The following is a 123,111-nucleotide window of genomic DNA, read 5'->3' as shown; positions in this document are numbered from 1 at the left end:
TGACTCAGGTTTAAAAAAAGTACAAGCAAAAGATATTTATCTACTTACTCGGGGAACCATCTGGCATGTTCCTTCCAAGGATCACCTCCCTCTTTGCAGTTTCCTAAACATCCACCACAGGAAACCACAGCACAGGGTCCCGTTTAGCTACATGTGAAGGACACATGTAGAGTGCCCGGCAATGGGACGGGATAGTGCAGGAGGTGTGTCCCCAGGAGCTCACTGCTCCTTGCATGAGCGAGAGGCACTCCAGCGTCTGTCTGTCCACACCCTCCGTGGCCGAATCTCTACCCGCAGCCCCATCACCCCTCAGCCCAGGCCACACTTCACATGCAGACTGTCAGCTGTTTACATCCACACTCTATTTGCTGCCTAAGCGCTGGCGTGTGGCCATCTGAGCTCTCAGGGCCAAAAGAGCTGGGAAGCAGAGAAACCCCAGCACTCAGGAAGTAAAGCACCGTTACAAGACCTAAGTTGTAGTTCCGCCGTGAAGCTTCTGTGGAAACAGGCACATTTCTTAAACTCTTTGAGCCTTAATAAACTCAACTGAGTTGACACGGGGAAGGGGCACGCTGTTGGATTAGAATTAGTGCTTAATTTGCGTTTAGCAACAAGTCGTTCCTCACTAAGTGATTGCTGTCACTAAAATTCTCATTCACTTCTGTGCTAACATTTATGGCATGGAGAGGAGAATTCAAACATAGTGACACTTCCTAGAGTGAAATGCGCCCTATACATTAGAGTTCGGGAAAAGATCAGAACACCCCGAAACCCCCCCCCCCAGTACTGCAGCAATTAAAAGAATTAAAGAAAGATGGAGGAAAAGCTGAGGAATGCATAGGAAAACTGGGGTCAGGTTGACCTCATGATTTGGAGGGCCTTGAGAATGCAATCAGTATTGTCTAAGGTCCAAATTTAAGGAAAAGTAACTTATTTTATAATATATTTGGCAAATAAACTTTGTTTTGTACAATGAGTTCAAAGTAACTGAAGTTGAATTTTAATAAAACAGACCTTATGCCTAACAGAACACATTTAACAAGTGAGAAAAAATTCACAGAATATTGCAATTCAACTATGGAAACTAGGGGCACCTGGGTGGCTCGGTGGGTTAAACTCCACTCTTGATTTGGGCTTAGGTCAGGAGCTCAGGGTCATGAGATCCAGCCCCATGGGCTCTTGTCTGAAGGTGGACCCTGCTTGGGATTCCCTCTCTCTCCCTGACTTAAAAAAAAAAAAAAAAAGACAAATATGGAACCCAAACTTAAAACTCCAGGGAAATTCTTCAGAAAATGACTTCAGGGGTGCCTGGGTGGCTCAGTTGTTAAGGGTCTGCCGTGGGCTCAGGTCATGATCCCAGAGTTCTGGGATGGAGCCCCACATCAGGCTTCCTGCTCAGCAGGGGCCCTGCTTCTCCCTCTCCCCCTGCTTGTGTTCCCTCTCTTGTTGTCTGTCAACTGAAAAAAATCTTAAAAAAAAAAAAGACTTCAAAATTACCTATAAAGACAAAGCCAGCAGCTGAGAGGTCCCTTGCAGGCACCGCTTACATGGAAAACGGCCGGTTCTTGGAAGATTCCAGTCTCCCTTGTCTCCCTGGAACCTTGCTTTGTCCCCTCTCAGCTTGTTCTCTGGATTCTTCACTCATGTCATACTGGGCAATGTTACCAACACCGCTGCCCAAAAGGAACCCGCCATTGGATGCACGTGCTTGTGATCTTCTACGGGGAGTCTCCGGAGGCGAGCACCACAGAGGAATGAGCCGCAGGAGAAGCTTCTAGGCCCGGGGAGTGAGACCCAGTGCTGCCACCAGCCCCGGACGCCCACGCGCTGGAATGGTCAGGGGTCACCACACTTTTCCCTGCGCATTGGCGCGTTGAACCTTCCTGCATCGTGTGCCTTCCTCTCCCCTTCCATTTGTGTGGTTCCCGAACCGCAGCTCTGTGGGGGCTGCAGAGCGTGCCGGCCGAAGCCCGGCCGAGGAGCCTCTCCAGCCGGCGGCCATTTTCTGAAAGGAAAGCAAAGCGGTATCATGAACACTTCTGTGTGGTTTCCTAGTCCCCAGACTTCCTCTAAAGATTTTAATTATTTGAGAGAGAGCAGGAGCAGGAAAAGGAGGAGGAGGGGGCACAAGCAGACTCCCAGCTGAGCAGGGAACCCCACACGGGGCTGGATATCAGGACCCTGAGCCGAAATCAGACACTAAACCAACTAAGCCACCCAGGTGCCCTCCAACTTCTGTCACCCCGTCCACCAGGGCCTCCCACCAGCACCGTCATCTCCGGAGCCCCGACTTCCTGCTCGCGCTCTCAACACGCGGGCCACGGGAGCGTTCTAGCAATACCCACGCCGGAAGTGGGAAGGTTCTGCGGCAGGGATGGTTTATGCCTTTACCCGGTGCAGCGGATGGAGGACTCGCCCACCTACCCGCTGTGCTGCAAAAGCCGCAACTAATTGTAGATCTTGATTAAGAGCAGGCCTGCGGGCGCCTGGGTGGCCGCGACAATTTAGCGTCTGCCTTCGGCCTGGGTGGTGATCCCAGGGTTGTGGGGTGGAGCCCCGCACGCCGTCGAGCTGCCGCTCTCCTTTGGCATCATGCTCCCACCCAGAATGTAGGACCCAAGCGTGGTGGACTCGGCGGGCGAACTAAGGCTCTTACTTTCATTTTTGTCAAAACAGCCAAAACCAGCCAAGGAAGAGTACTCCTGGCGGACTTACCCTGAGTTTAAGACGTGTAGCTCTTTCGTGCAGGCCTGGGTCTACCGCCTTTCATTTCCTTCGTTGTGCTTTTCCTCCCATCGGTAGTTACCTTACTTGAAATCAAGCGACTGATTGATTGAAATCAAGCAGCCAGCCTGGCACCTGGGGCTCTAAATCTCTCTCCCATTTTTCGTCTTTTTTTCCTCCCAAAGCCTTCGGCGCCATTTAAATTGTAACTATTTCAATGATTCCAACCACAGTGCCATCTCAGGCAGTTATACGGGGGCGGGTAACAACTCACAAGACTTCACACGATACATTTTTATAAGACTTTAAGACAAGATACAAAAATAACAAAAATTTTTAAACATTTTATTTATTTATTAGAGAGAGAGAGAGCACAAGCAGGGGGAGTAGTGGTGAGAGAGGGAGAAGCAGGCTCTCTGCTGAGCAGGGAGCCACAGGCAAGACTCTATCCCAGGACCACCACGACCTAAGCCAAAGGCAGACGCTTAACCGACTGAGCCACCCAGGTGCCCCAAAACTAATCCAATTTAACAAGTTTGATGTACTTTATTCAATAGAAAACAATGCATGGGTTGGAGGAAGACAACCTCACAAGTAGAGGAGCCCTGTTCCCAACGGATTTTGAGGAGGCGCCAGCTTTGTAGAGAAAAGGCAACATGGAAACAGTACCATTAGCTAGGAGGCAGACCGTTTTGTCGTAAGGGTGGCAGGCCCTATTTTCTAGGGTAAGGTAAAGGAGCTAAAGCTGAGTTAAGAGAACTGTGACTGGTCTACTTAGAGTTCCTTGACAGGGGTTTCCAGTAAGTGCAGGCTGACTTAGGTTTACACTTGTGACTTGGCCCCAGTCAAGGGACTAGTCTCCATGTTGTGGGTCCCGCTATACAAATTAAACCTATCAATGCTGATGTGTAAGCTCCTCTGTCTCCTCCTGCATTACGTGTTTCCTCAAAAGCTCTTACCTTTACCTTGGTGTCTGTTCTTCACATTACCAGCTTTCCTCAAATGTATATTGGTCTTCGGTTTCACATCCAAGAATTAGGCAAATGAAAAGCTGATTGATCAATGTTATGCTTTAAAAATCTAACCAAGTCACATGAATGTGACTTGAACCTTAGCCCTTTACTTTATGGAAAACAGAGTGGGAAGCCAAGATTTACCCCCAGAGAAGCCAGCCTTAAGTGTCAGAGAAACACCTCAGAAAACGAATTCAAGTTACCTGTAAAGACAGAGCTAGTAGCTGAAAGCTCACTTGGAATGTTCTTTGAGCATAAAATGGTCAATTCTGGACGGATTGTTTGGGGGTGCCAGTCCCCACACTAGCTCCTCAAAGTCAGTTGAAGCAATTTATTCACTTTTTTTTTTTAAGAGAAGAATCTAATTTTTTGCCTCAGGGTTAACACCTGTCCATAAATAACCTGATGGTGCGCTAGAGGGAGCTGGCCTTTAAACTGGTCCCTCCACGTTCAGCTCTTCCTGTCATTCTTGCCCTTCTTACCCAGCATTCTGGGTCCCCAGGGTTCTATTCAGGGAACATACTCTCCCACAGGTTATGTGGGTATTCAAGCTGTGGTTTTCTTTGGGCTAGTCGATTGCTACTGTCCCATTGGACTTCCCACCTTACAAAAATTTGTTAAAATATTTTCATTTAAAAAAAGATATTATTCATTTGAAAGAGAGAGAGAGAGCACATGCAAGCCAGGGAAGGGGCAGAGGGAGAGGAAGAGAGAGAATCTCAAGCAGACTCCCTGCTGAGTGTGAAGCCAGACATGGGGCTCAATCAGAAGACCCTGAGATCATGACCTGAGCCAAAATCAAGAGTCAGATGCTTAACCGACTGAGCCCCCCCAAATTTGTTAAAATATTCTATGTGCTGATGGTCCCCTCCTGCTTTTGTAATCTTTCTGGGTTTACACTTTTCAAAATTGTTTCAGCAAGATTGTGTAATTAATACCAATAATAACTAAAATTTATTTAGAACCTAGAGCTTGCCAGGCACAGTTCTAAGCATGTTAGATGTGTTCATCTGATCGCTCAAACAGCCCAAAGGAAGCGGGTGTGATCAACATCTCCATTCCACAGATGGGGAAACTCAGGCAATAGGTGTTCAGATTAAGCAGCTAGTGTGGCTCTAGGATCTGCACTGGTAACTGCTATGTTGTGCTGCCATAAGGCTAGGTTTTAAGGAAAGGCAAATCTGGGTACCCCAGAAAGCTTATTCCCTGGCCCTTTCAGTAGTTTAACAAATTGCTGCGTTAGCAAGGCTTCTGTAACCAGCATCAGTGTGAAAGTGAACTCACTGGCTAAGCTCTGGTCCAACAAGGTCATTAACTCAGCTAAGTAGCGATCATTGTTAGACGAATGACCGGGTATTCACCAGCCCCTCCTCCCTTTTCTACTCACATGTATACTGTCACAGGGACAGTGTTCTTTAGAAGCCCTTTCCATGGTGCATCCAGTGGCTGCTGAACCAGCAATTCCTTTTATAGCAAGTCCAGAGGTCAGCAGAAGGTCTCCACACTGCTGAACCTGCTGCCTATAAAACTTTCCCCAATCAACCTTGCTTTCCATCTGTAACATTGTTGCATGCCTCTTTGTCCAATGCACATTACATTGATTGTAGCACCTTATGGATTTTGTTGCCATTATGGATTGATTTTTTTTAAACTTAAAATTTTATCTTCTAAATGTTTATTGATGATGTACAGGACTCCTTCTGGTCTATTTTTAATATATGACCATAAATCCTCTTGTATATTATAAGTAGATATTTGTATCTTCTGAACACTGAGTTCAGTTTTTTAGTCATTTCATTGTCTTGTCAGATTGATTATATTTTTTTTAAGTTTTTTTTTTTTTAGATTTTTATTATTAATTTGACAGAAAGAGACACAGCGAGAGAGGGAACATAAGCAGGGGGAGAGGCAGAGGGAGAAACAGGCTTTCCGTTGAGCAGGGAGCCTGACACGGGGCTACAATCCAGGACCCTGGGATCACACCCTGAGCCGAAGGCAGACACTTAACGACTGAGCCACCCAGGCGCCCCAGATTGATTATATTCTTAAATACAGTGTTGCTTTAAAACAGTGGGAATAGATATCCATCTTATTCTTGACTTCGGTAGGAATTCTTCTAAAATGTCACCCTTAAGAATCTTTGTTGTAGATTTTTAGTGGATATTCTTTATCAGTTGGAAGAACAACCATTTTACTCCCAGTGACACTAAAAGCTTCTGCATAGCCTTAAAATTCAGAATTCTATTATTAGAACCTGTTTTTAAGTTCTATGCACCTCTGCAGTCTGATGAGAGGCAGTGGTTTTCCTACTTTAGCATTTGTCACAGTCACCTGGAGGACTGGCTGAAACACAGATGGCTAGGCCCATCCCCAATGGTGGATTCAGGTCTGTGACAGGACCCGAGAATATGCCTTTCTAATGAGTTCCTAGGCTTTTCTTAAATTATTTTAATCCCAGTAGAGTTAACATACAGTGTTCTATTAGTTTCAGGTGTACAATATAGTGATTCAATAATTCCATACATTGAATTGTATAGCCTGTGTGGTTTTTGAAAATTAAATGTTAACATTTAAAACTTAAAACTCATTAAAGATTTTATTTTCAGGGAGAGAGAGCGAGCGTGCAGGGTGGGGGAAGGGGCAGAGGCAGAAAGAGAATCTCAAGCAGACTCCACGCCTGATGCGGGGCTCTATGCAGGGCTGGATCCCACAACCTTGAGATCATGACCTGAGCTTTAAAGTCAGGTGCTTAACCGACTGAGCCACCCAGGCGCCCCTAGGAAAACTCATTTAAAAACCCAGTTTCAGTATCAAAATATACGGCACCAGGGGAACCACATTCCCAAAAGGAAAAAATAGGCTGGGGCTGAGCAATGGGTTATTTCCTCTAAAAAACATTTCTGACTAGGTAGCAAATGTGCCTGTATAAATTCAAAAGGTACAAAGGCTGTACAGCGAAAGCTGCCTCTCTCTTCTACCCCCGAGCCCAGCGCCTAGATGCTGTCTCCTTTAGATGGCACGGCGGCTTCCCAGACGCCAACTCTGCATTAACCTGACCCCCTTCACTTACTGCCGTTATCTGCCTGGTCCCTTTAGGATCTCACTCTGCACCCAAGCCCATTTTCCAGCTCCTCTTGTGCATTCCCACAACACTTGGATTTTATTAGCACGTTCGCACTGACTTCTTCATAGTCTGCCTCTTAGGCTGGAAGGTCCGCTGATCCACGAGGTTAGGGTGTGTGTCCCTTTTTTGGTGTCTACATCCTAATGCCTAGGGTCCCATCAGGTAGATAGCAGATGTACAAGGTTTACTTAGAGAACTAATAAACTAATTAAGCAATTGTGTAGTATTTCCAGGACCCTGGCCTGCGGTATGACTCAAACAGCAATTTAGTCAGGTGAAATAAAGAATTTAAATCCTGTGAAGACCCCATCAAGAGTCCCCAGCCAACCTTGTAATAGGTGACCCCAGAAGAGAATTAGAGAACATGGAAAGAAAATAATGAATCTTGTTTTTTAAGAACCAAATCCAAAGGAGATATTAAGGACATTCCTGAGGCTACTTCCCTTAAGTGTGATAATGTCTTACAACCCTTTCTTCCTTCCTAGCAGGCCCCAGGGACTCAAACTTCTGGCCCTTCCTCATGAACTCTTCCACCCACTAAAGCTCTTAGGATTCTATCATCCACCTTCCCGTCTGCTGGCCGTACCCTTTGGCACCACTGTGAGACCATTCCTCTGGTGATGTATTAGCCAGTCATTACAGAGATACAGACAGGAGAACACAGATAGGACCACAAACACGAGGAAGTTACAAAGTATTGAGAAATTTTACAAAATGTTTATGGTTCTTCTTCCAACTGCCATTCTGAGCATCCGAAGCCCTGTCGTCCCCTCACTGTTTCCACAAGGCAGCGTTCGGACTGACACGTATGCAGATATACAGTCCGTTACACGTGGTCTCTAAACACAGGACTTACATGACTTTAATCATTTCTTCATCTTGCATGGATGTAGTTCTTCTCAAGGGCAAACATAACAGAAAGAGTACACATATTGCCATATCGGGGGGAAACCATGACCCAAGTAAAAAATTTTTTTCCAGTTCCCCTCCAACCTCCAGCTCCACACTTATTACCATCTTTGATGAACAGGACTGCTTTTGTGTTATTGTTCAGGGCCTCAACCAACAGCTAACGTTAACTACATTACTTTGTTTTCATTTGTTTCACTATGACTTCCCAGGATTCCATACATTTTATTATTTTTGCATACTCAATTTGTTTATAAGGCGGCTCAAAAAATTTGAACTATACAAAAATATTTTTTAAAAAATTCTCACTTTCGGGGCGCCTGGGTGGCACAGCGGTTAAGCGTCTGCCTTCGGCTCAGGGCGTGATCCCAGCGTTATGGGATCGAGCCCCACATCAGGCTCCTCTGCTATGAGCCTGCTTACTCCTCTCCCACTCCCCCTGCTTGTGTTCCCTCTCTCGCTGGCTGTCTCTATCTCTGTCAAATAAATAAATAAAATCTTTAAAAAAAAAAAAAATTCTCACTTTCATCCCTGTGTTTGTCCACTCGATTCTATACCACCACCCAAGACAAACACTTTTACTAGATCCCTGGGTATTCTTCAGTGTTTTATTTTTTAAAGGGCAGCCTTGTCGATACACTTCACGTACCACACAACTTACCCGGTCAAAGCGTACAATTCAATAGTTGTTAGTAGGTTCACAGAGTTGAACAGTCATCACTACCACAGTCTCAGATTGTTTACATCGGAAAGCAGCTCTTTGCCCATTAACATTCACTCGTTGTCCCAGCTGTTCACAGCACTTGCGTTACAAACTTTATTTCTGTAAGGTCCAGAGTGATATCTCCTCTTTCTTTCTTTTTTTGTCCAATGTGGGGCTTCAACTCACAACTCCAAGATCAAGTTGCATGCTCTACCGAATGAGCCAGCCAGGTGCCCCTAAATTGTATTGTTTTTTCTTCCTTTTTTAAGTAATCTCTATGCCAACCATTGGGCTTGTCATTCTCTCTCTCTCTCTTTTTAAAGATTTTATTTACTTGAGAGAGAGAGAGAACATGAGCAGGAGGGAGAAGCAGACTCCCCACTGAGCAAGGAGCCCAATGACGGCTTGATCCTGGAACTCAGGGATCATGACTTGAGCCTAAGGCAGATGCTTAACCGACTGAGCCACCCAGGCGCCCTGTCATTCTTGATCCTAGTAATTTGAGTCTTTTTTTTTTTTCTTGGTCAATCTAGCTAAAAATTTGTCAATTTTGTTGAACCAATTTCTGAGTTCATGGATTTTCTCTGTTTTCCAGTGTTTCTTTGCACGAATACAAATACATAGTTTTATTTTTCCTTCCTCCTTACATAATAGGTAGCACAGTGTATACTCTGAGCACTAACTAGTATATTCTGAAGGATGTACTTGAGGTAGAAGGAAAATGATCCTAAACAAATCTGAGATGTAAGAAAAAATGAAAAGCCATGAAAGTGGTAAATATGTGATTAGATCTTAATAAACACCCAGGCATTCCTGAATTCACATTTGTACTTAATTTTCTGTTTACACTAAAACTGAACAGAAATAAATCAGAGATTCTATATTTACTTTAATCATAAAGCAATGAAATTATCACATCAATTTAATCATTATAAATGAATTTAATCATTAAATACAATAATGTGTAATGATCTTGAAAACACTATAACTCAAAATAATAGAAAATTAATGGAGTGAACTACTATTGAATTCTGGGGATTTCTGTGACAGGACACAAATTTTAAAATTTAGTAAAATCCTACTTTTTTTGTTTTTTCTTTTTTTTCCCCCCACCCCTCCCTTTTTTTTAAGTTTATTTTACCTTTTAGCAATCCATTGTGGCACTCGAACTCATACCCCTGAGATCAGGGGTCTCATGCTCTTCCGAATGACCAAGTCAGGCTTCCCAATCCTACATTTTCTTAGCAAAAAGTTTCTTAAATCAGATTTTCCTTTCAAACCGGTCTTCATATTTTAAATGGAGCTTCTTCTGAAGAATCATTTTATTAACAATTGCAAATGTCCTTTTAACACATACAATGTGTACTATACGCTAGAATCAAATACTAGAAGAAGTTGGAATCTTATGAATACAGCCAGGACAACAGTGAAGAGAGTCGTGAACAAAAACATCACAGTCCACGCAGAAAACAGTTTGGCACACAGCACAAACATAGACCTGCAGTGAAAAGAACAAAAGAAAATTTAGAAAGTAGTTTCCAAAAGTACAGCACAGTTAGAAGACACTCAAATTGCTTTGCTCTTTTGTATCTCTCTCAATATTCCCCACCCATCTACCCGCTTTATTACTTCCTATGTACTATTTATTCTCAAGTCTAAGGTGATTATTTTTCCAAAAAAAACCTATTCCTTACAAATGAGAAAATTACTATGTTTTGACTCCTTAAAGTCTCTTGTATTGTAGAACATTCTTAATTACTTTGTTTTAAGTAACTATCCGGGGAAGACACATGAGCTTGAAATTAGTGCTAGTTTCAAATGCTTAGGTCATTCCTCTGATTTGATTAAAAAGAAAAGCAGAAATATTTAACACAGATTTAATTATTGCTAGGGAATGACCTCACAACTGCACAACTTATATTCCCCTCTTATTTAACTATTAAAGAATATGGGGGGGCACCTGGGTGGCTCAGTCGTTAAGCGTCTGCCTTTAGCTCAGGTCATGATCCCAGGGTCCTGGGATCGAGCCCCGCATCGGGCTCCCTGCTGAGCGGGAGGCCTGCTTCTCCCTCTCCCACTCCCCCTGCTTCTGTTCCCTCTCTCGCTGTGTCTCTCTCTGTCAAATAAATCTTAGGAAAAAAAAAAAAAAAGAATATGGAAAAAGACACATATAAGACAAAAAGAAAAAATCCATTATTCTATCAGTATTACATATATGGATACTAATGCCTTGAGGTGAAATTTCCAAGGCAGCATCATACACAGGTTAAAAAATTATTACACCTCAAAAAGCACAGAAGTAAAGACAATGTGTTCTTAAAAACTGTCAAGTGATTCAAAGATGGCTCTCATGAGGATGAAACTACTGATGTCCAAGAGGCACGTAAAACTTAGTAAAACTGTTTTATTAAAGGTGAGAGTGGAATGAGCAGGCAATCCTCCCAACTAAGATTTCATACAGTGCAAAAAGTATAGTTTTAAATATGGACACAAATTCATAAAAATTTAAAACTAGACAGTGGTCTTATTTGCATCTTTACATAAGTGTATACATTCAAACTGGTCCCCTTCAAAAATTTAAAAGATATTTTCTCATTGGCACAATGGGGAAAAACAGCCTTTGGCCTGTGGCCACCTTAAACGGGAACTTCAGAATGAACTGGGACAGAGCCTAAAGTACCATATGGAGAAAGAACTTCTAATACTTCGAAACTAAATGCAGCGTGGCTTCCAAACTAAAGACAGTTTAAAGTACCAAAATACTGTTACAGAAAAATTAAAATGCAGAATTATAAAAAAAGACCATTTTTAAACCATTTTGCTCCCATTTTATCTCTACCTACTGTTATCGTATTTCTGAGGAATAACCTGGTATGAGCCTGGTTTTCAATAATGTACTGAAAACTCCCAATGCTATTTCCTCAGTATTTCTTGTATTACTTAATATTTATTTATTTATTTATTTATAAAAAAGACTTCATTTATTTATTTGTCACAGAGAGAGAGAGCACAAGCAGGGAGAGCAGCAGAGGCAGAGGGAGAAGCAGACTCCCCACTGAGCAGGGAGCCCGCCGTAGGACTCGATCCCAGGACCGCAGCATCATGACCTGAGTCAAAGGCAGATGCTTAACCTACCGAGCCACCCTGATGTCCCAATACTTAATATTTAGAAAGCATACGAACTTACATGTTGGTCTTTCAATTCCCCCTGACATCCATAACAAAATCTGAAAAAGGAAGTTTAATAATCATTTTGTTAGGAATTCACCCTTAAAATGGCTCAGCAAACTCAATAACAAGAATCCTGTAATTAATAAGTAATCTTTACACACGACTTTTATGAGAAAACCAGAATTAAAAATACAAATAACTTAAGAAAATTCTACAGTATATCCCAAGTTCATCTCACAAAGCAAAATCCTACTTTAAAATTTTTTTTGAATTTTATTTTCATCAAGGTTATATATGAGCATGCTTTCCCTACTGGGATTCTGTGAGAGAATTAAGCCCTACAGAAAATAATTCTGAGTGACTAGTCTGCATCTCTCTTGAGGATAGTGGAGAGCCGGTACAATTCCAGATGGACACAAGAGAAGTTAGTTTATGTGTGGATGCCTAAGGGTTTAATTTTCAAGGAATGGTTTAAAGAGTTAAAAGTTCTCAAAACTTACTACAAAAAATAGCGACCTCCTCCTTACCTACCCCCATTTCTTTTCCAGCTCCCCCAAACACTTTCGAAACTGTTAACTGTTTGATAGTTACCTATGCTTACAATGCTATTTCTTGTGTTTTTCTGGCATTGGCTATAAGCCTCCAGCTATGGAAGATCAGAATTTAATTCTCTTTCAACCCTCTTGATCCAAGAGCATGTACACACACGTAACTAATGCCATTCTCAATTCTATGTACTGCAGTCATTTTGAATAGAACAATATTAAATGTTTAGTTTATTATGACCCCATAAACATATTCAGCTGAGCCATGTAATAACAACTCTTCCTCTCTTCAAACTATTTTTTTCCTGGAGTTAATAACTATACTGTTGTCCACAAGCTTAGTTTTCTTCTATATAATTACCTCCAACTCAGCCCTAACCTTTCCCTAAGAAATCTAAATGACCTCTCTACGTTCACCTACATTAGGAATTCTAGTTTTCGCCCTCTTGGTGACATCTCTCCCGCAGCATTCTGACCTTCTCCAAACTGGACTAGTCTCCACATCTGACACAAAAGTGTCATTCTGCAATCTCCCCTTAATCACCATCCTAGGGCTTTCTTCAGCCACGTCTGAACTAGATCAATGTTCCTGTTCTCTTCCAGTCATTCTCTTTCTCAGTTCCTTTGAATCATCTCTTCCACAGCTTCCCCAGAAAGTCTCTTTTTGAGGCCTCACAAGTCTGAAAATGTCTTTATTCTACCTACATTTAATTGACAGGTTTGCTAGGTATCTAATTTAAGTTGGTAACAATTTTCACTCCACATTTTGAAGGAAATTGCTCCCTGGCAACATCCAATATTGCTGAGAAGCAAAACAATTTTAATTTCAGATTATGCGATCTAACTTTCCCTCTCCAGAAACGTTTAGTTCTTTGCTACGTATTCTAAAATTTCACAATGATACACTTTAGCGTGGGTCTATTTTCTATGTTAGATACTTGACAGTCCCTTTCAATCTATGAAGTTCTGTCCTTCAGTAACAGAAAATGTCCTTTAACTATTTCTTCCCTACTCCTTATTTGATCTTTTCTATTTCTCTTACTATTCTAATACTAGACCTTCTGGATAAATCCTCTGGTTTTACACCATGGAAATTAGCTAAGGTTGCAAACCAGGGCTTTTTTATTGTTTTGGAGTGCTGACTTATCAGTATATGACTACACTTACTATACAGAGATGGGCTTAGGGACATTAATAGATTTCTGGAGAGGCAGATCTGTTCAATAATGAATCACTTCAGTCAGAACCAAGGCATTCTACCATCTCATTTTCCAAATTAGAAGTAATCTTGCCCAAGTTAATATGGCTATCTTTTTTAATGTAGTAACAATGCAGTCAAACATTATTCTACCACATATAACAGATATAAATGAACCAAAACTCATACTTTTCTCCATTATGTTCTTCTAGTGGAATTTCTTGAAAAGCATCCAAAGGAAATAAATGATGGTAAGACCGTGCCAAATGCGGAGCAGACACCAAAGTAAGACCTAACAAATAAAGCAGAGAATCATGTTTAATAGCCCGAACCTCATTAAGACAATGGCTGAAATGTCAAATGATAGGCGAAATATTTTCAAGTTTTTGTTAGGATTGCGGGTACTCATTTCTTCATTTACATACACATCGCCTTAAAAAGGAGATTCCAGGATGGAGTCGTACTTCTGTCACTAACAGACCTCTCTTGGCCGTTTGCTTCCTTAAAAATGAAACAAAATTCTACAATTCTATTACTTTAATCCCTCATTGTCCTTATATATACTGTATGAAGGCTAAGAGCTGCAGAAATGTCTACTAGATCTACTGCAAAGCCTTTAAAGAACATACTCATTTCAGAAGGAGAATCAGAAAACTGTTCTAGAATGCCATGTTTATTCTTAGACACGGAGTACTGGGCACTCAATAAAAAAGCAATCCGTTTCTAGTCTCACAGATTAAATTCAGAAATATAGGCAGAGCTTAATATTCACATTTACTTTAATAGCAATATAGGTAAGAAATTATTCAAGATTAATTTATGGGATAAAGAACAGTTGGTTTCTTACCACAGATTTTACATTCGACTGGAAGCTCACAGTACTTTGCCCGACACTGTGGGCAGAAATACCCTCCTAACGTGAGTCCTGGCTCAGTGTTGCTGTCCAAGTGCCTGCGGGAGGAAACGTTACTTTTAAAGTGATAATATAAAGATGGGAACAGCTACAGCAAAACGAAGTATGCTACCTTGATTTTAAAATCTTGAAGTTGTTTCAGAGTTCATTTAAGCGAGGTTCATTCTTCTTTTCTCTCTGCATTTCTGTTTTGAATAGTGTGTATTAATATCTTTGTTTTTTTTGTTTTTGTTTTTTTTTAAGTAATCTCCACACCCAATGGGAGGCTCGAACTCAAGACCCCACGATCAAGGGCTGCATGCTCTCCCTACTGAGCCAGCCAGGGGCTCAAATTGCATTAATGTCTTTGCATTCACTCATCTTTTCATCTTCAGGGACTCATCTGCTATTAGTCCCACCCAGTGTATTTTTCATTTCAGACACTGTATTTGTTTATAGAACTTTGATTTGAGTCTTTTTTGTAATAGCTGTTTTAATACTTTGCCTACTAATTCCATCAACTGTGTGGTTTCTGAGTATGTTTCTATTCTATGATTCTCTCCTTGTTATGGGTGATTATTTTCCTACTTCTATGCATGGCTGGTCATTTTGGACTGGCTGCCAGACATTATGAATTTTTCTTTGTTCTAGATGTTAGATTTTTTGGTATTACCTTAAATATGTTGGGACCTCTTCTAGAATATAGTTAAGTAACTTGGAAATAGTTTGATCTGTTCTTAAACTTTAGAGCTTGATCTGTTCTTAAACTTTAGAGTTCTGTCCTGACAGCTGTTAGTCTAGGGTTAATTTGGTTCCATTACCGTGGACTCTATTCAATGCCTACTGTTCAGAGACCCCTCCCCACACTGACTGGTAGGACCACGAACTGTTCCCTGCCCCACGTGAGCTCCAGGGACTATGCTGCCCGCTCCTCTTCAGGGGTTCCTTCCAGGGCCTCTAGTAGCCCCTACACAAATGTGATGATCGTAACTCAGCTGATGACTCATGGGGAAGTCTCTGCAATTTCGAGAGGTCTCCATACAGCTCTTTGCTTTCTAGCACTGTGCCTGGAAAACTACAGCCATTTCAGCCTCCCCAAACTCTGAACTTTGTTTCTTCACCTGAGCAAGACCTCCAGGCTCTGAGTGGGTCTCCTCTCCATGCACTGCAGCCTGGAAATTGTCTCGAGGCAGTAAGCCGCACTCACAGGGCCCACCTCATTTGTTTCCCTTCCTTCAGGAATCAATACCTGCACTGCCTGTTGTCCACGTCTGAAAATCATTGTTTCATATATTTTGTCTGGTTTTCTGGTAAGAGGGAGGACAGTACATTCAGTCCCTATGGTACCTTTATGGCTGGAGACACAACTCTTATTTGTGATTTGTAAGAACTACTTTCTTTTTTTTTTTTTTTTTTTTTTTAAATTTTTTTTTNTTCGATGGAGATAGAGACAGCCAGCGAGAGAGGGAACACAAGCAGAGGGAGTGGGAGAGGAAGAAGCAGGCTCATAGCGGAGGAGCCTGATGTGGGGCTCGATCCCACAACGCCGGGATCACGCCCTGAGCCGAAGGCAGACGCTCAACCACTGTGCCACCCAGGCGCCCCTGTAAGAACTACTTTCTTTAATTTTGTTTTATAATGATGTAAAATATGAAGCTCTAAAGTTAAAACAAGGTATGTTCAGAAAAGTCTAGGAGCCATCCCTCCGCCTTTCTCCATGTATTGCCCAGGTAAAGTTTTTCAGTTTTTACTTTTTATTTCCATTACTCTTTTTATCATTAATATAAATAAGTATGTATATCCAGTCAAAGCTCCACCCTTTTTTAGATGAGTGGCAGCATACTATACACTTTTCTCTACCTTGTTGTTTTACTTAGTAACAGATTGTGTCCCCGGGAGTAAAGGGAAACAGGCCTCACTCCTTGTTACAGCTATACAGAAGGTAACCTTTTACAAAGGCCATTACACCCCAAGCCCATATAACTCAGTTTATATTTTTTTAATTTATAACTTATAGGAAAGAATTAAAAACGTCAAACATAATCACTGACAGTTCCAAGGTTCTTACTTACGCCATGCTGAAAGAGGGTTTTGCATCTTGATCAGACAGAGAAGCAATGGTATGCTGAGGAAATCCTTCATAGAAGAAAATGTATTACTTTCTTTTTTTCAAGCAAATAGCAAAATTCTGGGATTAGGAACCTAAAAATATTCCTACCAGAAAGCCAACAAAGTGGTACAAAAGTTCTCTCTCTTGCCTTTCAGATTTGTTTATTATAGAATGGTCAGGCTGACTGGAATTCCAGGTTATGAGAAAAGTTAAAAGTGGACAATGTGGGGGAAGATCTGTCCATACATATGGTTGCAGATTCTGAAGTTTATAATTATCTAATTTAATACAACGCACACTGCTTTTTAAAAAGAAAATGTTTGTGATTTTTAAATACTTCTGACACATTGGAGTAATCTATTACACAGTTGTCCACTTCCATTTTATATAGGAATACACTTCTATGTTTAAAATTTTCGAATGCCTAAACCCATGCAGTTTGTTTTCCATACGTATTTTTAAATTCTGAAAACACATCCAAGAAAAGCAGAAACAAAAACAAACAAACAAAAGATTTCATTACATAAAAATTTTAAGTCTATCTACATATCAAAACAAATAATCAGGGGTGCGTGGGTGGCTCAGTCAGGCATCCAACTCTTGATTTCAGCTCAGGTCATGATCTCAGGGTCGTGAGATCGAGACCCACACCCGTTCCATGCTCAGCGTGGAGTCTGCTTGAGACTTTCCCTCCCTCTCTCTCTGTCTCTCCCTAAGCATAGTGTGCACACTCTAATCTCAAATAAATCTTTAAAAATAAATTAATAAGTATCTATTTTATTTTATTTTTATTATTTTTTTAAAGGTTTTACTAATTTATTTGAGACAGAGACAGAAAAAGCAAGAGCAGGAAGGGCAGAGGGAGAAGGACAAGCAGACTCCCTGCTGAGCAGGGAAGCCCGACACAGGCTGGATCCCAAAACCGTGAGATCATGACCTGAGCTGAAGGCAGACGCTTAGCTGACTGAGCCACCCAGGTGCTCCTAAATATTCATTTTAAAATAACACAAAATAAACACTTACCCATGCGAATAAGTGAACATTCAGAACTTGAGCTGGCAGGCGGAGGACTAACATGATGTGTCAGCAATTCTTTGTAATGGCTTTCATCTAAAATAACATGGTATGTGCCTAATTAGAAGAAAAGTAAAAGAAAAAAAATTAGTTTTCACATGTATCACCTGTAATTTCTTTTTTTTTTTTTTTTTTTTAAGATTTTATTCTAGGGATGCCTGGGTGGCTCAGCTGGGCTCAGGTCATGATCCCGGAGTCCTGGCATCCAGCCCCACATTGGGTTCCCTGTTTAGTGGGGAGCCTGCTTCTCCCTCTCCCTCTGCCTGCCACTCCCCCTGCTTGTGTGCTCTCTCTCTCTCAAATAAATAAATAAAATCTTAAAAAAAAAAAGATTTTATTCTAAGTAATCTCTACACCCAACGTGGGGCTCAAACTCACAACCCTGAGATCAAGAGTCGTACACTCTATCAACTGAGTCAGTTAGAAGCCCGTCAATTGTAATTCCTATGTAATTCTGTAAAAGTTTTACCATCTGAAAATGTACATTTTTTTTTTTTTTTTTTTTTTTTTTTTAAAGTTTTTTTTTTTTTTTTTTACAGAGATAGAGACAGCCAGCGAGAGAGGGAACACAAGCAGGGGGAGTGGGAGAGGAAGAAGCAGGCTCATAGCGGAGGAGCCTGATGTGGGGCTCGATCCCATAACGCCGGGATCACGCCCTGAGCCGAAGGCAGACGCTCAACCGCTGTGCCACCCAGGCGCCCCCGAAAATGTACATTTTTAAAACAAGTATTTAAGTTATATTATTTTTCAAAAACCTCATTTAAATGACATCTCTAAATTGACTTCTCTGGGAGTAGCTATAATTACAATTTAATTAAAGGCAGGTTTGTAAGATCTTTACAAAGTATTACATATTAGTGAAATTTCTAGCATTTCAAGAGTTATAACACTTCCTCTAAACACTGACATAGCTACTGAAAAGTCCCTGCATTTTGAGATGCTATCTTACAGAATCAATGATACATTTAAGATGACCATCCATATTACGGATTTCAGGACATGAAGTGATTTAAATTTAGTACCTTAAAAACAGATGAAAACATCCTAAATAATAAATTGTTACTTCTTACATAGTAATTACGAATAAATACTGAGGAATCCAGATATATACCACCAGTTTCACGAGCAAGTACAGTGCAAACCCGAACCTCTGCAGACAATCCAATAACGGACACTCTAATTTTAGCTGCCTTCAGGGTCTTCATAAAATCCATGTAAATGAAGGGTTTTGGGGCAAGAAAAAAACATGCAAAAATTAGTATGTTTGAAAAACACAAAATTCTCTGAAAACTAGCAATAAATTCACTATAGAATTCTCTTTAGAGTTATAATTCTGGTTTTGATTATAAAGAAATGTAGTGGTTCTACCTTGATTAGATCATAGATATTAGATGGATCACAAGTTGTGAGGCTGCTAAAGATGATTAGGACTTCTCTACTTGTATGCCCAGGCATGTGCCTACAGAAAGAGAAAATATATGCCCACTAATATAACAAATTAATAAAAAATTTACCCAGACAAAAAGTACATGTGGTTTACATATTTAGACTACAGAATATCTCATTTGTTTTAACATTGCAAATCAATGAACTGAGTATACTCTAAACATGTTAATGTAAATTTTTCTAAAATTAGCTACACAAAAAATTGATTCATTTATTGTTTCTTTCTTTTTTTTTTTTTCTTAAGATTTTATTTACTTATTTGACAGAGAGACAGCCAGTGAGAGAGGGAACACAAGCAGGGGGAATGGGAGAGGAAGAAATAGGCTCCCAGCGGAGCAGGGAGCCCAATGCGGGGCTCGATCCCAGGACCCTGGAATCACGCCCTGAGCTGAAGGGAGATGCTTAACGACTGAGCCACCCAGGTGCCCCATCATTTATTGTTTCTATAAATATTTACTGAAAACTCTTTTAGGTTCTAGGAATAGAGTAATAAACAAGAATGAACGAGGTTCCTGACATCATGAAGCTTATAAACTGGTAGATTCATGTTGTACAAAGTCTAAAGTGTACACTGGAAAGTATGACAATACCATATGGATTAACTTTAAGGAGTGTCTTGACAATAGTAACATGTTTCTTTTTTAAAGGCTATAATTTGGGGGCGCCTGGGTGGCTCAGTTGGTTATGCATCTGCCTTCAGCCCAGGTCATGATCCCAGGATCCTGGGATCGAGCCCTCTGTGGGGCTCCTTTGCTCAGCGGGAGGCTGCTTCCCCTTCTCCCTCTTCCTGCTTCTCCCCCTACTTGTTCTCTCTCTCCCCCTCTGTCAAGTAAATAAATAAAATATTAAAAAAAAAAACAAAAACGTCTGCCTTCCGCTCGGGTCACGATCTCACGGTCCTGGAATCCAGTCCTGCATCGGGCTCCCTGCTCAGCGGGGGAGCTCCTGCTCCCCCAGCTTGTGCTCTCTCTCTCTCTCTCTCTCTCTCGCTCCCTCTGACAAATAAATAAAATCTTAAAAAAATAAAGGCTATAATTTAACCTCATGGTGATTCAGAGTGATAATGTTCATAAACATGAATTTTTGTCTATCATTTAATTATATGATAATTTATCGGACTTTAAGATGTGATGAACTGTTTTCCCCTATCTAAATAGATTTCTATGCTTTTTGGAGCAATTTTATCAGCTATTTACAGCTTTCCTGCTTCTTTCTGCATTGCTGGGCCCTCAGATTTCATTTGTGGATGCTGCTCTTGTGCCTGCCTCCATTGTGGGTGTTCTCTCCTTCTCACCTACTTCAAAACTAGAAAAATGTCTATTATATAAAGGTATAAAAGTCAGGACAGACTATCCAGGGATAAAACACATGAGCTAGCACAAACGGAATATTTCCATTAGGGTTTTAGCTACCTTCCACATATTTGAACTTGCTGGAAAAGTATGCTATTAATTTGCAGATGCACTACAAAGAAAGTTAAGAAAAGTCAATAAAGATACAACAAACTCACAATTATTTTGCACATTAAACTTCACATATACTCTAATTTTTAACAAAATATTTTTTCATCAACATTTTCTTTTGTACTAATATTGCTACAGTTTTAATTATATTTTTCTTTTTTTTAAGATTTTATTTATTTATTTATTTGACACAGAGAAAGAAAGAGCACAAGCAGGCGGAGCAGCAGGCGGAGAGAGAAGCAGGCTTCCCGCTGAGCAAGGAGCCTGATGCGGGTCTCGATCCCAGACTGCTGGGATCACGACCTGAGCCGAAAGCAGAAGCTTGACCGACTGAGCCAGCCAGGGGCCCCTAATTATGTTTTTCTAAAACTTCTAAGAATCTATCTTACCAGCTCAAACGTAAAATAAAAATTACAAACCAACACCACACTAGACATCACAAACGACATTACATATTTCTCTCAATGGTTTCATTACAGCTCAGTTTATGGAGACACATGTTAATACATTATCATCTCAATTCCATTCAAAAAAATTGGACACCAATTAGAAATAAAAAATGTAAAATACCAACTTTAGAGTTTGCATAGCCATGCTTAAGGAGTTATAGAGAGATGGTTCTCCATGGCAGGTCATATCTACAGCTTTCTTCAAAGATGTTATATGTTTCCTTGGGTTTCCTAAAATAGAAATGGAAGAATCTACTTATAATAACATTATATATATCCAATTATAGAAATTTCTGTTTCTCCCCAAATCTACTTATTACGTTGTTAAAGAATAGAATCTCTTCGATTTACATTTTTAGCAAGTTGCACTTTTATCAGAGGCATTTGTTATACCAACTTTTATTTCACACTGAAAGACTGAATAAAAATAATCTGTTTCTATGAATCAGCGCACATTTTTTTTTTAAAGATTTTATTTTTTGTTGGACAGAGACAGCCAGTGAGAGAGGGAACACAAGTAGGGGGAGTGGGAGAGGAAGAAGCAGGCTCCTAGCGGAGAAGCCTGATGTGGGGCTCGATCCCAGAACGCTGGGATCACGCCCTGAGCCAAAGGCAGACACTTAAAGACTGCGCCACCCAGGTGCCCCAGCGTACATTTTTTTTTAACGTGGGACTTGAACTCATGACCCCGAGACCAAGAGTTGCATGCTCTACTGACTGAGCCAGCCAGATGCCCTGTTAGCATATATTTTAAATATTATTAACTTAAAGTGCAAAGCTTTTTACTTTGAAGACTCATACATTTTCACGTCTCTCAAGTCCCGCTGCGTCTTACAATCATGGGCAGCCAGGGAGCACCTGTGGCGCGGACGTGACTGTCTGCTCACACACGGGCCTACGAATGGCAACTGAGGCATTGTTCCAACTGCATCACGTATGCTGTTTGTGCTATTCGTGTGTAGTTTAACTGCCATGTCAAGTGTTTCTACAAAAGGTTATTAATACAAAAGGTTCTATTTTTATGTAGAAAGGCAAGGAATAGAGCAGTGAGGTATAAATTTATTATTAGTGAAGCAAAAATTAATTGATAGAAGAATGACTGCAATTCCCTATTTTTCTTCAGGGGATTAAAAAAAGAGCTTTAGAAGACCTAAGAAAGGAAGACTTCCGCAAATATCCACAGCTGTGTTATTTTCTGTTACGGATATAACATCTGAAAAGATAGTCTATTGCTGTTTTCTCATACCAAGCAATACATTTTTTGGTGTGAACAATTTATATATAACATCTGAAACTGAATCAAATTTGAACTGCTAGAGTGTTTCCTTCTTGATGGCTCATAAAATAAGGGTATCTTAAAAATGATGGATTCTGAGATTCAATGACATATGGTATTCTTCAGACATTTTCTCCTATTTCAACACTGTCCTCATGTTAATGAATGATAATCAAAATATCATTACATTGATTTGATCACATAATTTTCATCAAACTACCTCCATACTGTCGAACATTTCTTCCCAATTTGTCACCACTGTTACAAAGAGTATATCTGTAGAATGAGGCTTTTTCTTCTTTCATAATGTTTCATAAGTACAAATTCCAAGGAACAACCGTTTTTATATCTTTTCCCAAAAATGTTAAATAAATTAGTCTATCAGCACTATAGATACTAGTTTCTCCATGATTCCACAAGCAATACACTGCTTTTTAAACTTCATTTTGTTTACTTACAATATATAAAATAATAAAATGTCGTTGAGTGGTTTGTTTTTTGATCACTTGTTTGACTAAAATTTCTTTTTTAATAGCGATTTCATTTCTCTTTTTATTCTGGTATGAATTATCTGCCGTCTTTGTCCACTCATCTACTCATAGCTTCTTCATGTTCTTATTTACCTAAGTATTAAAATACTAAGCATTTGCCATTACTTAATACATATTTCAAGCATTTATTCTCGGAATCATAAAATTTTAGAAATGAAAAGCACCTCACTAAGCCCAAATCCCTCATTTCATACGTGAGAAATGAATCTAACAAGTTAAAAGATTCGCCTAAAGCCAAATACCCACCACGGCAGGACAGCACTTAAACCTGCATCTCCCGGCTCCCTGGCCGCTTCTCTCTCTGCCATACCATACCAAATATTTTGTTCATCTCCTACTGCATTGTGAGTATAGGAAAAAAGCGAACTAGATTACGGTCAGTGTGGTTTACAGCAATGATTCTGATCAGAGAGGCAAGGGGTGCCATCAAGAGGCCTATCAGAAACCCTTCAGGGAATGAAGCCAAACAGAGCCAGGATCCTGGAAGCTACTGTGTGTGAAATCAGCCATCCTTTAGAGGTGAGTCAGTCATCTCCCTTGTGTACTAAAGCTAGTCCGAGAGTTTCTGGTCACTCACAACTAAATTTCTTGATCACTCCAGGCTAACACACATGTCACTCCTTACGGCCATCGTGAAAAACTACGAATGATGAAAGCACGTCAGTAGTGGACAGAGAGCCGGGAGATGCAGGTTTAAGTGCTGTCCTATCGCTGGGTAGGTACCTGTCTTTAGGCAAATCTTTTAACTTGTTAGATTCATTTCTCACTTATGTTTCTTTCTCACTTATATTTATCCATACTGGTAAGGATGAAAGGATGAGGACCACATTGAAGGGACAGTGTATTTCACAGAAATTAAAATGGAATCAGTGATGCGAATTTGTTATAGCACATACAGCAAAGCAAATAAAACCTGCACTGTCTTTTAAGAGAATAAATGCAGTTAGGCATGTTATGTAAGCAGAAAAACTGAATTACTAACAATAACTGCAACTCCATTTTTAAACCCTTTGCTCTTTAGAGGTTTAACTTTTAAAAAATTAATTTTAAGACTAAGTGGCTTTTTGGAATGGTTACAATAATTTTATCTGAATACTTTCAGGATAAGAATGTAGAAGTCTTAAATAAACATTTGCATTCATTGCAGTAGTACTCATTACTGTACAGAACTCGATTTAAAACAGTTCATCTGAGATACCAAGAGTTTAATGGAGGATTTAATGGAGGGGTTATTGTTTCACATGGAGAGCATAAGAGAGTCTTCATTTTACTTATTAGGGAACCTTATGAACAGGGTTACAAGGTTGAGTAAATAGAGCCAAGTCCTTGAGTCCTATAAAGGTAATTGCATGCATACCTGAGAGTTCGGTCAGTTTTTCAGCTCTTTTACTCTTTGTTACAATTATTCCAACCTCAAAATAAAAACAAAAATGATTATTAACTTAACGAATTATTTCTTCTTCGTAAGAATGTACATAATGAAAATAAATCAGTAATTACAAAAGGCATAAGTAACATACGAGAAACTTTTTCTCATGATGCTTTTGACAGAAACTTAGCTCTGAGTTCACTGTACAATATTTAACTTTTAGAGTTGCCTTGCTTTTCACTGATGAGTACACCAGAAACTGGTATACAATCTGGACCACTTAATAATCACAGAATGTATACCCAACACTTTAAAAATAAATCAGAATTGGCAGTAACATAAGGAATCTAATTCTGAATTCCATCACTTATCTACATACCTGACTAATAGGATTTTGATCAAAATATTCTTCTACGAAGTATTCCAACAGCTGTTTAAAGAAAACAAAAATACTAGATAAGGGCAAAATAATAACCACATAGAATATGTTTTGTGAAACCTATTTATCAAGCATCACTTCTCATGATTTTCAGGCCCATAGATTTTCAAATATGTTTAGTAAAAATATTAAACAAACAAAAATTTAAAAATATTAATAAATAAAAATCACAATATTAAATAAGCCTGAATTTAAAATGGTAAGTGGGGCGCCTGGGTGGCACAGCGGTTAAGCGTCTGCCTTCGGCTCAGGGCGTGATCCCAGCGTTATGGGATCGAGCCCCACATCAGGCTCTTCCGCTATGAGCCTGCTTCTTCCTCTCGCACTCCCCCTGCTTATGTTCCCTCTCTCGCTGGCTGTCTCTATCTCTGTCGAATAAATAAATAAAATCTTTAAAAAAAAAAAATGGTAAGTGATGAAATGGGTTTAACAGATGGAACCAGGGCACTGGGTGGCTCAGTTGCTTAAGCTTCCGACTCTTGATTTTGGCTCAGGTGGTGATCTCAGGGTCATGAGATTGAGCCCCAAGTCAGGTTCTGTGCTCAGTGGGGAGTGTGATGGAGATTCTGTCTCCCCCCGCCACCCCCATTCGTGTGCTCTAATAAACAGATCTTAAAAAAAAAAAAAAGATAAATAAAAGATGGAACCATTTGGACTTCTGAGACAGAAATAATATAAACATGGAAAGATCCAATGAAGCCAGAAACAAGAGAATGAGCAGAACCGAGAATGGGTTTTGATAAATTAGGAACAATCTGAATGTGTTTATAAACTGGGGGGAATGATCTGAGTAAATCCAAAGACAATGAAAAAGGATAACTGACTGACAAAGCAAGACTGTGACAGGGGTGGGAGGACAGAAATTAAAAGCATAAATAATTAGCCACTTTGTTGTATCATTTTCCTAAATGATGTGGTTAAACTTCTACTTAGCTATAGTTTGTATTGACTCAAAAAAATGCACTCTTTAAGAAAATTTTTTCATTGGGGCGCCTGGGTGGCACAGCGGTTAAGCGTCTGCCTTCGGCTCAGGGCGTGATCCCGGTGCTCTGGGATCGAGCCCCACATCAGGCTCCTCTGCTATGAGCCTGCTTCTTCCTCTCCCACTCCCTGCTTGTGTTCCCTCTCTCACTGGCTGTCTCTATCTCTGTCGAATAAATAAATAAAATCTTAAAAAAAAAATTTTTTTTTTCATGGGAATGTATGATATTTACTCAAGGGAAGAGGGTAGACAGAAAACAAGAACTATGACTAAGTCCTAGGGCATTCCAGCATTCTAATGTGGGAGAGAGGAGGCTAAGAAGAAAATAAAGAGACTATATGTGACCAAAGTCAAAAGAAGGATGTGTGGGGTGCCTGGCTAGCTCAGTCCTCAGAGTGTGTGAATCACGATCACGGGGTTGTGAGTTTGAGCCCCACATCAGGGACAGAGATTACTTTAAAAAAAACAAAAACCACACAAACAAAAACAAACAAACAAAAAACAAAAGAAGAACGTCTTTCAGGAAGGAAGAAGTGGCCACCTATTTCAGTTGCTGCTAAAGATAAAAACGAGATGAATTTCACATCCTGGAGGTTACGGTGGACCTTGAAAATGTAGTTGTGAAGATAACTTTCCAATTGGAATGTTTTAAAGAGAGAATGCTGTGGACATTCAACTGTGGGGAGTTGATCAATATGGCAATGAATACACACACATTCACCAATGGAGAAGATCAAGGACAAATCTAATCTAGTAAATTTAAAAAACTTGTGTACAAGAAAAGGAGCAGAGGACACGGAGCAAAATGGAGTCCAGCAGTATGACTCGGTTTCTACCTCATTCTACTTCTCTGAAGCGCCATTCATGACTGAAAAAAGTCCTGAGAAATTTCGCTAATACTCTTGCTTTTGGAAAGAAGTGAAGAGAGAGAGCGTTCTTATCTTCTTCCTCTTCTGCCAGAAGTTATGAATGAAAAGGGAAAGAAATTAAGAATTGACTTCCTTGTCAGAAGAGAAGAATCCAAGCTTCACACTTAATTGAGGCAAAGAATTCAAAGGCTGGGAATAACTCCTCATGGAAATGCGCTGTATCCTCCCTCCCCTGCCCAATTAGTTAAACAAGATACAGGACAGTCAATATAATCTCAGAAGATAAAATGAAGCCCTGTAAATCAAACAGAGTCTGCACCCCACCCAAGCTGAGCTTCACCCCTTTGGCACCATTTCATCCCAGCTGCTATTCTTAGGGCACAGAAAAAGTGGATAAAACATGAACTACCCAGGCTAAAATCAAGCTTTAGAAGGGAAAACATGATCCACATAAAAGCCGGTTCACAGCTGTTCCCAGCAGCATTATTCATAACGGCCCCCCAAAGTGGAAACAACCTAAAGTTACATACAATGGAATAATGTTTGGCAAAACTACAGAAAATCTGTTTTTGCCTTCCTCCCTTCCCCCCTCCCTCCCTCCCTCTCTTCCTCCCTACCTTCCGTTTTTAAGTTTTATTTATTTAAGTAATCTCTACACCCAATGTGGGGCTTGAATTCACAACCCTGAGACCATGAGATCAAGAGTCGCATACTCCTCTGACTGAGCCAGTCAGGCGTCCCTGGGTTTTCCGTTTGTAATGATAAAAATGCTCTAAAATTGACTGTGGTAAGAATGTTGCACAACTCTGTAATAGGCAAAAAAATTTAACAGTATATATTCAGTAAGTTAATTTTATGGTATATGAATTGTATCTTAATAAAGATGTTATAGTAAAAAAAATTTTTTTAAGAATTCCATGTCTTGGGGCGCCTGGGTGGCACAGCGGTTAAGCTTCTGCCTTCGGCTCAGGGCGTGATCCTGGCGTTATGGGATCGAGCCCCACATCAGGCTCCTCTGCTATGAGCCTGCTTCTTCCTCTCCCACTCCCCCTGCTTGTGTTCCCTCTCTCGCTGGCTGTCTCTATCTCTGTCAAATAAATAAAATCTTTAAAAAAAAAAAAAAAAAAGAATTCCATGTCTTTTTCACATTTAGCATAAATTAAAATGATTCTACTATACCTTTAAAGTACAAGTCAGTCTATTTGGCTTTAAATCTTGGTCTTCCATCGTTCTTGAGCCATCTACTACCACATAAAGATGACGCATCTGCCGAAAATAAACCACAAATATAACAATTTTCAAATACATTTTTGACCAAGAAGTAAAAATGGCATTTAGTATTTACACATTCTACACATATATTTTTAATATATTCTTTTAAAACATTTGTTGTCTCCCTCTTGTTAATTCTGTCAAGACAGAATGTTTCTCTAACCCAACTAGTTCTGTACTGGTAAAGGAAGAAAAAGTCAACATACCATTCCAAGTCGAACTTGTCCATGGTGCTCAAATACTCTGTTAAAATTATGCAAACGTTTTATTGGAATGTCCTCTATTACCCAAAAAATCAATATAACTTTTCAACTAACCTGCATTTTTTAGTGAAGTAAATTATTAACTTATGGGGTCCACATAATTACAGGCATTTTGGATAATCCCTGAAGACCCATTTCCCTTCTGAGCTGCTAGGTTGCTGGTTCCTTCCCCCATTCAAGAGTTTAAAGGTCAAGTTCCCCGGAATACAGCTGAAATGAAGTACTGAGAAGTGGCTAGAGGTGGACAGAAAAGCTTAAAGGAATCTATTTTACCTTTTGTAATACACTTGCAAAAAATTTACATACCTTTTTCTCTTTGCTTTGAAGAGAATGTCTTCTATCGTAGCTTTAAGTGATCCTGATTCATCTTCTTTAAGAATCTCCCTATAAGCAATATTTACTTGTTTGAAAAGCTAAAAATGTATTAACCCAAAAGAAATGAAAACATATGTCCACACAGAGATCTGCACGTGAATGTTCACAACTGCATTATTCATAAAAGCCAAAAACTGTAATTAATCCAAATGTCCATCAACTGGTAAATGGATCAATGAAAACATGGTATACAATATGATATTCAGTAATAAAAAGGAATGAATTACTGATCCCTGGTAAAACACGAACCTTGAAAATACTGTTATGTGAAGGAAGCCAGATAATACTGACCACATATTATAGGATTACATTTACATGAAACATCCAAAAAGGCAAATGCCTAGAGACAAAATATAGATTAGTAGTTGCCTACAGCTGGAAGTAGGAATGAAATTAACGGCAAATGGACATGAAGGCTCTTCATGGGGTGGTGAGAATTCTCTAAAACTGATTTACGGTGATGATTGCACAACTCAGTAAATTTTCTAAAAATCAACGCATTATACATTGGAAACAGGTGAATTTTAACATGCGTTAAATATACTTTAATAAATTTACTTTAAAAACCAATCACTGGAAGAGAAAAGAGATAAAGGTGGAGAAGAACAGTAAGAAACAATGTATAAAAGAGAAGAGAGTAATAATGCCCTACTCACCATGTCCTTTCATAGCCTCCTTCCCATCGCTTAGTTCTTTCAGGTTCTTCATCCATTTTTTTCTTAAAAGTATTATTCAATATCCTGTAAAAATCATTAGAGTGTGAATTTTCTAAAAATATTTGCCGCCAAATTTATACTATTTAAATGTGAAAAGTAAAGAGACGGGAGCAAACATGCAAAGTAAAAAAACAGAGAATGCAAGGTCATCTCATTCTTTGCAATTTATTTAATAATTGTTGTTGAATGAAAATACTTCACAAAATCCTCAAGGAACTCTTCTTCCCACCGTAAGAAAAAATACAAAGGTTTACGCACAAGTTTGGCACCAAGAGAGATAAGCATCTTTTTACAATTTTTAAAAACAAAAATGCATCATAGTCATAGAACAAGACCACAGAACTATACGAAGTGTGTAAAGGTATAGATGAAACAAGATTAGCTACAAATGATGATTATTATAGCTGAGTGATGGCTTATGGCTTTTCATTGTACTACCTGTCCACCTTTGTATACGTGTGAATTTTCTTACAATCAAAAAAAAATTTTAAGTAAGTTCTGTGCCCAAAGTGGGGCTCAGACTCACAATCCAAAGACCAAGAGTCACATGCTCTACTGACAGAGCCACCTAGATGCCCCATCATAATCATGAATTTTAAAGTGAAATTTATTATTTATAAATGGTAAATGGTTATAGCTCATAATTCAAAAAAGGACATCATATTAAACGTGTATTATGGGGCATCTGGGTGGCTCAGTCGTTAAACATCTGCCTTCGGCTCAGGGAGTGAACCCAGCGTACTGGGATCGAGCCCCACATCGGGCTCCTCCGCTGGGAGCCTGCTTCTTCCTCTGCCACTGCCCCTGCTTGTGTTCCCTCTTGCTGGCTGTCTCCCTCTGTCAAATAAATAAATAAAATCTATAAAAAAAAGTGTATTATGATCTCAACTATTAAAAAGAAGGAAATGTTTAGTAATTCAATACACAGGACACGGGTTCACCTAGATGAAGGGTGATTGGTTTTTTGCTTCCTGATTACTTTCTGTATTTTCGTATTTTTCAGATGAACATGTATTTCCTTAATAATCAGGGATAAAACTGACGGTGGGGATAATCTATCAACCAAAGCCAAGTAATAAACATCCCAGTCACATCCACACTTCTGTCCTCCCAAACGGAATCTCCCTCCCCATCCTTTGCTCTCACTTCAGCTTCTTTCTTCCATAAATGAAGGATCAAAGGAATTGTAAGGGCCAAGAAGACATTAAGGACAAAACAAATCCCATCACTGACAGGAGCAAAAATTAATTTCTGTAATAAGGAACATAAGCAAGACCTTACCCTCCATTTATATCATGGTTTCTATAGAAAAATGTATTTTAAAATCTGTTTAGCAAACTGACCTATAAATGGACTTCGGGAATGAGAATCTACTGACACACTGGAGACTGCTTTTATGGCATTACTGCTTTCTGTGGCACCTGCTATAATTTGCTAAAGTTGTGTATGCCTCTCACTGAATTAACAAACCATTCCGCCTCTCACTGAATTAACAAACCATTCCGCCGCATTGGAAGAGATCTATTTGTTTCAGGAAATCTGGTATTTGCTTTAGTATATACTTTGGTAGACTGCCTGAAGTAATGAGAAGTGACTTAATTCTAACATTTGTGTTATTTCAACACACTGTGCTGGTGCTTGTAAGTTTAATGATGAGCGCAGGCACAGGATATGGTGATTAAATGAACACTTTGGTCCTCCATGAAAGTTTTCATATTTACTGTGAATTACAAAAATCAAAGCTTACATAGCGTTCTTCATGTTTTTAAACTCAAATTCTTATGAAGTCCCTACTGCCATCCATCATATCAATATTTAAACTGCTATTTTATTCTTGGTTTATTACTTTTAATTTTCTGAAAGTTCAGAAACACAGTGAGAACGGATGAGCAGAAACAGCAAAGAGGAACACTTCTGGCTCACTACATCCAAGGACTTCTTAATTAGAACTGTCTGCAATGGATAATTATACGGATAGGACAGAGGTATTAAGCTCCCATAACTACTGATGTTCCAAGGGAAGCTGGAAGCTTATAATGCATGTTATTAATAGACAAGGAAGGTACGCACCATGGAGAAAGATGTACTTAGTGACCTCTTAGGTCCCTATCTCCAAAAGCTGATCCGTTTCCTGGGAATCCCACACCAGAAAAGCCACTTTGCCCAGCCTAAGCCTGTTGGTGTGATTCCTGTCACAAGAGCTCAGAATGCTATTGCAAACAAATGGGATCTGCACCAAACACCGCAATTTATTTTTATTCACACCTTACCCTGCCAAGCGCTACTAGGGCATGGGTGATCACTGTCCTATTTTCATACATGGAACTCAAGGCTCAAAAGGGTGGTAACTCTCTTGAGGTCACATAGCTGGAGGCAAGTCAAACCCGAACCCACGACCACAATTCCCAAAACTCGCGTTCTGCTTTAGGGAAAGAGCCATTCACTGGACTGCAGCCCTAGAAGCTTCTGGGCAGCTACGAGACGGAAGTTGCCATCCCCCTCCACACGCTCCCTCCCACCCTCAATCCACAATCCACGAGAGGCTGCTCGGAGCCCTTCAGCCTCCGCTCCCCTACCCCCCGCCCCGCCGCGAAGTCCCCTCCTCGCTGCAGTGCTCCCCAGACGGTCGATCCCCACCTTGGCTCGGCGAAAAGCTCTACCCGCGGACTCACCGGTCTCTCAGGACGCCGCTCTGCCCGGAAGCTCCGCCCAGTTCGCTCCAAGGACTCTGCGGAAATCCCTCCCCCGCGCGCGGCGGCGACGCACAAACGTTCCGGTTGCTGCGAGCGTCGGTCGAAGGAGCGGAGCGCTCGGGGGCCGGGCGTCGTAAGAGCTGACTTAGGGTGCGAGAGCGACCTTCTTGCTCCACTTTTAGTGGTTATTCACAGAAAGGCGGGAAAAGTGATCTCCATTCAGCCGGGTAGCCGTCGACCCGGGATCTTAGCAGCTTGATTTTTGTATATTATTTCCAAAAGGTTGGCGTGGACTGATCGCAGCATCAGAAACTGAGCCAGAACCTTGCCGTGTAACGGTTTTCTGGGACTGCTCTGCTGCCCCTGTTCGTGCAACAAGTATTATTGGGTACCTGTCCTGGGCCTGATACAGTTCTAAGCACTGAGTAAATAGCAATTAAAAAGTAATCCCTGCCGCCTGTGGAATTCTTCTACTATGAAGACATTTATCAAGAAAAACATACTGTATCAAATGGTGATAGTGCAAATAGAGAAAAATTAAGCATGGAAGGGAAAATGGTCCCAGCTTACCGTACTGTAGTCAGAGGAGTCCTCACTGAGAAGACAGTTGAGCCATAACCGAAATGAGGAAGGGAGTTAACCATACTTCTCTAGGGCAAGACCTCCGAGACAAAGGGAAACAACGCTAAGGCCCTGAGGTGGAAACACGGCCATGTGTTTCTGGGACTGCATGAGAAAATGGGTTGAGGGACGGCTGCTGAAATCGGCTGGGGGTCTGAACATTTTAATAACTTTGGAGGGATGGTAGTGGTTTGGACGAGGATAGTGTGCCAGTGCAGCTAGTGAGAAGGGTTGGATTCTAGAGCTTGTCCATAGACCAGATGTGTGTTAGGAAAAAAGAACCAGTGCCCCAAAAGTTTTCAGTTGAGCAACTGAAAGCTTAGGGGTGCAATTTCTGAGAGGTTGGAGGGGGGTGATAAGATCAGTTCAGTTTTTGTCAAGTTTGAGATGCTCGAGATGCCTGCTAATACATATGGAATCAGCAGTGTGCCTAAAAACTGCAGTGCCATAAAATGGGTGAAAGATGTCAGCCTTCTGTGACTGTCTGAGGTGACCTCAAGCAGAACCCAAAACAAGAAGTGGAAAACCAGTTGAGCAGAGGCCTGCAGGCAGTATTTTTTAACAAATATGATAGAAACACAATGTATTAAGATGACCTAAGGGTTTTTCACAGGTCTATGCGGAAATCAGTGGAGCTGAAGTTTTACAACCGAATTGATTACACCTTGTGACACATAATTATACATTAGAGAACTGCTTGCAAGCACGTCTGCCCCTTCCTGCTTTTGTGTATATAACCCCCTGTGAAGCTAAAAGTTTCAGAGCAGTTCTGAGCAATCTGAAATACTGTTTCCCGGGCTATAATCCTCGGTAAGACAACAAATAATGCATTTACCGACCTACTTGGAGGTTAGCTTTTTTTTTTCTTTTTTTTTTATGACACTAGCATTTCCCACACTTGAGAAATTAAGAGGCAAGGCCCATCCAGAGCATCAGAAAAAGCTTACATCTAGGAAAGGAACAGTGGGAAGGAACTGCAGAAACTGACGCTTCTTTACTTCCCCATCAGCACATCCCCCCGCCCCCCACCCCTGCTGCCTATATTGCTTTGTTGGTACCAACATCTTCCCTTGTGTTCTGCCCCCTCAAAAACATAAACACAAGCCATGCTGCATAATACTGGAAAGACAAGACCTGGATTTAAAATCAGGCTCTGGGGCACCTGGGTGCCTCAGTCAGTTAAGCGTCTGCCTTCCGGTCAGGTCATGATCTCAGGGTCCTGGGATAGAGCCCCATATTTGGGGGGGGGGGTCCGTGCTCAGCGGGGAGTCTGTCCCTACCCGCCCCAACTTGTGTGCGCTGTCTCATAAAATCTAAAAAAATAAAATCAGGTTCTGCCATACTAGCTGGGTGGCCACAAGCAAGCCACAAACTAAGTGTGATGTATAAAACGGGGATAACTTCACCTACCTTACGGGGCTCACACATCACATAGTGACAACTCCATTATCAGGTACTTTTTTATTTCCCCCCAGAACATGAAGGCCTTATTATTTTCAGTGTTGTCTTTAAAAAGGAGAGGAGAAATTGGCATTGCTGATTCTTTCCCAGTGCCAGTTACCTTTTCTTTTTGCCTCCCTCACATCTTTCACTCTTCACAGGACTCACACTTTTCCTTACCCTTTCCACTTTCCCTCTATCCTCTATCCACTTTCCCTCTATCCCTTCCCTTCACAAACTCCATTTTTCCCTTTTTCTTTTCCTCCATTCTGCTTGGCCATCATGGTCCAAGACAGGATGCATTCCTTTGGGACGACTGGCCACAACCCCAAGCCGCAAGTATCTATCTTGCATATGTTCACTATCCATCAGTCTGAGAAGGACTTTTTTTTAATTAAAAATTTTTAGTTTTTATTTTATGTAGGCTCCACACCCAACGTGGGGCTTTAACTCATTACCCTGAGATCATGAGTCCCATGTTCTACCAACCAGGCCAGCCAAGCGCCCCTAGGCCTTTTTTTCTTTTAAATGAAAAAACAGGAAAAGGATAGGAGTCCCCAATAAAGTGTACTTGCGGAGAAGAGGCTGAATCACTCAAACTCACAACTGTGACGTTTACTCTCCTCTGTATAGATTTTGGTCATAGATCTTAACTAGGAGTTGGACCAAAGCAAAAAAAAAAAACACGCATAAATCCACGGTAATCCCTTGCCGTAACTATGGCTGACACAATATTCTAATTGTATACAAACTGGGAGAAGTTTGTAGCCTAATGTTTCAACTAGTAAAAGGGACAGCTGTGAAGACTGGAACAGTCTGTTCTTTGCCCATGGGTAGCCAGACACAGTCCCCAGGGTAATAAATTTATGAAGAGCTCAGCCAGTGTTATTATGCTGAAATTCAGCGCGCACAACTTCGGAGAGTGGGAGAGGCGAACTTGCCTATTCCCATACCTTTAGAAGAAACCTCAAGCAATGCAGAGACACTTATTAAAAACCTCCACAACTGGTTTTAACAGAATAGAATCACCCTTATTTGACATGTGAGATACATGTCCTTGTTCATCATCGATGAAGTCACAGTGCCAAGCCTAATGTAGTTCCCTAACTAAAATTCAAAAGAATTTATACCCTAACGCTGCACCCAGCACAGACCGATAAGGATTGCGATGATACATACTCTTAAAACACAATTTGCTTTTTAAAAGCTTGTTTCAAGTCTCACCTTCCAGCTTTGGGAAGTAGGTGTAACTGGACATATTTATTACTTTCTGACAAGGACTGTTGTTCTAAGTCCTACATTAACTACCTTCATGACACCTATGAGATCCGGTACAAAGAGTTCTTACACCAAGAAGCAAACTGAGGGACAGGAAGGCTAAGTAATTTGTCCAAGGTCACACAGCAAGTCATTGCTGCAGGGCAAAGCAAGAATAGGACGACACGAGCAGGGAAGAGCGAGCAGGTCCTCCTGTGGCAGAAATCTTGGGAGGGGGACACCTACACTGAGTTGTGGTCCCCCCAACAAAATCACTGTTATGGTTCCATGCTTTTCTCTTAACTGCAAAGTGGCATTATTTTAGCTTAACAGTGCTTTCTAAAAACTACCCAAGCAACTTGGGCATTTTTCTTTATGAAAACTGTTCCCATTAAGACATGTGAACAAGATGAAATGCGGGAGGAGGGATGGCACAGCCCTCCATCTAGGTCATCTGTCCTTTCACAGAAGTTACACAGTTAGTATAGAACCACAGGCTGCCAGGAGACTGGGTCCGAATCCTGATTCCTCCAGCTAAGCCTTCAGAGATGTCCAGATGAGACACTTCCTACCACAGTGATGAAAGAGTGAGGACGTCTGTGTGTGAGGAACTCTTACAGCCTCCACTGAAGGTCCCCAGAGCCACAACTGGGCAACTCTTCTTCTGCTCATACCCTTCTTTACACATACACACCCATTCAGGTCATGACAGATACTTTCGATAATTTCATATGAAACATTTTACGTCAATTAAAAGTATTTAAAATGCACTTATAAAATTTATTAACATCAGACACAGCAATCCCATCTTACCCAACCCATGAATTTAGTGACAGTCAACTAGAATGGGAGTACAGAACCTAAAATTCCAACAGACCAAGATTCCAATCCTACTTAATCACTTGCCACTGTGTGACAGTGGGCCAGTTAATCTACCACGTCATCAGTTTTCTTACCTGTTAAATAAGAGTGAGAAATGATTACATGTCAATGGAACGTTATAAAGATTAAATGATAATTTCATATATGTGTGTGCATACAATGTAACTTTTACTATAAGTACTAATAGACTTCAATTTATTTCAAAAATACAAGGCATATATGACAAAACTAACACCTGTTCTTCCTGGCACATGGATATATGCATGTTTATAATTTTCTACATTTCTTTAAATTTTTCAAACGAGAAATTAAAATACTAATCTTACCTACTTTTAATACAGAATCACCTATGTAAAGGAATCCCCGTGTGCAGTTAACCTTTATCAGCAGGACCACATGCTTTCATAACAGAATTTCTGGAAAAATCGTTTATAGAAGGCAGACTGCAGACGTGAGAATCTCAGGTCAGAGATGTACAAGACTTCTGACATCTAACCCAAACCTCTTTATTTTCCAAACTAGAAATTGGCCTAAGTGGTTTTTCAAAGTTACATCCAGCTGGTTAATCCCAAGTGGTCTTTAAGTACCACATTTGAGAAATGATTTTCTTGTGTTTTATTTCTAAGTCCAATTTTCTGACACAATTTTACAATGGAAATTCATGGTATTTGATTTTGTTCATTCAGCTGTATAGAGAGAACCCTGGTAACCTTGCCATCTTCATAATCTTAGTACACTGACTTCTGAGAACATAGAAATTTGAGCATACATAAAAATGAGTTAAGTTGCTCAAGAGAGTCTTTTCATACCTTTTGGTTTCACACCAAATGGTAAACTATCAACTATTACCTTTTGTAGTAAGTATGTACAGCACATGGAAAATTAAGAATTTCTTCAATTTGAAGAAATGAATCAATGTTATAATAGGAACATTATTTTAAGATGTATCTTTGGAAAATGATTCAGACTTGTATATAAAGAATTACATACTTAAATGTCTGAATTGTATACTAATGATTAAAGATTATTCTTCAAAAATATTCACAAAAACAGTTCTAAACTAAGGAGATCATCGCAATCAACTGGGCTAGCTATAGGTCCACTACTATCAGCTAATCTTACTTTACTAATAAGAATTTAAGTTTAAAAAAAAAAGTGGTGAACCAAGGGCACCATCTGAAATAGTCTGATGTTTTGTGGGGTTGCCCTCTATTTCCAGACAAATCAGCCTGCTGACAGTCAAATGACTGGGACATTTAGCAACCAGCACAGCACCCAAAGTAGTTTAAAACATTAACAGATAAAACTGATTCTCATTTCCAAAACTTAATATTAATAGCACTAATGATGTCAAACAAGTATATGAAAGAAAGACACCACCAGGTTTAATACCTTATAAAGTATGTACAGAACTTGAATGTGGTTGTAAGATACAATTCAAGTCACAACTGAATTAGCAACGTCATCAGATACTCTGAAACAATGAAAAAGCCTAGTTGGTTTAAAACAAACAAAATGCATGTAAACCATAAAAGATTACAAAGTATTTTAAAATACACAACAGAATTCTAACCAGGAGGTTTAAATTTGTATTCTTAAAAGGTGAATATATTATTTACAATCTTTAAGTTTCACAATTTGTTATTTTTACATGATCATTATTATCCGGATAACATAAAACGATAAAGAGCTCTTTTAATACCATTTATACACAGAAAAAAATCAATAGGGAGATTGGTAAAATGCACTAGCCATAGTAGCTAACATACTAAAGGCCAGGGACTTTATTCATGGACTCAAGTCACAAAACAGACTTAACCAAAACTGCAAGCCAGGAAGCAGGCACTCTCAGAGACTTCACGGCAGGGACCCAGCTTCCTGACCTGAGAAGGAATGCTTATAAATAACAGTTCTGAAGGCAGAGTTCTGAGAGGAATGGACGAGATCACCTATGGGAACTAATGAGTGCACTTATGTATTAAGAAAAGACTGCCCCACGTATGCGCGTTCACAGCACAGGTCACCGTGGGACCTTCCTTCAAGGTTTAAAGACCTCAACCTGCAGTCAGTCAGTCAGTCCTTAACACAACAGCCAAAGTTTAAAGCACAGAATCCTTATTGGAGTGTTCAGCCCAGTCGATTATCAAAAGCTATTTCTAAAATGCTTCAATACTGATGATATTAAAGCTACCAAAACTTTGTCATGATCACAAAGATTTGGCCTCCTGGGTTAGAATCCAAAGTCATTTTGCCTTCTGACAACGTTGCAGAGATGTTAAATACTTCTTGATCTCTCAAACCACGCGGCATCTGCCTCCTATGTTTTCTGTCTGTCGTAATCTCCAACCATCTTCTTGATGTGTGACAATTTGCTCTTCAACTGCTTGCAATAATGCCTCTTATTTTTGTAATCTGCAGACTAAAAAGAAAAATAAATAAACCAGGTAAGTTTAACAAAATAAAAACAAGTTGTGTTAGCTGCTAGGAAGGCAGAGGTGAATAAAGAAAAATCACGGAATGGTTATAAAATTGCTGGGGGTGATGAATGGAGTAATAAATACAGGCATCGGCAGTTTCTCTGACCACATAAGCAGTTTATTCTTTTTGCCCAATCATACCTTCTAACCGGGATTTTACAAAGCATACGCTAATTTCTAGTGATTTGTAAAGTGACCCAAAAAACTTACTAGCCTTTTTGTTAACACATCATCTAAAAATCAGTAAAATAGGGGTGCGTGGCCAGCTCAGTTGGTAGAGCATGTGACTCTTGGTCTCAGGGTTGTGGGGGTCAAGTACCACGTTGAGTGTTGAGTGTAGACATTTAAAAATACAATCTTTTTCTTTTTTTGTAAGATTTTATTTATTTGAGAGAGCGAGCGTGCATACATGCACACCAGCAGGGGGAGGGGCAGAGCGGGGCTCCATCCCAGGACCTAGAGATCATGACCTGAGCTGAAGGCAGATGATTAACCATCTGAGCCACACAGGCACCCCAAAAATAAAATCTTTTTTTCTTTCAGATTTTTTGGTAAGATTGTATTTTGATTTATTTGACAGAGAGAGAGAGAGAGAGCACAAGCAGGGTAAGTAACAGGCAGAGGGAGAAGCACTCTCCCTGCTGAGCAAGGAGCCTGATGCAGGGCTCGATCCCAGGACCCTGGGATCATGACCTGAGAAAGGCAGATGCTTAACTGACCAAGCCACCCAGGCACCCAAAAATAAGATCCTTTTTTTAAAGATTGATTGACTGACTGACTGATTTGACAGAGAGAGAGAGAGAGAGAGAGAGAGCACAAACAGGGAGTCACCTACAGAGAGAGGGAAAGGAGAAGCAGACTCCCCACTGAGCAGAGAGCCTGATGAGGGGCTCGACCCCAGGACCCTGGGATCATGACCTAGGTGAAGGCAGACACTTGACCAACTGAGCCACCTAGGTGCCCCCTAAAAATAAAATCTTTTTAAAAAAATTAGTAAAACAAAAACTGGTGATATTGGTTGACTTGGGAAAGGAGAAATAGGTAAATGGGGAACAAGACAGGGATTTTGCTACATACTCTTCTTTTTCTTTTTTTCTTTTTTAAGTAATCTCTACAACCAACATGGGGCTTGAACTCAAAACCCCGAGATCAAAATTCACATGTTCTACCAACTGAGCCAGCCAGGTGCCCCACTATATACTCTTTTAAACTCTTGCATTTAAAATTATGGTGTTTATGATTTAAAAAAAATTTAATAAAAAATCTTTTAAAAACAAAGTTTTAAACCAAGAAAGACTGATAACACCAAGTGTTGACAAGGATACGGTGCAAAAGGAATCTACACAGCTTGTTGGGAATATAAACCGGCAAATCAGGAAAGCTGTCTGACACCATTGGCCCAAGGTCAGACAGACACTTGCCCAATTACCCTGAAATTTCACTTCCAAGTATACATCTAAGAAATATGTGCACATGTGCACAGACACTTACAAAAATTTTTGAAGCTGCATTAGTTATAAAAGCCATAACTTGGGAACAACCCAAGCCCCACACTGGGTTCCATGCTCAGTGCGGAGCCTGCTTATCCCTCTCCCTCTAATCCTCCACTGCTTGTGCTTTCACTCTCTCACAAATACATACACAAACATATAAATAAATAAACTCTTAAAAAATCACATATAAAAAATACATACTATATGATTCCATGTACATAAAGTTCAAAATAGGCTAAACTCTCTATGATGTTAAAAGTTAGGATGGTAGTTATCTGTGGGGAGAGGAAAAATTGGAGGAGAGCACAAGAGGGCTTTGCCAGGGACACTAGAAATATATTTCTTCACCTGGGTGCCAGGTACAAAGGTATATGGTCGCTTTTAAAGATTTTTTATTATTTATTTATTTTTTTTAAAAGATTTTGTTTATTTATTTGACATAAAGAGAGAGTACAAGCAGGGGGAGTGGCAGGCAGAAGGAGAGGGAGAAGCAGGCTCCCCGCTCGGCAGAGAGCTAGAAGCGGGGCTCAATCCCAGGACCCTGAGATCATGACCCGAGCCGAAGGCAGACGCTTCACCGACAGAGCCACCCAGGTGCCCCTATACTTTAACTTTTAAAAAAAGCTTGTAAGAGCTGGTTGTAGCTGCAAACAACGAAATTAAGGTTCTAACTTCTGTTACAGTTTTCACCTTGCAGTTGTAGGGTCTTTTGTCATCATCAGTGCTTGTGTGACAAGGTGTTCATGGTCATTTCAAAGGTTCAATAAAAAACACATAATAGAAAAATTCTTCCTGAAAGCACCTTACAATCTGGGATACTTACTCCCTTCACTTGCTTCAGTCTATTGTACTCGTCAGCAGCCGCCTATTAATGAGAAACACAACAGAGTATGTTTAGCGGGGCATTTTCTCTTTCAAAAATAACATTCCTGGTGTTCTATTAGAGCTAAAACTGACAACAATGCCAAAAATGCAGGAAATTAAAATAATGAAGTCTTTAGGTTCTTACAACTATTATAGTCAGCAAGAGGGTCTGAGGGAAGCCAGTAAAGCGAAATCTGTGACTTATTCCTCACGTTCCATTCACATAGACAGGTAACTATTTGTTTTGTTGCCTCTCATCTCTCTCCATGTTGGTCCATGCGCCATGCTGACACCAGAGAGATCTTCTATAAAGCATAGCTCTCATCTGGTTACAGCCCTTTATGAAACTGGTCTGAGTTCCCCAGTAACTAACTTCAATATATATGCATATGTATATGTACACACGTAAATATATATATACACTCACAATACTATAGATGTATTTGTGATGTATTCTTAGTTATATATTTAAGTTAACCTATTACATATTATACACATCTAAAATAATTTGAGCAATAAACTAAAGTAGTATTGGATTATAACCCGAAGTATAAAACAGATATCCATGAATCAATACTGACATAAAACATAAGATAACTTCTCATCAAAGATGGTGTGTGTCTAGGTGCACTTTTGCATGAAGGGGATATTTTAACAACTAGTATTTGGGTGACAACCAGGTGACAGAATTTAAGGCAGTTTATTTTTCTGTACCCAATTCTGTAATGTTAATATTTTACAGAAGAATGAACTGTGTTTATAAATAGAAAAATATAGCTTTTTTTTTTTTAATAGGAAGGGATATATGTACATAGCCTATCGTTTTGTACTTCTTAACTACATTAGTACACTCTTCAATTTGGAAGAAATTTCATCCAAGACTGGACTTCAGTTATTTGCTAGCAAATTGCTGGCAAAATTTGAATCAGCCTTAACAGAAAGGATACTGTATCTTCATAGATTAGAATAACATCATATATAATATGCAATTATCAGGTTTGAATTTACCATGTACTCTTCACTTTCTTCTCTATAGTCATCCAATTCTTTATCTAGGCGAGAGAGTTCTTTATTGACCTCATCAAGTTCTGCTTGTAAGCTCTTGTATTCCTGCAGGCCAGTGTCAAAATTTCTCTTGTAGAGTTGTCTTTGTTGATCTGAAGTGATAGGTGGATATTCCCTAAAAATTGAGAAAATGATATTTACGACTCTAGCAGACATAAAATCCAGTGTTCATTCATCAAAGATAATGTAGCTGGTGGGATGTGGAGAATGACAATCTCCTGTTTTCTTTTTGTTGCTTATGGAGAGAGGAAGGTGGGATGCAAGTAAGTTCTCTTAAGAACGATTATGCTTTAGGGGCGCCTGGGTGGCTCAGTCGGTTGAACATCTGACTCTTGATTTCGGCATAGGTCATGATCTTGGGGTAGTGAGACTCAGCCCCTTCAGGCTCTGTGCTCAGCACAGCATCTGCTTAAGATTCTCTCCCACTCCCTCCCTCTCTCTCTCAAAAAAAAAAGAATGATTATACTTTATACATCACTGCCTTTGGCTTTAAAAATACTATGCTTGGTGGGGGGAGTGCAGGGCCTGGGTGGTTCAGTTGGCGGAGTGGCTGACTCTTGGTCTCAGCTCAGGTCACGACCTCAGGGTCCTGGGATCAAGTCCTGCATCTAGCTCAATGCTCAGTGGGGAGTCTGTTTGAGATTCCCTGTCTCCCTCTCACTCCGCCCCTCCCCCAGTTCGTGCATGCTCTCTCTCTCAAATAAACACAACTTTAAAAATAAAATACTACTGGGGCGCCTGGGTGGCACAGCGGTTAAGCGTCTGCCTTCGGCTCAGGGCGTGATCCCGGTGTTATGGTATCGAGCCCCACATCAGGCTCTTCTGCTATGAGCCTGCTTCTTCCTCTCCCACTCCCCCTGCTTGTGTTCCCTCTCTCGCTGGCTGTCTCTATCTCTGTCGAATGAATAAATAAATAAAATCTTTAAAAAATAAAATAAAATAAAATACTATGCCATATAATTTTTAGAAATAAAATTAAAAATCATTTATGAAATTGAAGGTTCAATTCATAGGAACTCATTTATTTTAACACCACGTGATAACAGAATATTTATGTTTGAAGTCTCAAAACTAGAATTCTGGAATACAAAGTTATGTTTTCAACATCACAGTGGCAGAGCAGCTGACTGGCAGCTGGTTGTTTTCTGCTACCAGCTTCAGTTTTCAGACTTTTTTTTAACTGATCTTGTTTTCCTAAGCAGAAATAGCTTATTTTAAGTCCTTTAATTATACAAGTAGACTTTGAAATGTACATGTACAAAAATACATGCTCATCGTGTATATAATGTGACAAATGCACTACAGTGAAAAAAGCCCTGAAATTCTGTATCACTTGTATCTCTCAATATACTAGCTACTCTTTACATATCACCGTGATGCTATTAACTAATAATCCACCGAGAAAAGAACCCTGAATTGTTGCAGAGAACTAAGGAACTTCACAGCAACATGGAATTTCAATTTTGACATCTAAATTGACCTAACATCTTCATTTTATGAAGGGGAGAAATTAAATGATTTGCTCAAAAGTGAAAATAGAATTCAGGTTTCTTACAAGTTTTCATTTAAATCTTCCATGATTCAAGTTAAAAAAAATATTTCATAGCTAGATGGCTGAACTTGGCCAAGAACTTCTTTTTTCGAAGATTTATTTATTGAGAGAATAAGCAAGCGAACGTGGGGGGGGAGGGGCAGAATCTCAAGCGGACTCCCCACTGAGTGGGGAGCCCCACACGTGGCTCGATCTCATGACCTGAGCCGAAACCAAGGGTCGGGAGGCTTAATCTACTGAGCTACTCAGGCGTCCCTGACCAAGAACTCTTGCAGAGAGAGGGGAAGGTGAGGTATGAGAACCACCAGGAGACTACACCCTGAGAAGCAACGTTTTGATGAACCACCATTCACACCGCAAATGTTTCTGATTTGTGACCCACTTCTCAGAACACTTGGGCATCAAAGGGCTACACAGCGCACGTGAGTATAGTTGGTAATGATGAACTGTAACTCAACCACCAGCACACAAGGGAACTTAAGCACAGCCTTGGGCAGAACACTGAGTTGTTAACTTAATTGTTTACATAACTGTTTGCCAAAGTCCTCTGGATTAAACTTTTCAAAGAATCTCTGGTCTCATGCTGAAACCTTAACGTAAAAGTGAATGGCAAGACAAAGCCATAGCACTGGTCCAGGAACTTTATAATCAGTAACCTAAGTTCCTCTATACTGGAGTTTTATTTGTTTGGAAGACCTTTCTTGGATGACTACTGTTGCGAGTTCAACAGTCACTTTGTGGAAGACTGTGTTTTTAGAACACAGTCACAGCCAAGCATGTCCCCTCCCCGTCAATCTTCATTACCGAAGAGCACTAAGGGGGAAAACCTAACAACCAGTCCGGGGTTTTAAGAGAGTGAAATCGTACCAGCCAACCCCAGCTGAGCAAGCACTCCCCAAGCAACCCCCAGGCCGGAGGGCCCAGGCTCACACCCCGATCCCGTGCAAGCGGTTCCAGCACGAGGCCACCCACTACCTGATCCAGTCCTCCTCCAGCTCGTCGCAGGACTCGCCCCCAGTCGTGTAGTCTGTTTCATAGTGGTCCTGCTCTGGCCGCTTGGACCTGCCCGCTCTTCCTTTCGTGGGGGCCCTCTTGGAAGGCGTCTCCAAGTTGCCGCTGCTGTAGCGAGGCTGCCGGCCGTCATCCACAGGCGAGGTCACCGGCAGCTCCTGCACCACTTCGGGCACCCTAACAAAACAGCCATCAGCTTTCAGGGATCGCCAGGGACGCTACAGCCCTCGGCCAGTGTAACCACAAAGAGCGGCGAGACTACGCGCTGGGACGCATCTACACGCCTAGGTGCACGCACGCTGGCAGTTCACGTACTCAACACAAGGCAGACCCCCAGGCTCCTGCGTGGAGGTTCACGCCAGCTCAGACCCTCTGGAGCACACCAAGTGGCTTGAGGGTTCCACCGTAAGGGGAGCCCACTTATAAAACCTTCTGAGTAAGACGGATCTGAGATTGCACTGCAGGAAGCCCAGGCTGATGTGGACGGGCCGTTCACCGGACCGGGGCCAGGCACTCACTCCACAAAAGCTGGTCAGAAAAATAATGCTCAGGATTCTTTTCTACAGGTTCTTCCAGCTTCATGGGATTCTGGCTGTGGAAGTGAAATGCACGTACCTGGCTACCTTGGGAAGCTAGTCTCAGACGAAAGCATTTTTAGTATTAATTTTAGACTCCTATACATCAATTTTCAAGATACAATCCTGGAGAACTAAAACACTAAAAATTTAAATTGCTATGTTAATCCTATAGCCATGGAGACTGAACGGCAGGGAAGGATTCTCATTAGACTTATTTTCCGAACGCAATTAGTTAATACTGCATCAGATTTTTAATTGCATGTGTTTCTGCCACGAGCATGAAAATGAAGTCAAACACACAACGCAATAGCAAGAGCTGTGGCAACTGTTGAGCACTTCTGAGTAACCGCGACGCAGAACTTAACTTTCCCTTGTAGCGGAGCTGAAGGAAAAGGAGGCAAAGGACACGCCAGAGACTTTCCAACCTCAGCCTTGTTATTGAAATCGACTATTAAAAATGTCTGAACATTGTTGTTTTCTCATTGCTTTCAACTTAAGAGAAACTAAAATCCTGAGCTTTGTCTAGGAGGCGTTCTCTATTTTCTAGGTGATCCAGAACTGCTTGCTTCTAACTGTTGTCAAAGTCTTCAGATTTCTATCACACTTACTACTGTCTTGTCGAAGCCTAAAGCCTTGGGATGTGTGCGCATAGCTGGGGGTGGTAGTGGGATTTATGCCTTCTTTCTGAATGTATTCACCGTTACGGTGGCTTTGCGTGCTATGTTATCGCTACATCTAAAGGAGGGGAAATGTGACTTTCTCCATGAGTCAATGAGTAACAAGTTCCTAGACACTCTGCCAAAATTGCCGGGTATTATGCTTCCTGCTTTGGGAATGCAGTAGTATATTGGAGGGAGTAGGGGCTAGAGAAGAAGGAAGCCAAACAGCAAAAGAAATTAGAAAAGAGGGGCGCCTGGGTGGCACAGCGGTTAAGCGTCTGCCTTCAGCTCAGGGCGTGATCCTGGAGTTATGGGATCGAGCCCCACATCAGGCTCTTCTGCTATGAGCCTGCTTCTTCCTCTCCCACTCCCCCTGCTTGTGTTCCCTCTCTCGCTGGCTGTCTCTATCTCTGTCGAATAAATAAATAAAATCTTTAAAAAAAAAAAAAAAAAAAAAAAAAAAGAAATTAGAAAAGAACAAAACCTAAAACATTAAAACAGGCCTCCTCTCATAATTACATTTGACATTGACAGTATAGATCTTTACTTTGTCAGGCTCCCTGCTCAGGGGGAATCTGCTTCTCCCTCTCCCTCTGCCCCTTCCCCCTGCTTGAGCTCTCTCTCTCCCTCTCTCTCAAATACATAAATAAAATCTTTTTAAAAAATTAATAAATCTTTATTTTGGAAGTTTTCCACCTCCCACTCTCCTACACACTTTGAAACACTAAAGGGTAACATACTTGATACAGCATAAAACCTAAACACAAAATGCTTACAAGTATTTATAAATTTAAGAGTTAGGTAATATGTATACTGTCAATAGTCTTTGAACCTACTTTTAGAAACAAATTCGAGTAGGTCATAATCGGCATGACCCTGAAGAGCCAACCAGCTGTATGCTTTCCTTGGTCTCCAACTCAGTCTCCAGGTCCAGAAGTTCACCCTTGTGTTTTCTTTCTTTTCTATTCATTTGTTTTCTTCACACACCCTCCCTCACATGCCCTTGGTGCTCCTACCTTGCCCTGACTCTCAGAGTAGCTACCGTGCGCAGTCTTCTGCCCTGGTAGACTGCCACCTCCATGCGAACAAGGACATGGTATTCCCAGGGCACCTAGCCAACTACTGTGTACATGGCAGGTGTTCAAGAGAATTCCTGAATTGAAAACACATTCACAAGAATCCTCTTTGCTGATGACACCAGTATCAGTGAGAGAAGAGTAACGAGGCATGATCAACATCAGTGTCCTATGTACACGGTATTTTTTATTTTAAAGATTTTATTTATTTATCTGACAGAGAGACAGCCAGCGAGAGAGGGAACACAAGCAGGGGGAGTGGGAGAGGAAGAAGCAGGCTCCCGGCAGAGGAGCCTGATGTGGGGCTCGATCCCAGAACACCGGGATCACGACCTGAGCCAAAGGCAGACGCTTAACGACTGAGCCACCCAGGCGCCCCAATGTACATGGTATTTTTTTGGTATTTTTTTTCCCAAAGAATTTATTTATTTATTTGAGAGACAAAGGGAACAGGGAGGAGAGGCAGAGGGAGAGAGAAAAGCAGACTCCCCGCTGAGCAGGGAGCCCAATGTGGGGCTTGATCCCAGGACCCTGGGATCATGACCTGAGCCGAAGGCAGATGCTTAACCGACTGAGCCACCCAGGTGCCCGTACGTAGTATTTTAGAACTATCACTATTATTGGGGGGACTATCTGAGCCTTGTCAATCAGAGAACCCCCATTTCCCTAGCCTTGGGAATGACAATGATCCAAAGGGCCAATCAGGAATCTTTCAATATATTTTATATGTCAGCTTTGGGAAAGGACATTCCATTTTCCAAATCCTGTGCCGGAAGGTCAATGTAGCCTGGAAAATGTGGATGACTGCCCTGCTTTAATAGAAGCTGTACTGAGAATAAAGCCCACATAGCAACAGGAACCCGGATAACCTTTCTTCTGAGTTCCTGGCCCATGCCATTCCTGAAGTAAGACCATCCCTTGGTCTAATGTGAACCAGTGAATTCCTACAATTCATATATAGTCCTAACAGATTATCCTACTAGCCTCTTTACTGCTACCATACAAGGTTTCATTGGCACTCTAGGGTGTCAGTCCGCCTTGAAAGCTCTGTGACATGTCAACACTCAACTTTCTTGACTTGTAAAGATGAATTCACCCTGGATTTGGACAGGATAGTAAGGAATGTAACTAATAGGGGGTATCTCCTAAATTTAATTAGAAAAGGTGGAGAAGCAACCACTTTCAATTAAATTCTCCTATCTCCTAACCCAGTATGGATTCTAATTGCCTTGAAATTCTAAGATATAGGACATTATGACAAGTACAAGGTGCCAGATGTAATTACCATATAATTCCACTTTGTAAGAACTCCAATAATAAAATGCCTAGTTATAGGCATCAAAATTGTGGTGGGGGGATGGGGATATCAATGAAGAAAGGGCACACGTGGACCTTTTAGAGTGCTTGATATGTCTCTCTGTTGGTGTGGTAGTGGTTACTTCACTGTTCACACATGTGAAAAATCATCAGACCGTATGCTCAAGATTAGTACTCTTTACTGAATGTGTGTTATGCTTTGGGGGGAAAATCTTAGTGTTGAGGTACCTCATCCTTATCATGGACCTCAGACACAATGTTCCTGTTCTAATTCCTTGCCTATCCGCTAGATGGCAAGGAGAGGCGCTCGTGGGCTACTAAGCACTTTTATGAAAGCCTGACTAACGTGCATCCCTACCTACCCTATCCCAGGGGATGTGCTCTGAATCTTCCAGAGCACACAGTACTCTGCCATGGGCAACACCTGGCAATTTCTATTATTCCTTAGAGGCTCCAAGTTCCTTCCAACATTAGTGCATACAAATCAGGAGATAATGTCCTATCACATCCCTTAGCACCGTCCCCATCCTCCCCTTCTTCTGGATTTTGAAACTAAGCATTACTTTCGCATTTTCTAGACCTTCAAAAAAGTTCTAGGGTGTTGGGGCGCCTGGGTGGCTCAGTCCTTAAGCACCTGCCTTCGGCTCAGGGCGCGATCCCAGAGTCCTGGGGATCGAGCCCCAGACTGGGCTCCCTGCTCTGCTGGGAGCCTGCTTCTTCCTCTCCCACTCCCCCTACTTGTGTTCCCTCTCTTGCTGGCTGTCTCTCTCTTTGTCAAATAAATAAATAAAATCTTAAAAAAAAATGTTTTAGGGTGCAGGCTGGGAATATGAATTGGTACACCCCCTAGGGACTACAATTTGAGTATACCCATCAAAGTGAAATAGGAAATTTCTCTCAGCTCAGCACTTCTGCTTTTAGTATTTTTCCTCCAGCTACATTCACAAACGAGAAAAGTGACACACATACAAGTTTATACACCCTGCAGCAGTTTGTAATAACAGAACACTGGGGAAAAGTAAGCGCCAATATGGAATGAACAAATTATAGTATATCCATCTGGTGGAATATTATGCAGCTATAACACAGATCCATAAGCTCTTTGTATACCGATATGCACAATCTCCAAGACACACTGCTAATAATGCACTTAATAAGCTAGGATTTTTTAAAGATTTTATTTTTATTTATTTGAGATAGAGGAAAGCGGGGGAGCACGAGCGGGGGGGGCAGAGAGAGAGGGAGAAGCAGGCTCCCCGCTGAGCAGGGAGCCCAACATGGGGCTGGATCCCAGGACCCCAGGATCATGAGTGAGCCGAAGTTAGACACTTAACTGACGGAGCCACCTAGGTACCCACTAATATGCCAGTATTTTTTAAAGGAAGATCTAACTAATGTACATTTTGGCCAGCATATTTATTTAAAAATAATTTCTGGAAGGTTATATAAGAGAAATTGGTGGGGTGCCTGGGTGGCTCAGGTGGTTAAGCATCTGACTCTTGATCTCAGCTCAAGTTTTGATCTAAGGGTTGTGAGTTCAAGCCCCGCACCAGCATGGAGCCTACTTTATTTTTATTTATATATTTATTTTTTTTTAAGATTTTTTTTATTTATTTATTCATTTGACAGAGAGAGAGACAGCCAGGGAGAGAGGGAACACAAGCAGGGGGAGTGGGAAGAAGCAGGCTCCCAGCAGAGGAGCCCGATGCGGGACTCCATCCCAGAACGCCAGGATCACGCCCTGAGCCGAAGGCAGACGCGCTTAACGACTGCGCCACTCAGGCGCCCCGGAGCCTACTTAAAAAAAAAAAAAAAAAAAAGTGGTAACACTAGCTGCCTCTAGGAATAGCTGCCTCTAGGAATAGGGGCTAGGAAGCCGGGGGAAAAAAGCTATCCCTTTGTCCCTTTTAAATTTTACATTACAAATGTACCGGCTTATTCAAGAATAAGTAAGATTTTTAAATTGTTCCAAATGAATTTGTGAAGATATCTTGGTTTTCATGAAAAGAGATAGCATGTGGAATGTTATGTAACCATTCAGGCTTTATAATTAATTTAGAGGCACAGCTGGTCACAAGATGCATTATAAATATTTATTATGAATCCATGGAAGTCACGCAAATCATATCTTTAAACTTTTACAAGGATTGTGCCTCTACTTTGTACACCTTGGCCCCTAACAGTCTCAAGCGTTTTGGATTTTTGTCAAAATCCAAACAGAAGGAGAACACAGAAAATGCTCTTCCTCCAAATCACTCACAACTGAAACCAAAGGCAAAGTCAATTTGAAGACCAAAACAAAATATACATTGACAGTAAGGCAAACTGCTGTCTGTTTCCAAATTCTATTCCGGGGTAACAATAGAACCTATTGTCTCAAACTGATTCCATAATTAACTTAGCTGCTGGTGTCATCTTAAGGGGTTCCAGATGACCAAACTACCATGCACTCAAGGTGATTTCTATATAAACTGGACCACTAAATGGGAGGGGTGGGGGGTAGGTTGGATTTGGAGATTAAACTGAAGCAACACAAAGTTTTCCAGCAGATACACCTTTAACTTAAAACAATCAAAGTAGTTAAAGGGAATGTTTGTTTTTTTATTTTTTATTTTTTAGTCTACAAAGGAATTTAGAGTTCTAGAATTATATATAAGAAGATGGGCTGGCTGCCTGGCTTAGTCGCTGGAACCTGCGACTCTCGATCTCAAGGTTGTGAGTTTCAGCCCCATGGTGGGTGTAGAGATTACTTAAAAATAAAATCTTTTTTTTTTTTTTTTAAGATTTTATTTATTTCTTTGACAGAGAGAGTGAGTACAAGCACAAGTAGGTGGAGTGGCAGGCAGAGAGGGAGAGGGAGAAGCAGGCCCCCCACTGAGCAGGGGGCCCGATGTGGGGCTCGATCCCAGAACGCTGGGATCATGACCTGAGCCAAAGGCAGGTGCCTAACCCACTGAGCCACCCAGGCGCTCCAAAAATAAAATCTTAAAAAAAAAAGAGTAATTTATCATCCTTAGGCAAAAATTATATCCAGTCCGTAACAGTGTTTCTAATACCATTCCCTCACTAGTCATTAGGTTGAATTAGAATTAGGCTTTAGGGTAAACAAAAACCACAATGGGGATACCATTACAAAAACCACAATGGGGATACCATTCCAATAACCATAATGGCACCTACTTGAGGCCAGAAGCTCACTGTGAGGTTACTTACACTACTTGTAAAGCTACACCTACAGGCTCTATCAGTTTCACATCCCCCAGCAACATGAAGGATCTAGCACAGCAAGTGAGATCTCAGAATTCCTGAATTCAAACAAAGTCTTCTCGTTAAATAAAAACGTATGTGGCTAGGGGATCATCAACCAGCCATCTTCCCCTTCCAGTAATGAGATCGAGTAGTTACAGGCAAGGACAGACAGAACCCCTCGCAGCTCTGCTTCGAATCAATAACATCCTTCACTCTCACCTCAACTTCAAAACCAGCAACAGGGAAGAGAACCGCTTTTTTAGAGCGAAAAAACGTTATCTGACCTTTCTCTATTAAACCAGCAAGAGAAAAGAAGCACTTTCAGCTTTGAAGGGGGAGAAGATCCCACCAGCTCACAGTCCCACCCTTCTCATCTTCCAAGTCTCCACCAACAATGCAGAAGATCTGTCTCCAGGCTTCAGGAAACCGTGAAATTTACTTTTTAAAGCAAATGGTACAACAAGGCACTGATTTATCAACATATGCAATACTCATTTTTAAAATTCATTCCATCTGAAGGAGGAAGATGCTACTTACGGTGTTGATTTGTAGGAAGACTCTGAATACAACCGCTTGTCATTCACTTTACCGTTGGAAGAGTAGGCCATCGGGCTGTCTACTCTCTCCACATAGTCGGAAGGGGGAGGAGGCATATCTTGTGTGCCTGCAGAAACGTTTTTCACCTAAAGAAACAGCCCCAGGAGACAAAGTTATTACTGAGCCTGTAATTTAAAGGGGAAAGAAATGAAAGAAAAATATCGCATATAAAATTACCTAACACTTATTGGGCTCATTAAATGCTATTAACCTGCCTTGTTATTGTTAGTGTTAACAATCAAATTAGTATTCCTACCAATACGCAAACAATGCCGTTGCTAGTTTAACAAGTCCAGAATTACAAAGAAGGAAAAAAATTATCAGTCATCAGGGAAATGCAAATCAAAACCACAATGAGACATCACCTTACACCTGCCAGAATGATGAAAATAAAAAATAATAAAAGACAAAATAACGATAACAACAACAAAAAAATACCCAAAAAACAAGAAATTGGTAAAGACGCGGAGAAAAACGGACTCTCAGGCACTACTGGATAGAATGCGAACTGGTGCAGCCACTGTGGAAAACACCATGGAGGCTCCTCCAAAAATTAAAAATAGGCCATATGATCCAGTCATTCCACTACTGGCTATGTGCCCAAAGAAAACAAAAACACTAATTCCAGAAGATGTATATATCCCTATGTTCACTGCAGCATTATTTACAATAGCCAAGATATGGAAGCAACCAAAGCGTCCAATGATAGATGAATGGGTAAAGAAGATGTGATACATATGGAGTAATATTAACCAGCCACAAAAAAAAGAATGAGGTCTGGCCACCTGCAACAACATGAAGGGACCTAGAAGGCATTATGCTAGTCATATTAGTCTAGCCAAGTCAAATAAGTCAGACAGAGAAAGACAAATACCACATGATTTCACTCATACAGAATTTAAGAAATAAAACAAATGAATAAACAAAGAAAAAAGGAGACAAAAATTGGACTTCTAGATACAGAGAACAACCTTGTAGTTGCTAGAGAGGACGTGAATGGGGGGATAAGTAAAATAAAGGGGATTAAGAGGTGCAAACTTCCAGTTACAAAACAAGTCACAAAGATGAAAAGTTCAGCACAGAAAATGTAGTTAACAAGACTGTAATAATGTTTGGTGACAAATGGTGACTATACTTATCATATTAGCAATGAATAATGGATAGAGTTGTGGAATCACTAGGTCATACACCTGAAACTAATATAATAGTGTATGTTAATTATACCACAACTAAAAAAAAAATAGTGGCGGGGTCAATGGGGGAAACTACCTACTTCATAAAGTTCTTTCTACAGTCCGAGATGACAAGGTATCATATTAGCACAGTAAAAACTCGGAAGATGTTGGATTCTGAAATTAAAGCCAGCGGATCTAAACAAATAATTTTTTAAGTATTTGAAGGTGAAAGCAGACTTTTAATTGGATTATTTTGCTATTAAAGCCTTACAATTAGGTTCAGCGTCAATACAGTGCATTTCCCTGCAACACACAGACTTTACGCCTTGTTTTCCATTACCCATAGCATTAAAACCAGACCTGCTCCTTTCCTATCACTGCAATAACACATACCAAGATATTTATTTACCCACCACTTGGAGTACATAAGGTATTCTTGATTGTTTAATAGTCCCTTCAAGCCAGAAAGGAATGGGATCATTTCCTTTTGAAAGTGGAGTCTGGCTGCAACTGGGAAACCAGGGGGTGGGTTGCAAGGGAGTGTGCTTAGATGTCACTACAGCGGGCACACAGACGGGTGGGAACCATCCTTGGCTCCCACTGGATTCCCTGGGACTCAACACCACTGCCAAGCCTCACAGGCAAACGCTCAGCCAAGTCAAAGGTCCGTTCTTATTCTGGACACTTCATTTTAAAAACCCATTTAACACTTTTCCACGTTTTTCCTCTTCCCAACTTGAACAGAGGTTGCAAAGCTCTCCTGATTCTGGCAAATCCAAAATCGAAACCTTAAGGCGCCTGGGTGTCCTTGCAGACTTCTCACTGCCTGGAAGGGAATGTCTTTCCCCCTTCTTTGTCAGGTAATCCTTAATTGGGCTTCAAGTCTTGGCTCACTACCAAGCAGTGGCCATGGAATACCCCGAGAAGGCCTTCCACACACGTCTCTGCTGAGTGAGGCACCCGCCTGTCCTCCTATCTTGTTCAGCCCCTGTGCACACAAACTCCCACCGGAGCCCTTACGCACTGCCGAACAATCGTTCCCATCCAGAATAATGGCTTGCTCCCGTTGCTCTAACTTCAGGGGGCAGCGAACTATTCTTAAAGCCACGACTTTCTGCCTGCTGACAATGGGCCACAAAATGACATGATAGATCGCTCAGTAGGCACAACCTTACAGGTAAACACTATTATTCCCTTTTTAGAAATGAGGAAGCCATGACTCAGGCAGCTAGACAGGTTTTCCAAGTACCTACACTTAGGAAAAGGTTAATGTGGCATTGAACTGTATGGCTCACTCAAAAGCTGCTGCTACGATCTGCCACCTCTCCCTGGGCTGTCTCCTACCTTTCTCTTTGGGTCTCCGAAGCCCAGCACAGTACCAGGCACAAATCAGGAGCCTAGGACTCGCTGCAGAAAGGTTACCTCATTTATTACTGCTGTACTTCTGTGCTGGTTATATCCAAACATCTTATCAAATGAGCTGCTCTGAGCTGACCTTCAGCTCTTTGGAGTCAGCAGAACTGGATAGCTTGACCCCTAACTTCACCCTCCAGCACAGGGCTCCAGTCTCTTAAACCTTTTTTATGCATATGCACAGAAAATTCCAAGGCAGTGCTTGCTTTGGCAGAACGTATACCGAAGTTGGAACAATGCAGGGAAAATTAATTATTAACATGGCCCCTGTGCAAGGATGATATGCAAATTTATGATGCATTGCAGATTACAAAAACAAAAAAACAAAAAAAACCCAGCCAGACTCAAAGATGAATAAGAAGCAGTCTTTGTTAAAAGGAGCTTAACCATCTCGAAGCACAGGCAAAACATGTTTGTAAAACAAGGACTAAGGAAGGCACTTTTTTCCTTCCTATGCTGCACTTTTCCGCAAGAAGCTACCTTATTACTGTTCTCACAGTACCAACGCAGACCAGACGGCGTAATGAGCCTGCTGCTTTCAAAGGGCAGCTGCCCCGGTGGGGACTGAGCAGGTATTAGTCATTTACACAAGGCGTCCTCAGCCATGTTTCCTGCTGTGAGCAGAGAGATTTCTGAGGTCACTGGTATTACTGACCGGGTCCCCAGCCAGCCCACAAAACTTGATGATGTAGCTCAAATTCGTGACAATAAGACCATTCTAATAACTGTAGTAAATTTTTAAAGCTTTAGAACCAGAGAAAAACGAGCCTTAATACTCAACAGCAAAGGGTGAACCATTTTCCTCAAGTAACTTGAGAAAAGCTCTAAGGGATTAGGGTCAAAAGAAAGCAGAGTGAAAGCATGAAGTAAAAAAAGGTGGGTCTTTTAAGTACCGAGGGGAAAGAAAAGGGAGAGGCCGTGTTGCCGGGGCTGCTGCTCTGAAGCCCGGTGGAGCCTCAGGGCCAGGCTGCAGGGCTGACCCCGGCCTCCCAACCCAGGGCCTTCCGGTGGGGAGCAGACCCAGGCGAAGCAGGGGAAGGGGGGGAGGACGCTGCAGGCAGCAGAAACCCACATAGCGGGCCCAAATGGCTTCCCTTAACTGTGTTCTGTTTGGGGACAGCACCCCATTCCACACCCAGTGTTTGTAAAAGGGAAAAACAAGACAGCAGAAGGAAGGGGATGGCTGGATGGCTCAGCTGGTCAAGCCTCTGCCTTCGATCTGGTCATGGTCCCAGGGTCCTGGGATGGAGCCCCAGTCAGGCTCCTTACTCAGCAGGGAGCCTGCTTCTCCCTCTGCCTGCTACTCCCCCTGCTTGTCCACACATTAGCTCTCTCTCTCTGACAAATAAATAAAATCTTTAAAAAAAAAAAAAAAAAAAGGAGGGACGGACATGCTAAGAGGCTGAGGAGAGAAAGCACAACTAACCAACTAAAAAATGACTCGGACTCATTCTTGAGACTAACTTCAAAAAGAACAAGTACTCACACAGACCATGTTTAAAGAATACAAATAATTAATTTAGGGTGATACACAGGAAGAGTTTCACCAAGATTCTTGTTTCTGAAATGTCAAAATGAAATACATTCAAATAAAATAATTTCAAAAGATTTTCACAAGAGGTGATTAAAATGAGGACAAATTTTTATTTAAAATTTAATTATACCTGGGGCGCCTGGGTAGCTCTTTCAGTTAAGCGTCTGCCTTCAGCTCAGGTCATGATCCCAGGGTCCTGAGTCTGCTTCTCCCACTCCCTCTGCCCCTCCCCCTGCTTGCACATGGGCACGCTCTCTCTCTCTCAAATAAATAAATAAAATTTTCAAAAAAAAAAAAACAACCCCAATTTAATTATACCTATTAAAAGTGTTCTGATTATGCACTTGTGAAAAAAAGTCTCGGTAACAAATAACATCTAACACTCCTTGGAGAGTTAATAAAAACATCCTAAATCCCCAGGGTCCCAAAAGGCAAGCAAAAGGGGTGGCTCCACAGCAGCTGTCCTCCCAATGCCTGTCCTCACTGTCCCTCCTCAGCGTGTGTGCCTATGCTGTGGGCTTATGAGCAGCCTCCCCACCTCGACTTCTTCAAGTCAGAGAGGGCACAAAAAGGTCATAGGTCACTTTGAAAGAAAACCTTCTCTCTCCCAAAACCAAGTGTGGGGAGAACACTTCTCTCCATGCAAATCAAGGTCATTTGGAATTAGCACAACAAAAAGAGAGCAATGACAGCCATCCCCCACTTTTCTCTTCGCCCCCTCTTCATTCCTGGTTCACACAACACAGGAAACAAATAGGGCAACACCTGCACCCAAGGGGTGTCAGCGATGTGACAAAAGTCATCCACCTCTAAGAAAGAAAGGGAAAGTTCACGTGTTTGAGTATTGATCATGTGCCCCTAAAACCTGACCTTGTTGGTTCCTCAGCATTGCCTGGAGAGATAGGATTATCTCCATTTTCAGATGAGGAAATAGAGCCTTTAAGGTTAAATTAATCTGCCCAAGGTCACATGGTAGAGGGAGGATTTGAACCCTGGCCCACCTGACTCCAAAGACAAAGTCTTTCTGGCACAACTAAGTGCCACCTCAGTCACTTAAATATGGCTTGAGGTGCTCCCGTTGTCTAGGTACTGACCATTCCCGGAAACAAAAGAAGCATTCTCATTGCCCTCACTCCTCACCACACCCTCACGGGCTATGACGTGAATCTATTTTGAAGAGTTTTCCTTGCCTATTACACTAAGGTTGTTAGAGCCGCTTTTGACACAAAATTACTATGGATTAAACGCACTTGAAAACTGAAATGAATACGTGCTTTGTCACCAGGTGCCTCTGTTTAGATCCGAGCGTAGGAACACCACCCTCGAAAGGGAAACAGAAAGGCTTTTCCTGCTTGGTAAGTTAAGTGGAGAAATACCTCAGACATCAGAGGGAAGAGCACCCTAATCTCAAAGTACCATCTCCAGTTTAACAACCTGAGGTCCACCTTCCCTGGCGCTACAAGTTCTCAGAACAGTAAGTGGCCCAACTCGTTTTTCCTGTTTTTGGTTGTTTTACACTCATAGACGCTCCCTCCACAAGAACCTCAAAACTGCCTCTGGAAAGTACCCTCAGATGTTTCTCTACCCTGGGGTGGTTGAAGGCAGATGCTCTCCAATGAACTAATCCCACAAATGAAGAGATGGTGGACCAGGCTTGGGCAAATCTGATTAATTTATCTCAATCGGATGGCACTGAGGATTTAGCAAACACAAGGTCCCCTACCCGAACACAATGCATGTTGCCCACAGGGAATTACTAACATACACCAGCAAAGATGAATTCTGCAGCTCCCTAAGTTTCAACGAGTTGTTCAAACCTGGAGAGGGGGTGCAGTGTAGAAACCTCATGTTCGGTCTACGAACTCATTCAAGGTCCCCTTGTTCTAGAAATGGAAATCCTAGTGCAGACTCATGTACCAACAGGTATGCCATAAGGCACAGAACACATCAGTCCTCAGAGCCCTTAGTCAGTCACCATCTGGGGATCCAAATCCCCTTTAAGTTTGCTACTCTGTACAACAATACCAGGTTCTAAGTATGCCATGGTGTGGAAAAGGCCCAGCCTTCTCTCAAAAGCTCTCTGGGGTTGCAGTGTTACAGCTGCAGCTTGGTTCTACAGAAAAGTGGTTCTCAAAGTGTGGTCCCCACACCCGTAACATCAACAGTACCTGAGAACTTGTTAGAACTGCACATTCTCATGCGCCATTCCTGACAATGAGAAACCATGGGGGTGGGCCAGCAAGCTGTTTTAACTTGCCTTCCATGTGATCTTGACTCTTGCGAAGGTTTGGAAACCGCTGAGGGAGCACACGCTTTCTCCATGTCACAGACAACCGTCCCACTTAGACCATGATAGCTACAGATAACACTCACTGCAGTGCTGGAAGACGTAGGCATCTCTGCTTTCGGACAGCCGCAAAGACACCCACTAGCTCGAGCACCTTCTACCTCCCACCTCACCATTCATCACAACTCGGTAAACTGGCTCTCCAGGACGCCCTGGCCTGTGGTGTTGGGACAGACAGGGCTTTCTGTACTCCCCGCTGTTGGGTGCTAGGCCAGTAGACGGATAGGGCACTCCTACTTTTGTTCCATTTTGTTCCCTGTGAGGCCAGAGATAACAGCAAAATCTTTCCTGGGGTGAGAACCTAGGATCCTGATAGTCAGCAGCCCACAGGACTCCCTGTACATTAAAGAATCCTGGCCCTGGCTGAAAATTAAAAAGCTGTTCCAGTTTCTCCAGATGTCTAGGGCTGATTACCAGCGCCACCCTGTTCCACTCACTTGCCCCCCACCCACCTGCCTCCGCAATCCCGTGTGCAGGGAGATAACACGCAGAGCCTGCCGCAACCCTCAGGAAAGCATTTGCTATTTTCTCTTTTCTGGCAGCCTTACAAATAAGGGGAAGATTAAGTTAAACGGAACCAACATTAAATGCATTTATATGTTGGGTACTCTTATCCAAGCTTCCTTATTCAAGCTCATCATTTGCAAACATGGACAATTATCACTCTAGCTAAAATTGACTGTGTGTTAATAAATTATGTGCTGGTCCTGACCTAAGCCCTTTAATCATTACAGCATCAGCTTATCTGTATTTACATATGAAGAATCTATCAAATGAAAAGACAAAGCCACCTAGGGCAAGGTGATACCTTCATCAGAGTCTAAGAAAGCCAAAAGTCACTCAATGCTGATCACAAAGGACAGAGTTCAAGATCCACGTTAGGGACCCCGTCCCTTTCTCTATGCCCAGCCAGATCATCCTCACCAGTCCTATCCTGACAGGTAAATGCTGGAAACAATGCTACATAAATGTTGCATCACCATGTCAAAGCCTTAAAAACTTCTAGAAATTAGACTAGCTAGCCAAGTTAGTCTTTGGATTTAAGTATTTCTTACTTACAGGATCTAATGTAATAAATTTCATTTACTACTCGGTAACAATGGAGAAATGAGTTGATGGCATGTTCTCTCCAGACTTAGTCTATTCTTGCTTCTGATATAAATCAAGCAGCGTTAACAAGAACAGGTGCAAATTAGGAGACATGCAGAAAATACTAGCTGAGAACTGATGTGCTGGTTTGTTGAAGATAAGCACTTCACACATACATAAATCTCATTTTAATCTGTTAGTTATATTATCTAAATACTGTTTTCCCCAATCTATTGGCAAAGAAAACTGAGGCTCAGAGGTTTTCAGAGGAAAAACAACAGACCAAAATCTACAAGTTATAAGGCAAATACAACACTTGTCCTGCTGGTTATCAGGGCAGGTTTGAGACAAACTGCTGAAGCCCTGTGCAAACCTCAGTTTCTCCTTCTACAAGAAAGGTGCCCATCCTGTCAGGACTGCAGTTGGGATAATAATAACGTATAAAGTGGCTAGCCTAAAATGAATACTTAGGAAATTCTGGTTCCTTTCTTTCTTTTACTGTGATGTTTTTCTTTAGCTTTGTTGCCAAAATTCAGATGTGAAGCTCAAACCCAAGTCATCTTGACGTACTACACTGGCCAGAGCACTGAGAAAGCAGTCCCAGCAAGAGCAGCCTCCGCCTGACCCACCAGGTCACCGCCGAGCCGCCATCTTGGTAGTGTGTCCACAGGCAGACCCACAGCTGCCTGCACCGAAGGTCACCAGGTAGACGGGAGGACCCACCCTAAGGTCCCAGACCTCGCTCACATTGTTTCACTTTACCAAAGCCAAACCAAAATTTATTCACAGGAGCACCTGAAACCGAGGTGCGGAACTTTTAGTCATTTTTGCGCCCGAACACTGAAGGTATCAACAAAAACTAACCTCCAGCGCATGCGTCTCACAGTCAGCACTTTGATATTTACCATAGGCGTGGCTCCCCCCCCCCCCCCCCCCCCCATAAGTATTTACTCGAGAGAAAATGAGTATGTACGTCTTGATACTTGTGTTTATGACCTTCTGAAAGTGCGGGTGGGGGAAGAGAGATCTGAACACAAAGATCAACATGAAATACTCCCCTTCCTGGGCTACTGAATAGTAGTCCTTCCCAACGCGGCTCTGGCACCCAGGGCTGAAGAGCGCCCCCGCCTGCATTCTCAGTGTTCTGGCAAGACCCAGCCCCTTAGACCACGGTCCCCTGCCCTGGTAAGAAGCCCAACTCGAGCAGTGGCCGGAAAGCATCTGAGCAGCGTTGACACCCCCTGAGAGAGGCTGGCAGAGTTTAGAGGGCCACTGGGGGTAGCAGGCACATTCAAAGCTGCTCAGACACCCATCCTCAGCTATTCAAAAGGCACTCTGAATATAAACCTGGCCAGATGACCAGAGCCATCAAAAATCAGAGGGCAATTACAACTAATTCATGTACCACATATCCTCTACAGAGCACTGTTTCTGTAGACACCGCCTCCCTGTTCCACACAGTAACTGGGAAGTGCCATCTGCCATACTATGTGACGAGGGTCCTCCCATGAGCACCCAACCTCATCAGGGACCCTTCCCCAGGCCAGTCTTAGATGAAGCACGAGTATGAAAAATTCAAGAGCTCTAGGTGACTGCTTTCTGCCCCTCTTCTCCGACAGAAAAATGAAGCCTATCCAAATAGAAGGAAAATGAGAAAACAAATCATAATGATGTTTAAATCCCTGATTTTAATTATTCCTGATATCCAGCCATATCCCTGTCCTCTGTGGCTAAGCTGTTTAAGTTCTAAGTTATCATAAGTTACCACCCAAAATCTTGCAAATAAATCCCTCTTTTTACCTATACTAATTTAAGTTCTAGTTCTGTCACCTGTAACTAGGGAACTGCTAATTCATTCAACATCAAAACTCTTTATTTTCTGTACATTCAATTGTTTTCAATATCCCCGGGAGGCACACAACTATACTTTTACTGGTCTGCATTTTCTCAGATACATCTCACATCAGTCTTGAGAAGCAGACAAGATAATATGGCCCAATTTTATAGATAAGGAACCAAAGGTCCAGAGGCACTAATCTGTTTGCCAAAGACTGCTGGAAGCAGAACTCAAACCCAGAACTTGAAAGGCCTGTGCTGTTGTCCCAATACCAGGCATCCATCTCCAAACCGCACTTCCTTGACATACATATTGGTTAAAAAGAACAGCAACGATCTGTTTAAAGTCACAACAAAAGCAGTGAAGCTAGACTCCAAATCCTGGTATTTCAAGTCCCTAGCACAAAGTTGCTGCCACTTCTTTTTCCTAGGTCACGTATTTTTATTAACTCTTTTGTTTGGAACACATGAAAAGTGTATCTAAACTCTATGTAACCAAAAAAACAAAAACAGAAACAAAACGTTTTATCTGAATGGAGTTGAGCTAATACACTGCTTCTACCAGACAAAGGTAGAAAAGCCATGAAGAGTAGAAGAAAGGGGAGGAGTAACAATCCTCTCAGGCTGTTTATCTACAACAAACTACAAATGAAGGAAGGGTCTCCTCTGACTATAGCAACACACAGACCCAGCAGTGCCTGGTTTTCCTGCCTGTGCACATGACTCAGACCATCAACGAGGAGGTCTGCTCCACATGAGAACATCTGAGGGGATCTACTCTGATCCCACTGGAACCATTAGTTGATACCTAAGACAATGAACAGGGAAAGAACACATCACCATCTTATCTAACTGAAGCAGGGAAGGCACCTTGGAGCTAGTTCACTTCTGGGGGCAGATGAATGGAAGAGTAAAACCCACAAAGGGTAATGTAACTCAGACTTAATAATTCTTGGGTGGACTGGTGATCTGTAAGTGTCCATTATGAAACGAATAAATAAATACAACAGGAAAGCTATGCATGGACCAGAGGTGACAATGTCATGAACCACGATTTAGGATTAATTTGTTTCTGTGAACCTGAAGTCCAATTAAAAAAGAAAGAGAAAGAGAGAGAGAGAAGCAATCATTAAGGTTTCCCTAAGAACATGCTGGTATGGAAATGCTCAGTTAGGGTTCTAGTCCTGGATTTATCACCTACTATGTGACCCCATATATGTAAATTTAAAAAATGCTCTTCACTTATATAAGAGCAAACTTAACTTCAACATCGATTTTCTCCATTTTCAAAAAAATTACCATATACTTAAAGAAAATGACCTAGTAGCTTTTTAAAAAAAGATTTTATTTATTTATTTGAAAGAGAGACAGAGAGAGGGAGAAGCAGACTCCCCACTGGGCAGACAGCCTGATGTGGGGCTCCATCCCAGGACCCTGAGATCAGGACCTGAGTTGAAGGCAGATGCTTAACTGACTGAGCCACCCAGGTGCCCCGACCTAATGACTTTTTATGTAATTATTCTGGTCAAAATGAGTTCACAAAAGGAAGAATAACCCAGAGAATTGACTTTCCCCAAAAATGTAAAATTTCAGAGAATAAAAATTCAGGATGATTGGCTGGCCATTTGGGAACAAAATTAAATTAGATCTTCTCTCATATCACACTAAGAAGTAACTTGGCCAATCTGAATGAATTGCCTTTAGTTAGTAATTATGAATCAGTACTTACAGTGAAAACTGAGTGAAGTGTATAGGGAACTCTTTCATCTTTGCAACTTTTTAATAAATCTAAAACTAGGGATGTCTGGGTGGCTCAGTTGGTTAAATGTCTGCCTTACCCTCAGGTCATGATCCCAGGGTCCTGGGATCAAGTCCCACATCTGGCTCCTTGCTCAGCAGGGAGTCTGCTTCTCCCTCTGCCTGCTGCTCCCCCTGCTTGTGCTCTCACTCTCTCTTTCTCCCACGCTCTCTCTCCAGCAAATAAATAAATAAAATCTTTAAAAATAAAGAAATAAAAGTATTCTAACATAAAAACTGGGATTAGGGTGATGGTGGCACAATGTACAAGGTTACTAAAAATCAGTTAATTGTACACTTATAATGTGTGAATACAAATTGTACCTCACTAAAGCTATTTTTAAAAGTTCCTGGGTCTAAAGATTTATAAAATGAAAAAATTGTTAAATTAAGGAACACAAGAGAGGAACTTTACACCAATCAAGGATGAGAAAACATCATGAACTGACAGGTAACCCTCTGCACACATTCAGTCCACAACAGGGTAAAAAAATAAAACTTTAAATACTGAAGAAACTATAGAAGACTTTTTTTTTAAAGATTTTATTTAGAGCGCCTGGGTGGCTCAGTTATTAAGCATCTGCCTTCAGCTCAGGTCATGATCCCAGAGTCCTGGGATTGAGCCCTGCAATGGGCTCCCTGCTCAGTGGGGAGTCTGCTTCTCCCTCTCCCACTCCCCCTGCTTGTGTTCCCTCTCTCACTGTCTGTCAAATAAATAAAATCTTTAAAAATAATAATAAAGATTTTATTTATTTATTTTAAAGAGTGCACGCAGGGGCAGAGGGAGTCTCAAGCAGGCTCCCCACTCAGCGTGGAGCCTGATGCAGGGCTCCATCTCATCACCCTGAGATCACAACCGGAGCTGAAACCAAGAGTTGGACGCTTAACCAATTGTGCCACCCCGGGGCCCTGAAACTGCAGAAGACTATTCTTCACACCTAGAAGATTTTTGGAAAACTCTCCAGGAACAACACAAAAAAATACAGAAGCCATAAACATACAAATGGAAAAATGTAAGCACTTAAAAAATAAAAACATTGAGGAAAAAAAAAGGTGAAAGACCAACAACAATCTGGGAAGAAATAGTAGCAACATATAAGGCAAAATGCTAATATTCACAATATGAAAAAAGCCAGTAAGAGTACACAAACCAAAAGAAAACTAAGCCATGCTATAAATCAAGTAATTTAAGAATACAAATTAGCAGATGGAGATATGCTGGATCACACCAAAAAAATTTCTTTTAAGATTTTATTTATTTATTTGACAGAGAGAGACAGAGAGAGCACAAGCAGGGGGAGCGGCAGGCAGAGGGAGAGGGAAAAGAAGGCTCCCTGCTGAGCAGGGAGCCCAAAGCAGAGCTCCATCCCAGGACCCTGGGATCACGACCTCAGCCAAAGGCAGATGCTTAACCAACTGAGTCACCCAGGTACCCCAATCACAAAATTTTTTATGTTAAAATAAAACTCAATCTTCACTTATCAAATTAACAAAAATTAGACTGGTAATGTCCAGAGCAGGATGAAGATGTGGAGAAAAGAGCACTCTCATATATTGTCAGTAGAACTAAACAGCCTTTAAAAACAAGGCACTGTGGCAGAACCTGACAATTTAAAATTTGCACACTCGAACACCTCTAAAAACCTATCTTATATAAATACTAGCAAGAGTGCATAAAGATGTGTAGAGGGGCGCCTGGGTGGCACAGCGGTTAAGCGTCTGCCTTCGGCTCAGGGCGTGATCCCGGCGTTGTGGGATCGAGCCCCACGTCAGGCTCCTCCACTGTGAGCCTGCTTCTTCCTCTCCCACTCCCCCTGCTTGTGTTCCCTCTCTCGCTGGCTGTCTCTATCTCTGTCAAATAAATAAATAAAATCTTAAAAAAAAAAAAAAAAGATGTGTAGAAATGTTCACTGCAACGTCATCTCTAACAGCAAACAAGTGGAAGCAATCAAAATGTCCATAAATAGGGGAATGAATCAGGGTATCGTCATACTTTGTAATACCACGCAGCTGCTAAACCCAACTAGGTAAAGGGTTATGTACTGACAGACGTAATTATTCTAAGTATTTTACAGAGTGCACTCATTGTAACAAACCCATGCAGTAGGTAAATGATCATCCCCATTTTAGAGATGGGGAAGCTCAAGTAGACACATGAAGGACCTTGCCAGGTCTCACAGAATCAACTGGCAGGGCTGGATTATGACGCAGGGAATTTGGCCCACGTCTACACTTTACACCCACTCTGCTACACTGGAATGATTTTGTGTCTGTGACTGTACACAGGGACGGAGCCTAAGCTGGGGAGCTGCGGAAGGAGAAATACCCACACTACAATAAGAAGTACCTAATCTCAAAAAATTAAATTGGAGTGAGCAAAAGAGTGTCTTAGCATATATGAAATCAGGGATGTCTGGGTGGCTCAGTCAGTTAAAAGTCCCACTCTTGATTTCAGCTCAGGTCACGATCTCAGGGTTGTGAGATCGAGCCTGCTTAAGATTCTCGCTCTCCCTCACCCTCTGCTCCTTCACCACTCCTCACCCCAGCTCTCTCTTTCCCTCTCTAAAAAAAAAAAAAAAGTATGAAATCAATAATCAAGAAAAGGAAAAGGATTAGGAAGACACTGACCTTTCTGATATGGAACAATTCAAAAGTTCATTTGAGAAAATTCTTCAGAGAGCATTTAAAAATTTAAGAATAAAATTTATCTGTATTTCCATGGGGGGAAAAAAGGGATTGGGGGCACCGAGATGGCTCAGCTCGTTAAGCTTCCGACTCATGATCTCAGGGTCATGAGTTCAAGCCCTGTGTTGGGCTCCACTCTGGGCACAGAGCCTACTTTAAGAAAAAAAAAAAAAAAGGCGGGGGGGCTGAGTGGCTCAGTCTTAATGGTTAAGCATCTGCCTTCAGCTCAAGTCATGATCCAGGAGTCCTGGGATCAAATACCGTACAAGGCTCCCTGATCAGTGGGGAGCCTGCTTCTCCTTCTGCCTGCCCCCCCAACCCCCCCACCTTGTGCTCTCTTTGACAAATAAATAAAATCTAAAAAAAACAAAAACAAAAAAAACCCAGTGCTCATTATATCATGTGCCTTCCTTAATGTCCATCACCCAGTTACTCCTTCCCCCCACCCCCTGTAGGTTGCCTTTTAGTTTTGTTTCCTTCACTGTACAGAGCTTTTATTTTAATTAAGTCCCATTAATTATTTTTGCTTTTGTTTCCCTTGCCTCAGGAGACATATCTAGAAAAATGTTCCTAGAGCCGATGTCAGAGACATTACTGCCTTTGCTCTCTTCCAGGATTTTTATAGTTTCAGGTCTCACATTTAGGTCTTTAATCCATTTTGAGTTTATTTTTGTGTATGGTGTAAGAAAGTGGTCCAGTTTCATTCTTCTGCATGTAGCTGTCCAGTTTCCCCAGCACCATCTGTTGAAGAGACTATCTTTTTCCCATTGCATATTCTTTCCTCCTTTGAAGATGAATTAATCAGATAATCATGGATTTACTTCTGGATTATCTCCAGTCTGTTCCATTGATCAATATGTCTATTTTCCAGCCAGTATCATGCAGTTTTGACTACGACAGTTTTGTAATATAAATTGAAGTCTGGAATTGTGATGCCTCCAGTTTTTTCTTCTTCCAGACTGTTTTGGCTACTTGGGGTCTTCTGTGGTTCCACACCGATTTTAGGATTGTCTGTTCTACTTCTGTGAAAAATGCTGTTGGTATTTTGGTAAGGACTGCATTAAACGTATAGACTGTTTTGGGTAGTATAGACATTCTAACAATATTTCTTCTTCCAACCCATGAGCATGGAATATCTTTCCATTTCTTTGTGTCAACTTCAATTTCTTTCATCAGTGTTTTCTATTTCGGAGTACAGGTTTTTCACCTCTTTGGGAAAACCTGTTTTTTTTTTTTTTTTTCATTATAATTTTGACCACAGGGTTCTTGTATTGNTCTTTGGGAAAACCTTTTTTTTTTTTTTTTTTTCATTATAATTCTGACCACAGGGTTCTTGTATTGCTTTGGTTTTTTGTTTTGTTTTTTAAGTAGGCTCCCAGCCCAACGCAGGGCTCGAACTCACAGTCCTGAGATCAAGACCTAAGCCAAGATCAAGAGTTGGCCCCTTAACAAACTGAGCCACCCAGGCGCCCCATCCATTGGCTTTTTAAAAGCGGATAATTAGGAAAGTTTCTACCTTGCCAAAAAAAACCCCAAAATTAAAACAGTTATCAGACTGAGAGCTGCAACAACATAAATGAATCTCACAGACACTATGTTAAGTAGACACAAAAGCACACATTATACTATTTCATTCATATGAAGTTTAAGAACAAGCAAAACCAGCTGATCTGACAGAAATTCGAGGGGTTACCATCCTCTCGGGGATACTAAGAAGGAGCATGAGGAAACCATGGACACTGGAATGAACTATATCTTGTTCTGGGTGAGTTATGTGTATGTGTAAAAACTCACCAGGCTAAGCAACTGGTATACCTACTATACTTTACTCTGTATATACAGATATACATTGTGCTTCAATAAAATTAAAAGCATCAAAAAATATTTGAGGAATATTTAATGATGTGATAAAAGGCCTATAATATAATGTTAAATCAAAAAGTAAAATTTCACACTGAGGGAATGCAATCGTACTTCTTCTGATTTAGAATAAGAAGGTGGGGGAGGGGTTAAAGAAAATACACTAGAACAATAACTCAGGGTGGAAGAATTTTCCTTTCTTTTTTCTTTTTTTTATTTAAAAAAAATTTTTTTATGTATGTTAGTCACCATACAGCACATCATTAGTTTTTGACGTAGTGTTCAATGATTCGTTAGTTGCATGTAACATCCAGTACTTATCACATCATGTGCCCTCCTTAATGCTCATCACCCAGTTACTATATAGATATATAGATACAGATATTTTAAAGATTTCATTTTTTTGACAGAAAGAGAGAGTGTCAGAGACTGCATGGGTTGGTGAGGGAGGTGCAGAGGAAGCAGCAGACTCCCCGCTGAGCAGGGAGCCCAAAGCAGGGCCCAATGGGATCCCTAGGACCCTGGGATCACAACCTGAGCTGAAGGCAGATGCTTAAACAACTGAGCCGCCCAGGCGTCCCAATATATATATTTTTTAATTCAGAGAAAGTACGAATTATATCTGGAGTTTGAGGACATAACAAAAAAATAAAGCATCTGCAAATTTATTAAAAGAACCCTGAAGCATCTAACATACAACAATGTTGGTACAGACTTAAGTGACTAACTACAAAGGACCCGGTTAACACCCACAACAGTGTGAAAACATGACCTGCTTATTTTATAAAGTACAAGATATCCAGAAAGGGGAAGGGGAAAAAAAACCACAACAACCCTAAGACTCCCTAGGAAGGCAAAGAAACCATTGTGCTAGAGATTCAGAAACAGGAAATTACAGAGTTGTACATTTTCCCACACATAATACCTAAGGGCTGAAACCTGCTTGAAACTCTTAAGACACAACTTTTGAGGTGCCTTTGCTCTAGAGGCTCTGATCCTAAAGATTTAAAAAAAATCCAGGAAGGGCAGTAAGATCTAATAAAATGATGAATGTTTAGATCTACCCTAATACACAGGGAAAAGGAAACTAATTTTCAGTAGCTAATTAATTGTTCCTTTAATAAGTTTTTCTTCCCCTCTCAACAAAAAAACCATTATTAGCTATATGGGGACTATCTAATCTCAGTTCCCTACAATTAAATTCAAATTTTCTATTTATTTATTTAATTTTCTGAGAGAGAGGGAGGAAGGGAGGAGGAGAGGGAGAGAGAGAATCTTAAGCGGGCTCCACATTCAGTGCAGACCCCCATGTGGGGCTCGATCTCACAACCCTGAGATCATTACTGAAGCTGAAAATCAAGAGTCAGGAGCTTAACCAACTGAGCCACCCAGGAGCCCCTAGAAGTCAAATTTTAATCCTCACTTAGTACAAGTAATCAATGCTAGGTTTTCTTTCCATTATTTTAAGTGAAGATTATTTTTATGGTATCAATTCCTAAAAACCAAAAGGAAGAAAAATCACTAATCCACTGTCAAGCACTTTATATGCCGCATCAAACATTTTCACCGGGGCAGCTATTGTTAGGAGTTAGTCGGACAGTTACACGGTCAGGGTCAGGGTCCGTAACAAGAAGATACGGAGTCAGGACAGCTAAAATAAAATAGCACTAACACCCTGTTCTGTAGCTTAGACAGGACCGCACTAATATTCTGTTTTGTAGCCTTTGCAGAAATGATTTCTGCAAAACGACCTAAAGTAAGACAATTAACCACAAAGCATTTGTCAGTATCACAGGCAAGGGGCAGTTAAGACATAAGCCTCCAGATGTCAGTAAGAAAAAAAGACCATCAGCACAGAAACATTAACCTAATACGTAGAGAAATACGTGACCAAAGCCCTAATCGGCATGACTCAGGACACCGTGATTGCTTAAGATAGTTCTGCAAAAGAGCTCATAAAAACCCCTAAACTTAGAAACTCCAAGGGCAACCCACTCGGGTCCCCTCCCTCTCTGAGAGCTTTATACTCTTGCTCAATAAACTTCGGTTTGCTGCCCACCACTATTCGTCTGGTCTACCTCTTCCTTCCTGGAAGCAGCGTGACCAAGAACTACGGGCATTAAATGGACACAAATCCTGTAACACTATGTTATCAAAGGGACAGAGGTATTGAGCAGAACGGAGAAAACAGCACAGAGAGTTGTGGAAGGAAACGGAAGAAACAAGAGGGACTGAATTCAGCAAAGCAATCTTGGGCAGGGGAGGAGAGAATGGATGGAAAAGCAAAATACCTGTGGCTAAAATCACCTCCAAACAGCTTATTTCTAATAACATTTCTTAGACATTTCATTTGGGGAACTAAGGGAAGGGGAAGAGAGATGAGACACCAGCCAGCGCCAGGGCGCCCGGCTGGCTCAGTCAGTGGAGCACGCCACTCTTTCTCTCACATTTGTGAGTTCAAGCCCCACAATGGGTGTAGAGATTACTTAAAAATAAAATCCCGAAAAAACCCCAAAATGATTAAATAAATAAATGTATGTATGTATGTAAAGTGCTTCTGCGTCATTGTCATTATCACTTCCATCAACTGTTAAGGCTATGTTTTGTCCAATTCCAAAAGCACCTAGAACTGATTAAAACCTCAGGACAGTAAAATCAGCCGAGAGGCCGAAGTTCACTGGAACTCCCAATTCTACCACCACTAGTCTCTCGAGTGAGCTGTTTTTTAGGCTCTCGAAACCTTGAGTAAACAAATCCAACAGCCAGTGAAAACTGACACACCCAGAAACTCTCTGCGAAACATTTACTTCATAGTTCACAATAGACTGCCCTATTCCATCTACAGGTGGCCTTGCCTAGAGCTAAAGGTCAGAAGAAAACACTCCCCCCACACCTTCACACTTTATGGGGGGGAAAGGAGGAGGAAGAAAGAAACCAAGCAGGCCTCAAGGCAAGGTCAGGAGCATAGGAACTCTCCTCTCAGTGGCGTATATATACCACACCTTCTGATGTTCCTAAGACTGTTTCATTTCGGCTCCTTCACTCACGAGAAGAGAATCTCGTCTACAGTTCTAGATTTCTTAAAATCAGACATACACAGGGGCACCTGGGTGGCTCAGCTGGTTGGGCGTCTGTCTTCAGCTCAGGTCATGATCCCAGGGTCCTGGGATCCAACACCGCATGAGGCTCCCTGCTAAGCAGGGAGTCTGCTTCTCCCTCTGCCTGCCGCTCACCCTGCTTGTGCTCTTTCACAAATAAAGAAATAAATCTTAGAGGAAAAAAAAACCAGACATACAGAATGCCAGAGCTAAAGAAACCTTCACGATGAGCAACGTCTTCATCCCTGACCTGACCAGCAGTCCCCACACTTAGCGCTCTTTCCTCCTTTCCCACTAGCCAGAACGAACTTCCCCTGGAGGCAGTGTCCAGGCTTCTCAACTAACCCGCATGGCAAGAAGTCAGTCTGCTCAAAGAAACCTATGATGGTAGTTTCTGAGGATGCTTCCAACTGCTTCCTAACAGCGTTTCTGAGAAATAAAGTCTCATTACAGACATCTCTGAAGACATGTTAGGTATCAGTAATACATATTTCCGAGACATTTTTGGAGAATGAAACTCGCTAAGCTTTCAGCAAATCACATCTACACATACTGGTAGAAATAACAGCATATATAAAAAGGGAATTGCTCTAATTTGTCTCTGCCTCATTGAAGTATTTCATAAGTATCCAGGCAGAGTTAGTCACTGTAATTTGCTAGGCTGTTATCCACATTAAAACTCTAGACATATGGCACCTGTAACCACTCCAAAAACGCCTCTCTTAACGCAAGACAGCAAGCACCCTAAGTAACAGTGTTCCCCTCCAAAATGATAACCAGAAAAATAAACGGGGAGGAGGAGAATTTGTTCTGCTTTGCAAAGACCAAGTTCTTTCTGCATGATTCCTTTAGAAGCCATTTCTTTTCAATGCCTAGACACACTTCTTAAAAATAAAATCTGAGGGGCGCCTGGGTGGCTCAGTCGGCTAAGCGTCTTTTTTTTTTTTTCCTTCAAGATTTTACTTCTTTGAAAGACAGAGAGAGAAAGCACAAGTGAGGGGAGGCGCAGAGGGAGAACGACAAGCGGACTCCACGCTGAGCCTGGAGCTGGATGCAAAACTGGATCCCATTCCCGAGTTCATGACCCGAGCCTATATCAAGAGTCAGACACTTAACCAACTGAGCCACCCAGGCGCCCCAGGGTCCGACTCTTGATTTGACTCAGGCCATGATCTCAGGGTCGTGAGATCAAGCCTTGTGTCGGGCTCAGTGCAGAGTCTGCTTGAGATTCTCCCTCTCCCTCTGCCCCTCCCCCTGCTTGTGCATGCACCCCCCAAAAATAAATAAATAAATAAAAACCTATTTTTCATTTTGCAGTAAAACAACTTCCACTTATCATAGCACCTTCTTAAAGTTCTGAGTAAAACACGAGGGCACAACTTACAGTAATTCTAAGAACATAGTTTCACAAAGCACTAAAAGTCAAGTTTAGAGACAGAAACCTGGGGTTTTAATAAAATGCTGGACATTCGCTGATTTTTTTTTTAATACTTACCCACTCTTCGACATTGGGGGGTTGTTCATCATAAATATGTTCCTTGTCCCACATAATATTCGACTTGTCATACCGGTCCATCTTCCTTCGAGTTTTCACAGCAAAGAAAATTATTAAAGCAAAAGCCACGATAACCATGAACCCCAGTACAATGGCAATTGCCTAAAAAGAGATGAAAGATATTGACACAGATTTTAATTCTGAAGTTTATTCTATTCCACCCTTAGTAAAAACCTAAGGCCCTCCACTACATATCTGTGGTTTCACAGATATAAAACTGATATAAATAGTTACATTTTATAAACATAAAATGTAGCCCACGCCAGGTGGGCTGAGGCTAATAACACATACACAGCCTGATTCAATACTCAGAACAGGGTTAATGTTAGGTACTATAATCGCTCCATTTTAAATTATAGAAATCTAGTTCCAAAGCTTGAGTGCCAAATGGCCTTATTTTTATAAACAGATGAAAATGGCCAGTAAATTAACTCAATCATCAGTATCCTCCTAAAGGGCTTGAAAAATATGATTATCCAAAATAGCTCTAAATACATAACCGTATTTATAATCTTGTTCATAACACACACTTGGCGAATGTTTTTACACTCAATGTAAATTCCAGTCTATAGAGGATCTGCCATACCATAAATTACGCAGACGTGATCTAACCAAGCTATAAATGAGAGAAAATGGATGAGTGATTCATTTAGTCTGGCAGGTGGTTTCTGGAGGAGTCCTTTGTGTACTTACAAGCAAGGCCCTGTGACAAGGAAACCCTCACCCCGACAGTTCTCCCAGTGTCTGGTAAGTATGGTAAGTGGCCCGCTGGCCTGGAGACACTTGAAAGTGAGGCAGGTACCAGCACCCTGGCCTGGAGTCTTCTCATCATAACAGGAAGGTCTCTGTGTAGCCGTCTAACAGTGATACCCTTTTTCAGTGAATACAGGTTTTGGGCGCTCAGAGGACTGAGAGAGATGGGGGTGTGGTAAGATAGGAGTACCCACCCTCAGCCCTGTTTACCAGAGACACATCTGAGTGCCAACAACAAATATTCTGACATTCGGAGGGAAAACATTTCAATCTTCAAAATAATGGTAGTTACTGGAGATGCTCTAACCCCAAAGAGTGACTCATTCAGGCAGAAGAGTGAGAATTCCTGAGTCAGCGTAAGGAGAGGGAAAAAAAAATAAATAGGGGAAAAAAGATTAGAAATCCATCAGGAAAAGGATTAGCAACTTCATACCTATTAGCATGGATAGAATCAAACAGACAAAACTAGGCTGGTGAGGATGTGTGCAAAATGGAATCCTCACACATTTCTGGAAAACAGGGCAACCAGTTTGGAGAACAGTCTGGCAGTTCCCCAAAAGCTTAAACACAGAGATACCATAAGACCCAGAAATTCTATCCCTAGGTATATACTCAAGAGAAATTAAAACATGGGTTCATGCAAGAACTTGTACACAAATGTTCAGAGCAGTATTCATAGGGACATAGCCCCATGTCCATCAATTGATGACTGAGTAAAATATGGTATAGCCATACAATGGAACATTATTCAGCAATAAAAAGGAACTGATGTAACATGCCATAACATGCATGCACCTTGAAAACATTAATGTGAAATGAAAGAAGCCAATCATAGGGGCACCTGGATGGCTTGGGTGGGGGCATGTGATCTGCAGGTTGTGAGCTCGAGGCCCACAATGGGTGCAGAGATTACTTAAATAAAACTTAAAAAAAAGAAGAAAAAGAAACAAAAAAACAAAGAAAGAAAGAAAGGGAAAGAAAGAAAGGAAAGAAAGGAAGGAAGAAAGAAAGAAAGAAGCCAATCATAAAAGCCCACATATTGTGTGATTCTGTATATAAAAATATCCAGAACAGGCAAATCTATAGAATAAGATTAGTGGTCCCCTAGATCCGGGAAAGGGTAGAGAAAGGAGATTACTAATACATATGGGGTTTCTTCTGAAGATAGTAAAAAATGTTCTAAAACTGATTATGGTGATGGCTGCACAACTCTGAATATACTGAAATTACTGAACCAAACTTTAAGTGGATGAATTATATGGTATGTTAATAATATCTTAATAATGATACCCAGTCCCTCTCCAGATTCTGATTTAAATACAAGAGAGGCCTTATCATCAGTATTTTTTAGAAGTTCCCAAAGGGATTCTATTAAGCATCCCGAGAGCCTCTACCCAAAGCAGGGGCAAGGACAAAAACCACCCATACCTCTTGGGGATCCACCACACAGTAGTGATACAAATACTGATCCATGTAGAGTCCAGTAGTTGCAGATGTATAAAACTGGTTGCAGATGGCATATATCTGTGAACTGTATATAGACCCGGAAGCCTGGGCAGTTGGGTTGACTCCCATTATATAGACAATTGTGGCGATAAACATCATGATGCCCAGGATAGCACTCAGTATTATGACAGTCAAGTAGTACCTTCTTGTTCTAGATATGTCAGATCGTATAACGCTGGTAACAAATATCACCAATGCAGCGATGAAACAAAAGGCCACCATGGCCAGGAGGAAGCCTTTTGCTGCTCTCGGATCTGTATAGCCTCCGTAGCCATAACCATAGCCATAACCATAGGCATAGCCACTTCCGTAGCTACCAAAGCCGCTGCTGTAAGGGTAGCCTAGACCACCACCCAGTAAGCCAGTTCCATAGCCTCGATCCCAGGCAAGTGTGGAGGCGACACAGGCAAATATGGCAATGCACATGACAATAATGAGCATAGACAGAATCCGAATGACTCCCGGAGGAGAGGTCCATTTGTAGAAGTGAAGAATTTCATCTTCTGGGTAGAAAGAATACGCCGGCTGAGAGAGCATGGGTCGAACGTGCATGTCTCCACCATAGACGTCATTGCTTGGTGCGTAATGATCGGGTTTGCTGAAATGCACATGAAAATACTTTCAAGTTAATACTGTTTGGAGGTAAGCAGAAAGAACATAGAATGTACATGGAATAATTTAAACCATCCACTGGCCAAAAAAAAAAACCTATTAGTAACTCCCTGCTACAATGGGACACTTTATGTCCCCCCCGAATTTAAATGTTGACATCCTAAGCCCCAATGTGATGGTATTAGGAAGTGGGGCCTCACTAGGTTCCAGGCTGGAGCCTTCATGAATGCAAACAGTGTCTTCACAAAGGCGACCCCAGAGAACTGTCTTGCCCCTTCTACCATGTGAGGATACAACAAGAAGCTGGTGGTCTGCAACCCAGAAGAGAACCTTCCCTAGAGCCTGACCACACTGGCACCTTATCGTGGACTTCCAGCCTCCAGAAATGTGAGAAATAAATTTGTGTTGTTTATAGGCTACCCGGTGGGTGGTACTTTGTTACACCACCCTGAGTGTACTGAGACACCCACCGACGTGTGAAGTTTCTGTGTATCAGAATCACCCGGAGGGCTTATTAAAACATAGACTGCTGGTCTCCAACCCCAAGCTGCTGATTTTGCAAGTCTAGGGTAGGACAAGTTTCCAGATGCTGCTGCTGCTGCCAGTCTGGGAGCCATACATTGAGAATGACTGCTCTAACTTCTATGGAGGAGAGTTTCTCGAATTTTCTGCCTATGAGAATCACCTGGGGAATGTGTAAAATCCCCAGATGGAGCACTCCACACCAGTTAAATTGTAATCCCTGGGGAGGGGACCCAAGCCGTTTAGAACAACGATGTCAACCCTTTGCTTGTGTGATGTGAGACCAGTGCATTCAGATACGACACCTACAGTGGCCCATCCAGTGTCACGTCCAAATTCTGGCAGCCTCACTCTCCTACCTGAGAAAGCACATTCATTCATTTACTCATGTGACAGCTAATTAGTGATGTGCGTGGGACAGTGTGCTAAGTACTGAGGATACAACCATCAACACAAGTATCTCAACCCAGGCTCCCCCGCAACACACAGGTTAGTCTCTTTTAAGGCAATAAGACATTGAACAACTCACTACATGATCTCTAGTTAGTTATGGTAAGAGCTACAAGATAAATCAGATATTCAATGAGGGCTCATCAGGGTGATGCCTAACCGGATCTTTATAAAAACAGCTTGCCAACTCCAGTGATACAATCATAAACATCACTGGAGACAGACACATGGATGTGTGACACGCAGAATCTAAGAAATGTGGGTCCTGGTGGAGCAAAATTCAAGTCCTAAACTGACCTCACCCCCTTTCGCTTTTGCCATTATTTCTTTGGTCCACTTCACTGTTTCAAGAATGCAAGGAAATGGAGAAACTGGAAAGAACCCTGACAAGCTGGTCTTTGAAAATGTCACGTCTGAAAATTCCGTAACTCATTCTACTTGGATATTTGGGATGTCTCCATCTGGAGCTGTCATCAACAATGTAGATCTGGGCATCTTGAACATGGGTCCTCACACACACAAGCACTTCTTTTTCTAAGGTATATATCCAGGAGCAATTTTTTTTTTAAAGGTTTTATTTATTTATTCGACAGAGATAGAGACAGCCAGCGAGAGAGGGAACACAAGCAGGGGAAGTGGGAGAGGAAGAAGCAGGCTCACAGCGGAAGAGCCTGATGTGGGGCTCGATCCCATAATGCCAGGATCACTCCCTGAGCCAAAGGCAGATGCTTAACCGCTGTGCCACCCAGGTGCCCCCCAGGAGCATTTTTGAGTCAAATGTTTTTTACCTTCGGCTCTATAAGACAATGTCGAAGTATTTTCCAAAATGATTATATCACTTTTTAAAAATGAATCTATCATTTAAAATCCCACTGACATTGTAACATTCACAGAAGCATTGTTTATGATAACCTGAAACTGGAAACAGTCCAAATGTTTACCTAGAGGGGAACAGGTAACTGTAACATATCCATAGGATGGAATGCTACCGAGATGAGCTAACAGGCAGCCACTGCCACATGATTTACTGAACACCTGAAATATAGCTAGTCCAAACTAAGATGTGCTATTAAGTATAAAATATTTAGTTACCATAGTGTAAAAAAAGAAATGTAGGGGCGCCCAGATGGCTTTGTCAGTTAAGCATCAGACTCTTGGTTTCAGCTCAGGTCATGATCTCAGGGTCATGAGATCAAGCCCCATGTCAGGCTCTGCACTGAGCAGGGAAGCTGCTTAAGATTCTCTATCCTGCCTCTGCCCCTCTCCCTGCCACTCATGCTCCCTCCCTCTCTCCCTCACTAAAAAAAGAAAAAAGAAATTTACCACCACCTAGAGAGGACCCTAATATTAGCTATGTATTTTGGATGAGAATGATTTGTCAGTGAAGGTTCATCAATTTTAACACACGTACCACTCTGGGGGGGGAGGGGATACAGATAATGCGGTAGGCAACGCATGCATGAGGGTGGGGGTATATGGGAAATCTTTGTACCGTCCTCTCATAGTTTTGCTGTGAATGTAAACTGCCTTATGAGTCAGTGTTTATACCACATGTTGAAATGATACTTTAAATACATTAGGTTAAGTGAAAAATCAAATATTATAATTATATATTATATAAAGTTAATATTGTAATTATTAAAATAAATTTGTTTTTAATTGGTTAGAAGAAAACAAAATTACACATATGGTTCACATTTTATTTCCTTTTTTTTTTTTTAAGATTTTTTATTTATTTATGAGATAGAAACAGCCAGCGAGAGAGGGAACACAAGCAGGGGGAGTGGGAGAGGAAGAAGCAGGCTCCTAGCACAGGAGCCTGATGTGGGGCTCGACCCCAGAACGCCGGGATCACGCCCTGAGCCGAAGGCAGACGCTTAACCGCTGTGCCACCCAGGCGCCCCCACATTTTATTTCCTTTTGAAAAAAATTTTATTTATTTATTTTAGAGAGAGATGGGGGGGTGGGGGCAGTAGAGGCAGAGGGAGAAGCAGACTCCCTGCTGAGCAGGAAGCCCAATGCAGGGCTCAATCCCAGGACCCCGGGATCATGACCTGAGCCAAAGGGAGATGCTTAACCAATCAAGCCACCCAGGCATCCCTCACATTTTATTTCTACAGCATGCCTTTGAAGCAAAAAAAAAGTTTAATAACAAAGTAAAACTGCAATGTACTGTTTAGGATATATAAAATGGTTAAAAAAAAAAAAGGCAAGTGATAACCATATGTAAGAACAGTGGTTTCCAGGGAAAGGTGGGGACACGCAAAATGACTTGGAGGTGTTCTATTTCTTGACCTATTTGATGATTTTGTTTTGTCTTTATTAATCATCTCATACACGGGTTCTGTGCCTTTTTCTCTGTGTGCATTGTATTTCACCAATGCTTACATAAGCAACACAAAATAAGTCTCAGGTTCATGGAGCACTACTCAATTACTGTATTCTCTAGCATAATTTAAGGACCACATCATCAGGAACAACTGTGTCCCTACAATGTTCAGGTATTAGGAGAGGCGATGTAACAAGAGCACAACTCCTATGACAGTTATGAAAGAGTTGAGGCTACGAACTACTTAAAGGAAAAAAATCTCTGTAACAAATTTAAAATTTTTCTTTCTTTTTTTTTTTTTTAAGACTTTATTTATTTGACAGAGAGAGAGACAGCCAGCGAGAGAGGGAACACAAACAGAGGGAGTAGGAGAGGAAGAGACAGGCTCCCAGAGGAGGAGCCTGATACGGGGCTCGATCCCAGGACTCCAGGATCACGCCCTGAGCCGAAGGCAGACGCTTAACAACTGAGCCACCCAGGCGCCCCTTAAAATTTTTCATTGTTAAATTTCCAAATGACTAGGGATGCCAAGAACCCTCAACTTTGCTTCTTGTTTTATACAATGCCAGGAATCACTCTTAAAACTGACAATGTGGAAAACATTATGCCAAGTCAAAGAATCAGCCACAGAGGACCACATATTGCATGATTACATGTATAGGAAGTGTGAAAAATGGACAAACCTAGAAACAGAAAGTAGATTGGTGATGGCCTAGTACTGAGGGGCGGGGGGGTGGGGACGAAGAATGACTGCTGATTGGTAGCGGTTTCTTTGGGGAGGGGGTGATGAAAATGTTCTAAAATTGGAAAGTATTACTTAAAAAAATTAACAATGAGTCAAAGTTAGGCTCAGTCACCTCACCCAAACAAAGCATTAATACAGAAGCTTCATACCATTTGTGGAAAAGCAGAAAGGAATACACAGACACACAAGTATCAGCCTAGATTACACAGAAGCAAACACTAGGAAGAGGCGCCAGTGGCCGCCTCCGCAGAGGAACCCGGCATCCTGCAAGTTAAGCTTCAGAGGGAAACTCACTTCCACTTTACACCCTTTGTTTCCATTTAAATTTACAAACACACGTTACTTTGTTATTTTTAACAGCAAACACTTAAAAGATGAAAGTTTCAACTATACTTATTTTTACATGTGACAGGCTTAACAAAAAGAAAACAAAAACTAAAGAGTTACTTACAATTCATCAGGTCTATACGGAGGTGGACTTTCGAAAGGCCTCGATGACATGGCTGATGGCAACAATCACCTGATCTTCAGGATGAGCCCTGCCCGTAGCTCCCCAAAGTCGCCAATCTAAGCAACGTAAGGAGAGTAATGGCATTACTACTGAGCTCAGAGTTTCCTTGCATCTCTAAGAAAACAAATGATACCAATCTCAAGTATTTTCTCACACCATGATTATTCCTTCTGTCCTTCTCACTGCCATTCTTACACATCAGACCATCAATTCCTTGAGTAGAGGAAATCACTAAGCATAGGAACCATTCAGCCTGGTGTCCTCACCGCACCAAGCACCACGCTCTGCACACCACTGCCATACAAATACTAACTTCAATGACTCAGCTGTAGTAATAAAAATTTCACTAAGTTTTTACAGCAAAGGTAAAAAATGTTATTCTTCAAAATCATTCCTTCAAAGAACAAGAAATGCAAAAAGTAAGAAAATTTCTTAAAATGTGTTTATTTATTTTTTAAGTTTCGGTGACACAATTTTTTCAAATTTTTATATTTTGAGAGCAAGCGAGCACATGCGCAAGTGGTGGAAGGGGCAGGGGGAGAGGAAGAGGGAGAACCTCAAACTGATTCCCTATCGAGTGCAGAGCCTGATGTGGGGCTCAATCTCACTACCCTGAGATCATGACCCTGAGATTATGACCTCAGACGAAATCAAGAGTCGGATGCTTAACCACTGACTGAGCCACCCAGGCGCCCCCATCAACATGTACTTATTAAGTGCCTACATTAGACCATGGAAGTCTAAAGTACTACAGAAGGTCACGCACAAAGAAAAAGCAACGACAACAGGCAGTTATTTGGTTATTAGGGCTGACTATACGATCGAGTGCAGGACAGGGATAAGCAGAGGAGAAAGACCAAGACTTAAAGAAGAAGAGGAAGACGCTGGGGCGGGGGGAGATCACTTGAGCAAGAGCCACAATCTGGGTATATTAAAGTGTGTAATATTTTTTCCTTTTCAGATAAGGTATGTACAAAAAAGGTATTATGTTAGGAAAAGTAAATAAATTTTAACTCTCTACACTGTGTTCTTTAGAACCAATGGCAACTATCCTCCACATCCTTAAGGATAGTCAATTCCAAATTTCTCAGAATAAAATGTTGCCCAAACATGTATTAGGTAAAACCTCAAAGATGGAAATATACTGAATGTTAGGAACACCAAAACAATTAGCATGATTTTCCAAACACAGTGAGAGAAGACAACTTCTTTACGTTATTTAAAAAAAAAAAAAAGTTTTACTGAAGTATTAACATACCAAAAAATGCACAAATCCTAAGTGTGTAGAGCCCTGGGACTAACACCCAAATGCACAAATGGGCAACTCAGGCCATTAGCACATTACAGTGCTGCGGAAGAGTAAAAGCCCAGACTGGCTTCCTAACTGATGTTCAAAAAAAGAACATTTAAAAAAAACTGAATTTAAACACTATTTGGGGAACCTGGGTGGCTCAGCCATATAAGCAATTGACTCTTGATTTCCATGGCTCAGGTTGTGATCTCAAGGTCGTGAGATGGAGCCCGCAGAGAGCCTCCGCTCTCAGCACAGGGTCTGCTTGAGATTCCCCTTCTCCCTCTGCCCCTCCCCCCACTCATGAGCACAAGGGCACGCACTCGCTCTCTAATTAATAAATAAATCTTTATTATTTTTTAAAGATTTTATTCATTTGACAGAGAGAGAGCGAGCACAAGTAGGCAGAGCAGCAGACACAGGGCAGAGGGAGAAGCAGTCTCCCAGCTGACCAGGAAGCCTGATGCAGGAATCAATCCCAGGACCCTGGGATCACGACCTGAGCCGAAGGCAGATGCTTAACCGACTGAGCCCGCCAGGCGCCGCAATATATAAATCTTTAACAAGAAAAAAGATAAACTGAATTTAAACACTATTAAATGTAGGACTCCAGTTCTGAAGCTGAATGTCAAATACTGACAAACTAATCTTAGCCCTTTTACAGCTAGGGCTCACTCATTCAAGACTATGCCAAAAATTCCAGGCTCCGTGGTAGTTTTTTAAATAATTTCTACGCCCAACATGGGGCTTGACCTCACGACCCTGAGATCAAGAGTCACATGCTCTACTGACTGAGCCAGCCAGGCACCCCTCCATGGTGGTTTTTGGAAATTCTAAATTAATCCAGACTCAAGCTGATGTTTAAATTTTGTCAAAAATCCAGACACCAAAATCCCTTTCCAAACTGTTATTTTGTGATTCAGAATTTAGTTATCATCTCTCCTCTAATACCAGAGATTTTATATTGTGGATCAAGTAATTTTAGGAAGTTTATCAAGAACAAGGCATGTCATATCAGCTTCATTTCCTTTTTTGAGAAGGTTACCAAACTGGTAGATGAAGCCCGAGAATCTTCAGCACATCCCCATGCATAGTGTGGTTAGGCAGATTCCTCTGGGACTGAAAAATGGAATCTAAACAGGATTTAAAAAAAACGGGACCATTCATGATCCCAGGGTCCTGGGACCAAGTGGCGCATGAAGCTCCTTGCTCAGCAGGGAGCCTGCTTCTCCCTCTGCCTGCTGCTCCCCCTGCTTATGCCTGCACTCACACTCTCTCACTCTCACAAATAAAATCTTAAAAAAAAAATAAAAAATAAAAAGAACGGACCATTTATGTCCACCTAGAGGGAGGTAGTTTTGGTGACCACAGAGAAGGTGGGCAAGCTCATCCAGATCCGCAGCTGACAAAACACTGGAAAGGATAACCAACCCACTAGCCTCTAGCGTATCAAATTCTCTGTAGGGCCAGACTCATGAGCTAAAACAAACCTAGTGGTTTTAAAAGCTCACTGTGAGAGGACTCATTCTACTTCTCTTCCTTGAACTTCAGTACCTCCACTGTGCCAAAGGGCAGGGGATAAGATGACCTCCAGGCTGGAGTAATTAAGATACTGTATTAAGGAAGATGAGCACAAGCACTCACAGCAAGGTGGTAATCTTGAAAGTGAGACATTCCAGTGCTTAGGCACTTAGGTACATTGTATCCATTTTCAAATACTGGTGGCATGCACAAATCATTTTACAAAGGGAGACTCAATTTTTAAAAAGTGCATTTCCTTGGTGAGAATTTCAACAAAGTTAACAAGCTATCCCAAATTTTCGCAGTATTCACAGACAGTGCTTCCATCTAGGAATGATACACTTTAAAAATAAACTTCTGCATAACCATGAAATTCATACATCATGCTCGAACTAGGTGTCTCTCCTGGAGGTGACTGACTGTTCAAGAACTAGAAAAACCATGTCTTAAGACAAATGACTGAAGAAACAGGAAATGTTTGGCCCGGTCATATCAACATTAGAAGGACCACTGCAGCAGCCTTCAAATATCTGCAGAATTGTCTTTGTAGTCCCAGAAACCATTCTTTGAAGAAAAGATACCACAGGATCACATTTCATGTCAATGTGAGGAAGCCTCTCCCTTACCCTGACTCCACACACCCTTCAAAAATAACAAACAACAATTTTTATCTCAAGCCATCTATGCAAAGCTTAAGTTGTTTGATCTTTTGGGGAGACTGGGCGGAAGGAATGCTAATGTCTCCTTCAAGGCAGTAGGGGACTGTGCTTTCGGGTCACAGCCAAGGAAAAAAAGGACCAAGAACAGACTGTTACCCAATCCCCAGCAGGACAATATTAACATTATCTGCTCCATAAATGTATGTTGAGTGAAGGACAAACTAAAATGAATGAAGAGGATACAGGATCCAGCCTAAGGGGCTCAATGGCCACGGTCGCAGAACCTGTATCAAGTGAAAGATGGATGTCAACTCAAACATCTGAATTAGAGTCAGGAGCATACGGGAAACAGCAGACTTTTACTAAACATGTAAGCTTGTTAAAATATTTTTTAAAAAAGTTCTCCCCTTAAAAATGTTTACTGGCCAAAGCTGTTCTAATAGAAATCTAAGCTAAGACAAAGAAGAAAAGCCTGAAAATGCTATGCCCCTTTTCAATCACATGCAGCAATAGTTAATTTGCCTTTAAGAAGTTTTTAAAAGTTGTGGCTGGTACTAAATGTTTCTATTTATATTTTGGCACATAATTAGTGAGTTGTCTACAATTTTAAAACTAGGCAGATTTTACAATAGATGAGCTCTGTACTGGAAACTGCATTTTAAACAAGCTCTCCAGATGACTCTTAAGCAGCCGTATATTTTCAGCACCGCCACCGAGATGAAAGGCATCAGTCCCCGGAGGGCCTTGATCTTGGCATTTCCTGTCCATAATGGGCAGGAACCAGCTGTTCAGGTCTCACCTCAAATATCCCCTCCCCAGAGGTGCCCTTCTGGTCACCCACTCCGTCCACCAAACCTGTTGTATTTTCAGAGCAAATTCCCCCTACTAATTATTATTTTTTCTGTTCTCTTTTTAAAATGTTTTAAACTGCCACCATCTCCACCCCAACTGAAATACCAGGTTTACAAGCACCTAGATGTCTGTCTTGACCATCACTCTTCTGACTGATCCCTAAAGTCCCTGATACAAAGTGATGATCAATCAACATTTGATTTATAAAACCAACAGCCCATATTACAGATGGGATTTCAATACAGCTGTGAATGCCTTCAAGTTCCTCACAATGCTAGCACTAAACATAATCCTTTACGCTCAACCAAATGAGTTAAGTGCTTAGAATCTGAAGGAGAGAAAAGAGTGAAACACACAACCATATGGACATCATTTGATAGCTTGTTGAAAAGCAGAATTTCAGGCCCCACATCTGACCAACGAATCGGAATCTATTTTAAGATCCACAGGTGATTCATACCACAGTCAAGGTTAGGAACCACGGCAGCATTAGGGGACAGCTGCAAGCCTAGAGGCTAAAACAAAAGCTGTAACAAAAATCCTCAGGGTCTTTTTACCCCAGTATTTCCATAAATAATAACCTGGATGAAAAAGCCCGCTCACGACTCTAATCAAGTAAGCCTTAAAATGCAACTGAAGAAAACGTCCCTTCTGGCAGCTTCCTGGGCAGGTGAAAGATTTTATATCAGTCAATTTGTGTGGTCCTAAGTAATCTCTTGTAATTTTGAAAGAGCAATAATTCCAACATTATCTTTAAAAGAAAACAAAGTTTACCTTCACATCAAACAAGATGGGGCAATATTCTATGAGACCAGCGCGACTAGTCACAAGTAGAGAGTTCCAGAAAAACCCCAAATCCTTCTGGTGCCGCAATACCAAGGACAGCTGCTTTTCTAGTATACGCCCCCCGATTAGTCGAAGCAGTTTTCAAGCCACGCCATTTGTAATGTTTCCCCTACCGGTGTTTTACCTTTAAAATGGAGTTCTATTAAGAGCTACCCTTTAGAATTGTCAGTACCATTAAAGGATACAAAGTACAAAACTCTTTTAGCACAGTGTCTGGCTCTTAGGAGGCACTGCCATCGCTTCCCTAGCCAGCCCGGAAGCTGCACAAATCTCTCCATCCTCCTCTCCATCATTTAACCAAGGCGGCACCTAATAACTAAATAAATGCAAAAAACTACTCAGGGGGCGCCTGGGTGGCACAGCGGTTAAGCGTCTGCCTTCAGCTCAGGGCGTGATCCCCGCGTTGTGGGATCGAGCCCCATGTCAGGCTCCTCTACTATGAGCCTGCTTCTTCCTCTCCCACTCCCCCTGCTTGTGTTCCCTCTCTCGCTGGCTGTCTCTATCTCTGTCAAATAAATAAATAAAATCTTTAAAAAAAAAAACTACTCAGAAGTGTTGCTTTGAGGAGATAGCTATTACTGTGGCTTCACCATTTACAAGGTCTATTTTAAAATACCCAAAAGAGGGGCGCCTGGGTGGCACAGCGGTTAAGCGTCTGCCTTCGGCTCAGGGCGTGATCCCGGCGCCTTCGGCTCCGGGCGTGATCCGGGCGTTATGGAATCGAGCCCCACGACAGGTTCCTCCGCTATGAGCCTGCTTCTTCCTCTCCCACTCCCCCTGCTTGTGTTCCCTCTCTCGCTGGCTGTCTCTATCTCTGTCGAATAAATAAATAAAATCTTTAAAAATAAAATAAAATACCCAAAAGAGAAAATAAAGTTTCATCTGCACCGTGCAAGAGCAACACTACTCTATTGGGAAGGGGTAGCTTGAGAAATCTACCTCCGTCTAGAAAGGACGAGTTTTCAGCTACACCAAGAATCACCAGAAGTGCCTTAATGGGAAGGCTTCTCTTTTCCAGGGATCCCAATAATACACCTATTGTGCGTGAGGGCCACACACTAATCTGGAAGGCTGCCTCTTCCCCGCCCCGGCTCATTTTCCAACTGGGCAATGCGCCCAGCCAGCCCCAGGGCCGGCCCGAGGATGCCGTGGCTTCTCGGGGTTCCCGCTTCACCTGGGACACAGGGGCTCGGGATGGCTCTTCTACCCCCAACGAGCAGAGGCCATTTTGGCCCCTCAACCCCGCTCTCCCCGCACACTTCCTCCGGCGCAGCAACATGTCGGCTGGCCGCGCGCAGGCCGCCCCTTCCCCGTAGGTGTCCAAGCCCCGCGGCAGGTCCGCGTCCGTGAGCCCCGGCCGGAGCGCGCCAGCGGGCGCCCAGCTGATACCGCCCGGAGGTAGGTCCGCCCACCTGGCGGCGGCCTTTGGGTCACGGGTGAGAATCCGCGGCGTGAGCAGCTTCCCTCGAAGTACAGTCTCGCTCGAAATTAAATCCCCGCCCCCAGGCTTAAAAGGACGCGGGCTCGCACAACTCCCACTACCTGGATACCAAGAGCCGGCCGGCCCACCCCAGGGCTCTAGCAGTATTTCACGGATTAAACCGGTCCCCCTCTCCCCCCGCGATACCGGAGGGGTGGGTGGGGCGGAATCGATGAGGTCCTCCCGGAGCCCCGGGATCCCAGCCGCCCCGGCCAGCGAGCGCCCCCCGCCCCCCGGCTCCAGCGCTCAGGCTCAGAACCCCGGAGGAGCCGGGCGTGCGCCCCTCTTCCTGAGGACCTCGCAGCATTACAGTCCGAAGAGCTGAGCGCTGGGCTCGCTCGGTTCGGGAACCGCCCGCCCGCCCCCAATCAAAGCGAAAATGTGCCCGCGCCGCCTGGACACAGGGAGCTCTAAGCCTTTACGTCGAAAGAGCTGATCGGCGGCTCCAAGCGGCCCTTCGCCGAGGCAGCCTCCAAGTTAGAGCAGCGCGGCTCCCCCGGCGGACCCGCTCCCTTCAGACTCCCGCCAGTCCTAGCCCAGGGCGAAACCGCCACCGAAACTAGCGCCGGGCTTCCTCCCCCCGCGCCTCCCCTACCGGACCCGAGCCACGATCCCGCGCGGGGACTCCGAGGCTACCGTGCGCTCCCCGCGCCGCGCGCAACTCTCACCTACCCCCCGCAGCCCCGCCCGACCCACCAAGGACAGCGGGAGCCAAAGAACGCGCTTACTTGGCGAGCGCACCTGACGCCGAGCGAGCCGCCCGCACGCAGCAAGGGACTAGACTAGGAATTCAGTCCTCTTCCACTCCTCCTCCACCACCTCCTCCTTCCCCACACCCCGGCCGTCTTGCCTCCGGGCATGCGCAGCAACGCCCGACTGGTGCTGGAGGTCCGCGGCCCGCGCAAGACCAGCTCACCTGTTGCACAGAGCGCGGGCCCCTGGGTGCTCTGGCTAGCTCTCCCTGCAGGACCGCCGCCTCCTGCAGGGGAAGGAGAAAGGGGGAGGTGCACGTCCGCGAGGAAGCGTGTTGTGGCCGTCTCCTCCCTCAGCGACCCATTCACCTGAAACTCGGATGGGAGGGGGAAGGGAGCGGTGGAGCTGGAGGCGGGAGGAACCAGTCCTTCTCCGCACACCCTCGCAGTGATCCCAGTTAAAGGAACAGCGCAGCTTTGGGGACCGAGCGCAGAGGAGCGGCCCCCGCTCCCCCAAGGTGCGGGTGGCCTTGGACGTCGCTGTGGCGCGCTGCGAGCTCCGCGGGCTTCGCGTAGAACAGAGGAGTATTTGGCGACGCGAGGCCAAGGGAGGTCTGGAGGGGAGTGTTTGAAGGGGGTCCAAGGGCGCTCAGTCCTCTGACACGAAATGCCTGTCCTTACTCAACACTTTTCTGCTCCGAGAATTTGGTTAAGATTTTGTTGGGGGGCGCCTGGGTGGCACAGTGGTTGGGCGTCTGCCTTTGGCTCAGGGCGTGATCCCGGCGTTATGGAATCGAGCCCCAAATCAGGCTCTTCTGCTGTGAGCCTGCTTCTTCCTCTCCCACTCCCCCTGCTTGTGTTCCCTCTCTCGCTGGCTGTGTCTCTGTCAAATAAATAAATAAAATCTTTACCAATAAAAAAAAAAGATTTTGTTGGAAACAAGAAGCCAGAAGTGGGAGATCTCAAAAGTCATTCGTAAATTAAGGAACTGTTTCTGGGGGCGCCTGGGTGCGTAGTCGTTAAGCGTCTGCCTTCCGCTCAGGGAGTGATCCCCGCGTTATGGGATAGAGCCCTGCATCAGGCTCCCTGCTCCCCTGGGAAGCCTGCTTCTTCCTCTCCCGCTCCCCCTGCTTGTGTTCCCTCTCTCGATGGCTGTCTCTATCTCTGTCAAATAAATAAAATCTTAAAAAAAAAAAAAAAAGGAACTGTTTCTGAATCTCTGGAGCCAGACAAAAAGACCGTTACTCAGAGTGGTTAAATGAAGGTGGAGGATGATAGATACTGTTGTTGGTAAATTTGCCATGAAAATGCAGTTCATACTGCAGTATACATTATTACGAACTCAAGGTCCTTTGCCCCCGCCAAGGGATTTAAACTATTTTAATATTCTCTTGGCTTAGGAAATATTTTCTTGATCTGGAGGCTGATTCCATAGGAGTGTTCACTTAGGAAAATTCATAGTCTAACACGTAGCATTGTGTATCCTTTTATATATGTATATAGTATATCAATATATTTTTTAAACCTGTACTCCAAATTCCTCAAAATGTTAAAAATAGAACTACCCTATTATCTAGCAATTACATTACTAGGTATTTACCCACCGGATATAAAAATAGATTCAAAGGCATACATGCCCCCCCATGTTATAGTAGCATTATCGACAATAGCCAAACTATGAGAAAGCCCAAATGTCCATCGACTGATGAATGGATAAAGAAGATGTGGTATATATAAATACATATATAATGGAATATTACTCAGCCATCAAAAAGAATGAACTCTTGCCATTGCAATGCCATGGATGGGGCTGGAGTGTATTATACTAAGTGAGCTAAGTCATTCAGAGAAAGACAAATACCATATGATCTCACTCATCTGTGGAATATAAGAAAGAAAATAGATGAACATATGGGAAGGGCAAAAAGAAAAAAAAGGAAGACAGGGAAATAAACCATAAGAGACTCTAAATGATAGAGAACAAACTGGGGGTTGATGGACGTAGGTGGGTGGGGGATGGGCTAGATGGGTGATGGGTATTAAGGAGGGCACTTGTGATGAGCACTGGGTGTTGTATGTAAGTGATGAATCGCTGAATTCTACTCCAGAAACTAATATTTTTTTTAAAGATTTTATTTATTTATTTATTTGACAGAGAGAGAGACAGCCAGTGAGAGAGGGAACACAGGCAGGGGGAGTGGGAGAGGAAGAAGCAGGCTCCCCGTGGAGGAGCCCGATGTGGGGCTTGATCCCAGAACCCCGGGATCACGCCCTGAGCAAAGCCAGACGCTTAACGACTGAGCCACACAGATACCCCTCCAGAAACCAATATTGCACTGTATGTTACTACCTAAAATTTAAATTAAAAAAAATACAAAAATTGTACACCAGAATATTGCAACTTGAGTTGTTGCAATTTAACTATCTGCATTGAAGGCTAGAATTTCAGTTTCTTAAATTCCTGCTCTATTTAGTATTCCAATCTGGAATGTCAGCATTGCTAATTAATTTTTGTCCAATCCCACCCATTTCTCTGCCTTCAATTACATGGTTAGAGATGTGACTCTCCCATACATTAGATCTTTAGGTACAGTTCAATATGTAAGGAAGTAAAAGCATTATGTAAATATAAGGTATTTGAAATGAGGACAGCCTTAATGGGTAGTTAATTTAATTGTGTGTGTGCTTGTGTCTGTGTGTGTATGTGGAAATCTTTGCTATAATTATTTTAGCATGACCATGTAGTGTTTGAATGATGCAGTTTAAATTGGTGTTCTTAACACTGGGGAAGTCAGGTTAATCCTCTTAATGTTCGCTGTCAGATTACTGAAATCTCCAAACATTCCATTCAGTTTATAATTAAACAAGGGAACATTTCCTAATACTCTCAGGCTTATAAACACAGTCTATTATTTTATAGTGTACTTTGATATGTTCTGAAGAGAATTTAGAGTTTTCTTCCTCTTTTTAAAAATTGAAATATATTTCACATACCATAAAATTCACCCTGAATTTTAAAGCATGCATACAAGTCAGTGGTTTTTCCTCTATTCTCAAGGTTGTACAATTACCACCACTGTCTAACTCCAGAAGTCTTGTATCCATTAGCAGTCACTCCCTATTGCTTCTTGCCTCCAGACCCTGGCAACCACTACCCTACTTTCTGTCTTTATTGATTTGCCCATTCTGTACATTTTATATGAATGGATAATACAATATGTGGCCTTTTGTGTCTAAGAATAGCATAATGTTTTCAAGGTTCATTCATGTTGCAGTACCTGCCAGTATGCCATTCTTTTTTTTTTTTTTTTTAAGATTTTATTTAGTTATTTGACAGAGAACAAGCAAGCGCAAGCAGGGGGAGCAGCAGGGAGAGGGAGAAGCAGGCTCCCTGTTGAGCAAGGAGCCCACCTGGGCTAGATCCCAGGACCCTGAGATCATGACCTGAGCCAAAGGCAGACACTTACCGACTGAGCCACCCAGGCACCCTACTCCATTCCTTTTTATGGCTGAATAATGTTCCATTGCATGGATACACCACATTTTGTTTAAACTTTCATCAGTTGGTGGACATTTGGGTTATTTCTATTTTTTGGCTATTATCAATAATGCCACTGTGAACATGCATGTTCTAGCATTTGTGTGGACATATGTTTTCAATTTTCTTGGGTGAATTAGGTTTTTTAATTAAACTTTTTATCATTTTAAGAGACCAACTTATGCATAGAATGTTATTTTTCTTATTCTCACACTAACCCTAAACCCAAAGGCATGTGTTAGGTTGGAAGATGAGTTGCCATATTTTATTTGCTTCCCAAATTCATTCATTCAACCACCATTTTCTGAGGGCCTATCACATGAACAGTAGTGAACAAAATCCAGAAATTCCTGTCTTTGCGAAGCATACATTCTAGGTACTGCCAAATTCATGAAGATGATATAATCAGATTTACTAAGTTGAACTATATGAATTGGTAAGATTTATCTACATTTTTAACTATAAAATGGCAATTTCATATGGGTCAATTTAATACCGAGCTAAATTTTTATTGGAATATTATGTAGTGTTTTTATTCCATTGAGGTTAATTTCCCAGACAATGCTCACAACATTGAAAAATCTAAAAACTTTGTTCTTTTAACTGTTTCCTAATGGTGTGCATATTAGGTAGTAGTTGAAAATGTTCAGAAAGAAAAGTCAAACCTAAAGACATCATTCTTCAATAGCAAGATAAAGTTTGTTGAATGCTATGTGATGACACGCTCAATGTAATCATGTTCTATAATCATAAATTGTAGGAAAGTTTTAATTATTTTTAATCAAATATTCCTTCCCAGCAACTCAGTAATATTTTTGACTATCATACACTATTGAATATTATTTGATGAAAATGCTCGTGACTCAGAAACAAAGTAAATATTATTCTCAGAAGACCTATGATTAGAAATTTGTTGATTTTTCATGCAGCCAAATGAATGATAAGGTTTTAAAAACTGGTTTTTCTTCCTTTTTGTTTTTCTTATCTAAAGGAGAAAGTTCAGAGCTCAGAATATGGTGTCAGAAATTTGGGTTCAGGGGCACCTGGGTGGCTCAGTTGTTAAGCATCTGCCTTCGGCTCAGGGTGTGATCCCAGGGTCCTGGGATCGAGCCCCACGTCAGGCTCCTCTGCTGAAAGCCTGCTTCTTCCTCTCCCACTTCCCCTGCTTGTGTTCCCTCTCTCGCTGGCTGTCTCTCTCTCTGTCGAATACATAAATAAAATCTTTAAAAAAAAAAAAAAGAAAGAAATTTGGGTTCAGATCTCAGTGTTGCCACTTAGCTGGATAAGATTAATCCTTCAGGGAAATTAAACTGCATAAGGCTCTTTTTTTCTCCACTGTAAATACAGGATGATGATAAATAGTACTCTCTTCCTAGGATTGTTCAGCAGTACATGGGCCGTTCACCAGACAGACCATATACTTGGCCACATGAGAAGTCTCAATAAGTTTAACAAGTCTCTGTCCCGTCTGCCCGAAATAGTCCCTGTCACATGGGTATTCCATAAATATTTGTTGGATGAGCAAATGAACACAACCTGATTCCCCATTCCAACACACCTGTGGAGCCTGCCCATTGAAAACAGCACATTCCTTCACAGCATTTCAAGGCTTACATCCCTAGGAGGAGTTCTCAGAGGAGGGAAGATGAGAGATTAGAGTATTTCCCCTCTGCTCCACCTGCTTAGTGAGTGAATTCAGTGATTGGCATTTGTTAAGGGCAACTCAGTTTGGAGTTGGGGAGGACCTGGCCTGAAGTGCCTCTGGTTCCCCACCCAATTGTGAGTGGGGAGGCTCCCAGGCCCCAGAGGGCAATTTCCTGGTACAGATTTATGGAGAGTCTTGGGGAAGTCACCGGGAAGGCAAATTCTGAGAGGATGGCGACACATGGTGAGTAAACCTTTATAGCCTCAATTGCTAGGTATTGGGCAAGATCTTCCTGGAGGGATCCAAGGTTCAACAGAGTAAGCACCTGGATGGAAACTTCAACAACTGGAATGAGAGTAGCTGCAAACGCCATCATTATCCTGCGCTGCGCTCCTCGCTGTTTTATGGACTTTTTTTGGGGTGGGGGAGTCCTTACAACAATCTTATGAGGTACTATTAATTCCCCCATTTGGGGATAACTAAAGCTCAGAAAGTTTTCTTTGTTTACTCAAAACATCTGCTAAGTTGTAGAGACAGGATTCAACCCAAGTAATCTAATTCCAGAACTAACGTCGTAACAGTGTTACTATACTCTAGGACTGCCTTTTTTTTCTCTCTAAAAAATACCCAAACTCCTTAAAACTACCTACCCAGAGAAAGATATCAGAGTGCAGCTATTAAAAAAAAAAAAGCCTGGGGCGCCTGGGTGGCACAGCGGTGAGGCGTCTGCCATCGGCTCCGGGCATGATCCCGGCGTTATGGGATCGAGCCCCACATCAGGCTCCTCTGCTATGAGCCTGCTTCTTCCTCTCGCACTCCCCCTGCTTGTGTTCCCTCTCTCGCTGGCTGTCTCTATCTCTGTCGAATAAATAAATAAAATCTTTAAGAAAAAAAAAGCCTAAAAAATTGCTATCATGGAGTATTACGGATGAGAATGAGCCAATTAGAGATTTCCCCAGCAACATGTTGAATTTTTCAAACATATTGAACAAAATAAACAAGCCCACCCCCCCACTCAAAAACATACAGTCTGGATTCCATGTACGTAAAGTTCAAAAATAGGCAAAACTAAGCTTCATCATTTCAGGACTCTATATGTAAGTGGTAAAACTACAAAGAAAAGCAAAGAAATTATTATCTTCTTTAAGAAAATAAGGTAAGAGTGGAAGAGAAGAGCAAGCTGTACTTGGGGGACTGGCAATATTTTATTTTCTTTACTTAGGTACGGATTACATGGCTATTAGCTTTATAACAATTTATTAAACTGTACATGTATGTTTGATGCACTTTCTGTGAGGATTTTATCTTTTATAATACACATTCTAAAGAACAGAGTTAGGGACATTCTTAAGAGTTGGTTGGAGACCTACATTTAGTTTGTTTGGTTTGTGAATAATGTTCCGCGAATACAAGCAGAAAAGAACTTTCTAGGGTCAGAATAAATTGAGATCATCATCTGAAGAGGGGACGGGAGGGTTTCAATCTGGGACAGAATGCAGCCACAATTATGTGGATGATGCAGAGAAAGAAATTTGGGGCTTATTTTTGTTTTAATTGTATCAGTCATCTTTGCAGTGGAAAATTAGCCTTGCAGGTTTTTTCAGGAACTGACCTTGCTGAATCTTTTAAGCTAAAAAAAAAAGAAAGAAAGAAAGAAAGAAAGAAAGAAAGAAAGAAAGAAAGAAAAGAAAAGAAAAGAAAGAAAGAAAGGAAAAAGTAAACATTAACCAAATACTGCAAATACTGTGTTCTTATATCTAATTTTAACTTCATGGGGCTCTTTACCTCCTGTGTCCCCAAACTTTAAAAAGTACTAATCATAGGGGCACCTTGGTGGCTCCTTGAGTTGGGCGTCTGACTCTTGCTTTTGGCTCAGGTCATGATCTCAGGGTCCTGGGAATGAGCCCCACATCGGTTCCGTGCCCAATGGGGAATCTGCTTGAGGATTCTCTCTTTCCCTCTCACTCTGTCCCTCCAGCCACTCATGCGCTCTCTCTCTCTCTAAGATAAATAAATAAATCTTAAAAAAAAAAAAAAGTACTACTGATAATCCTTAACTTATCACAAGGAATGCTGACCCTAGAAAAATCACTTGAACTGGGATGGTATGAAACTCATATACTCCTAGCAGACAACCTTCTCTTGGCATTTTGTTGGTTGTGAGTTACAATTCTCCTGTTATATGTTACAGGCGTTTCTGCTTGGCAGCTTTTCTGGCTTCATTTGGAGATTATTTAGGAGAAATTTTAGGAGCCTACAAAGGGAAACTTACTTCAGCTCCTGAAATGTTGACGCTAGCCCACACAGGGTGTGGTCTCAGTGGCACATTAGCGAACTGTACCTGAAAGGGAATATTTAGTCACTCAGAAAATATTTACCCCGTACCGGCTATACACTAGACCCTGTTCTGAGCCCTGGAGATACAATAGACTCAAGACAAACAGGGTCCCTCATGGTGGCTTTTACTTTAGTTGGGAGAAGACTTACAACAAAGATGATTAAGCAGAAAATGAACAAGATAATTTCGAATAGTGATGAATGACTTAAGGAAATGAAACAGCCTGGGACCCCTGGCCGGCTTGGTCTGAAGAGCATGTGACTCTTGATCTCAGGGGTGCGAGTTCGAGTTCTGATTTGGGGGGTAGAGAATAAATAAACTAACTAACTTAAAAAAAAAAAAAGTGAAACAAGCTAAAGGGACAGAGCGGGAGGGAGAGGCCATGGACAGAAGCTACGTACGGTAAGGTGGACACCTGTGGTTGACCCGAAGTGGTGACACTTGAGCTGAGACTTTCATGATGAGAAGGGGGCAGTCATTCCGAGATCTGAGCCAAACATCCTAAAGCAAAATCGGGGGCCACTTTAGGCATTCGAAGAACAGAAGGCCAGGAGAAGGGGAGTTGACGCACGCGGGAGATGAAGTCTGTGGAAGGGGGAGGTCAGGCCTTGGGCGCCGTACCGCCTGAGCGTGTGTGTTCTCATCTAACCGAATGGGAAGGCTTTGGGGGTTTTAGGCATGTCATAGCAATGAATTTGTTTTAGCATTTTGTGGAATTTTAACTCCCCACCTAAGCATGTTCCTGTTTTTTTAAATAATTTTTGGTAACACTTGAGGACTTCTCTTTGAAATTTGTAGCTTCTGAACAGAAAGGACTAAACCTGAGCAAGAGAGCCAGGGTGATCTGAAACCAACTGATAGGATGTTGGGAAATGCAAACTGACTATTGATCTTCCTACCTGCATCTTAATTAGAAAGGTTGGCCTCTGTGCCTGAGAGGTACAAGCTGCTGGAGGGGTGAGAAAGGGAGATGGTAAGGGACTTCTGCAATAATCGTATGAGTATTTTTATGCTTTTTCTATGTTTTCTAAAATTTCTCAGTGAATGAGCATGTATTCTTTTTTTTAAAGATTTTACTGATTTATCTGAAAGAGAGAGAAAAGAGAGAATGAGCGGGGGTGGAGGAGCAGAGGGAAAAGGAGAAGCAGGCTCCCCACTGAGTAAGGAGCCTGATGAAGTGGGGCTCGATCCCAGGACCCTGGGACACGACCAGAGCCAAAGGCAGATGCTTAACCAACTGAGCTACCCAGGGGCCCCAAGCATGTATTCTTTTTGACAGTTAGGATAAAGATAGGTTTTCATTTTTTCCTAAGTTATTGTGCTGGAAGATTCAAACTTACAGAAAAGTCGAGAAGCTAGCACAATGAGCTATATCTTTCACCTAAATTCACCAGTTGTTAAGACTGCTGACATTTGCACTTGCACGCACATGTGCACACACACACTAATATACACAGTAATTTTTTTCTCAATCATTTATATTTATTGATATCTTTCTTGGTTCAGCCATTTAACACTTACCTGCAGATGGGGGGGTCACACTTCACCCCACATACTTCAGCATGAATTCCTAAGAACCGAGACATTCTCCTACACAGCCACAGTCAGTTTGTGCTGCTCTAACAGAAAACCATAGCCTGGGTGGTTATAAACAATAGAAATTTATTTCTCACGGTTCGGAGCATGGGAATCGGAGATCAGGCTACCAGCTCAGTCAGGTTCTGGTGAGAAGCCCTTCCCAGGATGCAGACAGCAGTTTCCTCTTTATGTGGTGAAGGGGGCAAGATCTCTCTCGGGGGTCTTTTGTGAGGGCACTATTCCTATTCGCAAGGGGTCCACCCTCATGACCTAATCATCTCCAAAAAGGCCTCACCTCCAAATACCATCAGGTTGGTTAGGATTTTAACATAGGAATTTGGGGGGGGGGATACAAACATTCAGATCATAACAACAACCATAGCATTAGCAGACCCCTGAAAATGAACATTAATACATGACTGTATCTAATATGTAGGACATACTCACACAGCTACAGTTGTTCCAAAAATGTCTTTTATGGTGTGTTGTTATTGTTGTTTAAAGATTTTATTTATTTATTTCAGAGAGAGAGAATGTATACCAGCCAGGGGAGGGGCGAAGGGAGAGGGAGAGAAAACTCAAGCAGACTCTGGCAAAGTGCCCGCGGAGGCCGGGCTTGATCTCACGACTCCAAGATCACAACCTGAAACTAAACCAAGACTCAGATGCTCAAATGACTGAGCCCCCAGAGCCCCCCAGGCACCCCTGTTGTTGTTGTTGTTTTAAATTCAGGAGCCAGGGTGCCTGGGTGCCTCAGTTGGTTAAGCATCTGCCTCCGGCTCAGGTCGTGATCCCAGGGTCCTGGAACCCTGCATCTGGCTCCCTGCTTAATGGACCGTCTGCTTCTCCCTCTGCCCCACCCTCTGCTCCTGCTTGCACTCTCTCTCTCACACAAAAATAAATAAATAAAATCTTAAAAAAATAAATTAAAAAAAAAATCCAGGAGCCAGTCCAGGATCGTTCTTTGCATTTTATTGTCATGTCTGTTTTGTCTCTTTAGTCTCCTTAATTCCTGAACAGTCCCATTACCATTTTTTGTCTTTCATGACATTGTCATTTTTAAAAAGAATCTGGTCAGTCGTCCTGTTGAATGTCTCGGCATTTGGATTTGTACACCCCCTCCCCCCTGCCAAATGTTAGATTTAAAACAAACACCACTGGCAAGAACACTGTATAGGTGGTGTTGTGGACTTCGTACCTCGTCACATCAGGAGGCTGACACTATGAAGCTGTCCCAGGAGGAGTGACGCTCACTTTGAATCAGGTGGTGCCTTCCCTTTATAATCAGTAAGTACTCCGCGGGGTCATACTTCGGCTGTCTTACTTTCCAGCAACCTTTCACCCAATGAAAGCTTTCAGGGTCCATTGCTGATTCCTGCCCGACTCAAGTATTGCATCATTGGTGCATGCTATCTGCTGGTACTATCAAGTATTAGCATCAACACCACGGAGTGCCACCCAGAAAAAAACACACAAAGAATTTCCAAATGTGAGAAAAAGAAGGTGGAACACATTCTAAGTGATTAACATATCGATCTCACATGAGAGAAGTTTCCTTCTTGTGATACAATTTTTTTCTGTGTTGCCTTTAAAAAGTCAATGAATTCCTGGGACACCTGGGTGGCTCAGTCAGTTAAGCGTCTGCCTCCAGCTCAGGTCATGATCTTAGGGTCCTGGGATCGATCCCCACCTTGGGCTCCTTGCTCAGTGGGGAGCCTGCTTCTCCCTCTCCCCCTGCTTGTGCTCTCTTTCTCAAATAAGTAAATAAAATCTTAAAAAAAAAAAAAGTCAACCAATTCCCTTACCTGCATAATATATTTACTGAGTGTTTATTTACGAAGGAGGGCGGTGATGTGGGGAGAACGCCAAGCGTACTTTTGTATAGCACTTCTCCCTCAACAGCCTAGGAGATGAGGTGCACACTCATAAAAATAAAAAATAATAAAACAAAAGGACAGATGAGTGCTGTGTGAGTGGTAAAGATAAGAGCACTCTTTTTTCTGACTAAGTGCACCTGCTTACCTGGCTGCCCGTACGCTCTTCCCACTTGTGTCTCTGCGCCTTGCCCTTTGCTCACACTAATTCCTCTACCTGGAATGTTCTCCTTCCGCCTTTGCATCTGCAGGCTCATGTATTAAGATATTGCCACTGCTTCAAGACTGAGCTACCCCCTCTTCCATTAAAAAAAGAAACAAAAACCCTTCTTTAACTTCTCCTGCTCTTTAAAAAGTGGCTTCTCCCAATTCTGCACAAATTCCAGAATCGATTTATCTAAATCTTTTGGCTGTTCAGTGTTATACCTTTTTCTAACTTGGACTACATGACTGTGTGTCTCCTCCTTCCAGACCGTACGCTGACTGAGGCTGAGCTCCCCTTCGGCCTTGCCTGGGCTCCAGTGGGCCCCTCTTTCTGGTACTTCACACTTGTATGACTTGGAGTAAACGGACAACAGTCAATGCTTCCATAAACTGCCCCTACATTTATTGAGGTTGTATTACGCGGGTAATAATCTTGATGAGAAACTCTACGCGTGCCCTCTGTGTTTATTTTTTTCCAGACATGTTCCTTACCGTAGTAAGTTAACCAGGAAGTTTCCTTTACTCCCTTCCTCTAGACAGAGGGAAAAAAATAACAGGAAACCGACCACAGCAAACAATGAAGATGAATATCAAGTATTTGTTCCTTTCCGCGCACGAGGAGTTAGGCACAACATCAGGTCATCACAGTACCACTGGGAACAAGCAAAATTGCTTTGAGCTTTAAGAATTTTCAGTAGAGCAATCTGGCTGTTTTTACTGAAACGAGGTCAAGTTAAAGCACAGCCTTTTAAAGAAATATGTAGATATTACTCCAAGTGTCCCCTGGAAGAGGTGTTGGTATCAAACTTGTGATTCAGGAGCTTGGTCTGAGGCTGCCGGCGGGTGACTTCCTTTCTTTCTGTGCTCGCGTACATTTCGGGCATCGTCAGAAAAGAAATAGCCTCCTGTGTCACGACAACATCACAAGTTAAATATTAACTCCGCCTTGTAGATAAGAAAACTCAGTTTCATAGACGATAAAAATTTGCTTCAAATTACACAACTAGAAAAGGATAAAGCCCGGATTCAAAAATACATGTCTTTCAGACCCAAATCCATGCCATCATCATAGGACTGTGCTTTTAAAAGATTTTTTTTAACTTATTTGAGAGAGAGACAGAGAGAGAGAGAGAGAGAGAGAGCACGAGTGGGGAGAGGAGAAGAGGGAGAGGGAGAAGGGATCATGACCTCAGCCCAAGGCAGCCCTTAACTGACTGAGCCACCCAGGAGCCCCAGGACTGTGCTTTTTAGATGCCTACCGCCTAAACCAAACTGTGAAGTCCTGCGGGTTCCACAATACCTACTGTAATGGCTGGAGCCTGAATACTGAATATAATCGAGTATTTCCCAGTTTCCATTTCCCCTTTCCTCTGCCTCACCTAATGTCAATTTCAGTCTTATATTCATCCTCCCCATGCAGCCAGAGGCTTCGGGAGAAGCTGACTCCACCCCAGCTAAAGATAATCTCAGGAACTCACACCTCAAGCCATCAGCACGAAGCTGGACCCCCTGTTCCACTGCTGTTGGCAGCCACCTTACAACCACAAGGGGAATCAACACAGAGATCAAGTCCACACCAGACAAGGCAGAGACGAAAAACCAAGAAAAACCAAAGCCTAGAGCCCACTCTGCATTTCCACTTATGTGAGATAACACATTGCCTTATTCTTTAAGCTACTTCAAAAATGTTTGTTGTTGCATTGAGCTGAAATGGCCTGATAGAGACAATACACACACTTAATAAATGTCATTGATGAATATTCATTTGGGGCCAGGAATAACCTTTCCAAGGTGGGTATCATCACCCTCCTTTTCTAGATAAGGAAATTAAGCCTCAGCAGGTTAAGTGATTTGCTTAAGGTCAAAGAACTGGTGGGATAAAAAAATGAATTCAGAACTCAAACTAGGATCTTTTGATTCTGTGGGTCCCTTACCTGCCACATAAATGAAGGGGGTGAAGGTCCTCACTCTGTGACACCCTTTTGCTTAAGGAAGAACTCACAGGAAGTGATAAAACCATTACGTGGCAAGATTGATTTTTCTGCCTCTTTTACTAAACAGACATTTCCACGAACTTTCACTGACATTGACCAAAACAGCCGTGTCCAAAATGGCCAAGAAATTATGGTGATTCAATCAACATAGCCTAGGTTGTGCTGAATTAACAACCTCCCAAAATCTTGGTGTCTAAAAACAACAAAGGTTTATTTTCGCTCATGCTCCATGTCTAAAGAGAGTTTGTAAGGGGCACCACTGCAGTTTTCTCACTCTAGGACCCAGGCTGTCAGAGAAGCCACCGTTCCAAATGTTCCCAAACGTCGTAAAGGAAAAGAGAGTTTTGGAGGCTCTCACACTGACAGTTAAATGCTTTAACTCAGAAGTGATGCAAGTCACTTTCATTAACCATATATTGCCAGAACTAGACCTATGGCTCTATCCAGTCACAGTCCTCTGTGTGCCTGGAAGGAGAAGAAAACTGGGAATCTAAATGGTGACAGCAGTAATGACCACACTACTGGTTATACTGATGCCTGTGTTCATGTTTTTTCTTAAAATAAGACAAGATAATGTAAAATGTAGAGCTTACAAATTTCTCAGAGCCCTTAAAAACACTCTGCCAAGGTACTTTTACTAACAAGACCTCATTTTATCTTCACCACAACCCTGTGAAGTAGGCATAGTGGATAAATGTGAGCAGCAGCCAATTTTACAGCACACCGAGGCTCCTGGAGGTTTCCCAGTCTGCCCAAGATTATAAGCACCAGAGCTGAGGATCAAGAGTTGGACTCTCCATGCTGTGTGACTTCCAGTGCACTACACTGTCTTCAGGGAGCCATCTCCACGAGAGGGTGTGAGCACATCAAAGTGTCATCAAACACAGGGACAAATACTAGTCTTAGAAACAAGACAATATGTGAGGTTTCCTTTGGCAGATTCCACAACTCAATAAATTAATAGTACACACGGTAAGAGTCATCCACTGTACACACACAGGATTAGGCTGAAAGATAGAGGCAGCCTAGTTACCTACCACCATCATGGCCTCCTAGGGACAAAACCATAGCAAGCCTTCTAAGAAGTAGTGAAAGAATGACCAAAATGTCCCTCCCCTCTTTCCTTCCCCTGTGACATCATTCATGGCAGCAAGAGAGAAGAAGACTTCCTAAGGGAACTGGACTAGAAGCCAGGAGACCCAGTTATACTCAGTTCTGTCAGAAACCAACTACATAATTTTTTTAAAGTTTTATTTATTTATTTATTTATTTATTTATTTATTTGAGAGAAAGAGCATGAGGGCTGGGGGAGGGGCAAAGGGAGTGGGAGAAGGAGAGAAGAAGATTCCCCGCTGAGTGCAGAGCCTGAAAGCAGTAGTGGGTGGTGGACTCTATCCTAGCACCCTGAGATCATGACCTGAGCCGAAACCAAGAGTTGGTTGCTTAACCGAGTCACCCAGACACCCCAGAAACCAGCTATATAACTTTAAGCCAGTCATTTAATCTGTCTTTAACAGTGACAATAAAATAATGTCTATCATTTTAAAACGTTTTATTATATATTATTTTTATTATACATTTTACTATATATTTATAATTACGTCTATTATTATTGTAAAAGGTTTTGAAAGTATAAAGTGCTGTAAGTAGTTAATCATTCAGTATTTAACACTAAGCTGCTCTTTGTGCTTGGTCTTGGGGCAATACCAGAATAATTAAGGCATCATCTAGGCCACCGGCATCTGTTATTCTTGATGTCTAGCTTCTGTTACGAACACACAGCTCTGGGGTGCCTTTGGCTCAGGTCATGATTCTGGAGTCCCAGAATCGGGACAGACCCCCGCATCACATGGGGCTCCCTACTCAGCAGAAAGTCTGCTTCTTCCTCTCCCTCCCACTCGTGCTCTCTCTCTCTCTCTCTCACTCACTCTCTCAAATAATAAAATCTTAAAAACACACACACACAAAAAAAAGAACACACAGCTCTTCCTTTGAAGACTTGTCCCTTCGCCCCACTTAGGAGGTTTGACAGAGCTGTCAGTCCCGATGCTGTGTCCCCACAGTGGTGGGTATGGTAATGAAATGTGGCGATTGGTTCAAAGATGGACATAAGACCCAACCAAGGCCTATCAGAGGCTTCCCAGAGATGTGGTGGAGGATTGCTGGAAGAGAATCTCCTGTAATCTCTGGACGGAACCATGGTGCCTATGGGAGCTGAGCCGTCTTCCTCAGTCACAGAAGGATAAATAGAGGAAGATGAGACTAATATGCTGTGGGAAGCAGAGAAGACAGAAGGATGGGCTGACAGGGAGCGCTGAAGCCAAGTCAATTTCTGGACTGTTCCCTTCTCTAAGTCAGTACATTCAGTCAGTCTCACCTTCTCACCTGCTTTGAAATGCAGCTCAGGGCTCAACTGCAACCTTACCTCTTTATCCAAATACTCTCCAGCCATTCCAGCCTACTGTAGCCTCTCTAGAATTCCCCTCCCCCTCCCCAGAATTCCTGGATCAATTGGGGTCTGTTAATCCCGATAAGCTCTATAAAAGTGCCTAAGAAAGAAGAAGGATTACATAAAAGTATCTGTTGTAAAAGTAAAGTAAAAGTAAAAATGGTATCTGTTGAATTGTTAAATGTATTCCCTCATTCTCAGCTCAGTAGAACTAAAAATGCCTTCAAACTGCTTTAAATTCCAATGAGTACTCCACTTGCTAATACCAGCACACTTCATCCTTCTCAAACCCTGTCTAGCCTTCACATTCTTTCAAGCTTGCCTCAACCAAGCTCTGTCATTACTGAGAACATCTAGGCCACTTCATCCTTCTTGAAGGGTCTCTAGAGTCAACCCTCTTCTTCTGTTCTCCACCCCCCCCCCCACATTACACACCCTTTCAGAGTTAGCTTTTCCTCTCCAAGTCACCTCCTACGGGGCTGTCCACTAATCCCAAATTGGAAGTCCTTTCCTTGGTTCCTGTGCTCAAAAATGCAGGAGTTCCTTTTTTCTTTTTAAAGAGTAAATTTTTGTAGAACACCAAGTCATTAAAGTTATTAAAGGTAACTTGTCTTTGCTATTCATAAACCAGAGTATTGGCCCTTCACTCAAGTTTACACAGAATTGGATTCAGCGTTGTGCTGAGAAGTTGAGTGGCCGGCAACTTTGCAAAGCTCCCACTATGCAATTACCCGGATAGTTGGAATTCCTTAGTTTTCCAGCTACAAGGCTTTGCTAAGGTGCATTATCAATGTTGACTCAGGTTGGTCTTTAGGTATTAGTTTGGCTTAGTCTTTCCTTGAAATGTCAATTATTGTTAGTCTAGCTTTATCATTGTCCTTTGGTGTGTTGCTTTGCTAACCATATAGTTTTTTTAAGTAAATGCTAAGTGATTTTATGTTATGTACCCAGCAAATATCTACCTTAATTTGTGTATAAGGAAAAGCATATTCATGATATCCCTAGTCTATAGTGTGGTATCATGTTGTGATGTAATATTGACATTTATTGTTTTGTTTAAAATATAATGCTATTTTAGACAAGGGTGCCAAGACTATTCAGTGTGGAAAGGACAGTCTTTTCAACAATTGTTGGGAGAACCGGATATCCATAGGCAAGGAAATGAAGTTGTATGCCTACTTTAGACTACATAAAAAAAATTAACTCAGGGCATCTGGGTGGCTGACTCGGTTAAGTGACTGCCTTTGGCTCAGGTCATGATCCCAGGGTCCTGGGATTGAGCCCCACACCGGGCTCCCTGCTCAGTGGGGAGTCTGTTTCTCCCTCTCCTGCTCCCCCTGCTTGTGCTCTCTTTCTGTCAAATAAATAAATAAAATTTTTAAAAAATTAACTCAAAATTGGGGGCGCCTTGGTGGCACAGCGGTTAAGCGTCTGCCTTCGGCTCAGGGCGTGATCCCGGCGTTATGGGATCAAGCCCCACATCAGGCTCCTCTGCTGTGAGCCTGCTTCTTCCTCTCCTACTCTCCCTGCTGTGTTCCCTCTCTCGCTGGCTGTCTCTATCTCTGTCAAATAAATAAATAAAATCTTTAAAAAAAAATTAACTCAAAATGGATCAAAGACTTAAAATAAGAGCTAAAACTATAAAACATTTAGAAGAAAACAGAAGAAAAGTTTCACAACATTGGATTTGGCAATGGTTTTTTTTAGATATGACACCAGAGGCATAGGCAACAAAATAAAAAACAGGTAAGTTGGGCTTGATCAAAATTAAAACCTTTTGTTAGTCAAAAGTCACAAGCAATAGGGTAAAAAGGCAGCCCACGGAATGGGAGAAAATATCTGCAAATTGTACATCTGATAAGGGGTTGATAGCTAGAATATAGAAACAAGTCCTAAAACTTAACAACAGAAAAACAAGCAACCCAAATAAAAAATGGGCAAAGGAGTTAACTGGACATTTCTCCAAAGAGGATACACAAATGGCTGATAAGCACATGAAAAAATGCTCAGTATCACTCATCCTTGGGGAAATGCAATCAAATCAACAGCGAGATACCCGTTAGCATGGCCACTGTCAGAAAAACCCAGAAAATTCAAGGTGTGGGTGAGGATGTGGTAACTGGACCCTTGTGCACTGTTGGTGGGAATGTAAAAGGTGCAGCCACTGTGGAGAAGAGTATAACAATTCTGAAAAAAAGTAAACATAGAATTACCATATGATCCTGTGTAGCGGAGGTTTTCTTCTATCCTGTTCCTGGCACCTGTGAATTACACTGACAAGAGACAGATCAACAGGAGAAAAGCATACAAATTTTATTTGACATTAATATTTTACATGGTGAGGGGCGAGGGGGCACTTCCCATAAAAGAAGTGAAAACCCCAAAGAAGTGGTTGGAATCGGGGGCTTATTATATAATTTTTTAAAAGGGTGATAAATTGTAGAGTAGTGACTAGACAAAAGAAAGGGGTTTGGGGTTCTAGGGGTGGTAAATTGTGGGATAGTACCTAGGAACTACATGGGGTTTCGAAATATGGAAGATAAGGGTGATTACGGTAAGATTTGCTGCTGCAGACTCTTCGGCGTCAAGTTCCTATCTTCACCCCTGAGAATGTGCCTGCTGTCCTTCCCGGTACTGAAAGGGCATCTTCTAGAAGTGAGAGTACTCACCCAGAGAATATGGGCACTTTTAATTTTCACAGATATTGCCAAATTGCCACCTATAAGAAGATGCAAAATTCACACTCCTTTTGCTGAAAATGTAAATGACCCAAACTCTGGTCAACTCTGGTTATCAAATCTTTGGCACTCTGATAAATGACAAAATAGCATTTTGGTTTAATTTTAATTTGCATTATCTAATAACAGTGAGGTGAGCTGAGCATCTTTGCATGTGATTAGGAGCCATTTGTATTATTTTTCAGGAACTATCCCAATCCTTGGCAAATTTTCTATTGTATTATTCATCACTATATCAATCATCATCTTTATTGATGTATAGGGACTCTATTTATTAATGAAATTAGCCCTTTGGATGACGAGTAACCGATTTTTTTCCCAGTGCGTCATTTGTCACTTTTCCTTTGCTTTTTGGTGTTTGTTTTGTGGGGGCATGGGGCATTGCCATGAAAACATATGTTGAGATACTGTACACTCAAATAAATTTCAGATGGATCACAGAATTCCTCATAAAAGAATGCCAACATAAACAGGAAGCCATGGAAGAACTTTTTTTTAGTCTCAAAGTAGGGATGGCCTTTCTAAGAATGAATGAAAACTCCCCAAAGACCAATAAATTTGACTATGAATAAAATACGTCTTCATGGCAACATCTGACGGACTAACACCCAGTAGCTTAGAATGTAACCTTATTTGGGAACAGAGACCATGCAGATATAGTTACGATAAAATGATGTTGTACTGGAGTAAGGTGGGTCCTGAAGCCACCATGACTGGTGTCCTTATGAGAAGAGAAGAGACTCAGAGATAGAGACGCGGGGAAGACACCACTTGACAACAAAGACAGAGATCCATGTGCTGTGGCAGGAAGCCCAGACTGCCAAGGGTTGTCACAAACCACCAGAAGTTAGGAGAGAGACAAAGACAGACTCTCCCCTCCGTTTGCAGAGGGAACACTGCCCTGCTGTCACCAGAACTGTGCCACAGTACATTTCTGCTGCTCGAAGGCACCCGGCTTGTGGTACTTTGTGACCGTAGCCCTAGGAAACTAAGAGACCCAGCTTCCTCTCCGGCCGTTCGCACAACTAGTCTGATCCCACGAAAGGTTTTGCTCTCAATCACTCTGGGAAAATGTACGAACGTATAAAGCACGAGGTACGTTTACAGAGGCTCCAGAGGTTCCAAGTGGCCTTGCTTAGACGTATACTTATCACGTGATGAACTCTGAGCAATGTATAGAATTGTTGAATCACCAAATTGAACACCTGAAACGAATATAACATTGTATGTCAATTATACTACAATTAAAAAAGTAAATAAAAGTTTTTTAAAGTGGCCTCCCCCGACCCCCCAGTTTTAAGGAGCCATGTAGCTCCTCTCTTTGACGTCACAATTCCTCTCTGATACTCTTCTTATTCATCTTTGCCTGCTTCACTAGAACCCAAACTGCATGACAGCAGGAGACTTTTCCTTTCTGTTCACCACTATGTCCCAAGAAGATGCCTAATAGAGGGTAGATAATCAGGGGCGCCTGGGTGGCTTAGTCATTAAGTGTCTGCCTTCAGCTCAGGGTGTGATCCCAGGGTCGGGGGATCGAGCCCCACATCGGGCTCCCTGCTCCACTGGGAGCCTGCTTCTTCCTCTCCCACTCCCCCTGCTTGTGTTCCCTCTCTCGCTGGCTCTCTCTCTCTCTGTCAAATAAAGAAATAAAATCTTTTAAAAAAAAAGAAAAGAAGGTGGACAATCAGTACTCTTTGGACAATGAATGAATAAAAATCGTAAAGAATTCTAGCCCATCACCGACTCTGTGACCTAAGGCGTGTTCTGGAGCTGTTGCAGCTCTCTGTCTTCATCTGTAAAATGGGGAGAAGGGTCCATGCTGCAGGTTGGGGGGAATGGTGGTTACTATGGGGAGTGGTGCTGTTTTTTGGTCTGGTTTCATTGGGGAACAATCAACCAGACTGGGTTCCCCATCAGACTCTGATTTACTGCTGTGTGCCCCGTGGCTACTGTGGCCTGACACGTAGTAGGTGGTCAATAAATTTACTGAGTAAGTGAATAGAAGGCCTCTGGAGATGGGGGTTTTGAGAAATATTTAGAATGTAAAACCTGATACTGAACTGGATGTTGGGGAGATTCAAGTAGTGACGCCACATCCTCCCTTCAGCCTTGGGAACTGGTGTGAGCTGTCCACGGATTTTAAAACTTGTGAAGCAAAGGAAATAACACCCCTCTGGGGCTTTTGAACCGGCAGGCTGTACCTTCTGATTTCCAGCACCCCAGCCCCTCAGAGAAGAAAAGGCAGACTTTCAAAGCTGGCAAAATAACAAAGTTTGGTGTTTTAAATGGAAACAAAAACAAACATTGACAAACCTTTTTCCACTTCTCAGCCTCCTCCAGGCAAAGGCTTAATAAGTAAATATTTGCCTTCTGTCCTCTCAAAAAAACCCACACCATTTTTCTCTTTATAATTTAATACGTTAAATTAAGTACATATGTGATATTCAAATATGTATGATTTCAGTCCCTTCTTAATAGTTATTTTATAGATTAGTAAAGCCCAGAAATTTAAAAATTATTTATTTATTCATGTTATGTAAAGGTTTTATTAAGTGATTTTGGTAATTTTTTTTTTTGAAAGAGAGAGAGAACACAAGAAGGCGGAGCAGCAGGAGAGGGGGAAGCAGACTCCCCACTGAGCAAGGAGCCCAATGTGGGGCTCGATCCCAGGACCCTGGGATCACAGCCTGAGCAGAAGGCAGATGCTTAACTGACTGAGCCACCCGGGCGTCCCTTGGTAGAATTTTCCCTCCTCTTGTTTGGAACATATGTTGAATAATTATAATGAAATGGCTAGATAAAAATTGTTTTCTATAAAAATTAGATATAACCAATTTTTGTGTTGCTATTTTGAAAAGGTCCATTTCTGGGGGGGGGGGCATCTGGGTGGCTCAGTCGTTAAGCATCTGCCTTCAGCTCAGGGTGTGATCCCAGGGTCCTGGGATGGAGCCCCACATCGGGCTCACTGCTCTGCTGGGAGCCTACTTCTTCCTCTCCCACTCCCCCTGCTTGTATTCCCTCTCTCGCTGGCTGTCTCTCTCTCTCTGTCAAATAAATAAATAAATCTTAAAAAAAAAAAAAAGAAAAGGTCCATTTTTGTCAGCATGGTGCTTCGGTTATTTGTAACATTCACGCAACTGTTTCAACACTTAAATGCTTGTATCTTGTCTTCAGTCTAAAGGGTTAAACTAGACTACAAACAAGGCAAAGGTTACAGCATGAAAGCAAACACTGCGTTACCTCTTAAAATAATTCTAGCGACTGCAATATTCCCATAAAACTGTGTTTCTGAAACCAGCTCGAAGGGTGAAAAGCATAACTGGGTATTTTTTAAAATTTTCCAGATTCTATCCCCAAATGTTTACTTCTGAACAATTACTTTCATATTCTCTTAGTCCATATTTACACAGCTAAACGTCCATCCCTCAACGTCTCTGAAAGTGCTCCGCCACAGTGTACTACTAATTTCATTCTTATGTCTTACAGTACGCTCACCAAGTGTATTCTCTACCTGCCTCAGACTCATTTGACCCAGAAGATCCTTGACTGATAGACTGGAATGCTCTTTCCCCCACTACAAGTCAGGAACACTGAAATTCCTCCCTTCGTTTCCCACCGGTTCATGGACACTCACGCTTAGAGTACAGAGGCCAGCAGCAGGCTTGGGTACCACGGTACCCAAAAAACACAGGTCTGAAAGGAGCCTTGACTTTTGCTGCTTGCCATTTTTGTGTATGTGACCTCTGTCCTTACCTAATCTGGCCAGGGCAGCCAGCAGTCTGTCATGCCTGTTGACTGAAGTACGCACACCACCCCCACAACGTTAAGTTCCTATCAGGTTCTATTATTTTATATTATGCTTCTGAAGATAATCTAGTTAAGATTATTTTCTGGAGTCTATACTTACAGATTTTCTGATGAACAAACATGGATTTAGTCAAATTCAAAACTATATCAAGTCCAGAATCTGTAAAGAACTTTAACAACTCATCAGTGAAAAAACCCAATAAAAAAGGGAGCTAAGGCCTAATGCAGACATTTCTCCACAGAAAATATACATGTGGCCAACAAGCACATGAAAAGATGCTCTTTATGACTAATCTTAGGGAAACATACGTCAAACCCATAATGAGATACCGCTTCACACCCCCTAGGATGGCCATTTTAAAAAGAGAGAGAGAAAGTAACAAGTGTTGGTGAGAAGGTGGAGAAATTGGAACTCTCATTGGATGCTGGTGGGAACAGAAAATGGTGCAACCACGTGGAAAATAGCTTAGTGGTCCCTTAAGAAATTAAACAGAGAATTGCCACATGATCCAGCAATTTCACTCCTACGTATATAAACCAAACTGAAAGTGGGGATTCAAACATATCGATATTCATAGCAGCATTATTTACAATAGCCAAAAGAAGGAAACAATCTATATCCATCGACAGATGAATGAATAAGCAAATACCCTATCTATCACAAAGAGAATTCACTGGCATAAATACAACAGTGTTAGAAAAAAACGTATTTTGTGAAAATCTGCTAATAATTTGCAAATGTTTGCTCTGCTACTGTGTGCTAAGACACTGTCCTAAGTGTACTTTACATGTTTTGGTTCAATTAATCTTTACAAAGGCCTTAGGGGGCAAATGATATTATTCTCATTATACCATAAGAAACCTGAGGCATGGAGAGGTGAAATCACTTGGCAAAGGTGCAAACTATTCCAGTCTAGATGTGAGCTGACGAGGATGTGAGTGTCGCAAAGATGAAGAGGATTTTCTACGGTCCAATAGTGCAGTACCAATTTCTCATCATGAGAAGAGGGGAAAATCAAGGAGCGCCCTGTAGGGAAATCGTGGCACTATGCAAGTGACTCCTGCAGAATTACTCACTCACACTGGCATGTCGACCGCAGACACCAAGAACCCTCTGCAGTATGTGATCTCCTCATAATCTCTGCTTTCAAACCCTTAATTCCCAGGGTTTCTAAGAAAATCCTAGATATCATCATTAATTGTACGAACAGCCGCAGACCGTTTCCACCAGACTGTTGCATCTGGGCGGCTGAATCCCACGGCGGGCACCTTCCAAACACTTTTGAAAGCAGTTCTGCATAACTTTGTCCCACTGCTTAACTTGGGCCTGCCCTTCGGCAAGAACAATCCTCAGAGCACGCTTGAATATTAACAACACTGGCAGGCTTCCTGGTCACGAACAAAAGTTAAATAGGGAAGGGCTGCTGCTTTTCACACATTACTAAAAAACAGTATTTTCCTCACCAGTCATACATCCTGCAGCCTCTTGCCCTATGCACAAGGACGGTTCATAGGCACGGATACAACAATGTTAGAGGAAAGCATGTTAACAGGTAAAAATAATTTTCAGGTTCATTCATTCACAAACTTTCTGTTTTTGAGCTGCTCACAGAGGAAAAGGTGAAGAAAATGGTTAGAATCTGCCATCTCAGATGTGAGATCTGGTCCAAAGTCACAAACACAATCTTGGATTTCAGGCAGGACTCACTAAGCCAACAGTTTTAGGACTGTTGTGTTGCTGTAGCTATAAATATTCTCCACAGACTGCTAGAACACTAAGCAGTTTTCAATTTATGGAAGGATTGTGTTCCTAAACTTATACTGATGCTTTATACTGGGAACATACTTTTCGGCAAACATATATGATTGCTAAAAATTGAGGGATCACAAATGTACAGTTAAAAAGAACTCACTGTTTTAAGTGTTCAGCTTGATTAATTGTTTTCTCTGTATATACTCAGGTAACCAACCAGGGTCACGGTATAACCCCCAGAAGCCAGGAGACTCCTTCATGCACCTTCCCAGCCATAACCATCTCTTAGAGGTAACCTCTATTCTGAATTCCACCAGCAGAGATTAAATTATTTAAACAATTATTTTTGTTGATATACAACAGACGTATGTTAGGTGCAAAAAGTGAGTGAATCTCAAGGGTAGAGTGAAACAAATATTTAAATATATATATGCCCGTGGGACCACCATCAAGAACAGTAACAGAACATTCTCATACGCCAGGATGCTCCCTCATACCCCTTCCTACTTAATAACTGGCTCTCCTGAATGAATGAATGAATGAATGAATGAATGAATGAATGAATGAATGAATAGATAGATAGATAGATAACGGGAGCCTGGCTGGCTCAGTCAGTAGAGCACGCGACTCTTTTTTGTCTGTTTGTTTTGTTTTAGATTTTATTTATTTATTTGAGAGAGAGAGACAGCCAGCGAGAAAGGGAACACAAACAGGGGGAGTGGGAGAGGAAGAAGCAGGCTTCCCAGCAGAGCAGGGAGCCTGATGCGGGGCTCAATCCCAGGACTCTGGGATCACGCCCTGAGCCGAAGGCAGACGCCTAACGACTGAACCACCCAGGCGCCCCTGCCTGAAGAAGTTCTTAAGGAGGCAGCAAATCAGAAAAGGCAGATCAGGAAAGGATGGTCCTGACTTTCTTGAATCTCATTTCTACCCCCCCCAGAAAAATCTCTCTCTGGCTAGCTTATACCATTGCATACTTAACCTTCTGATTATGGTACTATCCCATTCAGGAAGCCCAAGGGGCTCCCCATTGGCTTTAGGAGAGCATGCGACTCTTGATCTCACAGTCCTGAGTTCAAGCCCCATGTTGGGCGTGGGGCCTACTTAAAAAAAATAAATAAATAAAATAACTGGCTCTCCTGAAGTTATCCCTATTTGTAGGTCACCCTTGTTTAATTTTGCATGTTTGGGGGCTTTAGATAAATCAAATCGTGCAGTATGCATTCTTGTCTGGCTTTTGTTCAACACTATGTCATGATTTACATATAACAGCAATTTGTCCTTTTATTGCTTTGTTGTATTCTATGACTATATTATAATTTATTCTTATTTCTACTAATCTACTTTTTTTTCCACTCCACTTTTTTTTTTAATAAAGATTTTATTGAAGCATGAGAGACTATGGACTATGAGAAACAGGCTGAGGACTTCAGAGGGGAGGGGGGTGGGGGAATGGGATAGACTGGTGATGGGTGGTAAGGAAGGCACGTGTTGCATGGTGCACTGGGTGTTGTACGCAACTAATGGAGCATTGAACTTTGCATCGGAATCCGGGTATGTACTGTATGGTGACTAACATAATATAATAAAAAATCATTAAAAAAATAAAAAATAATAAAGATTTTATTTATTTATTTATTTATTTATTTTAGGGAGAAATAGAGAAAGCAAGTGCGAGCAGGGGAAGCAGCAAAGGGAGAGGATCCCAAGCAGACTCCCAGATGAGCCAGGAGCCCAAGGCAGGGCTCGATCTCACAACCCTGAGTTGAATGCAAGAGTTGGGCGGCGCCTGGGTGGCGCAGTCGATAAGCGTCTGCCTTCGGCTCAGGGCGTGATCCCAGCATTCTGGGATCCAGCCCCGCATCAGGCTCCTCTGCTGGGAGCCTGCTTCTTCCTTTCCCACTCCCCCTGCCTGTGTTCCCTCTCTCGCTGGCTGTCTCTCTCTCTGTCAAATAAAGAAAGAAAATCTTTAAAAAAAAAAAAAAAAGAAAGAAAGAAAGCAAGAGTTGGACGTTTAACTGACTGAGCCACCCAGGTGCCCCTCTACGATTCTGTTGATGGACATCTGGGTTATTACCTATTTTGGGCTATTTCATGTAAAGCTGCTAAGAACATTCTTGTACATGTCTTTTGGTAAACATTTATACTCGTTTCAATAAGAGGTACAGGTGTATTACAGCATATAGTAAGAAAATTGGACCTATTCTGGTAAAGCCAGGAAATTATTGCACTAAAATGCTTTTTGGGTGATAATGTTTTCTGAATCTCAAACCTGGAGGTCAGGAACACATGTCCCATGTGGAACTTAGCTGGGGACCCTTCCTGCCTTTTCTCTCCGTCCTGGAAGTGCTAAGCTTAAAGATGTTTTGGCACCGGCTGTCACTTATATAACTGGACTATTCACAAATAAGTAAGATAAATCCCTGACTACACTCACGCTTAGGACAACTACTTTTCTGTAGGTGATACTTGTTTTCCTTTTGCTGTCAGCATACAAATCCCTTCGTACCCTTGGGGAATTCCCCAAGTGATGACTCTCAGCTGGAAGGCCCAGCCCACGTACTGAAGCTTAAAAGGCCCTTGCTACCCCAGCCTCCTTTGTAACCAGAGCAAGGCAAGTAACCTGCTTGCACAAATCCACCTGTCGCTCTGAATCACCAGAGTCTGAGTCATGAGTGCTTCCAGCCTCCAAGGATGGCAGAGTTGGCGGTGCATTTGGCACACAGAGGGCAGTTCCCAGAGATGGAACTGTAGCAGTCATTCTGGACATTGCTCCTGTCGCATAGCCTCCAGCTCAGTTCCTCAGCCACCCCAGCCATCCTGAAAGCTAGACAGTAGATGCTAATACATTCCTCTTGTCCTTAAATCAACCAGCTTTGGTTTCTGTGGCTTATAACTAAGAACCCCTACTGCTAAATCCTCCTGATCAAATTCTCCCATAAATGATGATTACAAATATTTATTGGTTTTACAGACCTAGAACAAAAAACCCCCGAAGATTATATGAAGCCACGAAAGACTTTGAATAGCCAAAGCAATCTTGAGAAAGAACCACCGAGCTGGGGGTGCCTTGGTGGCTCAGTCGGTTAAGCGTCTGCCTTCGGCTCAGGTCACGATCCCAGGGTGCTGGGATCGAGCCCCACATCAGGCTCCCTGCTCAGCAGGGAGTCTGCTTCTTCCTCTGCCTCTGCTGTCCCCTGCTTGTGTTCTCTCTCTCACTCTCTCTCTCTTTCTCTTCCAAATAAATAAATAAAAACTTAAAAAAAAAAAAAAAGAACCACCAAACTGGAGTTATCACAATACCAGATTTCAAGCCATACTACAAAGTTATAATGATCAAAACAGGATGGTACTGCCACCAAAAAACAGACACATAGATCAATGGAACAGGATGCGAGCCCAGAAATAAACCCACCCTTATATGGTCAATTAATCTACAACAAAAGAGGCAAGAATATACAATGGGAGTAAAGACAGTCTCTTCACAAGTGATGTCGGAAAAACTGGAAGTTTACATGCAAAGAATGACACTGGACCATTGCCTTACACCATATATAAAAATAAACACAAAATGGGTTAAAGACTTAAATGTGAGACCAGAAACCATAAAACTCCTCAAAGAAAACATAGGCAGTATATTCACGGACATTAACCTTAGCAATATTTTCCTGGATATGTCTCAGGAAATGCTTCCCAGGCAAGGGACACAAAAGCAAAAATAAATAATTGGGGCTATACTGAACTAAAAAACTTTTGCACAGTGAAGGAAACCCTAAACAAAATGAGAAGGCAACTCACCAAATGGGAGAAGATACTTATTAATGATATATCTAATAAGGAGTGAATATCCGAAATATATAAAGAACTCATACAACACCAAAACCACAAATCATCTGATGAAAAATGGGCAGAGAACCTGAACAGAGATTTTTTAAAATATTTTTTTATTTTTAAGTAAGTTCAAACTCATAATGCTGAGACCAAGAGCCACGTGCTCTAGTGACTGAGCCAGCCAGGAGCCCCTGAATAGACATTTTCCTCTTTTTTTTTTTTTTTTAAAGATTTTATTTACTTATTTGACAGAGAGAGAGAGACAGCCAGCAAGAGAGGGAACACAAGAAGGGGGAGTGGGAGAGGAAGAAGCAGGCTCCCAGCAGAGGAGCCCGATATGGGGCTCAATCCCAGGACTCTGGGATCATGCCCTGAGCCAAAGGCAGACGCTTAACGACTGAGCCACCCAGTTGCCCCAAGAATAGACATTTTCCAAAGAAGACACACAGGTGGCCAAGAGACACATGAAGAGATGCTTAATATCACTATTCATTAGGGAAATGCAAATCAAAACCACGAGATATCACGTTACACCTGTCAGAATGGCTAGACTCAAAAAGATAAGAAATAACAAGCACTGGTGAGGTTGTGGAGAAAAGGGAGCCCTCGTGCACTGTTGGTGGGAATGTAAATTGGTGCAGCCACCATGGAAAACAGTATGGAGGTTCCTCAAAAAATTTAAAAGTACCATATGATCTAGGAATTCTATTTCTGGGTATTTATCCAAAGAAAGTGAACACCCTAATTTGAAAATGTGTATGCACCCCTATGTGTGTTGCCGACATCATTTAAAATAGCCAAGATATGGAAGCAACCTGGCTCCTTGGAGAGATGAATGGATAAATAAGATGTGGGGTACATGGACAATGAAATATAACTCAGCCATTAAAAAAAGGAGAATGAAATCTTGCTACTTGCAACAACCTGGATGGACCTAGAGTGTGTGATGTTAAGTGTACTAGGTGAGAAAAAGACAAATACCATACAATTTCACTTATATGTGGAATCTAAAAACAAAAAAAACAACAAAAACAAAACAAACAAACAACAATAAATATAGAAAATAAACTCATGGTTGCCTGAGGGGAGGGGGGCGAGGCGATAGGCAAAATAAGTGAAGGGGATTAAGAGATGCACACTTCATTATAAAACAAATAAGTCACCGGGATTAAGAGTACAGCATAGGGAATGTGGTCAATAATATTGTAATAACTTTGTGTGGTGACTACACTGATCATGGAGAGCTTTCCACAATGTTTATAACTGTTGAATCACTATGTTGTACACCTGAAACTAATGTAACATCATGTTATATGTTTAAACATTAAAATAAATAAATAACTATATATAATTATACTATGTGTGTGTGTGTGTGTGTGTGTATATATATATATAAAATTTTAATTGGTAGCACAAAATGGTCTTTGGTGTAAAAAGAGAAACCTTGTATGCTACTTACAATTCAAACTGTCCTGGTGCATGCCTAGGAGGGGTACAACATCTTGCAATAACTATAGGTTCTTCAAAGCAATTAAATGGTAGGATTACCCATGAAACAAATTACAGGGCAAACAGGATTACATCTTTAAATACATACCTGGAGGTGAGGTGCATGATAACCTTCTCCCGTCTGGTGGCCTTTTCCCCCCTCTTTGTAAAGAAGAAAGATAAGGTGCCAAATCTGCATCTTGTTAGTTGGAAACAGTCTCTCCTGTTCTCCAGCCTTCTCTCCTCTTTCCTCCTTTTGCATTGCAGCTGACCTTGTGGCTTTGTCAAGTCCATCAGTTGAAATGAAAATATTATTTGACTGTGTCAAAAGCCATTGCGGAGACAGTAGGCTGCACCAGAATACACAGACTTCCAAAGAAACACTGATTATATGATAAATGTACTCATTAATAGCTCAAGTTATTAATAATGAACCATACTTCCGCTAATGAAAAGTTCTTATTGATTACATTATCAGAACCAATAGGCGCCTGGGTGGCACAGCGGTTGGGTGTCTGCCTTCGGCTCAGGGCGTGATCTCGGCGTTATGGGATCGAGCCCCACATCAGGCTCCTCCGCTGTGAGCCTGCTTCTTCCTCTCCCACTCCCCCTGCTTGTGTTCCCTCTCTCGCTGGCTGTCTCTCTCTCTGTCAAATAAATAAATAAAATCTTTAAAAAAAAAAAGATTTTATTTATTTGAGAGACAAAGCACAAGTGGGGGGAGGAGCAGAGGGAGAAGGAGTAGACTCCCCATTGAACAGGGAGCCCGACATGGGGCTTGATCCCAGATCCCAAGATCATGACCTGAGCCAAAGACAGACACTCAACCGAGCCATCCAGGCACCCCAAAAATGTAAAATTAAATGTAAGCATTTTCATATAGAATTTGTTTACGATATGATTTCAGGTATTTTTCTAAATCTCATATGCTCTCATTGCTCAGAAGATTTAAGAGACTTGCCTAAGACCACATACCTTGGACCTAGATTTAACTCCCATTCCTGGCTTTTTATAATGTGAATACCAATAACTTTAAAACAGGGGCGCCTGGGTGGCTCAGTCAGTTAAGCATCTGCCTTAAGCTCAGGTCATGATCCGGGGGTCCTGGGATTGAGAGTCCCTTGTCAGGCTCCCCGCTCAGTGGGGAGCCTGCTTCTCCCTCTCCCTCTCCCTCTGCATTCCACCCCTCAGCCCTCCAGCCCCCTGCTGTGCGCATTCTCTCTCTCTCTCTCTCTCTCAAATAAATAAATAAAATCTTTAAAAGGAAATAACTTTAAAAACAATTATGTAACTGAATTGCATTAAAATGAAATAGAGAACATAAAAACTCTAAATTCAGAAAAATTAAATGATCTAGTTTTAATTAAAACAGAACATACTAGGGATGCCTGGGGCTCAGTTGGTTGAACGTCCGCCTTCGGCTCGGGTCATGGTCCCAGGGTCCTGGGATGGAGCCCCATTCCAGCTCCCTGCTCAGTGGGGAGCCTGCTTCTCCCTCTACCACTGCCCTTCCCCCTGCTTGTGTTCTCTCTCTGTCAAATAAATAAAATCTTAAAAAAAAACCCCAATACAACATATATATAATAAAAAAAATTTTGTGAATACCAAAGCTCTTCTTTATCTATGTATTAAGTACATGCCTGAGTAAGATGAGGATGGAGGGATATGCTCCAAAATGTTTCCAGGGACTATCTCTGGGGTTGGGGGGGTAGAATTATGGGCAATTTTATTTGTGTGTGTTTGGGAGGAAAAGCATGAGCTTGCCTTCATTTTCTAAATTTTCTACAATAAATGCACCACCTATATACTTTCTGAAAAAGCCTTTTACTACTGTTATTACTAAATAGTCGTTTTGATATTGTACCTTTAAAATAGCCAACTCATTATCTGACTCAACGAAAAGTGGAGTTGGAATATCCAGTCACCACTTACTGAGCAAGCATCTCCCTGGTATGTTACACACATCACTCCATTGTAATTTTTACAACGGATCATCTGGGAGTAGCAGTAGCATGTCACAGATAAGGAGGCTGATGCTTACAGAGGTTCAATGGTCAAGATTACCCAGTAATGGAGTCTTGGTTGTGGCGAGCTCAAAAGTCCACCTTCTCCGTCTGCTGGGCTGCACCATCCATCCTGCCTTCTGACCACTCCCAGCTTCTCTAGTACGGGAGAGTTGCTCTGTCACAGGCTCGTGTGGCCTCTCAGATCCTCTTCTTTAAAAACACATTTAAAGTATTAAAGTAGACATTTTAAAAATGATTATATGTATCATAGAAAGATTGGAAGGATATGTTCCAAACACTATATATCACCAGGGAGTGGAATTGATAGTGGTGGGACTTTTATTTACTTATTTTTAACGTACTCCACCTCCAACATGGGAGGGACTTGAACTCACGATCCCAAGATGAAGTCACATGCTCTACGGACTGAGCCAGCTGGGTGGGACTTTTATTTTCTAAGCTTTTATATTCACCAGTTTTTCTTTTTCTTAAAAATTTTTCTACAATATAGTTCTTGTTTTTTAAAGATGAGAATCAGAAAAAAATTATAGATTTTTCCTATATTGCCTATCTTTTGAACATTGGCGCATCTCAGTATCAAGTTCAGTACACAAACCATTTCTAGAAATGCACACAACAAAACGTGTACTTCATCACCACACCCTGGCCTTGTTACTCAGATCTCCCCTTGGACAATAGCTTCAGGTTCTCTGCTTCACTGACTACTGTATCGATGCTAGAACAGGATCTGGCTAAAGAGAGCATTTGGCACATAACTGGCAAAGGCATGCCTGAAGAATATGTACTTTCTTCTTTCTAAGTTTTAAATATATTGACATATTCTATTAAGTTTCGAATTAGGATACATGTTAAAGTCATCTGGAAGAAGGAACATGTACAGGGAAATATCCTTGCTTCTGGATCTCTCAACTTGCTAGAAGTGGCTGTTACGGGTTGAATTGTATCTTCCCTCCACAAAAAAAAGATCTAACCTCTGGTACATCAAGAATGTGATGTTATTTGGAAATAGGGTCTTTGCAGGGGTGATTAGTTAAGACGAGGTCATAGATGAGAGGGTGGGTCCATAATCCAATATGACTGGTGTCCTTATAAGAAGACAGCCAAGTGAAGCCTGAGACACAGGGAGAAGGCAATGGGAAGGAGAAGATTGGGGTGATAAACACACAAGCCAAGGAATGTCAAAGGTTGCCAGCAAACCACCAAAAGCTAGGAAGGATTCCCCACTGGTTTCAGAGAGAGCTTGGCTCTGCTGAGACCTTGATTTCGGACTTCTGCCTGCAGAACCATGAAACAATAGATTTCTGTTGTAGTAAGCCACTTGGCTTCTGGTACACGGTGGCCTTGGCTTTGAATTTTTGCAAATAATGGGGGAGGAGGAAACTGTCACCTGAACATCATGACCTACAGGTTTTCAATGACTTTCCAGTTTGTTTTCTGATAATGGAAAATATTTTCAAGAACATGCCCAGTCCACACAGGAATGCTGGAAAAACAAACAACGAAGGGCACACAGAAAAAACAAGTAGTTGAAATTTTAATATGCCTAGGTATTGACATAAAAAATTTAAAAAGTTAGCGTTACAACACTGCTTTTCAAAGATTAACATTTACAATTATAGGAAAATTAAGTTTCACAAAGTTAAATTTAACACTTCATTTCACTATGAATCTAACTCCTTACAATCTATCAAAATGGTATTATTTCATGGGGTTTTTTTCCTCTTTTTTTTAAAGCATTGGTGTGCTTCTTAAGTAAAATGTTAACATGGGGCCCTAATACATAAAACAGAAAGTGAAGCTATTCCAGTTAAGGGGGCTTCAAGAGGGGCCTCACATTTCCCTAGGTATCACCTCTTAAGACACTTAGGGCGTTAAGCATACTCTGGGAGCCACGGCATTAAAATATTAACAATAAACACTAAATAAGATTTCACAGATAAAGAAAAACTAGGAAGTACATTCAGTATCCAGTGCTTTTTTAGCCTCTGCTTTTCCACATGCTTTTCTTTGGTTTCATTGCTTTAGAAAATTCTCTGAACATTAATTGTTCGAATGGCATCTCTGGTGTACTTACGCACCTAGGAAACTTACCACAAGACAGACGCTGCTGAATGGCATCCAAGAGCAATGATTTTTTAAAGACATTCTTTTAGGTGTTCCTTTGCTCATACTAATAAAAATAAATCACTTCTCCTTGGGTAAGGCCCCACAGCCAAGATAATGGTTGGGAAGATGAAGCATCACAATAAATCAAAAGGAGATTCTAAGTAAATGTAGGATCATGGGGCCTTAGCCAAGAGCACAGAAGAGGCAACAGTGGTCACACAATCCTTGCACTGGATGTGTACGGGAAGGCCTGGGCTATGGGGGGTGGACCTCTGTGCACAGTGACAGCGATTCACGATAGGAGGGGTGCGGTGGACCCCAATGGGTACAGAACCACAGGGAAGTATCTGCGTAAGGCTACATGTGGTAAGAGTTATTAACTGCAAAAAAAGAAATCCATGAGACACGTGGGCCTTCTGGTCAACTGGTTGAGCGTGCTCATTAAGAACCTTTCCTTCGCAGTTTGTTCATGTCATAATCACGTCTACGGATTGCATGTGCTAATGGACTGCGTATAACGTGCCAGGGTCTCTTCCAAGTGCTTCACCAACATCAGTCACTTCATCTTCATAACAACCCTACGAGGCAGGCACTAACGCTAGCTCCATTTTTACAGATGAGAACATAGGCACAGAGAGATTGAGCAACTTGCCTGAGATCATAAGACTTGAAAATGTTGATCTTGGATTCAAAGCCCTTTCATGAGAAGGCAGGACACCTTGGCTAGGAAGAGAAATGTGTCCTAGAGAAACCCCAGGAGCCGGCCTGACTTAAAAGGAAAAAGCAGCACCAGAATGATACCCTGCGTGCTCATCTCACTGTGAGGATACGATTCTAAACTACTACTACCTCTAACAGGATACATGTAAAAGGTACGCAGATGAACACAGCATTTCTTCCATTCTGAGTAAAGGTCCTTGGTAAATTTCAATTTGTCTTGAAATGTTTGAAGTGAAATCATACTATCGTAGCACGGCATACCAGCTAAACCACCTAGAGGCCGATGCAGAAAGCATGTGCTTCTCTATCACAGACTAGCATGGAAAAGGCACTAAATAAATATTAAGTTTAATATAAAAAAAGTGGTTTCAAATAAGGTTTAAGAATAACCTTGTACATTCCAATTCATTACTTTATCATATTCTTGAATTCTTTGCTTTATGTGAGAAAGTTTATTCTTCAGATAATCACAGCGTTCTTTTTTTTCCAGAAATGTGGGATCCTGGAAAAGAAACACAACCAATATTTTAACCTCTAGTTTCCTCAGTGAAGAACACAGAAACGTATTATCACCCAGAAAGTGACTCTTCATAGATTTTAAAATCTTTCTAAAAAGAATAGCAGCTCTTTACATTTTTAAAGTAGATTTTATTTTTTAGAATAAAAACAGATTTTAAAATCTTTCTAAAAAGAATAGCAGCTCTTTACATTTTTAAAGTAGATTTTATTTTTTAGAATACTTTCAGTTTCACAGCAAAATTGAGTGGGAAATACAGAGTACTGAGACAACTTTAACTTTAGTAGTTTAAAATATATCAAAGAGCAGGGGCGCCTGGGTGGCACAGCGGTTAAGGGTCTGCCTTCGGCTCAGGGCGTGATCCCGGCGTTATGGGATCGAGCCCCACGTCAGGCTCCTCTGCTATGAGCCTGCTTCTTCCTCTCCCGCTCCCCCTGCTTGTGTTCCCTCTCTAGCTGGCTGTGTCTGTCTTTGTTGAATAAATAAATAAAATCTTTAAAAAATATATATATATCAAAGAGCAAAAAGTAAGTACAGAAAAGATTAATAAAAGCTCTCTCCAGCTTCTACTGATCTGTGCAACGACGGATGGAGTGAAAAACGTAAAATAACTTTTTTGAAGGAAATGTCATTGAAAAATTCTATATTGGTGCTCATTTCTCTAGGTTGCTAAAAAACCAGGATGTAACAGAATGTGTTCAGGACAAAGAGGAGAAGAAAAGGCATTCAGGAGCCACTCGTGTTCTCTAGTAAGTAGCATCTGAAGAAATATTAAAAAAGAACTACTTTAGCTGAAAGAATCTAAGGTCTGTCAGCTGTCACCACTGTACCTGCATAAGAATATACTTTGAAGAAGAAAATGGTTTACTCACTTTCTTTTTTTTCTTAAACTCTTCATGGATTCTTGAAATTCTCTCATGTTCCTAAAAATAATATATTGTATACTTGAATTAAAACACCTGCATTTACTCAAATTATACCTCAAGAATATCTATGTACACTGGGAATTAGAACAGAAAATAATTTTTATCTAAGACTATAATGAAAGTATTCACACATTAAAATTTGATTCACTGGACAAAGATTAGAGGGCTTACTATCTGCCACACATTGGGATCTAGGGGTGAACAAGAGAGAAAGCCCCCCCCACCACCTGCATGAAACCATCACCAAGTCCCAGGGCCACTGCATGCCAGCTGTCTGGCCCTGGGCAAACCGTTTATCCCAGGACTCCATTCTCTTCCCGGTAACCCTGGGTACCTCATAAAGTCGTGATAAGGTTCACGTATTTGAAATGATCCTTGTAAAGGGCTTGGTATGTAATAACTACATCACACACTGGGATTAAGAGGTTGAGACTATTCGACTTTCAAAAAATAACTAAAGAGGTTTCTTCTAAGAACACATTTACAATAAATATGAAATTTGTTAATGGACTCAACAGTCTATCTGAAGGGAACGGATTACCAGGGCAATTTACCCATGTAAAACCTGTGGTTTAGAGTGGTCAGACACCACAGACCTAATAAATAAAATAGAAAAGATAATAATGTTTGTAGTTCTAAAAACCTCCCCTGAGAAC

The 123,111-nt window shown here is 41.8% G+C and overlaps 3 protein-coding genes and 1 pseudogene across 13 annotated transcripts in view; 1 reads left to right on the top strand and 3 right to left on the bottom strand.

The window, feature by feature from the left end:
* Positions 1 to 9,570: 9,570 nt before the first annotated feature.
* Positions 9,571 to 31,661, bottom strand: LOC100465141 (general transcription factor IIH subunit 2). Of its 2 annotated transcripts, none has more exons than XM_011220596.3 (16): positions 31,606 to 31,661; positions 28,874 to 28,957; positions 28,149 to 28,226; positions 27,786 to 27,822; positions 27,487 to 27,573; positions 24,397 to 24,447; positions 24,006 to 24,060; positions 20,947 to 21,052; positions 18,832 to 18,922; positions 18,575 to 18,662; positions 17,413 to 17,520; positions 16,352 to 16,415; positions 14,235 to 14,338; positions 13,577 to 13,679; positions 11,661 to 11,700; positions 9,571 to 9,971 (listed from the first exon to the last, which is right to left on the bottom strand). In XM_011220596.3, the coding sequence occupies exons 2-16, from the start codon at positions 28,927 to 28,929 to the stop codon at positions 9,852 to 9,854; spliced, it is 1,188 nt and encodes a 395-aa protein (XP_011218898.1). In that variant the 5' UTR covers positions 28,930 to 28,957; positions 31,606 to 31,661; the 3' UTR covers positions 9,571 to 9,851. The 2 variants fall into 2 exon arrangements, with proteins under 2 accessions (XP_011218898.1, XP_002915938.1); XM_002915892.4 differs by having other exon boundaries at positions 31,571 to 31,639.
* A 4,042-nt stretch (positions 31,662 to 35,703) lies between these two features.
* OCLN (occludin) lies at positions 35,704 to 87,740 on the bottom strand. Of its 6 annotated transcripts, none has more exons than XM_011220594.3 (9): positions 86,959 to 87,136; positions 79,522 to 79,637; positions 74,335 to 75,010; positions 72,094 to 72,255; positions 51,705 to 51,850; positions 44,253 to 44,465; positions 41,669 to 41,840; positions 40,620 to 40,661; positions 35,704 to 38,245 (listed from the first exon to the last, which is right to left on the bottom strand). In XM_011220594.3, the coding sequence occupies exons 2-9, from the start codon at positions 79,569 to 79,571 to the stop codon at positions 38,144 to 38,146; spliced, it is 1,563 nt and encodes a 520-aa protein (XP_011218896.1). In that variant the 5' UTR covers positions 79,572 to 79,637; positions 86,959 to 87,136; the 3' UTR covers positions 35,704 to 38,143. The 6 variants fall into 6 exon arrangements, with proteins under 6 accessions (XP_011218896.1, XP_002915937.1, XP_019651601.1 ...); XM_002915891.4 differs by lacking the exon at positions 86,959 to 87,136 and adding an exon at positions 87,147 to 87,740 and having other exon boundaries at positions 38,144 to 38,245; XM_019796042.2 differs by having other exon boundaries at positions 38,144 to 38,245; positions 86,927 to 87,136.
* Positions 54,551 to 54,664, top strand: LOC117801652 (annotated as a pseudogene).
* A 31,963-nt stretch (positions 87,741 to 119,703) lies between the features above and the next one.
* Positions 119,704 to 123,111, bottom strand: part of MARVELD2 (MARVEL domain containing 2) — a 22,271-nt gene continuing 18,863 nt past the window's right edge. For all 5 annotated transcript variants that reach the window (XM_034656320.1, XM_002915890.4, XM_011220589.3 and 2 more), the window contains 2 exons: positions 122,402 to 122,452; positions 119,704 to 121,514 (listed from right to left, as the gene is read on the bottom strand). In XM_034656320.1, coding sequence (XP_034512211.1) covers positions 121,392 to 121,514; positions 122,402 to 122,452 — 174 coding nt within the window. In that variant the 3' untranslated portion in view covers positions 119,704 to 121,391. The remainder of the gene's footprint in view (positions 121,515 to 122,401; positions 122,453 to 123,111) is intronic.

The sequence above is a fragment of the Ailuropoda melanoleuca genome, chromosome 3 (genome assembly GCF_002007445.2).
Source record: "Ailuropoda melanoleuca isolate Jingjing chromosome 3, ASM200744v2, whole genome shotgun sequence".
Classification (NCBI taxonomy): Eukaryota; Metazoa; Chordata; class Mammalia; order Carnivora; family Ursidae; genus Ailuropoda; species Ailuropoda melanoleuca.
This window is presented reverse-complemented; position numbering and strand designations above follow the sequence as displayed.

Excerpts from the sequence above, each read along its gene's own strand:
- LOC100465141 (XM_011220596.3), bottom strand. The coding sequence starts at position 28,929 with ATGGATGAAGAACCTGAAAGAACTAAGCGATGGGAAGGAGGCTATGAA. Across the intron at positions 27,823-28,148 it reads TTCAAAGCAAAGAGAAAAAG|AGTATTTGAGCACCATGGAC; the intron begins GTATGTAAATTT and ends TAATTTTAACAG. Across the intron at positions 24,061-24,396 it reads ATCAAAATCCTATTAGTCAG|GTTGGAATAATTGTAACAAA; the intron begins GTATGTAGATAA and ends TTTTATTTTGAG.
- OCLN (XM_002915891.4), bottom strand. The coding sequence starts at position 79,571 with ATGTCATCGAGGCCTTTCGAAAGTCCACCTCCGTATAGACCTGATGAA. Across the intron at positions 72,256-74,334 it reads GTGTGGTGGATCCCCAAGAG|GCAATTGCCATTGTACTGGG; the intron begins GTATGGGTGGTT and ends ATCTCTTTTTAG. Across the intron at positions 41,841-44,252 it reads CTGGAGGAGGACTGGATCAG|GGAATATCCACCTATCACTT; the intron begins GTAGTGGGTGGC and ends CTCAATTTTTAG.